Below are 141,437 nucleotides of genomic sequence, written 5' to 3' on the forward strand. Positions count from 1 at the left end.
TTCTTATTTTTAATGCTGAGCTTTTTCTACTTTTTTTCTATTACTTAACGTTTTGGTTGTTTTAACAAAGGAAATAAAATTTAAGCTATATGTGTCGTGGAAGATAAAACTGGACAAACAAAGAGCTGCTGAAACATTTCGTGATTATGAAGCGTTTGCATCCCGGCCAAAAAAAAAAAAATCCTCCCGTGGTCACGTGACTCCGGGTGAGCCAGATTAACGGCTCTCTGTTTCTGTGTTTCCCACTTGCTGAAACATCTCCTCAAACAGACGCTGGATGTGGCGGCGGTCCTAGCAACGAAGACGTTATCTTTCCCACCTTTTTTCGGTTATCGTAGCCTTGACTAGTCAGTTGTTTTCGACGGCATTCATGAAATAACCTGAAATTCAGTGTGTGGACAAAAAGATGATTTCGCCGTGGGACCGGTGGTACTCGACGAGCTGCTGCCTCTGCTGCCATGTACGAACAGGCACCATTATTTTGGGAATATGGTATATGGTAAGTCCTTTTTTTTCATCTCACGTCAGGTCCCAGACGTGAATGAATATGGCTGAATATGTGGGACAAATTCTAAAAATATTTAATAAATATCGAGTCATGTTAATTAGACAGCTAACTCCATCTGTTTTCCATGTTTTTCACTTATGTTAAAAACAGGGTGCCAGCGTATGAAATAATTAAAAAATGTTAGCAAAATAACCTTTAGCATCTGTTGGGGGTTTTTTTGTTGTTTTTTGGCTATATAAGCATATAAACAAAGTGTCTAACAAATTCGTTTCTTTTTTATTTTTGTGTTTCCTCCTAAAATAATCCTAAGCTTACAGTTTTAGGCTGTTGATGCCTCCTTTTCCATCTCTACACATGTTTACCCAGTTAAATATAGTTTGTCTCCGATATTTCCCACCCGAAAGGATAACTTAAAGTCGTAAACATAGTTCGGTAAGACTGGTGAAATCCCCGATCTTCATAAGCCTCCCTTATTTTGAGCTACTACCGATCAACAAGGCCATAAAAAGCAACAAAAACCTCCATGAGATGTGTTCACATGAGGTGAAAGTGGTGACATAAGACCGATGAGCTTGTTCTCCCAGTCCTATGGTTTTCTGTTGTATTGAATTCCAGTATGTTGTATTGAAGCTGCTCAGCAGTACATCAATACCACTTTCCTTAAATTACCCATAACATTAGAGCTCTAACAATCAGTGATGATTATGAGGAAAGAGGGGAGAAAGCAGTTTAGATATATTGCTTTGTTTTCTATTGTCTGGCAATTGTCAAACTGGTCACCAATCTTTTTGAACACCTGTCTCCTAAATATATCTGCACCTTGTCCTACCTCTAAATGATACCTCATTCAGGACAGATAAATAGATATTTAATTGATCCAAAAAGGGAAATTATTGTGTTACAGGAGCAGGATAAAGAATAATCAATAGTACAGTCTACAATAAATAAACAATAAATAAGTCCCATAGATCCGTAGGGAGGACTTTATAGTGTGAGGTAGAGGTAGTGCAAATATTTTTATATATACAAAGGTGATTACAAAATAAAAAATGAGGTTAAATTAAAGAAAAGATTTTTTAAAAACTGATATTGTGCAAGAGAGTAGTGCAAGTTGCATTAATAAATAATACAAGAAGGTGTAAGAGGAAAACAAGAGTTATTTTATAGTTGCCTGACTCGCTCAGTGCATCTTAACTTATCATTACTAATCAGCTGTCACATTATCTGAGTTATATTACTAACTGCACGTTTTTGTTCAACTGTAATATCGATTCTCCTGTCCTCACAGCTCATCAATGCGGTGGTCTTACTTATCCTGCTGTCAGCTCTTAATGACCCAGTTCAGTACCGCTACCACCTTACCAGCTCCGAGCTGGGAACTGACATCGACGTCATGGACGATGCGAGTAAGTTGCAGCTAATCCTCCCGTTATTAAAAGATAAATGTCCTCAACGAAGCATTCAGACTGTAGAAAGTCAACCCATGCCTTGTTTTCGCTCTTCCAGTTTAAGGATTTACTGTTGTGAAGTGATTGGCTTTGTGTTTGGGGCTGTTGATTATATAAAACAAGACAATTTTCTGATATTTTATCCACAAGGGAACTGATTGATTAATTTATTAGTGGATATATAGGAGTTGGTTGCAACTTTAAATCAAACATTTCTGGTTGTTCTAGATGTACCACTGAATATTAGAAGTGAATGTTAGGGCCTGTTCTTGTGCTTCAGAGATTGGATTTCACTGATTGGATTTCTTGCTGTCAGCCATATCCAGAAAGGGTAGAACCAAAAACGCTTGTGTGGATTTTTACTTTTTCTCATTCAGAATGAGCCTGTAGAGAGTGATTATGCATGTATTGGTTTATGTGTAGAAAAGCTAATGTGTCTGTCTCTCATTATTTAACAGACTGGAAATAGCCAAACTAATGTGATGTACCAGCAAATAAAAAAGCAGGCACAGATGTTTATTTGTTGTGTAAATTTTGCGTTGACTAAATTTTGGAAAACAGTGTGATGAAGAGCTGAAAGACTTTGAAATTGTCTGTATTTGCTCCTGTTGAAAAATAAGAACAAGATAGAATAGAAATATCCTTTTTTGTCCCTCAATGGGGAAATTCACATATTCCAGCAGCAAAGTAACAGACAGATGGAGCATGCAGAGCCATACAAAAGTGAAGAATATAGCATTAAAAAAGAAGAAGACTGTACAGAGCAAATTTACAACATAAGAAAAAATGAATGCTATACATTTATTAAAAATAGCATACTCAGGTTCAAAGAAATATGCAGCTGAGAAGGATAATTTTTTACAAAGACGTATAAAAAGTGCTGTATATTTGTGCTTAAAAACAACAAGGATAGACTATATCAGTATTGACATTGACCCAGAATTTCATATTTTGTGTCTGTAGGAATTTCCTGTGATTTCTGACCAAGTAAAAGATGGTTGGTTAGTGGCTAACTAAGTTATACTATAAAGGAATAGAAAGGAAAACCCGTGTGGTGTTTACTTTACTCAATTCCTCTCCTTCCATGAGAGATTCAACTGAAAATGTTACCTGAGAAGCTAGATGGCAGCGCTAGAAGCAAGTCATTTTTCGGTAGTTTTACGCATATAATTAAACATTTATTTCTGCAAAGTTGAAGCCAAGAATGATTATGATCAGTCGATGCTGAAGATGTATCAGCAGCATCAGTTTCGTAGCTCATTAACAGTAGTATATGAATGTATGCTGGTGTTCGTTAAAAATCAACTGTCATGTCCATGCAACTCCACGTGTTTCTGCAGCTGTAGCATCATCTGTCCTTTCTGCCAACCACTTCGTTTCTGAGAACGCTGCTCTCAGCACAGACATAGCTGAGTAAGCTGGGCACCGTAGAGAACAAATCAGCGTGCATGTGTATTTTCAGTGCTTCCCCTCCAGCAGCTATCATCATCACAGTCGCCTCTGGAGCACCACAGATACTGTCAGCGGCTACTCTGATTAAAAATGACTGCTCTAATTCTCTTTCGGATTAAAACGGTCATCTTGACAGAGTCTCCTCTCACAAAGCTTATGTGGCACTGGTTAGAGTGGTAGTCTGTTTATGTATGCGTGTATTGTTTATTGTTTATATGCAGTATGTAAGAACCTCTGTGTCTGTGTTGCTTAAAAGCATGTCTTCTGTTCCTGGGTGTTACCAGGGTGAAGCTTGTGAAGTTATGGAATAATAACTAATATAGTTCACTGTCAGTACAAGCACTTATTAGTCAGTATAGCGTCTCCCAGTAGTGATCTGGGATCCTTCTTACACACCATCACATACACACAGATATCCTGGTTCGGCCACATGTTAGCGATGTTTGTTGAGAGCTACACTGATAGCGACTAGTGTTGCATCGGGATTCTCACAGCTGTAATGTGAACGTGAGAAGGACAACTCTTGCATAATGATACCCACATGTTGATCGTGTTGTGTGATGTAGATACTAGCATGTGATCTGTGGTGTTTGGAGTCATGCTTGGTATTGAAAGGTGTACTTGTTCTCTTGTTTGTTGAGTTGGCTTCAGGTAGCAGGAAAAGTGAACAGGAGTCTGGCTACGTTGATAGTGCACCGGAAGACTGATAATTAACATTGATCTGTATTATTGGATATCAGAAATATTTTCTTTTGTAAAACATTTACCGTGACAACATTTCATGACATGAATATATGTTAATCTAAAAAATTCCAGCACACCTCAGCAGAAAAGCCTTCACCCCAAATGGATTTCACGGAAACAACCTGGAAAAGGTGTAGGAGTCTATAAGAGTGTTAACACATAAATATTTCTTTTTAACCTGTAATATTACTCACAATTGAATTTATTCCTAGCAACCCAAATTAATATTAAATGCAGCGATGTTTTTAATTTTTTTTTTAAGTCTCCCAGCTAAATTTTGGTGTGATGCCAGATATTCATTTATAATTTATAAATGTATAAATATGACTTTTTTACCTGTCACTGTTTTCTATGGTCAATTTTAAAGGATTGCAGTGTGGATAGTTTACTTTAATGAGGCCACAGGGTAATTAACGTTGCCTATTAATTGCAGGATTTATTGTGGGAGCAAAACAAGTCATCAAAAACTCCTACAGATAAAAACGAACTCTGATTAGCTGGTCTAATCTAGTCCTACAAAAATCAAACAAAGCTAATCTGCCCCTTTCAACACAGTGTGTATAGTTCAAACAGAAAATTTTCATATATTTTCTAACCATTATACCATCAGAGCTTAATTGTAAAGTAGATCAGTCACTGATCTGATCACCAATGAGTACAATGTCAATGTCTTTCAGAGAAAGCATTAAAGGTGACATGTTCTCATGCCATTGCTTTGTATGTTTGTCTTTCCTCAGATATCTGCATAGCCACTGCAATATCCCTACTCATGATTCTTATATGTGGCATGGCGACATACGGTGCTTACAAGGTGAGCGAACAAAAGCAAATGACATTCAAGCACAAATCTGAACTTGGGAAAACTAACCGAGTGTTTTTATCTGATCTGAATCTCTCCTCTATAGCAACACGCTGCTTGGATCATTCCATTCTTCTGCTACCAAATATTTGACTTTGCCCTTAATACACTGGTAGCCATTAGTGTGGTGGTTTACCCCAACACGGTGCAGGACTATCTCCAGCAGCTGGTGAGGACTGTTTCATTCCAACTAAAATATCCACCTCAACAGCTGTCTTCATCTTAATGGGAATTTAAGATGCTTAGTTATTAGCTTAGGTGCTAATATACTGAGTAACTGAGATTTTTTATTTTATTTTATATTTCTTTATTTATGTTTTGAAGGGCCAGTTGTGTGTTTTAGGTCCAACATTTCTCTTTGCTTTTTACATTTGACTTATTTCATCTTCTCCTGTCCCACTTTCCCTTCTAGCCGGGGACATTTCCATACAAAGAGGATATCATGTCCACCAACAACATGTGCCTAGTCTTTGCAGTCCTCCTCTTCATCGGCTGCATCCTGTCCTTCAAGGTAAGGATAAATATTCTAGCATAGCTTGCTTTTGTATCTCGTATAAAACTGTACAAATACACAGAAAACAAATACTCCAGAACACTCACTGAGTATTTGTTCACTCTGGAAACATCCTTTTTTTTTTTTTTTATCATTTGTTCCTCACATTGTAGTGTAATTAAGGCAATTAAGTCTCACACTGTGCTCATCTCATAGCTGAATCAACCATATGGCATGTTTAATGAATGTGCTATTGTAAATGCTCCTCTTGAGCTCATCACACAGTCAGAGAGCAGCGGGTCAGGGACAGCAGGAAACCAACTCCCATCAAACAAATTCTCCTTTAATGCTTGGATGATTTTCCAGGCGGAGCGATGCTCTGGGGCTCTTGGACGAGATGGGGCATGAAGTTGCAGTCATCTGTACAATCAAATCAAGTTGTTTCCCTTCTAAGCTGAGATTAGAAGTGTTCTCGGCAGATATCCAAAGCCGGAGCTGGAATTTTATGACAGGAAGCAGCCACTGGAAGACACACTAGTGGACTCGCAGGCAAAAGAGTTATAAATGTCATGTCTTAGAATCTTGAGCTTTCAGTGTGTGGGATAGCCTGGCTGCTTATTCCCTGAAAAAGTCTGCTTTAAAAAGAGCTTATAGATCTGTGCCGTTTGCCAAGAAAAATGGATTGAAGCTCATTTATATTAATGGGTTGAATGTGCAGTATGTATGAGCTGCTGCCTTCTATGTAGATCATATGTGAGTCTGCTGGAAAGACGCCAGATGTGAGTCCTCAAGGACACATTCAGCTGTCAGAACATAGCAAACACCTGCTAAAGTCCCTGCTAAAGCCAACATCCTCCACTTGACTGCATTTGGCATAAATGTCACAGGCAGGAAGAGGAAAAGCTGGAGGGAGAAAGGAGCTGAAGATGAAGCAGCAGAGGAAATGTGAATGGATGAATGTTTCTGTGACTAAAGAGAGAGAGAGAGAAGAGGCATACAAAGTAAAAGGACAAGATAGTTAACTGCAGATTTTGCCAGGCCACTGTGCAACTACTCATTATTTTCCTCATAAACAAACAAAAAATATTGAATAGTGAGCAGAGAAAAAATGATAAACAAAAACCCAATAAACATCCTCGAGGAGTAGAGCTAGCTGTGCTGTCAGCATTTTAAATATATGTAGATTGCTGCTTTCTTTGAGGAGGTCAGCTCAGAAGATGCTAAAGTAATTGGCTATGCTCTGCTTGGCTTTCTTGTTAGTTGCTCTTACTGCTGGCAGAGGACTCAGCAGGCTGCTCACATACACACACACACACACACACACACACACACACACACACACACACACACACACACACATACACAATGGAACTCCTTTTCCTTTGCCAAGCTGAACAAACCTCAGTGCAGGCAAAGGCTCAGAGAAGCTTTTGGTCAAATGTTAGAGGCACATCCAGGAAAATGTCCAAACATAAAACTGTCTTAATTTTTAACAGCTGAATTGAATCACCATGTGTCACCAGTCTGTAACAGCAATATGATGCATCTCTGCCATCGTCATGCCTAATGTTGATAAATGGATGAGATCACAGCAAGCAGCATCTGTAATGATGAAGAGTGTTTCTAAAGGTCATTGTGTGTTTGCTCTCACCTCCTGTGACAGGCCTACCTGATCGGCTGTGTGTGGAACTGCTACAGATATGTGAGCGGCAGGGGCACCACGGAGGTCCTGGTTTATGTCACCACAAACGACACCACGGTGAGTCCGCTTAGCCACCCACCAGCGTCTCACCTCAAGGACACACTAACAGTCCTTCTGCTGTCAGAACTTCATTTTATTGCATTTGCACAGCATTGATTTTTACACTTTGGTTTGAAAGCTCTCTGTTCATTATATTAGCAAAAATGTACACTTAGAAAAGTCACTTTCATCTCGTTGTATGACACATTAACTTCACTAAAATATATCAAATTCTAGTCTCGACAATAATCAGGGATTATTTAGCTGCAATAAAAATACAAACTCTTCACAGAAGAGCATTTTAGAAGTTTTTCATAAATTCAGAATGAAAAAAATCAAAGAACTCTAAGTCGCTTTGATTTAAATACATAAACAAAATAATAATATGGACAAAATAATGTTTATAGATTGGTTACTGGTCATAGATTTTAAAGTGTAACTGTTTAACCTCAGATTTAGATGTTTTCTTCAGTGTCTGTGTTATTTCAGTTAAATTATCTATTAAAAAGAATGCAGAAAGCAAAGTGATCCATTCATAAGTGAACTTATTGTCTCTTAAAATGTTTTTGCTGGCTGTACATGAAGCCAACTTACAGTAGCACCAAAGTGAACGTTAAAAATGTTTCTTTAAATACGGCAGTAGTCATTTTTGTTGGATAAATTTGCCTTTTTCAAAGATGAAGCTGGTATGTGTTGAGCATAAAATCTTGTAGAGTCCAACTTTTTATATAAATACATAATTACTATATAGTAAGGTTTAACCAGTGAGGCGCTATTATATTGAGAAATGAAAGTGATTAAGAGCCTTCTGGTTAAAATGTATAAATTGTCTACATGTGTCACATTATGTACTTAAGTTGCATTGCAGGTTATACAGTGGCTAGTAATTGTACTTAAATTCTTTAATGTTAGTTTATGCTGTATATAGTCAGTGATGGGACACTGTATCGTAGACCCTGTAGGTTGTCCTGAGGTGTGATTGGCTAGCTTTTTAGAGTTAGGTATAGTCCACTCCACATGCTCCCCCTCAGCGATCACTCACAAGGTTTTTGAAAGGCTTTACCATAGTCACGGTTTCCATTTGTCCGTTTGTAATCCTCCAGGATGATACACAAGACATTAATCTGTCTCACAGCCGCTGTCGTCTCAGTACGCAGCACTTCATCTGTCACTTTGTCCTTGTGCCGCCATGGCCCTGCTGCACGCTGCTGACGTTTTTCACCTTGTGAAACAAACTGCACACCCGGCAGCTAATCCAGCAGGGGCTGAAGTCATATTGTGTATCATATGGCCTTTTAGCAACTATCAGATACGTGCCAGTCACTCTCTCCACTGTCAAGTGTGTTTATTTCAGTGTAATTAAATTAGAAGATTAAGAAAACAAGCAAATACTTAATCTAGAATTATACTGACTCTTAGATATATTCGAAGAAAAAAGAAAATAATTTAGCAGGTAAATGTAGAGTCACTGCCTTGATATTAGACTTCTTTATGTCCCCAGAAACGCACATGCAAATGTGAAGTAGGTCAAGGTCAACACAGAGAGACACGTACAGAGATTCCTTCATTTATTATTTATAAAATCAGTGAAAATCCTGTGAAAATCACAGTGAATGTATGAATATACCTAAACATTTAATTAAATACAAGAAACAAATCTAAAAAGAAACACTCTAGTTGGCTAATGTAAACCAAAACATCTCTCTGTGTATATATAAATGTATTAATTTATCATTGTGTATATAGTTGAATAAATGTAAAAAAAATCCAAAAAATTCAAATATTTATTCAGAATATTTATTTTTCTTTAAAAGAAAGACTTGAAAGCTGAAAAACCTGAAGGCTGCCGCATAAGCATTGTGAATTTCAATAAGAGAGCTATGTGACAACAAATGGTTTAAGTTCAACAAATATTTGTGTCACATAAAGAGGTTAAAATAGCTTTCGTTGGCCTTAATAATGATGTGGATTTATCGCTGTGTTTCCTGTGTCCACACACAGCTGAATGGAGCATTGCGTCTATTTTTACTGTTATGGAGCTGGAGGTGTGTCTAAATGGCTTTTTACAAGCACCAACATCAAGTACCCAGCTGTTTATCTGCAGTGCTTTTATATAAATGCCATTAAAATGCACAAGGGTCGTTTCTCTCTCTCTTTCTCTGGGATTTTTTTCTGTCCCTTCTCTTTATATGCCTCTGTCCTTTCCCTTCTCCTGGACATGTTACATAATTGTCTGCTTGTCTGCTTTATTTCAAAGCCTCTCTGTGATATGTTTGCCGGCCATCCCTGGCTGTTTCACAGTTCCATCCCCTCGGAGCGTATTCTTTTTTTTTTCTCACACTTTCACTGAATTAGCAGCAGTACTGGTTTTATAACACCATTTACAGAGAAGGAGCTCTGATAGAGAGAGGAGTGCAGCCTGGCCTGTAAAGCAGGGCCCTGTGTGTGTGTTTGTGTGTTTTTCCTCTTTCCTCTACAAACTGTACAATATGAAATATTTACAGTACATTTTAAATGTAAACTGCTTTAATTGTTTGTAGCTTCATTTGACTACAATGAAGCTCTTTGTCTATTAACAACAGCATAAACACAGCATCCCATGGACCAGTTGTTCACATTTTTGGCCCCCTGCTGTCAGTAAATGGGTACAACATGTAGGCTCTGGACAGTACCAGCACATCGCTTTCAGGCTCTGGTCACACAGCCTTAGAGACCATTAGCAACCGCCTAACAATCACCAGTTGCCAGGGAAAAAATGAGTATTTGTCAACTGGTTGCTAGATGTTGCTGGCAGTCGCAGTGAAATCAGCTGCTAAAGCTCAACTGACACAGGCTCTAGACACTGGTCAGTGATCCCCTGGTGCCCACTGCTTGCTAGGGAAAAATATGTATTCCCCACTGGCTGGTGAGTGGTTTTGTGAGGCTTCATTCTGTATTTATTGTTCAGAGAGAAGTCTATACTGCCCTGAAAACTCTTTTCATGGGTCACCTAGCATTTAGGTGGTCGCTCACAGTTTGTATGGATGTTGCCAACTTGTGTGTAAGCACTTGCCAAGTGGAAGTGAAAGCAAAGAGTGCCAGCATGTTTTTAAGTGATTATTTGGAACTACTTTTGTTTTCTTACTTCAGGTTCTGCTGCCACCATACGAGGAAGCTGTTGCCATCCCACCAAAGGAGCCTCCCCCACAGTATATGGAGGCATGAGATATACCCTCACTGCTGGATTATGTACCCCAATCCTCCGACCACATCTCCTTACAGCAGTAGGACTCCAATGCTGGCTGCATCGTGTTGGAAAAACAATGTCTTAGATGCTGGTCCAGCTTGGATTCCTGCCAACTTTAGAGTAAATTAGGCCGACCTGAGCCAGTATTGCCATAAACTCTACTCCCCTCCTCCACCACCACCCTCCCGGTTGTTGTGACATATGCCCCCTCTTCTCGTCCCCTTTGTCCTCTTCCAAGGACAGCATCACATCAGCTTTCAGACTACAACCCCACCGCCAACGCTAATTCAGCCAATCCTCTGGGTAGCTGCTGTTCCTTGGAAGTGACTCCTGCACGCCTTGATCACCTGACTTAATGTGCACTTTTCTTCACGTGAAAAGTGCAACGGTTTGGCCACCAACTGTTAACCCACATTACTGTGAACCTCCTTTGCAGTGTTTTGTCTAGAAACAAACTACCTGAATAGAGACAAAGCAACAAAAATAGCGAGAAGGAAACTTACATTATTAGTTATACAAAAGCACTTTTTTCAGAAATTGAAAAATTTCCTTAGTTGAATGTAAATTTTGTAAGATGTTTTTGTATCACAGTAAAAACTGAGAGAAATCACACGAATACTAAAAGGATCTCCTGTTCTTATAAAATATCTCCGGCGTGCTGATGTTGCTCGTCCTGCTGGGAAAGTGTTTCAAGAAAGGTTTTGCGACCGCTAATTACTCGTCTTCCTTTTGTATCCACAGTATGTGAACCCATAACCCATCAACTGGCCGCGTAAACCCGTTCGCACCGTTGATTTAAATCCCAGTATTCCATTTTGCCTTCCTCGCCGCCTCCTTCGTATGTTCAAAATTGAAAAGGTTTGTGATAATCCAGTGAAGACCTTAGCACAAACCTGACACACATTCAAAAACCCAATACACAGAAACGTGTGTGAGTAATGATAATGATAAATATGTGGAAATGTTCCCATCTGTCTCGTGTTGTGGTCGAGTTTTGGCTGCAACAGCATCGACTGCGTCTTTGTTTGTTTTTTGTACATGGATCATGGTGTGTGAGCTGATCTTTTTAGTTGAGCTAACTTAGCTGGGCTGAGGGCATTTCCTATAAATATTCTGTGACATGCTGCTGCACATGCAGATTCTATGTGTGTGTTTACATTTTTATGTGCGCTTGCCTGCGTGTGACATTATCATGTAACTCCTAGGTCATGTATGTGTCGTAACATGTAGTTTTCCCATGCGGCGATGAGATGTTTCCTGCGTTGGTGACTTTCTTGAAATGAAAACATTGGATGGGACTCTAAAGCAGTAGTTCAGCATAATAACACAAAATCAGTATACATTATATGACGCTAGTTAAACAGTGCAAATGCTTGTCCTTTGTCAAGAACCGTTTAGGAAAACAGTCAGTAGACAGTATATAATGTATTTAATCAGTTTACATGGATTACATTTTATTATTCAGTCTATGCAACAGTGCATTCACCAACTTGTTAGGCTTGGAAATACAGATGTGGTCAGAAGTTTGCATCTACTTAGAATGGCCTGGTACTTTTGGGCTTTTAATGATTTCTTTGAACTCTTCTTTATCTGGGGTGGAATGATTGCACAACATACATCTTTAGTTACTTTAAAAATACAAGAACTAGATGCACAATTTATCTTGAATTTTCTCATAGCCTCGGATGTATACATGCAGCATTAGTATTTGGTTAAATGTCTCTTAGCAAGTGGTACCTCAACTAGACGCTTTTGTTAGACAACAGTAAGCCTCTGGCATAATTCTGGCTGGATATTTGACCACTCTTCTTGGCAGGAAAATTAATTTAAATTGGTTGGTTTCCTGGTATGGAACCGACTTTTAAATGTAGTCCATAGATTTCCAATAGGGTTGGGGTCAGAGCTGTGGGAAGGCCATTCCATAAGCTTAAGGTTGTCCTGCTCTATCCATGTGTGTTTAGGGTCATTGCCCTGTTGGAACAACCCAACTGTGTGACAATTTTAACTTTGTTCTTGTTTCTAATGTCTCTGTAAAGCACTTTGAATCACCTTGTTGTTGAATTGTGCTATACAAATAAACTTGCCTTGCCTTGCCTTGCCTTGTGCAAATCTACAATTCTCCTTACAGCTTTACGGAGTTAAGCTGTATAATCATTCTTCCCTGGAAAAACAACAGCTCAAATATATCATTATAAAAGCCAAAACTTAACCTAACATTCATGTTCAAGATGAGTGTGTGTAAACGTCTGACCACAGCTGTATGTGCACCATGAAGTAGTTTTGTTCTATTTGATACTAATACTGTAGTCCACAGTGTAGCCATGTGTCAGCCCCTCTGTCCTCATCCTTGTTTGTGTGAATTATGGCCTCTGCTTCTGCAAATCCAACAAAGCTGAACATGAAATTGCACTTTAAACTCAGTGTGCGCTCACTGAAAACTGCTGTATCTGTGGTTGTTTTTGTGTTTTCCATCTTTGTTGTGTGATCTGTCTGCAAAGTTGCAGAGGTGAACATTTTCATGAGTCTGGAGAATTTCTGCTAAGTTTTGCAGGCTTTAATGCTTGGACAGTGTCTGGACCAGTGGATGGCTGATGGCTCTTTTTTATTAGTCACTATGAGACTGTTCTCCTCTGTTTTCTTGTTGGATCTGCATGAGCTCACGTCTTTAATTCTGAATAATAAAAAAGCTAAAACATCTAGTCCGTGCTGAATTTGAGTCTGTTTTCGAGGGGGAAATTATTTATAGAGGAGCTGTTATGCTTTAACTTAATTTCTTCTTTTTCCAGGAAGTGTTGATTGGTTTTCACCTAAAGTAAAAGCACCACAGAAAGCACTTTTACAACCAAAAATGTATAATAATAGAGATATCAGGCTCTAAATAGTTTAAACAGGGTCCCCAGCCTAAGTCAAATAGTACCCTATGCCATCCTCCAATACCCAGCTTATGCTCACTAACCTCTTGTAGTAAGATGCTCTTCCCTTCGGCAAACAGGCTCTTACTTGTTAGTACGTTATTGTTACTCATCTAGCAGGAAACCCTAGAATGAGAAACATTAGTCCATCTCTAGTTTCAAACCTAATATCTTCATTCTGATAATACATCAGACCAATACCTGTGCAGTTTATCATGTGACCTGATACAATGAGTATCATCATACCTACCGGTACATTCAGCCACGTTGGTGAGAGACAGGGATTGAAATTAAATTAAACATCTTAAGATTCTCCTTACTTTCATATTTTCTGTCAGACATACATTTGTAGAAGCTTTTTTCACAGTTGTGCATAATGAGCTCACCCTGTTTGAAAATAATCTCTGCATTGGGTTTTAAACTGTTTCTCTCTCCTCTTGGCTCTGATTGATGTCAGTGGCCATCTGTTTACAGAGAGCAGCCAATCAGAATAAAGTTGGCTTTAATGGGAGGAGCCGAATGGAAGGAGCTCAAACTAGTTTTATATACTGTGATGAATGGGAGCCCAGTGTAACGGGCTTCTTTTTTTTTTTTTTTGTGAGGTGGGAGTCCATTTAACATGCTGATACAGAAAATTATCAAACCGGTGCTTTTCCTAAGGCATTTTTATTTGGGAATCACTGCAGCAAGTAATAAACTGAATCATATATCCCAGCTGATCCCAGACAGACAAGCTCACCTACTTTCTGCCACTGGGACGCTGACAGAAAATAAACTGGGTCACATTCTGTCCCTCTTCTTGCTGAACTGCTTGTCCAGGGCAGGGCTGCAGCACTGACATCTGATTCAAAAGGACTCTTTGAAAAGGGACACAATAGCCAGAAAGGGTTTTTTTTTTTTTGTGTGTGGGGGTTTTTTGTTGTTTTTTTAAAAAATATTTTTCTTCAACATCTGGCAGAAGGATTTGTACAGAATGACTATCCTGAAATTCTTCACCAAAATGTTTTTCAGGATTATTTTAACCAGATAAAACAAGTAAAGATAGATTTACTGAATTAGATACAAAAGAGAGACCTAAAATAGCTCTGTATGTGCAACCAGACAATGAGGGAAGTGTAATGGACAAAGATCCCAGTAAATGTCCACTCAGATTTAGAGTAAGTGATGCTTTTTACCACTGAAAAGTAATCAGTATAACATACAGGGCCTGCCAATGTGACGCAAAGAACTTTATTTCAGTTAAAAAGTGACATCCCAGAAAAACAAAAACTCATGTTGATGCCCCCAAAGTTACGCCGATGTCCTTTGATATCGTCCTCATTTCACACAAGGCACCTGCTTCATTAGAATGATATTACCAGAAATTATTTCATTCAGTTTAATTGGGAAATGAGAAAATGGCTTAGAGAAACAATGAGTGGAAGAAAACTGGGCCAAAGCACTCGATGGATGATGGACAGCTTGTATCTCTCTGGGTCATTGGGCAGGTGCAGCAAACTTACTGTTACAGCATCTAAGAGATTAATTTATTATATCATTGGTATCTTTCAGCAGGTTTTCAGGCACTGCACTCAGCCCACATGCTCAAAACATTCAAATTTGCACTAAATAGTACATCAAACACATTTTCCCAATGCACGTCCATTCTAAGTTCATGTATGCATTTATAACCAGTGTTGGGTAAGTTACTTTAAAATAGTAACTTAGTTACATTACTAGTTAATTCTCTCAAAAGTAACTCAGTTACTTCAAGTTACTCGTTACTTTCAAAGTAACTAGTTACTAGGGAAAGTAACTTTGGTTTTACTCAGAATTCTCTTGTTAATGTGTTGCTTCCATAACTTTGCCAGTCTTCTAGCTTGCTTACTTGCCACAAGTGCACTGTGCCACCTACCAATAGAAAGGAAAAGATAATGTGCATATTTCCATGAGAGAAATCCCCCGCCTGGACCGTCATTGACTGTTGCCATGATTCTAGCCTACGTCACAGCGTCATGCGCGCCTTTTACATCCAACACATAAACTGGAGTCGTGGTGCTTTCGATTGTACTCAGAACTCGGAAATTCTGCTTTCTGAATAGGAAGATGTAGGCAACACCAGACTGCAGATGAGCTGCATACAGGGCTGGACTGGGACAGAAAATTGGCCCGGGCATTTTGACTAGAGACCGGCCCACCATTATAGGAAAAATCATAAAGCCTTTGAATGAAAATAAACACTGTTGTGACAGTGATGTTCACTGTTTTGATGGTATATATGCATCAATCTATCAATCGTTTGTTGTAAGATTCAGATAATTATTTTTTAAAAGCTAGACATTTTAAATGAGAATAAGAAAGAAAAGTATTTCTTTGTGCCCCCCTTTCCCTGTTAATGCCCTACATGCCCCCCTGGCAACACTTTGCTAGATCTGCACCTGCACAGTTACCAGCTGTCAGCTACCTAAAAAAGGATCCTGGTGTTATTTGTCTCTCAGAAACAGTTCATAACTTCCCTTCAACTCATTCATGTCACCTAAAAGGTAAACCTGTTTCTCCATCACCTGTTCAGCTCTGATGATTCAGTAAGGACATCTCCTGGTTTCATCTTCATGTTTCCCTCTCACCAGATAACCAAACTATATCATGACCAGCAGCTTTACAGCTGTGGCTCCAGCAAACATCAGCTGATACTAGAAATTAATATTAAATAAATTCTAACAATAGCTGATCAAGCTTAAACGTGCTGCTGTTGTTTACCGCGACATCCGCTGGTTTCCTCTTTCGGCAAAGTGAGCGATAAACAAACAAGAGAGCCGATCAGCTGATCATTGATCAGTTTTCATGATTGAAGCAGAAACGGGAGAGGGAGGGGGAGAGGATGAGAGAAGAAGAGGCAGCTGTGCAGCAAAGACACAGAATAACTCCAGCTTTGTGCCTTTTTCATTGTAGCTGAATTACGGGACAAACTGTTCCTTTTCACCTCAATAAGAAACGCTTAATATTTTCTCTGAATACCAGACGGGACGGTTGGCAACTCTAATAACTTATGAACAAAATAAAGTTCAACATCAGTAACATCATAGCACCACCCAGCTGTATAGAAACTCCGTCATGCTAGCTAGCACGCAGTACGGAAAAAGTCAGAATAACGAAAATAAACTCCACCTAAACTTGGTTTATATCTGACCCAGAGAGACTGCAGGTCATAACTTCTTACCTGAGGTTCAGTTCACACTTGGACCGGCGGCCGCCTCGGGTCTCTTTTCCTTCTGCGTCCCTTTTCCTTCATCCACCTGCTGGCCTCCACCACTTGCTAATGTTACTGAATCTGTGGAAGCTCCGCGATAGCCACTACACGAAGTAACGAGTAACGACCCTATCTAAATCCCAGTAACGAGTAACGCGTTCCTGATTTTGGCATAATAACTAGTTACCGTGCTCGTTACCACAATAATAACGTAGTTACTGTAACGCGTTACTTAATAACGCGTTAGTCCCAACACTGTTTATAACTGATGTCACCAGTTTGATTATAGCTTTAAATTGGTCTCATGGTATACACAGCAGTAAAAACAAATAGTTATTTCAGTAATTTGATTAAACATGTGAAAGATCACAGTCCCATATTTCCCACAGTAAGTAAATGTATTTTAAAGCACCTTTTAAAAGACAAACTGTGACGTGCTTTATATCAGATAAAACCAACAAAATAAAATGAATGAATGAACTAACCTTATGAATAAAATAAAGTTCACTATCAGTAACATCATAGCACCCACCCAGCTGAATAGAAACTCTGTCATGCTAGCTAGTACACAGTATGAGTTATTGTAACTAACTGTAAAAAGTTGGCACAATGAAAATAAACTACACCTAAACTTAGACTGCAGGTTATAACTTCTCACCTGAAGTTCAGTTCACCTGACACTCGGACCGGCGGCTGCCTCGGGTCTCTCCTCCTCCTGCCTCCCCTTTCCCTCATCTACCCGCTGGCATCTGTGGAAGCTCCACCATAGCCACCACCAAACAACGGAGTTATTTTTACACATCTGCCAGCATCTGGCCAATCCACCACCTTTCACTGTTTATACCCCCGCCCCCCAAAAAAAACAAAACCCCAAAACAAGCAAACAACAAAAAAAAGACCATTGGCCATTAAAAATGAAAAATCGCCAGTCCAGCCATGCTGCTTTGTGAACGAGTCCACTAAGATTACAGGTCACAGATTGATCTCCACAACTGTAAAGGTTTTGTCTCCATTAGATGTAGGGATTGATAACAAACCGCGTGCCATTAGAGCCCTCTTGCTCGCTGATGCTCACCATTCAGAGTGCTAGAGGTCAAAACCAGACCTGTGAATTGAATTCTGATTTTAATGGGGAGCCTTGATCAGCAGAGGTGTGATGTCTCAGTCCTCAGTGAAACCCATGGATGTCTCACTTTGAAAGGCATCTTTACTAGTCTGCTGCATTCAAGGCTCGAACCAGAGCCGGTTTTTATTAAGCCCTGGCTGCTGGGGATGTAAGATATGTGTGGGGGTTACCAGCATTTTTAAAATTATTATGATCAATGCTAAACACATATGGTGATGTTAAAGTTTAAAATCACTAAGTTGGTCCATGCACATTTCCATTGTTTTAAGAAAGATTTGGATACTTTGTTAAAATCTCATTTTTAATGTGCCGTTTTCTAAAAATAGGTCTATGGGAGATAAACCCAGTGTGCTCAGAGCCTTAAGATCACATCACATGGTCATCCTCAGATTGTTTTCTCTGCTCCTCAGGCAAACTTTTCTTTATTCTGTCATATGTAAGGCCCCCTGTCTATCTGCCATTGCTCTGAATTGTTCATGTTTCCCTGAGTGGTTCTCTCTCAGATGAAATCCTGAGAGCAGGCTTCTCCTTTTTAATACAACTGATGCAACTGCTACAATTTAGGGCACCAAAAAAAATAAAAAAGGCCCGAGTCAGCCTCAGTCTGACGTGCATCAGCAGTTAAACATGAAAGGATTAATCAGCTTTATCCACCCACGCTACCAAACTGCCCTTCAGCAAGGCATCCGCTACAGCAGAGGATTTTTGTGGCCACGCCGTGACCTCTGTAGAAGTAAAAAGCTACACAGAAACTCCACAGCCTCATTGATTGGTTAACACCAGTTATGCGTTTCAGTGACTGCCGGGAGCCCTGCTACATGTGAACTCACAGCATACAAGACTTGTCCAACACACTGACGTTACACAAGCGCTGAGAAATGATGCTGCTCATCACCTACACTTGTTCATGCCGGTTAAAATCTCCAGATGAGTTACATAAAAGATTACATCGACAATATTAATCTGAGGCTTTTAAAGAGTGACTGACAACCAGGAGGCTAAATTTATTAAGTCTGCATTTAGAGAAGGGGTTTATTTTAAAAATCAAGTCAGCTATGTTTACAAGAGACCTGCACCACTTTGTTTTTGGTTCTAGCATTGAAGATCCAGAGGACATCAACTTTATGTGTAACAAATGTAGCCAACACCTTTTAAAGCTTTTAATGCCTGTGACTGAAGTGTCCTTACTCAAATACAGTCACAGTGCAGCACACAGTCATCCCGAAGCTTTATGTAAGTGACGGGGAAACAAAATAAAATGGCATAATTTTGACTGTGTGATAAATGGTCAGATCCTGGTGGTTTATGAGGTGACAATCCTATGAAGAAAGACCTCTTTAAACAGCTTCCTGTAACTGTCTACACAGGAGAGAAAAGGTTACAGCAATCAGAAATGAAAAGACAGCAGCTTCTTTCTGTTAACACCAACTTTATTTATAACAACAGATCTACTGAGCAGGCTGCTGCTGTTCCGGCATGCTCCTGATGATGTCAGAATCGCCTGAAGAGGAAAAGAGGAGCAGAGTCAGAGTCACTGCCACATATACAAAGACGCACACTTATACCGCCTGAAGAAATGCTGCATGTCTTTAAATGCCCCACACAAATAAAACAATAATGACATTGTGAGGATAAATGTTGCCACTGGAAGATCTCTATATAAACTGACTGTAAAGTGCTGGCAGTTCAACTAAAAGCTCTGACTAGCATTCATCTAGCAAACCACTAGTCCTGAGTGGGACTAGTGACAGCATCTGCCTCTAACAGGCTCAAGAGAGGAGGGGGGGGGGGGGGGGTGTCAATCTACTCCCCAGGGAAGTCCACCATATCAGTGTCAGATCTGTCACTTTTGAGATATTTACTGTCATTTTAAAGCTTGTTTTGAATGTTATGTTGATTCATGGATTATGGTCATTTGTCCCAGTGGCTTTTCAAACTAAGAACAGGGTGCTAAAACAAAGACCTAAAAACAATCATTCCCTCCTGGCTACTCTCCATATTATGTGTTAAATGCTGTCCCTCTAGTACTTGTTAACTAAGATAGTTACATCTGGAACGTTTAATATCTCCTAGGGAACTAAAATATTGTTTTGGCTGAAATTCTTTTAGATTTATGTTTGTGAACTCGCCGCCCACAAATCAATTTAACTTGCAGGCAGTGATGCACACCAGCTGGTGCCTCAAACATCCCACTGGGCTTTTTTAACACTTTCTCCCACAGCGTATATAACATCTAATTCCTGTGGAGGTTAAGAAGTGGTTCAGTGAAGATAGGTTTCACAACAAAAATGAGTACTCACCAGGGTCGATGATAGCCAGTGTGCACACCCTGTAGTATTTGCCGCAGGCTGTGCCCAACTCGATGTTGTTTCCACTGTAATGGTGGACACCAGTCTTGGCCAGCATAGCATAGTATTCAATCTCAGATTTCCTGGACAGGTAATAAAGGTAAATGTGAGCCAAACGCACATGTGGTCAAATACTGCAACAAAGGGTAAAGCTGACACAGGACAATTTAAAATATAAAGAAACAAGTGCAGATAAGTACAGCCATAGATCCTTCTAACACTTGATTATACTGACTGTAGAGAAGTTTCTGCACATTGTTTTTTTGAGTTAACCACTTTATAATCAACATTTAGATGAAATTTGTTAAAATTGTAATGAATATCTCAGCATCTTCTACAAATCAATATTGGAGACAATTAGTGTACAATAAATAGCAGAGATCCCAAACTTTTCTGAATTATGACTGGCATCTGCTAGCTGTATCACATGAGTATGATTACATCAAACATGTAGCTGTCCTTACCTACTGAAAATTAAGTTTACACATGTATACTTTTGTGCCTCTGCACTAAAAGACAGCGCAACAAGTACAACCTTCCAACCTGCACAGAAATTACAAGGATGGGACCAACTATCTGATAGACCACCTGCCTCACGCCTGCATCCAAGCAACGTACGTTAAACCAAACACACACAAACGGAAAACGTATCACCACCTTCACAGGAAGATAACAGATATGAAAATCCAAACAACTGGGGTGTATAATTTCTAAATAACCTCTCCATGTGTGACGATGTTTGTGTAAAATTTTGTTCAGAGTGGCAATGGAGGCAGGGTACATACAGACATATATACATACACTATGATCAATGCAGTAAGATTTAGAGAAAGTGTTGATAATTGGTCATTTACTTTGCAGGTACACAGATTCTTACTATTGAAAATTAGTTGAACTATTTATGTTTTTGCTCATTATTACGCCATCTTTGAACATTTAGCCTGAATAATACTGATGTGAAACAACAAACAATAGAAACATTCACTGGTGAATGTCGTCTTATTCACTAGCACATATGTAGCAGCTCAATAAGGTAATACCAATTTATGTTTGCATCAGTGCCCTCCCATTAATTAACCTCACTTGACTTAAAAATATTTTTTAAAATAATAAAGAAATAAAGAATTCCTTTTATTGTTAAACTTGTCATAGTTCTTTGTAGCACACTGAATCCCTTTCAATTCCTTAGCTAAAATAGTGTATAGAAAAATATATTTAGGAAAGTCTTAATATACCTGAGAGCTGGGCAGTTGTTGGCCAGGATAACCAACTTGGCTTTTCCCTGACGGATCATCTTCTGGGACTGTTTGTAGCCCAGGACGTATTTTCCGCTTTTCATCACCAGCTGGAGACGGGAGTTGATGGACTCCATAGACTTTTTCTGAACACAGACACACACATATATCAAAATCTGAAGTCGGTGACAGTACAGGAGCTACACACCTCTCACACTCCACTACATATCGAATATAATAAATATGATAACTATAATAGGACACATAAAAAGCGCACACATTTAAACATGTTTTAACTTTATATTAAAGGGGGAAGGGTCCACGTTGCTGTCGTCATTTTCTATTAGATTTTATGAATTAGCATTAGCTCTACTGCCGGTACAGTTAAACATGAACTAAACGGGCGGCCACTAATAAACACTGTCATAACAATCAAGTATTTCATAAGATTTAAAGCAGCAAAAAATCAACACTAAGTGACACTGAGTAGAAATATCAAGTTTTAAGCGGAGTACTACAGCGCTAGCTAGCAGGCCCCGGCAGTTACACGTCTCCACGTGAAGCCTGGCCGTGCAGTAGCGCGTGCACTCCGGCCTCGCTCACCGTCTTCTTTGCGGCCACCATGTTTGCGGTTTAGTCCGGACCGGCCAACCTGCGGGCAGAAGGAGGATAGCAGAGGACTGTCGTTAAAGAGTGGGTCACAGCAAAATGTGAAAATGTGGCGAAAATCATATTTATTTTATAAATAAAACTCGGAGCTCGTCTTACTGTGAGTTAACTCCAATATGGCCTCGGAGAGAAAGGAAGTCCCATGGTGCACTGCGCTCGTATCACTTCGGCGAGCATGCGCAGAACAGGACTGGGCAGGCGGCTAAGGGTCGTTTTCAGATACTTCTGCAGTGAGATATATAGTGGACAAACGCGTCTATTTGAAACATTTTACTTAGCCTTTTACTAAAAAATTAATTAATTGAACAATATGTTATAGCTAAACTTAAGCAAATCTGTGGTGTTTTACATTAAAAAAATGTGTATTATGGTAGTCTTTAGTATGCCTAAATATTAAAAGCAATACATAAATGGATTCATGCAACTAAATGTCATTTGCATAATATAATAAATAATAACTCAGAAGATTAACTATTTTTAATCAGTGTTAAAAAGCGATGTGTTGTTTAAAGATTGTACTTTACCACTTCCGAACGGTTGTGCTTTTATTTTGAAATTCGCTGCAGCGATCTAACTGAGTCCTCTTCACCCAGTGTCCTACTTTTAATGTAATTAGGCTGCTTTAAGTCGATTTTTAGTATCAAATCAATCATCGATTATTAGTTTGGTTTGTTATGAATATTTTCTATACTTCTGACAATCAAATGGTGAATGGAATCTTTTTAACTCCGTAATTTGCCTCGAGTTCATTGAGTTCAGTGCCATCTTCATGTTTAAAAACTAAATGCTGACATTGCTCCCCCAACTCTGGAATAGCTTGCCACACCTCACAAGAACTTCAACAATTTAAAAAATTAAATCGGCTCTTAAGACCAACATATTTTCAGTTGCTTTTGGTCAAGTCTGAGGTCCCGCGTGGATTGGTCACACAAATGTTTTCTATTATTTTGACTGTTTTTATATATATATGTTTTTTGTTATTATTTTTTAATTATCCATTTTATTATGTTGTCTGTTTATGCAAATGTAATTATACAATTAGGCTCTTGAGACCTGAATTACAGATGTGTGCGCCTGTTAAGCATTTTGGGTCAAAGACCGTCTGCTATATAATTAAAATGATCATGACTTAAATTCTAATATTACAGTTAAGCAAGCTAATTAATATAAAAAATGACAAACTCAAGGCTAAATTAAATATTTTGTAAGCTATACCAGCATTAGGGCTATTTACTATTGATGTTTGCTCAGTGGCACGTCGGCAGTAGAGCTATTTGTTGGTGTGGCGAGAGCGTCGCGCTTCACTTTCCCCGCCCCAAGAGGTGGCCTTTGCGCTCTGACTGAATAATGTATTTTCGTCCCTGAGCCAGCCTCAGGGAAACAGCCTAAGTTACAGTACACAACAAAAGCCAACATTTCACCTGCGTGCCCAACTGGAGACCTGCAACCACAACACAACAACCTGAAGTCGTTTACTGCAGGAAATGTGCGTAATTACGCACGGAACTGAAGGAATTTAGCGACCAGACGGTGCGTTTAGGCTGTCCTCCGAGGGTTTCTCATTTTACAGAAGCGATATATATGCACGACGTCATCAGTGCAGGCACAGTCAGTCCTCACCTCTTAACTTTGAGCTCACAGTCCTCTGTGTGCACAGGGCAGGATGGGATGCTCCACCAGTACCCAAACTTCAGCGGTAGATACGACTCGACCAAGCGCTAAGCTCGAGGAGAGCAACGGAGCCAGCACTACAGGTGAGACAAAGAAAGAAAAAAACAAAAAGAACAAAAAACATTTATACTTGTAAAGTATATGATATTAAATAAAGGTAGTGAGATTTCTGAAAACATAAACATCTGTCCAGTCGGGAGATATGTGCCATTCACTGCAAGTATCTTGCAAGTGGACAAATTTGATATTGTTTTATTTTGTCACAGTAAATATGTGAGAGTTTGACTGGAAACAAAGCTCTCATCCAAAAAAAACGACATCATATAGTTAAAAAATAACTTTGCATCTGTTTCTAAACTTACTTTCTATTGAATTCAGATTTGTTATTCAAAAAGGGTTTGATTAACAAATTTATATGGTTATTTTCATTCAGTCAACACAGTAAATAACTTTCTAACATGCTGGTAGGAATGTTGCATCATCCCTTTAATTATACTGAAGTGAGCACTGTTCTGATAAGGACTTGGTCTAAATGCAAATGTACAGCATCTGATGTCTTTATTTTTAATGAGGCAGAGCTCCACTGTGACAGGATGGGAAAGTTTATTGTCATTATTTAACGGTGGTTCCTGGCTCTGTCCTCTCTTCGAGAGAGACGGGGGCACGAAAGCAGATTTAGTGACAGTCTACAGTTTCATTAGGAAATGGAGAAGCCACTCTGGACGCTCCTTTGTTGTAGTAGGTCAGCGATGGCCCCGGCTGTGGTGCGTTTCAAGATTAAAAAAAATATGTTAAATTTTTTTTAAGTGTCATTTTTTACAAAACTTTTGATGCATTTGAATGGTGGAAATGTGAGTGTGCAGTTCTGCAGGCTTAAGCATTGTTTGACATAAGTGAAAGAAAAACTGGTAAAAGATTCACTAAGTGAGACCACCTCTGAGCAAGTGTCTCTTTGCACTCATTACAGGCTGCTTACTGCCCTGAAAGCATGGAGACACATACACAGAAGTCAGTACTTTCATGGACTTAGCTGATAAACCACTGACCCTGTTAAAGTGACAAGGAGAAATTTGCTTAATAAGTATGTGAGTAAATTTCCCAGCAGCATGGAATTAAACAGCTCATTCCTGTTTGTGACTCCCGCCTGTGCTCTGGAAATAGTGTCTTAGAGGTCACATGGAAATCCATCAGGATGTTTTCTTAAGTTTGCATGTGCCTGACTCGTTTCACTGAAAGTCACTTGTCACTCCCAACAGAGGAGGAGGAGGAAAAGTTTGTTGATTTAAAGACAAGTTATTTCAGTGCAGACAGACATGGCAAAAAATGAACAGAGGATCTAGTCTAGAATTAGGCTTGATCAGTTTATCCATCTACATCCAGGATATATTTGTATTGTTACTTGTTACAGTTATTTGATATCTCTCTTGCTGCATTGAGCATGTGTATGACAAAAGAATTTCCCTCGGGATAAATAAAGTTCTTTTTATCTTATCTTATCTTATCTTATCTTTTACATGCAGTCTATGTGGGCTTTATTGGTCCCCTTAAATCAGCAGCCTTCATTCAACTTTTCCAATTATGACCCAAAATCACAAAGACAGCATGTAGAATAATGTTTTCTGAAGTTTTATGTTGTCGTCACTGCTCCTTCGTGACACCTGTTTCAAGAAGTAATTTGTTTCTTCGCCAAGCTTCGAGGAGCTTTAAGAATATTAAAAGTTGAGAGTTAAGACTTTTGTGATCCATGCAAATACCTGCAATGCAAATTCTTCCGAAAAAAGTCAACAGGGAAGTGATGCACCCTGTCACGCAGCAACCTGTTTATAGAACTGTGCTGTTTGAGTATTTAAGTGTTTATTAACCTCAGTAATAGAAACATTAACTTCCTGTCAGGCTCCTTTTATGTGTGAGCATTGGTTCTTCGTGCTGTGTTTTGTTTTTTTTGCTTTTTATACTTTAGCCCTGTGTTTTAGAAGCAGTGCATGGATTCTCAGCTCTTCCTGCTTCCATGGTTTGCATTCAAACATTCACAGTCAAAAATAAATAGAATTAGTTATCCACTGTTGGATGATGTTAATAGAATATTTGTGGCCTAACATGGGCCGGTCACAGATGAACTCTTCCCTCTGGTTTTGGATAAGTGACCTGTGATGCCATCTTGGAGGGAAAACAAGCAAAAAATAAACTGAGGCAAAGGAAACACAATATTGATCCTACCAGAGTATCACTCAGGAATGCTTGTTCTTAGCAGATATGCTTCGTTTTTTAGATCTCTATATTCCACCGTGTCCTCAAATGACTTCTTTTGAATTGGTAAATTAAACTTAACTCAAGGTCCACTGATTTCAACGATCTGTGAGGTGAAACAGAAAGCTTTATAGAAAAATACTATGAGTGTTTAAAATCAATTTCAGCTAAAGGAGCACTGAAAATTATCCGCAGAACCTGATCACCATTGGTAACCAAAAGTGAAAATGACCCTGGTGTCAAACTGTGCTATACGAGGCTGTGGCTCACAGTCACTGCTCGGGACTTTCACTCTTATTGTACATATATGATATAAACAGAGTTTTTTGTCAACATTGTATCATATTTTCACTAATATTGATAATATAAATACCTTATAATATGTCTGGCTTTAAGTGAAAGCCATTATTACTGTGTTTAAACTATATATCTACTGTAATCTATATTGCAGCTGTAATCTATAAAACTAGCTGTTCATATTATCCAAATAAACGGCCTGAATGAATGTTTGCTCATGCTTTTTTCTGCTAACAGGAGCGGCCAATGAAAATGGGAATGTAGCTGAGGACAGTGAAACTATTCCAGACCAGACACCTGCTGAGGGAAGCGATGCCAAGCCTGGAGATGAGCCTGCTGAAGAGCCTGCCGTGACAGCCGCGTCTGCAGACACCACAGCTGCAACTCCACCAGCAGCAGAAGAGTCTCAGGATGCAGCCAGCAGCCCGCCCGCTGAGACTTCAGCAGCAGCAGGAGACAGCACCGCTGAGACAGCAGCAAGCTCCTCAGAGGCTGAAGCTCCTGCCCCAGAGCCAGGTAGGCGGGAGTCACAAACAGGAATGAGGTTAAATACTCACAAAAGGCCTTTTACTACATATATTCTTAGAATCTGTAATGTTTTAATGTTTTATTTTGAATTCTTCTGCACATGACAACACCACTGTATCTTCAGTCTGAGCTTATAAACATGCACATTATAAATGCTCGTTGTAATTCATGCAAAGGTGAACATTTATGGGAATCGCTGCTCACATCCTCGTGAAACGTATCGGGCAGACAAGGACAAGAACCTGTGTGTGCGTGCATAAGTTGGGTTACTTAAAATGACACTTCAGAACATTTGGAGTGGAAGATTTTCTCTCTTGACACCTCTTGAACAAGTTACCACAGTAGTCGCATAATTAATGTGTCCAAACAAGTGATGGATAAAATGTACAACAGTAACCTGAGCGGTGCTATTCCACCTCAACATGGGATGCCGCAGTACAAAGGTACGTAATGTCTCTTCCGTTTTTAGTTCCTCCACAACTGTAGTAACTACGCAGTATCCAACAACACACTGGCATGACTTTGGCCTCTAATGAACACACCGGGGTGGCCACAAGAATGCGTTTCCAGGTCACACCTATGATCAGTACCTATTAAAGGATCTGTCTGCATATTGCACAAGCTTAACTGATCAGGTTAAATTTTCGTATGAATTCTTTTAATTACACGCTTTTGTGTAGTCGTGGATTAGACTACTTGTTGAAGTTTCACTGACTGAAACACACACAAAGCGTGATGTTGTTGAGGGTTTACCTTGTAAAATGTAACATTTATTAAAACCTGGCAGCTGTCACTAAAGGGATTTGACATTTTGATAGAGGATAAAAAATAGCTGATAGCTTTTGTTTGGCCAAAAGCATTGAGGATATTTGTGTGATTTAAACTTGGAAATAAAGCATTTGTTGTGTTTGCTTTGCCTCCCAGCCCTCTGCTGTGAGTAGGACTCTAAATTAGAAATTTCTGCTGTAACTTCCAAGACAGCACCTCAGCAGGCTCTTCAGACCTGCATTGTGATAATAGCTCTGCATGCCTGTCCGCCAGCGATCATCTATACATGGAAGCGCTCTGTAGGAAGCTGCATGACAAGAGCAGCATTGCACTCACTGCTATCACAAAGTTACTTAGTGATGCAAATGACGAGCAGGTAGCAAATGATGATGAGGTCAACTTCATTTTCCTCTTTGTCTGATGCAAAGTGTTCATTGCAGTAAAGCGGGCCGAGCAGGGTGGCAGGTTAAACATCAAACACCAAACTTTTTAGAGGTTTTAGCTTCTATGAGACTCGATGCTGCTGTAGTGGGCGAAATTAAGTGAATGTTGCTTATTTATAAAAATGTATTCTTGTGTCTTCAGTCTAAGATCTGTGATGATTCTTGGAGTAATTTTTAGCCACAAAATAGAAGCATGAATGCCCATGTCTCAGAGCAATGCTGAAAAACTGTTTTATGCATGTGCTACTTTCAGACATGACTATTGGATTTCCTTTTCCTTATCAGGTTTTCCTAAAATTTCCCTGAAAAGCCTCCAGTTGATCCAAAACACTGCAGTGAGAGCGCTAACAGGGACTAGAAAGAGAGAGCATGTTTTTCCCATATTGGCTTTTTTTCACTGGCTCCCTTTTTAATCCAGACTTGAATTTAAAACCTGTCTCCTCACATGCAAAATCATGAATAATCAGGCCCCATCAAATGTTAAAGACCTCACTTTGTTCTCCGCCTGCTGGCTTACTTGTGTTTAATAGAGTTTCCTAGAGCTGTCAGGGTTTAGGAGACAGATAGTCGCTCTACTTTTAAAATTAATTTTAAAAATTTCCCTTGTGATAAAGTTTATTCTTAGACTTACATTCATAGTCCTAGACTATAGTGATATTTTTACAATTCAGATTGTCTAAACACTCTGACGGTAACTGGAAAGAGAGACAATATTAGCGTCTCCAGATCCAAAGCACTGATTGCTTAGTCCCCATCATGACTATAGACCTCATACAGCCATATTATCCCAACAGAGCACTTTGCTCTCAGACTGTAGGCTTCCTAGAGTTTCCAAAAGTGGAATAAAAATTGTACAAAAAATATTCATGAAGTAATGCTACCATAAAATCTTCATGGATGTGTCTCACAGATTAACTGTTCATCATTTAATCATTATAGTTAGAAAATCATGATCTTCACCCCCTGCGCCATCCAACTTCACTCACTTTGAGTTCAAATATGGCCACAGCCCTGTGTAGAGATGCTGGATGGAGCATGTGTTTGTGTTGCCAACACTTTGTTGTCACTGTGGTATCATTAAGATGCAATCTGAGTCCACATAGAAACTAGAGCGTTCCAACACATATAGGGCTTCCACCAGCGACGAGCGATGTCGGGACGGCTGAGCCTCCACGCCTCCATTTCACAGCCAGTGGAGAGAGAGGATCGAGTGTCACATAAGCAGAGCTGACAGAGCGGCTCGTCCACTTCTGACGCTGCTACAGGTTGTTTTTAAGGAACGACTTGCTGGAAATCTGCTATTCCTAGTTCTGCAATATAAGTTTTAACACCTTCAGATTAAAGGTGTTTGCATGGAGATTAATTTCCTTTTCTGTTTGGGAGGGAGGCTTTAGTTCAAGTTCATGCAAAATCTGCACTTCAGACTACAACAATACTTTGGGAGTGTGCTGTAACACAGTCAGATGTTTTGTTTGTTTGCATGCAAACATGCTAACACTTCAACTCGGTTCTGGTTATTGTGTTCATTATGCTGCAAGCTGGAAATCTGACAGGATTAGAGTGCTAAAACATTTGAAAGGGGGTGATTTATGTTCACAGTTTTTCTAGCTCTATGTTTATATTTTTAACTCTAAACTACAATAGCTTAGCTTAGCACGTCTTAGTCTGTCGCAAGGTCAGTTACTACCAGTTTTCCTTTCTTCTTTCCACTGTCCAGTCAAAATATGGGCTTTAAATAAATATATTTTAAAAATGTAATCATAAGGCAACCGAGAATGCTGGCAGCAAGTATCCTAACAGTCCATCGAGCTGTTTCACATTTCTGACTTGGTGAAAGAGACAAAATACCTCAAACCTGGAAAAATACACTCATCTTTGTTCTTCTGCTTGAGCCCACCACACCTGGACAGGTGGCCAGTCTGTCATAGGGCTAATAAACCTCACATAACATAACCTGATACCTTAAACAAACTGATCTAAAATGTGTGTGTGTGGTGCAGTAACACTGGGGACAAGTGTTTTCAGGAGAGTTTGTACCAGCTGTGTGGACAGAGGAGGACAGTAGTGTTTGGTCAGCACCTAAAGGCCAAAATAAGAAGAACACAGCTTAAATATGACGGCTTGTTCGTGTCTTAATTTGCTGTCTTTCTAAACAGAAAAAGGGGATGCCGGAGCGACTGACTCAGAGCCCAAAACAGACGAGACACCTGGTGAGCATCCCGGCAGCTTCCTCTTTATGTCACATGATCCACAAATTGGTATTTGAACTCTTCCAATATGCGTCCTCCTCTCTGCGTTTCTTTTCCAGCTCCCAGTGAGTGACGTGCGACATGACCGACTGCACAGAGGAGTTTATCTGCACGCATGAGTGAAAGTATGTCCGTGTGTGTGTGTGTGTGTGTGTGTATGAGAAAGAAAGACATTGTCTTGTTGCCAAGATCCAGACCCCGTGGAAACCACTTTGAGTCCGGGTGCTCAGTCACCACTGTGCCTTCTTCCTCCTCCTGGATGTCTGCAGTCTCTCCTCTTTGACTGTGAATAGAGTTCAACAGCACTTAGGTTTCTTTATCTGTAACAGGTAGTAAACAGCTGAGAGAAGCTTAGATTACTATTTATTATCTGTAATGAAATAGCACCATAAACTGTATGTCCTTAACTTATTCTTGAAACCTAAGAGTTTGTTTCTGTGAAAACGAAAGCCAAAGTATATTAGATATTAGAAGATATTATATTTCTTTTTTGGGGGGTGAGGGGTAGCTAGCTTTGATTTTATTATCATATTTAAAGTAGGCGTAAATCTAAGAGGGTTTTTTTCCTGATGTGTCATGATTTTTAGTATTCCCAAAAATCTGTAATTAGCAATAAGCTGTTGAAAAATTAAAAAGATCTTAAAATAAAACCGAGTACACATATACTCTGTGTTTTAATTCGATGCAGGATGAAAGCAAACATGTCACACTGTGATACAGCATTTTTTTTTTTTTTTTTAATGAGTGAAATTATCAAACCAGAAGCCAAGAGGAGGTTCAGATGATGTTGGGGCTTTTCCATCTGAGTGTCCAGTCCCACTGGATCCCTACTCTTTGTTTAATGAGCAGCCTCTGAGGTGTTAACAACTGAATGTGTGGACATCTATGAATGTCCACACAGTCTCCAACATTTCTGTGGACTTTGTTTACTTATAATTTTGGGTGTAATGAAAAAAACGCGTCAAATTTTTCCAGCAAAATTCCCTCCGCAACGGCGAATTCGTTGTACTGTGTTGTAGTTCACACATACTAACCCATCCCTTCTCTGTTATGGTCAGTTCAGCTTCCCATTTCTTTTTAAGGTAAAAGGTTGTATCCTGTCTATCTTCTTCTAATGATCTGTAGAAGATGGAAATTGCTTTGAATTGTTCATAGCAATTGTTTACTAGTTACAACTCAATGTTGCTCTGTTGTAAATTTAAATATTGAAAGACTGAAAAAGACTTTGGTGAAATTCAGCGTGGCTCTTCAGGTGTTATCTGGAAAAACAATCAGGCTTCCACACTGAATCTATAATGACACTTGGTGGCGCTACAGCTTGTTAATGATGCGGCCGGCTAGTCTGGAGTCAGAGAGAGGACCGAGAACAACAATTGCCTCAATTTCCACCAGCCCACCCTGAGGAGAAAAGGAGGAGACGCAGATTGAGGCAAAATATGAAATGATAATATTGTCCAAAGATGAACACACACAGTCATTCAAAATCCCCCGCAAAAGGTTTTTGTACAAATCTCTGTAGTCCTATGAAAAACCAAGTGATCCCCATGACTCTGTAATTGTAGATCCACCTTTAGCAGCAATAACTTGAATTTGGCCTTGTTCTTTTTTCCAGCATTGCTTCAGTTCATTGAAGTTTGCAGGTATTTGTTTATATACAGCTCTCTTAAAGTCAGACTGATAGGCAGCATTATTTGCTTCTATAAGATCATTACAAATGTCCCTGCTTGGCATTTTGATAACACACAGCTGAATGATCCAAACCAGCAAACCGCCAAAACTTCTGCTTTTACAAAGGTGTTCACACTTGCTGATCATCAGATAATCCAGTGCATTTGATGATCAGCACCTGTCTGCTATTTACCCTCTGCATTCTCTGAATTCAACTTCTCTGAAACTGTGAGGATGTGCTTTTTCCCCGCACAGCTGTTTCCCTGGCGTTTAATGTAAATTTAACCCAAACTGAACAAACAGTGGAAAAACAGGACTGAACATGAGGAAAATACGAGTTTAGCTTATACAATTTGACCGAATCCAAAAACGGCATTTGCAGTACATTTACTCATTTGTCCAAATAGCAGCAGAGTCTCCGCTGTGTGACAGTGTAAGCAAATTAAGTCCGGAAAACATGATTAATAGTTTAATTTGTGGTTTAAAATAAAATGCAAATCCCTCCTTTTTCAACCTTTCCGTTTCTGATCAGCATAAAAATGAAATTCATGACATCATCCATATGTGCACAGTAGCAGTGACTTTAAAGTGGGTGTGACATAATGTAATACAGTGCTAAAGGTGTGTAAAGCTGTGGTTAACACTCACTCTGGGGAGAGCAGCGACTTGGTAGGCAGCTCTGGCAGGAAAGTTACTGCTGAAAACTGGGGAGGGAAAACATTTTCATTAGATTTGCATGCATTTGCAGAACCACGGTGAAGTTATTCACTTCCATCAGTGAACCCAACTATGAATCTCAATTTGAATGGTTCATTTCAGCTTCTAATAATATGAAAGGCTTTATTTATGAGTGGTTAGATTATTTACCCATGTATTATAGATAAGCAATAAAACAACAAGCACAGGTGCTTTGCAGCTGCTGGGAAGAAAGTTCCTTTGGCTGGTGTATAGCAGCAGCTGAGGATGGCTAACACACACACACACACACACACACAACCTGGAAAGGCACTTTTTTTTCTTAACTTAAGATTTATTACTCATTATTAAAGCTTAAATGCAATTTACAATAAGCAAAACCAGCATCTACAGCTTAAGACATTTTAAAACAAGGTAATAATGCGCTGCCAGTATTGCAGCTGCATTTAGTGGGGGGTCAGCCATTATTCATTTATACACCAGCTTTCACTTATAGAAGGAGTTATAGTTGTGTGAAGGTTCACTCTGTACACGTGCTCTTAACCGGATGTCCTTTAAACCAGTGTTTATAAAGCCTGACTTTAGAGGATCAAAGTTTTAGTGAAACGTCTCCTCACCAGGGTCAGGGAAAGTAACCTGCCTGTGGTTTAGGTGGCAGTGCGAGAGAGAAAGGTGGGAGTTAACATCCATTGCAGCAATGCCTGCTGGGAGAGGTTCGGTTACACTTGTGTGCCTGCACAGTGGTGTCTATTTACAGCTCTCTGGGTGCCGGAGCTTCCATTACACCTGACTGTTATGATCGGCGAGGAGGATGTCATCAGGAAGAATTACACACTTTTAAAATTTTATTTAAAATATGCACTCACTGGCCACTTTATTAGGCACATCTTTTCAACCGCTTGTTAATGCAAATATCAAAATCAGCCCATCAGCAACTGAACTTAGGGATGTAGACACGATCGAGACGACCTGCTGAAGTTCACACTGAGCTTTCACAAACTGCTTTTCCACCAAGGTATGCTGAAGAGGATCTCTGAACCTGGGCTACAGCAGCAGAAGACCACACTCTGGGTGTCAGTCAGTCAAAAACAGGAAACTAAAGCTAGGACTTGCACCAGCTCACGAACATCCTGCCTTATATGATTAAGGCTTCTGCTGCTAGTGTTGGTGTAATGGTTTGGGGGGAAATGTCTGTGAAGGTTCTCAGTCATCCGGGTCATCGTAGTCAAAGGAGCTTGCAAAGAAAAGCGTCTGGACTTCTTTAAGTTGCTTGAAGACGTTTCACCTCTCATCCAAGAAGCTTCTTCAGTTCGGTTTGGGGGGAATTTTCTTGGCTTGCTTTGGGCCTTTTTAGTGCAAAGTGGCCACAGGATATTGTTTTTTTCCTCCATTAGATCACTGATAGGCTCCAGATAATTTTATTATATGTATTAGGGACAGTAACAGCATATTAGTATTCCTGTAACACACGCCGGGCTTCATAAATAGGAATGTGTAAACATGTCCACAAATAAAAACAATTTGAGGTGAGTTTCAGTTTATTCCTCTGATCATTTAAAAGTCCTCTGAAAGAATCATTCATCATCTGTTTTACTTCCTCATTCCACAAACTCTGGGAGACATTAACTGACTTCCTCAAAGGTCCTTAAGCAGGCCACACACACACAGAGGAGGGAATTCACTTCCTCACTTTTAAGAGCAGCCTCCTTAATCATAGCCTCATTACCATAGTAACGCACCAGGACGCAGAACAACCCACCGATCTATCTAAAACACTCAGCACTCTGTAATTCAGCAGAAAGTCTCACACTGACCTGAAAATGGACCACAATGAGCTCTTATATAATTTAAATAGAATAACTGGCCACTGATTTGAGGAAAGCTCTGACCATCTTGGCTCAAAGCTGCCCCCTTGTGGCTACTTTCATGAAGAAGTGCATGCAGCGCAGTTTTTTAAGGCTTCATTAAGACTCCAAATTAATAAAGAGGCTTTTTTAACTACCACGTGACAGCATGAAATAAAGGGAAATCCTGCCATGTGTGTGAGACCTGTATGCAAGGCCAGCTGTCATAAGAAAGCAGACCACAAATCTACTACACATGTTCATTCATAAATTCCTATAACATCTCTATTTTTCTGGCTTGGATCCTCAACCCGTTGATAGGCAGCTCTGAACACCACATCCAGAACACCTTGGATTTTGTTGAGAAGGTGAGAGATGTCATTATGGAGGCAGATGAAACAATGGTCTTGTACAATGTTACATCTCTCTTCACTTGCATCCCAGTCATGGAGGCGTTGGAGGTAGTTCGTAAGAGATTACAGGATGATTCCAACCTCAACAACAGGAACACTCTCAGCATCGACCAAGTGTGTTTGCTTTTGGAACAATGGGTCAGTTCCACAGGCAGAAACATGGGTGTGCCATGGGTTCCCCAGTTTCACTCATTGTGGCCAATTTGTACATGGAAAAGGTGGAAAAGAGGGCTTTGTTTTCCTACCATGGAAACACCACCAAGTCATTGGTTCAGGTATGTGGATGACACCTGGGTGAAAATCAAATCTCAGGACGTACATCAATTCACGCCATCACATTAACTCGGGAGTCACACAGAAAATGTATGCTTGACGACTCACCGCCAGTCCCTGTAGAACTCCCGGTCTCCAAACTGCAGCAGCTCTGCCACAAAGTTCAGAGAGGAATGTCAAAACCAACAGAAGAATATATTAGATGGATAGAAACCTGGGAGGAGGCAGCCAGGGGGAGGATTAGAAAAGGAGAGAGGAAAAGGTGTCTAGGTTGGTAAGGTTGAACTACTGTTGCTTAACAAATGTAACTCTTGAGACAGTATAAATCTCACTTCAAAAATGTTAAAACAATACAAAAAACAACAGGCAACAACACCAGAATCAAGGGATTAAGTCAAGTATTTAATTTAGAACAAGTCTGACGTATAAATGAAAAAGTCTCTGATGTGCAGTCTTGATACTCACAGCTTTCAGCAGCTGCTCCACCATCCTAGAAAGATCAATTTCCTTTAAGAAGTAACAAATAAAAGGATACCTTTTCTTTATAAGCCAAATCTAAATATGTTTGAAGGCCGCTCCAGTTTCAGGCAAATATTTCTTGACTCTTGCTTTATTCCTGGAGCCACTGTGAGTGATGCAGTTAGTGTCTCTGTGTTTACACACCTGGAACAGTTTCATTGAGTTCTGAACACTTGGGATCCTCCACTGGAAGACACAGACTTAGGTCAATTTTTTTTGCTGAGTATATTTTTCACAATATACTCAAAGAAGTAAAATGTTCTAACTCGGCATATCACAATTTCAGATTTTCACTAAAGAATCTTAGAGAATGACAGATACACAATATTCAACTACAAAAAACAAACTATAAGTCAAATCTAAATATATTTATTGCAGGCAGCATTTTGAGGCTCAAAGGTTTCAGCATGTGGTAATGAAGCAGAATGGCAACGGCTATACGGGGCATATAGGAGACATTGGTGTTAACTGCTGACCCGTTGGACTGTGCCACAATTGCACCTCAAAAAACACAGGCAGAGGAATAAGGACAACAATTTAAATTTCAAGTATCATTTAATTTTAATTTGTTCATTATGGTGTATTAAAATGAATCCACAGTGATATAACTACAGATCCAACTTTGATCCATGATCAATTGAAATAGCTCCAGCTTACAAACACAAGGAGTTGTACATGTTAGTATGCCACCACTAGATGGCAGTACAGTGAGTATTGAGGCAGAAGGAAAGACTAACAAGGACTGTCCAGACCTGTAAGATTTAGCTGAATGAGGGTCTTACTTTCTAAATCTTATGCAGTTTTGGAAGCCACGCTGGTGTACATTTTCATTTCTGCGTGGACATGTACTGAGGTTTAACTCACCAGCATGACAACACACCAGTTGAGGATCCCTATGTAGTTGCTGTAGCCGCTGGCTGAGCTCAAGAGAGACTCCTGTAGATCTTGACATCTGCAGAGAAGCACACAGTCGGAACGTTCACCGATGAATTTTAGAATATAATCAAACGATATCCACTCTTTCCTGTCTCACTCTTTTACAGTATCCTATCTCTGGTTTTGCCTTCTTTCTGTTTCTGGTGTTTATTTTCCTTCTCCTGAGCCTGCAGCCGATCTCTTTCACCTGTTCATTCTTTTTATACATTCAAACACTAATACAGACACAGTCGGGGCTTTAAGTCCATGGTTTAAAACAGATGTGAAAGAAAAATCATGATTATTGCATAAATGTCTTTTTGCCTTTACAGAACATTAACAGAAAAGTTTGTATTTCTTTCTAACTTAAAGTCTTAGAAGACAGGAGCAGCCAGACAATTTTCACACGTTTGTATCTTGTTTAAACACCCTCAAAGTTCAAACCTTCCTAGAAAAATAGGTGCAGTATTATAGAATGAAAACAAAGATCAAACCCTGTTTTCAGGTCCAGAACATGGGAATAGAACAGCTGCGAGATAATTCAACATCAATGGTAGCTTACGGAAGTAGAGGAAGCAAGAAGAATGAATTGAGTAAAGTTTGATTTGTCTGACTGTTTTCTTTCACTTAGTGTGCCTTATAATGGTCCGAAAAATACGGTAACTTCTACCTTCTTTTAGTATGTCCAGAAGTCCAACTTTTTGTGCTATGGTTACCATCTTCCTCTGCCTTTTGGGTTGTTGTGTTTGCTGGGGAGAAAACTTACAAACATACAGTACAGCACTTCAGAGTCACACTGGTAACAATCAAAGATTTATGTAAATTTGACAAGCTGAACGTATTCTGTACTGTATCACAAAATCATGAGGATGTGTGCTAGTCTTCCAGCACCACACAGTATTGAGGAGCAAATATCAGTCAGTGTATACCCATGATAGAGCGCAGTCCTGTCTCGGCCACATTAAACCAGTCAAAATACCAAACGAGGCCAACAGTGGCTCAATAAAGCCATTCTCCACAAGGACTTTCCATGAAGTTCGTCTTGGATCGCCAAGCGAAGAATAATCAAACCAGCCAAGAGCAGATGAAGTGGATGAAGGTGAAGCAGGGCAGCACGGAGGCGAAAAGAGATGAGAACAAGGTTCTCAAAAAGTAGATGACTGATGAGGTTATGTTCTGGTTTTCTTTGTCAGGCAGGAAGGAGCCCAGCGGGCAATGGTAGGTCATCACAGTGAAGGCGATAGCCAAGGCCGAGCCGACGGCTTTTAGAACTGAGGGAGAACGAGAGGCAGAGTTAGAACAAGAAAAGAGAAATGTTGTGAAGTGTGACACTCCACATAAAGCCAAACCAGCAGACTTTTAATGTATCATAACTTTGGCATATTTACAGAAATTTTAGGTTCATGTTGTGAATATATTGACCATTGAAGTACAAAAAACATGAAGAGAAAATGATCTAAATAACCTAGCCTAATGGTTGTGTGATGTATCAGTGAATAAAAATATCAACTGTAAACATAATTAACTGGCACATAGGTGTGGAAACTGACTGAAATTGTCTGTGGAGATTAACAGTAATTTTAAAAAAGAGCTAAATTTGTGCGGGGCTAAGATATTTAGATCATTTTCTCCTTCTTTGTGTTGGTAAAATGATCAGGGGAGCTACTGGAATTTTGCTTGACCACGTTTTTAAGAGAAGCCATAGTTACCTGTTCTTTCATAATATAGTCTGTTTCAGTTTAAGCGTTGTTTTCAATAAATTGTATGCTCAAAAAAAGCTTTATCTCAATCCCATTGCTTCTTGTTGCATGTTGAAGCTCTACTTGGAATCTTGTTAAGATAAAACCATGTTAAATATATATTGGTTTGCCAAGTGATCTTAAACGTTTGATAGGGGCTGTACACTGGCATTCAATTCTCTGTATAGAGAACACCGGTTAGCTAATGGTGTCGTCCAGTAGCCTAGCACTAGCAAAAAAACAGGAAGCCAAAAGATAAATTCATGTATGAAATCCAAATAAAATATGTATAATGCTTACCGTCTATTAAAAAAATGTAATATAAGATTAGAATAGTGTTTATTTGTCTGCTTATTTATAAGGAACTCCATTAGCTTCCACAACAGTGGTTGCTAGTCTTCCTGGGGACTAAACCATCAAATACAATCAATTAAAATATTACACAATAAAGTGGATGCAAAATATCCACAATTTGGCTCTTACATCCACAGTGAGAGTTTACAGTTTTTAAAATAGAAGCATATAAATATCAATAACACTGAGGCAAAACACACCAATAATGTTGTTTAGATATTCTACTTTCCATGTTCCAGATCCCCAGAATTGATATTTTCACCGAATGGTCTTTTCTGTCTGCCAGTGTGTCATGCAGATTTCAAGATTAATAAGCTCTGACACTCAACCTGACAAAGTGTGAATTTGCCAAGGCCACTGTAACATACTTGAGCAGGGAAGTGGGACGTGGTCAGGTGCGGCCCCTTAGCGCCAAAGTGGTGGCGATTAATGAATATCCCACACCTAAATAAAGGACTTGAACTGTGCAGATTCCTGGTAGGTTATTACAGGAACTTCTGCAAAAACTTCTCCTCCATAGTCCAGCCATTAACTGATCTACTTAGTCCAAAAGTGGATTTTATATGAAAGTGCAAAATTCCTCCTCTGCCACACTCCTGGCTGTAATCTAAAGCACAGCGTTAACATAACTTTATGGCAGTTCAGGTACTACCATAAACAAGGTATAGCGTCACATCAGCAGTGACAACATCAGTGACATCGCTTCACGTCCTTTATAAGATTTTTTTTTCCTGATGTGTCATGATTTTTAGTATTCCCCAAAATCCGTAATTAGTAATAAGCTGTTGAAAAATAAAAAGATCACCTTAAAAAAAACCTAGTACACATATTCTCTGTGTTTTAATTTGATGCAGGATGAAAGCAAACATGTCACACTGATGTGTTACAGCATTTTTCTTTTTTTAAATGAGTGAAGTTATCAAACCAGAAGCCAAGAGGCTTGATGTTGTGTCCAGTCCTACTGGATCCCTACTGTCTGTTTAACGAGCAGGCTGTGAAGTGTTAACAACTCAATGTTGCTCTTTTTTTTGGCACCTGTTAGATGTTTAGTAATGATGCTGGATTCGTGATTCCTTGCAAGCTTTGTTTACTATGTAACTGAGAGACATTAGATGCAAGCAGCTTGACTCCCGGGGGCGGGTCTAGCGTTAGACGTTTTCTCACTGGCTGCGTGCGCAGAGTATTACTTTGAACAGGAATAGGAAACAAGCATTAATGAACAATACTAATCAGATGTTCTACAGCACCTGAAACATTTGAACAAGCTAAACAAACACTGGATGACTGAATAAAATTAGCACTAAATCTGGTACTTGAACACAGTGAAATCTCTTCATTTCTAACATATTTATGGCTGCGATGAACACGCAGCGCTCTGAAAATGGGCTTAGGTTAAATTTAGAAGAGGGATGAATTAAAAACAAAAAAAAAACAAAAACATATTTCAAATTAATGTATGAATTTAACTGAAAAATTCTGAGAGCCTGTGGGCGGGACCTATTTTCAATGGGCGGGACCTATTTTCAAACATCAAAGCAAAGAGAATCAGGCCATGACATCACAGTCACCAAAATTCTATAAATAGGGGTGAAACAGCACACTGGTCAAGCACGTTTCTTACTTACAGTCACGAGCGATTCACTAGACGAACTTTTGTTCTGCTACAGCAAACTTCAAACCCTGATTGACATCTGAATATCGAATTCACATTTGAATAGCTTATTTAGTGTAACACGCTAAATTTGTTTCAAAGTTAAATATCAAAAATGAGCAATCAGGAAGGAAAACCAGAATTTGTCTTCACTCTGCCAAAGAGTGCACTCGACAACCTCATGCGGGTTAGGAAAGCCTTGCAAAACTCTCTGACTGAAAACAAACTTTTAAAAGAGGGTGAAAGTAGAGCCAGACAGCAAATCAAACAGATGATGACTCAAATTTCAAACATGCGCACCAAGCTGGAGCTGTATGAGAACCAAGCTGCAGGAGTCACTGACGAATCAGTGTCGCGCAAACCGCAGGTGAGCAGCGCCACCAAAGAAAAAGAGGAACAGACGTGTTCAGATCAGGAAAAGGTCAGCAACCTTGACCTTGAGATGAACCGTCTGAAAGAGCAGCTTCAGCAGAGGGACAACGAAATCCTGATGCTGAAACAGGAGAAGGACACTCTGTCTGCCAAGTTCACGCAGCTCCAGAAACATGAAAGAAATCTGAAAGAAACTATGGGGAATGCTCTGTGGAAAGAACAAACACTGAGAGAGAATCTGGAGCAGGAGAAAAAAGTCCTGGAGGAACAAATTAAGAAACTCCTGGAAGAACAGAAAGTGGTGAATGACACAAAAGAAGAAGTCAAAGAGGCCATCACAAAATGTCAGGATGCAGAGAAAGAACAGAAAGAACTGGAGGAGGACAAGAAAGCTCTGCAGCCACAGAGTGAGGACTCCAGCGAGATTAAAGAAAGTCAGGCAGAGACAAACATACCAGAAATGCAGACAGAACTGGACACGCAGAGAATAGAATTAGTAGAGTCTCAGACTGAAACACAGGAGACGGCAACCCCAGAGTCGTCCTCATCTGATTGTCTGAGTGGGGAAAAGTTGTGTGTCAACAAAGTGATTGAGTTGGTGGTTTCACAGGCCATAGAACAAGTCTCCACTAAATACAAGCTCTTCACAGAGCGCCTCACTGCTGACTGCATCAGCGATCGCCTGATTGAAAAAATTTGGCCTGAAATTGAGCTGAAACATTTGGATCTATCCCCCAAATGTCTGAAAAACATAGACAAGGCCATTCTCAAGGATCTTTGCAAAAGACACAACTGCAAGGGAAAACATCTGATTTTTAATCTGAGGGAACAGCTTGATAGTATTACTGTCCCAACCTTCACCAAACACCTGTTGGCATTACCAACAAGAGTACTTAGTGTCTCTAAAAACAGGGAAGAGTACCAGGAGGCTGTGAAAAATGTCACCAAAGATCTGGTAATGCACGCTATGAAGGGAGAAAATGAGGCAGCTACATGGAATGCAGGAACATCAGAGTTTATTGTACAGAGGCTTTCCCACAAGATCTGGAACAAAATTTTGTCCAAAAGCTACAAAATGTCCATGGAAAACATTGAACAACTCGGCCTGAAAGTAGCCAATGATCTCCGTGAAAAGTGGCCTTCTCCAATACTGTTATTGAGGTCAAGCAACCCAGTGGTTGACGAAGCGGTCGTCAGCATATTCAAAAAACATGCCAAGCTGAGGAGCCAAAATGTCATCTTGAGGGTTTTCTCATGTGCACGTTAAAATTGACCTGAAACGTGCACGTGATTATGTTACAAAACTCTTAAACTGGCGTCAAATATTCTTTTAATTCAGCAACCTAAATTACATTTTAAAACCCCAACTTCCTTCCCTCATCACTAACTGGCCGAGGCAGATGGCCACCCCCATCTCAGAGCCTGGTTCTGCCGGAGGTTTCTCTCTTTTAAAAGTGAGTTTTTCCTTCCCACTGTCGCCAATGTGCTTGCTCTAGGGGGTTAGTTTTTGTGAATTATTGTAGGGTCTTCACCTTACAATATAAAGCACCATGAGGGAAGTGTTGTTGGGGCTTGGCGCTGTTTCTTATCTCAAAATGTCCAATTACAACAGGACATTTTACGTTAAGAAACAGCGTCAAACCACAAATTAAAATAAAAAAATAAAATAAAAAAAACCAACTGTGACTTTGTGCTTTGTTTCATTTGCTGTAAATTTGCTAAGAATGTAATATAAGATTAGAATAGTGTTTATCTGTCTGCTTATTTATAAGGAACTCCATTAGCTTCCACAACAGTGGTTGCTAGTCTTCCTGGGGCCTAAGCCATCAAATACAATCAATTAAAATATTACACAATAAAGTGGATGCAAAATATCCACAATTTGGCTCTTACATCCACAGTGAGAGTTTACAGTTTTTAAAATAGAAGCATATAAATATCAATAACACTGAGGCAAAACACACCAATAATGTTGTTTAGATATTCTACTTTCCATGTTCCAGATCCCCAGAATTGATATTTTCACCGAATGGTCTTTTCTGTCTGCCAGTGTGTCATGCAGATTTCAAGATTAATAAGCGCTGACACTCAACCTGACAAAGTGTGAATTTGCCAAGGCCACTGTAACATACTTGAGCAGGGAAGTGGGACGTGGTCAGGTGCGGCCCCTTAGCGCCAAAGTGGTGGCGATTAATGAATATCCCACACCTAAATAAAGGACTTGAACTGTGCAGATTCCTGGTAGGTTATTACAGGAACTTCTGCAAAAACTTCTCCTCCATAGTCCAGCCATTAACTGATCTACTTAGTCCAAAAGTGGATTTTATATGAAAGTGCAAAATTCCTCCTCTGCCACACTCCTGGCTGTAATCTAAAGCACAGCGTTAACATAACTTTATGGCAGTTCAGGTACTACCATAAACAAGGTATAGCGTCACATCAGCAGTGACAACATCAGTGACAACATCAGTGACATCGCTTCACGTCCTTTATAAGATTTTTTTTCCTGATGTGTCATGATTTTTAGTATTCCCCAAAATCCGTAATTAGTAATAAGCTGTTGAAAAATAAAAAGATCACCTTAAAAAAAACCTAGTACACATATTCTCTGTGTTTTAATTTGATGCAGGATGAAAGCAAACATGTCACACTGATGTGTTACAGCATTTTTCTTTTTTTAAATGAGTGAAGTTATCAAACCAGAAGCCAAGAGGCTTGATGTTGTGTCCACTCCTACTGGATCCCTACTGTCTGTTTAACGAGCAGGCTGTGAAGTGTTAACAACTCAATGTTGCTCTTTTTTTTGGCACCTGTTAGATGTTTAGTAATGATGCTGGATTCGTGATTCCTTGCAAGCTTTGTTTACTATGTAACTGAGAGACATTAGATGCAAGCAGCTTGACTCCCGGGGGCGGGTCTAGCGTTAGACGTTTTCTCACTGGCTGCGTGCGCAGAGTATTACTTTGAACAGGAATAGGAAACAAGCATTAATGAACAATACTAATCAGATGTTCTACAGCACCTGAAACATTTGAACAAGCTAAACAAACACTGGATGACTGAATAAAATTAGCACTAAATCTGGTACTTGAACACAGTGAAATCTCTTCATTTCTAACATATTTATGGCTGTGATGAACACGCAGCGCTCTGAAAATGGGCTTAGGTTAAATTTAGAAGAGGGATGAATTAAAATTTAAAAATAAACAAAAACATATTTCAAATTAATGTATGAATTTAACTGAAAAATTCTGAGAGCCTGTGGGCGGGACCTATTTTCAATGGGCGGGACCTATTTTCAAACATCAAAGCAAAGAGAATCAGGCCATGACATCACAGTCACCAAAATTCTATAAATAGGGGTGAAACAGCACACTGGTCAAGCACGTTTCTTACTTACAGTCACGAGCGATTCACTAGACGAACTTTTGTTCTGCTACAGCCAACTTCAAACCCTGATTGACATCTGAATATCGAATTCACATTTGAATATCTTATTTAGTGTAACACGCTAAATTTGTTTCAAAGTTAAATATCAAAAATGAGCAACCAGGAAGGAAAACCAGAATTTGTCTTCACTCTGCCAAAGAGTGCACTCGACAACCTCATGCAGGTTAGGAAAGCCTTGCAAAACTCTCTGACTGAAAACAAACTTTTAAAAGAGGGTGAAAGTAGAGCCAGACAGCAAATCAAACAGATGATGACTCAAATTTCAAACATGCGCACCAAGCTGGAGCTGTATGAGAACCAAGCTGCAGGAGTCACTGACGAATCAGTGTCGCGCAAACCGCAGGTGAGCAGCGCCACCAAAGAAAAAGAGCAACAGACGTGTTCAGATCAGGAAAAGGTCAGCAACCTTGACCTTGAGATGAACCGTCTGAAAGAGCAGCTTCAGCAGAGGGACAACGAAATCCTGATGCTGAAACAGGAGAAGGACACTCTGTCTGCCAAGTTCACGCAGCTCCAGAAACATGAAAGAAATCTGAAAGAAACTATGGGGAATGCTCTGTGGAAAGAACAAACACTGAGAGAGAATCTGGAGCAGGAGAAAAAAGTCCTGGAGGAACAAATTAAGAAACTCCTGGAAGAACAGAAAGTGGTGAATGACACAAAAGAAGAAGTCAAAGAGGCCATCACAAAATGTCAGGATGCAGAGAAAGAACAGAAAGAACTGGAGGAGGACAAGAAAGCTCTGCAGCCACAGAGTGAGGACTCCAACGAGATTAAAGAAAGTCAGGCAGAGACAAACATACCAGAAATGCAGACAAAACTGGACACGCAGAGAATAGAATTAGTAGAGTCTCAGACTGAAACACAGGAGACGGCAACCCCACAGTCGTCCTCATCTGATTGTCTGAGTGGGGAAAAGTTGTGTGTCAACAAAGTGATTGAGTTGGTGGTTTCACAGGCCATAGAACAAGTCTCCACTAAATACAAGCTCTTCACAGAGCGCCTCACTGCTGACTGCATCAGCGATCGCCTGATTGAAAAAATTTGGCCTGAAATTGAGCTGAAACATTTGGATCTATCCCCCAAATGTCTGAAAAACATAGACAAGGCCATTCTCAAGGATCTTTGCAAAAGACACAACTGCAAGGAAAAACATCTGATTTTTAATCTGAGGGAACAGCTTGATAGTATTACTGTCCCAACCTTCACCAAACACCTGTTGGCATTACCAACAAGAGTACTTAGTGTCTCTAAAAACAGGGAAGAGTACCAGGAGGCTGTGAAAAATGTCACCAAAGATCTGGTAATGCACGCTATGAAGGGAGAAAATGAGGCAGCTACATGGAATGCAGGAACATCAGAGTTTATTGTACAGAGGCTTTCCCACAAGATCTGGAACAAAATTTTGTCCAAAAGCTACAAAATGTCCATGGAAAACATTGAACAACTCGGCCTGAAAGTATCCAATGATCTCCGTGAAAAGTGGCCTTCTCCAATACTGTTAATGAGGTCAAGCAACCCAGTGGTTGACGAAGCGGTCGTCAGCATATTCAAAAAACATGCCAAGCTGAGGAGCCAAAATGTCATCTTGAGGGTTTTCTCATGTGCACGTTAAAATCGAACTGAAACGTGCACGTGATTATGTTACAAAACTCTTAAACTGGCGTCAAATATTCTTTTAATTCAGCAACCTAAATTACATTTTAAAACCCCAACTTCCTTCCCTCATCACTAACTGGCCGAGGCAGATGGCCACCCCCATCTCAGAGCCTGGTTCTGCCGGAGGTTTCTCTCTTTTAAAAGTGAGTTTTTCCTTCCCACTGTCGCCAATGTGCTTGCTCTAGGGGGTTAGTTTTTGTGAATTATTGTAGGGTCTTCACCTTACAATATAAAGCACCATGAGGGAAGTGTTGTTGGGGCTTGACGCTGTTTCTTATCTCAAAATGTCCAATTACAACAGGACATTTTACGTTAAGAAACAGCGTCAAACCACAAATTAAAATAAAAAAATAAAATAAAAAAAACCAACTGTGACTTTGTGCTTTGTTTCATTTGCTGTAAATTTGCTAAGAATGTAATATAAGATTAGAATAGTGTTTATCTGTCTGCTTATTTATAAGGAACTCCATTAGCTTCCACAACAGTGGTTGCTAGTCTTCCTGGGGCCTAAGCCATCAAATACAATCAATTAAAATATTACACAATAAAGTGGATGCAAAATATCCACAATTTGGCTCTTACATCCACAGTGAGAGTTTACAGTTTTTAAAATAGAAGCATATAAATATCAATAACACTGAGGCAAAACACACCAATAATGTTGTTTAGATATTCTACTTTCCATGTTCCAGATCCCCAGAATTGATATTTTCACCGAATGGTCTTTTCTGTCTGCCAGTGTGTCATGCAGATTTCAAGATTAATAAGCTCTGACACTCAACCTGACAAAGTGTGAATTTGCCAAGGCCACTGTAACATACTTGAGCAGGGAAGTGGGACGTGGTCAGGTGCGGCCCCTTAGCGCCAAAGTGGTGGCGATTAATGAATATCCCACACCTAAATAAAGGACTTGAACTGTGCAGATTCCTGGTAGGTTATTACAGGAACTTCTGCAAAAACTTCTCCTCCATAGTCCAGCCATTAACTGATCTACTTAGTCCAAAAGTGGATTTTATATGAAAGTGCAAAATTCCTCCTCTGCCACACTCCTGGCTGTAATCTAAAGCACAGCGTTAACATAACTTTATGGCAGTTCAGGTACTACCATAAACAAGGTATAGCGTCACATCAGCAGTGACAACATCAGTGACAACATCAGTGACATCGCTTCACGTCCTTTATAAGATTTTTTTTCCTGATGTGTCATGATTTTTAGTATTCCCCAAAATCCGTAATTAGTAATAAGCTGTTGAAAAATAAAAAGATCACCTTAAAAAAACCTAGTACACATATTCTCTGTGTTTTAATTTGATGCAGGATGAAAGCAAACATGTCACACTGATGTGTTACAGCATTTTTCTTTTTTTAAATGAGTGAAGTTATCAAACCAGAAGCCAAGAGGCTTGATGTTGTGTCCACTCCTACTGGATCCCTACTGTCTGTTTAACGAGCAGGCTGTGAAGTGTTAACAACTCAATGTTGCTCTGAATTTAAATCTTGAAAGACTGAAAAAGACTTTGGTGAAATTCGTGGCTCTTCAGGTGTTCTCTGGAAATACAATCAAGCTTCCACAGTGAATCTATAATGATAATAATTGGTGGCGCTACAGCTTGTTAGTAATGCAGCCGGGTAGTCAGGAGTCGGAGAGAGGACCGAGAACAGCGATCGCCTCAATTTCCACCAGCCCACCCTGAGGAGAAAAGGAGGAGACGCAGGTTGAAGAAATGACTGCAGAGGCGAAATATTAAATTATAATAGTGTCCAAAAATGAACACACGCACACAGTCATTCAAAAACCCCTGCAAAAAGCTTTTATACACATCTCTGCAGTCCCATGAAAAACCAAGTGATCCCCATAATTCTGTAGCTTGTAGATCCAACTTTAGCAGCAATAACTTGAATTTGGCCAAAAGCAGCATTTACACTACATTTACTCATTTGTCCAAATATCAGCAGAGTCTCCGCTGTGTGACAGTGTAAGCAAATTAAGTCCGGAAAACATGATTAATAGTTTAATTTGTGGTTTAAAATAAAATGCAAATCCCTCCTTTTTCAACCTTTCTGTTTCCAATCAGCATAAAAATGAAATTCATGACATCATCCATATGTGCACAGTAGCAGTGACTTTAAAGTGGGTGTGACATAATGTAATACAGTGCTAAAGGTGTGTAAAGCTGTGGTTAACACTCACTCTGGGGAGAGCAGCGACTTGGTAGGCAGCTCTGGCAGGAAAGTTACTGCTGAAAACTGGGGAGGGAAAACATTTTCATTAGATTTGCATGCATTTGCAGAACCACGGTGAAGTTATTCACTTCCATCAGTGAACCCAACTATGAATCTCAATTTGAATGGTTCATTTCAGCTTCTAATAATATGAAAGGCTTTATTTATGAGTGGTTAGATTATTTACATAGATAAGCAATAAAACAACAAGCACAGGTGCTTTGCAGCTGCTGGGTAGAAAGTTCCTTTGTCTGGTGTATAGCAGCGGCTGAGGATGGTAACACACACAGACAACCTGGAAAGGCACATTTTTGCCTTAACTTAAGTTTTAAACCAATTTTTATAAACCAGTAAAGGCTGAGTTTAAAGGATCAAAACAGAGTTTTAATGAAACATCTTCCTTCCTTCCTTTCACCACGGTCAGGGAAAGTAACCTGCCTGTGGTTTCGGTGGCAGTGCGAGGGAGAAAGATGGGAGTAAATGCCTAGTGCAGCACTGCCTGCTGGGAAAGGTTGGGTTACAGTTGTGTGCCTGCACTGTGGTGTCTATTTACAACTCTCTGGGTGCTGGAGCTTCCATTACACCTGACTGTTATGATCAGCGAGGAGGATGTGAGTAGAAGGCTGCTGTCGAGCAGCAGAGAAAAAGCTAAGTGAGCGCATCGGTCAGGTGACTCCTAAACTTGTCACACTGTCATTTTCCCTGCTAGTGTGGTCAAAATGAAAGGAACAATATAGTGCTGGCTTACATGTCTTGTAGACCTCATTGACGTTGTTGAAGTCATTTATATCTGCGAGTAACACAGTAGTCTTCACCACTGAAATGAAAGGGTTTATGTGCTCTGAAAGCTCGTGTTTAAATTTCAGAACATGTGAAACATACGAGGAGAAGCTCAGTTTCTCACCGTTGCTGTAGTCGCAGCCGGCAGCTTTAAGGATCTCCCCAATATTGATGAGTGCCTGAAGGACACGATGGGAAAGATTTGTTCGTATTTTAGGAATCTGTTGTGGATGCAACTTCTGCTGTAGCTGATCTAAACACTGGCAGAAGTGAGTTTCACCTGTTTGGCCTGAGCCTGCACTCCTCCATCTACCAGCTTCCCGGAGGCGACGTCCATCCCCAGCTGACCGGAGATGTACATGGTTCTGTCCACGATCACCGCCTGGCTGAGGACGACACACACACACGTTTCTTTCTCAGGATGATGTTTCAGCAGGAGAAAGTGAAACAAAAGGCCAACAGTTCCAAGAAAATATTTCCTCACACCATTGCACCACCAGGCTGAATCACCGATACAAGGCACTTCCACTTTCCACACTTTCATGTTGTTTTTGCCGAATTTTTTTTTCTTTCTTTATTCAAATCAGGCAACAAAGTATATATCTCATTTACATTGACATAGTTTTTTTTTCTTTTTTCCCCTTTTCCCTTCCCCTCCCCTCTTTCCCCCCTTCCCTTTTGCCGAATTTTGATCGAATGTTAAAGCATAAATCAAGACCAGGATACATTTTTCCAATCTTCTGTCCGGTTTGGTGAGCCTGTGTAAACTAGAGCCTCAGTTTCCTGTTGTTGGTTGACAGGAGTGACATCCACCAAATAAATGATAAACCACGTGAACTTCGATCGAGTTATGATGGATTTAGAACAAGTCCCAGCACTTTCTTCGGGACACCTTACCTGTATATTCCCTGCCTCACAGGAGCTTTTGGTGTGTAGATGATTTGGCGACGAATTGAAGCCATTATAAGCCAGCTGCTTGTCGACCTTACTCGGTTTCCTGCTATGCTGGGGCCCCTTTGCCCCACTGAGAAACTTTTAACTTTGGTTCTCTCTGTGAGTTCACTGAACTGTAAGACCAGGCCCTGATCAAACATCGGACTGTCCTTGTGCTCCCACGTCTCACCTGTATGGGCCGATGGCAGCCGGGGCCGACGCAGTGTTAACGATCCTTCTGTTGAGCGCAGACATGCTTCCCAGATTTCTTCAACTTGCTGCCAACCTTTCCGAAGAGCTGTGATTAATGCAACTGTGCAAGAAAAGCTGCAGAAAAAGAAGGAACACTGTTTCCGTAAAGTCTACCGTACCGCACAGAATAGAGGAGCAGCAGGCGCGCTTATAGCTATAAAAAGGCGTTAAATATAAAATGAAATGCGCCCTTGGCAGAAGAGTTACGGTGAAGGGCGTCAAAGCTGCCTTTATGAAGGCAAAGATCAGCGGTACTGCCCCAAGTTTTGATATCGATCCGAAACCAAGTAAATACAGGGTCGATAACGAGAGCCAGTGGGTCATGATTTATGCAATTAATCAGATTTAATTCACCACTAAATCACAGCGATTTTTATTTTCCACATTAGTTAACACAAAACATACTATTCAGCTTTTCATGGGAATTTTTTTCATATTTTTTGGCATCCAGGAATGTAAATGTACCTGTCTCTCTGTGCTAGAGGCTAAGAATAAAGCAGATGTGACAGTCAACACAAAAACTTTCATGCACTTTTCATAGTGTGTGTTTGTTGTATTTTTTTTTTCAATTCCAAAAAAAGTAACACAAGTCTACATAATGAAATCAGAGTATCTAATCATGTCATGTTGGTATTAATCCATCCACATCTAAAGATTAGACCATAGCCAGCTCTGGTTAACTATAAGTGACTTTTATTACTTTTTCAACATTTTTGAAACTTTATTAAAGTATTACAAACAGAACATAATAAATTAAATGCTTACATTCCACTCTACACCCTTCAATCTTTACATAAACCGAATAAGTGAAGTAAATGAAGACAAAAATCATAATGATATAGCAAAAGGTGGCTTTAGGTAACTGTACATATTACAGCCAGTTCTAAAGAAACAAAACAAAATCATAAAAAACCCCAAAACAAACTATTGGACTTTTCAGTGTTCAATAGTTTTTAATTAAAGCAAAATTAAAGGAAGCCCACATTTTCTTCTTAAACATTACTCTTTCCTTATACAACAGCATTCTACTACAGAGCAAAATTAAGTATAAACATGCATAGTCCAACCACATTTACATGACCAAGGGCCAAAATATTAACAGCCAAATCAGCCACAATATTTAAACCAGTGTCACGAAAAGAAAAGAAAGCAGAGCGGTTAATAAATAAAGTGAATGCTTGTGTGAACTGCAGGCTTAATTCATGAAGGGTTTCCATCTGCTTCACCTACAAAACACATTCATATGTAACAGCAACCAGCAGATTCACTGCACGTTTTTAACATTAAGACAGGATGAATTCATTCATTCACAGGGTCATTATTAGCGCTTAAAAAGTAACACATACTTTAGCAGAAGAGCTGAATTAGAGCCAGAAGCCAGATACATAGACAAAAACAAAAAATGTAGTAACCATTCAACAAGCTTAATGATTTTTGGGAGTAAAAACCTACAAATTCTTTCCTTCTTTTCATTTTTTGATTAAATTCCTTTGAATTTGGTTATTAAAGTGGTCCAACAAGCATATGCAGCGTGTGGGAAATTTTACAGCTGACTTCATTTATGATAAGAAAGGAAAACATTCCTCACTTATTAAAAATACAGGGGAAAAAGCCTTCATGTTCACATAAAAGAAGCCAAAGCTTGTGTCCCAAAACCCACAAAGCACATTTTTTGTCTTTTTCTCCCCTTCAAATATCAGGAAACAGAAAGCACTCTCACTGATAGCTGAAAAAAGCTGCAGGGTAAAAAAAAAGAAAAAAAAGAAAAAGAAAACTTGAACCAATGGAGGAAAAATTATCATCTAAAAATAAAAAGAACAAGTAGAAATCACGTGTGTGGCTGATGTAGCGGCTCTGGTTTTAAGTACAACCGTTACGTCTTTCAAGTCTTTTTTTCTCAACCTGATGTGTTTTTCCTAAATTGGAAAACAGCAATTAAACCATTTATGCAATAATTCAGGGTCTGGCCTCGTCACTCAGCTCTCTTAATGCTGCCTCAAGTCAATCAGTCAAAGTGGAACAATCAAAAGAAATCAAAGTTATCTAAACGTAAACATTTAAAGAATGCTGTGCAGTGTTTAGGAATGACTTTCACCTTTTCCCCCTATTTGGAAATTACGTTTGTTTAACGTTTCAGGGTGTTGAGGATGAAGAGCAGTGAGGGAGTGTCGTGTGTGTTTACGAGGCACTAAAAGATGCTTCAGATCTGCCACTATAGACTGTGCACTGGGTGTATAAGGAAACCCAGAACGTCATACCTGAAAAACACCTAATTTAAATAAAAGATAATGCAGACTAAAGAGAAGCTGGTCCACAAAATAGCTGAAAACATGCGCAATCTGTTCTTTGACATTCACTGGATTTCTCTAAGCTTTCAATAGTCTCTCGTCCAACTCTTCTCCAGCTGAGGAAACAAACGTGACCATCCAAAGACTCGGTCGTTTTACTACATTGCTTATGTTGAAAAATCAGGTTTCAAATATTTTAAGGCAACTTCATCATCAACATCACCTCGATTGTCTTTGGTCATGGATGAACCTCCACAGCTTTTGTCGCAGGTATTTCCAAACTAGGCTCTATGTTTTATTTACAGTGAAGGTAAAAAGTCTCGGGGAGGTGGGGGGTGGGGGTAATGCCATTGACCTCGCTCGCTGCTCCTGCTGAAGAAAAGGCTTTTTGCTGATTAAAGAGGAAATTCTTTGTGTGACTCTCAGATGTGTTACAGCCACAGCTTGGTTCTCCTTTTTCTTTTTTTGGAAGGGTGTGGATTCCCAGAACCAAACAGACATCATCCAGTAAAGGAAGCATCTTACTTCACTTAGAGGTCAGCTAACAGGCGGCCAGAACAGCAGAGGGCATCCAATGAGATTGTTTTGGTTCCCCCGAAATCACTGGACAGAATTTGTTGTTTACCGTGGCTTAGGGAAATCCAGATTAGAGGAGGACAGGGTCAGAAGGGGCATTTAGAAGTTCTGTTGTCGTCTCTTCTTGGCATCCATTGCATCCAGGATGGGCTGCCTTTTGGCAGTGTAGCGCTGCCTGAGCTCCTCAATCTCCCGCTCCATCATGGGATCCAAGGCAGTCAGGCGTAACTGCAGCTCCTCAAAGTCCAGGTTCTTCAACTGAGAGGCAACACAGACAAACAACAGACGGAAAAAATGAGTCACAACACTCAGAGCTGCTTCTGTTTTGCTGCTGTAAACATTTCCACAATGAATAACACTACAACAGAGTCACGGATGACACTCACAAAGTCAAAGTCTCCGTCCTGAGGCACCTTCCAGTTGTCAGGGAAGACGTTTTTGGACTGGATATGGTAGCCTTGCTGCTCCTGTGCCTGGTTGTGGTTGTAGCTCTCCTGCTGCTGGGCCGCCTTGTTGTCCTGCTTGTCGAAGTAATCCATGAAGGAAGGACGAATCGGCTGCTGGGGGGTGGCATGTCCTGTGGAGGAGGAAATGGGTTAAACTCGAAGGTAACAAAATAAACTTTCTGGACAGAATATTTTGGAGACCGTCTCATTCAGGCAGACATCATATCCGCTCACTTCTCATCGATCCCTGGTCTTCCTCCTCGTCTTCATCGTCACTGTTGATGACCATAGTGCCAAGGTCTGACTCAAGCATAGTGCTGCCGTGCTCAATCATTGTCTGCGCCCCGTCGCTCATAGTGCTGGTGGCGCGCATGGTTCCGGCGCCCTCTGAGCCCGACTTAACCATAGTGTGAGAATCCACCTCAGTCTCTTCCTCCTGGATGGAATAAAGAACAGAGTTAAGACATGCAGCATTACATCTGAGGTTTCTTCACCCCAGACCTTTCTGTGAATAAATCACCACACGCACCGAGTTGTCATCCTCCTCTTCCAGCTCTCTCTGCTGCTCCTGCTGCCTCTTGGCTTTCATCTCCATGGCTTCAGTTATCAGGTCTCTCAGGATCGTAACTGGCTTGGCCTGGCTGATGAATGGATGCTGGAGATTCACAAGACCAAAAAGATAAAAGTTATATGAACTATATTTTACATGCAAATGTATTTCCATACGAGTATATCCACCCAGCATCATGTGTTACACCCTCTGATGTTTCTATGTGCCTGAGGCGGCATTAAATTTTCCATATTTACAAATCTCCAGGGTATCTGGGGAAGACTATTTGCTCTCTATTTTATACGTTTGCTTTCATCTTGTATCAGTTATTTGAACAGGGAAGGACACTAAGAGCAACTTAGTGTCCTTCCCTGTTCAAATAACATAATAATAGTAGTAATCCATGTATGTGGTGGCGAGGTCATCTTCTTACCTGTAGCAGCTGTGTGGCCGTCGCTCTCTGCTCCGGGTTCTTCACTAAACACTTCTTGACAAAGTCTGTAAACTCGTCTGACCAGAGCTCCGGCTTCCTGAATGTTGGAGGAGGGTTGGTCGGGATCATAAAGATTGCCTGCAGAAACACGATAACAGGATTAGGGTGGATTAAAAAAAGAGGATAAAAGTTTTTCACAACACATTTAAAACAAGAACAAATGTTTCCACTCACTCTCATTGGATGAATGTCTGCATAAGGAGGTTTACCCTCTGCCATCTCTATGGATGTGATGCCCAGGGACCAGATGTCAGCTACACAGTTGTAGCCGATCTCCTGAATTACCTCGGGTGCCATCCAGAATGGAGTACCGATCACAGTGTTTCTCTTTGCCATGGTGTCCTACAGAGTGGGAATATATATTACCCCCAGACTTTTAGAGCATGACAGGACCAAGCGAGAACTCCTCAGAAGCAAATTACAAACAGTATCATGCTGGCAAACATTACTTCATCTTATCACTACTGACATATGCTGCAATTTTACCGTCAGCTGTCCAGCAACTCCAAAGTCTGCCAGTTTGGCGTGTCCCTCTGTGTTAAGAAGGATGTTTCCTGCTTTGATGTCCCGATGGATCTTCCTCATGAAGTGAAGATACTCGAGTCCCTTCAGCGTCGACTTAAGGATGGTTGCAATTTCATCTTCTGTCAGCTGAGAGATTGAAGATTAAAAACCAAACATGAACAAACAGACCATTAACTGCTGCACTTGTCTGTAGTTTCTTTTTTTAATCATTAGTTCGCTGAGTTCAGTTAAAGACAAGGTCAACCTGGAGATCTTTTCACTTTTAAGTCGTAATAAATACTGCACTTTGAATTGAAACTTTATCAAAAAATATTTTCTTCCTGACACAAAAACTAGTGAATTAAAGCCACCATTGTAGTCGTTACTGACAACAGGTCAAAGGCACTTTTAAATAAAGTTTTAGCGCAGTTGCACACGTCGCTGCGGCTCAGCGTAGACACCCACCGTCTTGTTGCGCAGTCTGATGATGTCAGAGACAGAGCCAGCGCCGCAGTACTCCATCACAATCCACAGGTCTGTGTTCTTGAAGTAGCTGCCATAGTATTTCACCACATAGGGGCTGGGGAGGAAACGCAACATGGAGTGGTTATCAAAGGAGAAGATATAGAGCAGAAGTGAGAAAAAAAATCTCATGGATCCAGACACGAGAGAGCTACATGGGCTATGATGATGATGTCATACTTCCTCCTTTATTATCTCTGTAAAATGTCTTTTGAGGCTTTTCCTGGCTCAGAATGGACCTTTGAGAGAAGGCTGGCTAAGTGCAACTGGTCTGCGTACAGTTAACACTAACAGGCTCTTATCTAATTAAACAGAACAACTGTGCAATTCCCTGTTATTTAGGGCAGATGATAAGCAAAAATGTATTCTGAGTCTGCAAATAAACAATGATTTTCTCTCAAACCACTTTACTGGATGCCACATTTTTTATATTGAGGAAAAACCTTGCTTTCAAGGGCAAAAATGGGCGTATGGTATGAGACATACTGCTGTCCCACCTGTCACACTGCTGCATGATGGAGATCTCTTTGATGATTTCCTGCAGATCTGACTCCACAGGCACCTGCTTGATTGCCACGACCTGGCCGGACTCCTTATGAATGGCTTTAAACACGCTGCCATAGGAACTAAAAACACACACAAAGCTTAAAGTCACATGTATGGCTGCAGTACTTTATTACAACTGACAGCGCTTAAAAAACGATTTATTATGCAATGGTCAGCTGTAAAAATGGAAGTTAAGACTTCTTACCCTTCACCGAGTTTCTCGAGAACATCAAACACTTCCTCTGGCTGTTTCGTCAAACTATCTTCACTCAGCTTTTTCAGCTTACTGTAAAAAGGGAATAAGACAGCAATATAAAAGTGAAAGCAATGATAAGTGGAAAAGGCAAATCTAAACATTACAAAACAGGAGACACGGCATCGTTTCAGCATCTGTAAATAAATGAACGGCTGTGGGTGATTTTTAGTCTGGACATAAATGTCAAACACACTGAGACTGCAACCTGTTATTATTTCTGTTTGCTGTCATTTAAAGATATTTTTAGGCTTGTGTATCGGTGCTTTCAAACACCAGAATATGAGGTAATACTTCTTCACAGATAAAAAAAAAAAAAAATCAGCACCGCAGCCAAACAGGAATAAGTCATTATTAGTTAAGTTCAAAGTGATCGACAAAAAAAGTTATTGTGAAAGTGAAAACACAACCCAGCATGCACTGTTCACTATTTTCTGACTTGATCAAAAATATTATCACGTGCAATACGAGACTAAAGGAGGTTGTTTCCCCCTGAGCAACGCAAGCTTCAATAAGGTTCCTCAGTCTGGCTCTAGTGAATAAATCAAACACAATGAATCAATGATTCAGTCATTTAAAAATGATCCTACATGAGCTCTGACTAAGACAACAAACAGATTGTGTGCGTTTTTCCTTTAAAAGGGTATTTCTATACTACCCCTTAGAAAAGTTTGCACTATATGAAGCTGGAAAGGCCCTCACATCCTGCTGTTCCTGTTAATTTCCACTAAGCAGAACAGAAACGTTCAAGTATGGTGTCCTCAAAGTCTTTCAGAGAAGCTTTTTACTGAAGATGAGAGGAGCTGAAAACATTGCCGTTTTTTCTTGAATCCAAAATAAAAAAAACTTATTCAGTCTGAATTTCACATAGTGTTTTATAACTATTTCAATACCTATTATTATATTTATTATAATAATTATTAATATTATCATCATCATCACTTATTTTGCTCAAATATTTATTTTTGTAGACTCATTCTTTAATTTCATTGTACATTTATGAATGTTATAGTAAACTTTTAAGCACTATTTACTTTATATTTGTATTGTCTTTATATTACGCACACTTAATTTTATTTTTGTCAATGATTTCCAAAGCAGTTCTAATTTCTTTTGATTTTGTTATCATTCATTTAAAAATTTTTACTATTCTATTATAATCATGTTATTTAAGATAAAATGTTTTTATTGCTAGTTAGTATCTCTGATTATGTTAACTACACACACATAGCTTAAATAGGAAATCTTTCCTACCAAACTCTGTCAACCTAAATGTTTAATAATATTACTTTATTATTATTATTATTATTATTATTGTTATTATTCATCCTTTATAGTGTTGTAACAAAAGGGTTGCTCATGGAATGGAATAAATAAATATTTCTCATCTGCACATCTGAACATGTGTGATCTCATAATTTAAAAATAGTACAGCAATCATACAAAGACTTCAGATCTGTCGCCTTGTGGTTAAAAAGCTATTCAGTAAAATTAACTTGCATTGTCTTTTTTTGAGCCTGTGAACTCATGAACCACCACAGAACAGAAACCAACTAAGTAATCAGTAACGTGTAATACTGGTTTGTCTTCAGGAATCGTGCCAAAAAAATACCGTGTTCGACATTTAAACAGTTCTAAATGATGGCCTGTGATCTATCAAGCATATATCTCTTATAAAGGATTTCAAGTCACTCTGAGCAAGCAGTAGAAGCTGCAATCAGTATTTGGCAAAGTGGCTTTTATATATCTTTTATTTATTTGGATAAAATTTTTTACTGACATTCAAAATGTATTTTTTTTTAATAGAGATCACGCAAAGAGGCAAGCCAAAACATGGAGGACCTTTAACTTTTACAAGGACATTTTACGTGTCCAAGAAAGTCAATAACAATAACGCAGACTCATAAAGAGAGATCACGTCTTTACTATATATATATATATATATATATATATATATATATATGTCTAACCCCTTCATAAAGCCTAATAACTAAAGCCTGTTTACAAATACAGGCAACAATATTAGACATAAAAAGACACAGTAATTCAATTTTTGCAGGACACTCGGGAAGCTAGAGACTGATTCAGTGCGATCATTCATGCGATTGAATGATATTTCAAGTGCAAATCTAACCACTGAACAAAACACTCTTACAGAGACTTGGGAACATAAAACGACCACATCACTAGCCAAATCTATTAGACACTCAATTGAGGGCTCAGGAAAGAGCGCCTCTGTGTGAGGAACGGTCTGTACATTCGTGAACAGAACTGAAAGTTTGAGAGAAGACTGGCAACGATAAGTTAGCTTAGCATCAGCTAGCTCGGCGACATCCACCGAGCGTTAGCTGTTCGGCTAGCTCGTTATTAATAGCATTTTTAGCGTAGTCAAATTAACACAAACCTTTTGGGCGCAGACGTCTCCATGATGTACGACTTCAAAACTAAAAAGAAAACACACTAATAGGGACTCGTGGCACTTTTGGGACCAGCAGTCAGGACGAGAACATTGTCGACTGAATCGTTGTTGTCAAAAACTAAAGCAGCGCCAGCTGAGGGATCGTCAGATGACGGTGTTACGGCCTCAACGCAGCGCCCCCTGCTGGAGCGGAGTACAAACAAAACGGCTTAAAATACTCTCCTTAGAAACATTGAATAATTTGTATCAATTAAACAACTGAAACTTGTGAATAAAATGTTACTGATAATAGAGCTGTTCACAAAAATACAATTGCTTTCTCTGGTCTCTTTCAAAGACATCGTCCGACCAATCACAAGCGACTTTGCTGTGAGGTGCACGACTGTTCTACGCATGTGCAGGCAGGAGCCTTGTGGAGTATGAAAAGAGAGGTAAACAGCTAACAGCTAACGTGTTTAAACGGTGAGAAACCTTGTTATTATCTTTCCATCCTGTGTACTCCGTATCTGTTAGGTTTATGCAGCGTTTTTAGATACTTTAAAGATATTTGTTGTTTGCTCTAAATACCGGTTGGGTTGTTTTAGTCTGTTTCGGGCAGTACCATGCTGTTTCTGGTAGCATGTTGTTAACAGTTATCTCTCTGTCTCTATTTTTTTGTTAAGAATCAGAAATGGATACGCAGAAAGATCTACAGCCGCCCAAGCAGCAGCCTATGATCTACATATGTGGAGGTATGTTACAACGTTTACTTTAGTAATACCACCGCTGGTAATGCAAACAGTACGATTTTACCTGCTCTAATGCAAACCTTTCATCACTGCCATCACGGCTGCTTCTCCTCTGGATGTTTTTCTTACATTACACCGCATAGACCTTACATATTGTTCATAATGTGTTCCTTCATAGTAACAATTCTCTCATAATAAGTTGACAAATAATAAATTACAGCTCAATTTAGAGTGTATAACTAGCCTCTCCGACATTAATAAATTAAGGATTAATCCGTAGTTAATGCTTCAGAGATCGCTAAGAGTGTATTTTTCCAGGTATTACAACACTAGTTTTTAGAGAAAACCGTCTAGCACACTACATCATGTCCTGTTTTACCTAATACATGAAAATTCGCATAACTACCGTCTGTAATTATAAATATGAGTTCAGTATTGGTACTAATTAACACTTGGAGCCCAAAACTTGCCTATTGTAAACCGGTCTGTGCATTCAAAGCTGTGATACCTGGCATGTGTGGAATTTCCGTTCACTGAAATTACATCTCAGGTGCCTTTATAGCCTCATGACCCCTACTCCTTTTCTAATCTCTGTTTTAATCATAGTTAGCTTGGGATAAGTTGATTGTATTGTTCTGTATGTATGTATGATGATTTTCTTTTTCTTTTTTTTACCTTGTGGGTATTTGTGCTTCCAGGTGCAAAACACAATTACTAACTGAGAGTTACATGATGTTCTTGTGTTTGAATAGTGTCTTTACTACTTAATCCACTGTGGTGGAGACATCTGGAGGACATAACATACACATTAGGCTCACTAGATGTTTACAGTGGGAAATATTAAACCTCCTTTACAGTCTGATACAATGTTACTATTTTGGAACCAATAATAATTATTTCACCATGATTACGTAATGTTGGTCATCTTGCATCTGGAAAAAGAACCACCCTGATTTTAGTTCTAATAAGTTTTTTGGCAAGGTGTAAAAACTCAGTAACAATCTGAATGAACTGAAATGAATACATCTTACACATTATGGACTAAATGTTGGGCCACACCTCTTTGAATTCAGAGGCGTGCGCTAAGTGAATAAAAGTTACCAATACTCTGCTGACTCAGTAGCTGCATAGGTCCAAACTTTCTCTGTCATTAACATCAGCAGAAAAACTATGTGAGGGGGTGTTGCCCGCTGCTCTGCTCTGCTCAAACTGAACTTGACCACATAACACCATGTTTTCTCTCGTCACTTGCAGAATGTCACACCGAGAACGAAATCAAAGCCCGCGATCCGATCAGATGCAGAGAGTGTGGCTACAGGATCATGTACAAGAAGAGAACAAAGAGATGTATCCTTTTGACTTTGTGTGCATGAAGACAACTTGTGAAAACATTAAAAATGACCAGTTGACTTGTTTATTTCAGATGTGAGTCTTTTTGCTAAAGAGTGTTCAGATATTTTGATTTTGATTGATATTTTATGAATTGGTTGCTACGTTTGCTGTGGATTTCCTTGACTCTCTGATTTCAGTGGTTGTATTCGATGCCCGATGAAGAAGAGGAGAGGAGCAGTTTTGACTCTGTTTACTGTTTGTAGTGTGGGATCATGTAAATAAATAGACCTGGCTTCAGATTTGTGAACTACTCATTTTATTCTCGGTCTAAACAATACATTTGCTTGTCAAAAATGTATGAAAGTTTGTTTTGGTTTATTAAATAATAACTATTTTAACTGGTCAAGACTGTTTTTTCCCAGTTTTTCTAACTGATGAGCTGATTTAATTACCGGTAGTAGCATCTCCATGACGACAGGAAAATTTGTGTTTCAGCTCTTGTAGACTTTTCTATATTCATGTAGTCACATGTAATTGGTCTGTTGCTATGAGATGTTTGCAGCTTTTCGACCCCTGAAATGGACTCTGCCTTTCAGAATAACAAAATGCAGCAGGAGGAAGTAACCTGATTTTGTGTAATGCAAACTGTTTTTTTGGCCTTTTTCATAGTAATAAAGATTAAATGAGACTGCGATGTTTTCTTCCCCTCACCCCCAAAGGTTTTTTTTTTATTGACTTTGACTGTAGGATGGTTATTGGTACCAGACAGGCTGATCTACCAGGATTTTCCCACAGCCATCTCCCAAAGAGAAAAAATATCCAGTGAGTGGCAGTTCTCTAGGTGAAATTGCATCATTGACGCCAGAGAGGATTAGACAGAGTTTTGAGACGATTAAAAAAACAAAAGAAAGAAAAAAGCAACAGTAACTCAAATGACAACTGCTTACAAGCGACTTATTCGGAAGAGCGTATCTGAATGCACAACGTAAAACCCTGAAGGAGACCGGCTACAGCTACAGAAGACCGCATTGGGTCCCTCAGTTTCCTGTCCACAAAGAACAGGAAACATACTGGCTCACCAAAATTGCACAATAGAAGAAGAATTAAAGAGTTAAGGTAACTGATTGCAAAAGGGGGACCAACCTGTCACGATCCTGGGTCTTATGACCCAGTGTTTTGAGTTTTAGTTCATTTTGATGTTTATAGTATGTTTAAGCTCATTAGGTCTCCTATGTTCATTTGCTTATTAGTTCCCCCATGTGTTTCCAACCCATGTTAAGTCTCCCCTGCTCTTCATGTGTTTCATGTCTGTGTCTTACGTTGTCAAGTTCTGGTTGTCATGTCTGCGTCTCATTATGTTTCCTATTTTATTTTGAAGAGATCTTGTGTTTTTATATTATGGTTTATGTTTTGAGTCCTTTGTTGTACTGTTTCTTGTTTCCATAGGTCTGTTATGGTTATCATAGGTTTAGTTCTTTGGCTTTGTCATATGGCTTCCCTGTGTTCCATGTTATGTCCACTGTGATGTTTTGTACCATGTTTCAGGTTCCTATGTTCTGTCTCCCCAGTTGCTGTTAAGTTTGCATGTTTAGAATTCAGTCAGTGTGTTTCCTGTTTTACTTTGAAGGTCCATGTCTCATGTGAGTATTTCTAGTTTTGCTTCCCTTGTCTCGTCCAGCCTGATTACTCCCAGCTGTGCTCTCCTTCTGTCTCATTCCCTCGTTATCCCTCTGTGTATTTAAGCCCTGTGTTTCTCTTTGTCAGTGTCGTAGTCTCCCTCATGCTGTGTGTGATTCTCCCCGAGTCTCCTGGTATACTTTATGATTAGCTTTCCCAGTTTAGTTTTGTATTGCCTGTGTTCTATTTTTCCAGCAATTAAAGCTGTGCTTTTGAGTTCAAGTTCTGTCCCCGTGAGTTTGCGTTTGGGTCCTCTCCTGCCTGCCACACAGCCGAAACATGACACAACCCAGTACAAGCAAGGTGTACTTAAGTGTCCATTGAGTGTATTTTTGATCTAAAGCAGCACTATGATAGCTTTAACTTCTTTAAATTACACTGTTTCCCCAAGTTTAGCTTTTAAGTTGATTTAAATCTAAATCTGTTTTTTTTGTTCATTTAGTCCCTTAATATCTGCATGGCAACTTTTTAGTTTGGCTTACCACAAAGATTTCAAACTGTTGCGCTCTCTCTACTCAAAGGTGCAAAAAGGTGCATATTACACAAATAAGACACAACAAATAATAGATAATAACAAAAAACTAAAATGTGTTTCATTAAGATGAGATACCAAATCAAATAGCAAACAAAGCCTTCACTGGGATCATTACTTGCACTTGGGTTTAGCAGCTATTTCATTTCAAACTTCCATCTTTAAAAGATTCTAATAAAACATTTGTGTGAACCTGTGATTTGATGTAATTACATGCCAAAATGTTGACCAATAGAAAATAAGCCTGATTTAATTCCCCGGTGCTGGGGCCCGTTCTTCGTACGTCGCTTACTACATCCAAGATCAAATGACACATCCAAGACCAAACCATCGCGCTAACCGTGAGCTCGCTAATCCGGTTCCCCGAACACACCTGCTGTTGACGATTAGTACAGCTGGACGCAGGAATGTGACATCACTGGGTGTCGTAAAAGGGGCTACGCATCGATAGTAGAAACATTGATCGGCAACCCTTTGATTGGTCGGCGAAAATGTCGAAGGGGCGTGCTCGGTATTTTCCGGCAGCAGAGCAAGAACTCATGAGTGAGGGATTTCAGGAGTTTCAGAGTTTAATTAAAACGCAAGAGAACACTGCAAAGGCTGCAAAAGCAAGGAGAGAGGGCTGGCAGAAAGTTGCTGACAAATCAAACTCGTAGGTAATTTAATAATAATAATAATAATGGATTGGATTTATATAGCGCTTTTCAAGGCACCCAAAGCGCTTTACGATACCACTATTCATTCACTCCCACATTCACACACTGGTGGAGGCAGCTACGGTTGTAGCCAGGCTGCCATATCGCGCCATCGGCCCCTCTGGCCAACACCAGTAGGCGGTAGGGTAGAGCTATCATATGACACTATATTGTCCAATATCATATGGCATTATATTATAATATGTTATATTATATCCCCTTTCACATTAGAGCCACAACAGGACCCACAAGAACATGGGAACAAGTAAAAGTGGAATACAGGAGTATTCTACAGAATGGTAATATTTATCTCTTAGATTGCTTTGCGTCTCTTGGCAAGGTAATACTGGCCTGTAATACTCTGTTAGTTTGTTCATAACAGCAACCAAGAAAAGGGCAGAGGAAAAAAAGACAGGTGGTGGTCCTGCACCCCCTCGTCAACAAGTTGGTTAAGTAAATAATACCCTCATGGGAATATCGATATCTCTCTATGAGCACACTGTCGCGCTGAGCTAAAGGATCCTGTCTATCCCGCAATATACGCTGAATTCTGAGGACTCTCCTTATCAATCTTGCACCTTCCGCAATGGGTTGGTCGCGTATACGGACAGGACATGGCTGCGACAGGCTTCCCAAATCCACCTTCGCTTTTATAGCCGTGGTCTCTCATCTTGATTACACGAAGTAATTTACAATTACTACTCTGAAATATGAATTACATCTGTAATAATCACATACATGTAATAGAATGTTAATAGTACATTTCCCTTTTTTAGGAAATGACCTGTATGTATCTGTGTGACATCAATAAAAGGATCAAGTGCTGCATTATCTTTAGTTACATTGATGTTATTTATTTATGGTGAAACAGTGGTAAAATATCGCTGTTGCTTTCGTATAAATGAAGCGGACATACCTGCGTGGCCGCGATCTAATCCTGTTTACATAAAGTAAACCTGCTCCCGAGCAGGTTTACGCTTACGGCTCTGTTGCTATGACAGCAAGTCCCGGATGAGCTTCGGGGAACCGAACGATCCAGGATCACGCGAAATCGTCAACAATCTAATCCAGCTAACTTACTTAGCGAGGTACGAAGAACAGGCCCCTGGACAGAGAGCTGCTTCCAGCTAAGATGCTGCTGAGAGAGTTATGAACAACGTGTTCTCATCAACAAAGTAATTACTTTGCTGAACTACCCTTTAGGTGACAAACAGGACTGGATTCAATGATTGTTTTCATTACTGGACTGGGTTTTCCATCAACAAAATGTAATTTTACATGATTAATATTCTGTTTGTTTGCTGTTGATCAGATTTGCAGCTCACTCCAATTATCCTAAGAGTAATTAAACATTTATATCTTTCCACTGTGTCAAAATGTTGCCTGTCAGTTACTTCTTCTCCAGTAATACAGCGTAAATCATGTATAATCGAAATTATAATGTTTTTTTTTTCTTACAATTTGATGAATTAAAGCATCAAAGTGTCTCGCATGTGTGTGTCTGGTCCAGGTTTCCTCTGCTCTGAAGTCTAAACTGAGGCTCTCCCTTCAGAGCTGTCCTACTGCAGCACTGCATCGCTGTGGCACTCCCCCCTCCCCCTCGCTGACATCACATCTGACGCCTCATGTTGGGGGTGTGTCCAGCAGAAATCCCCATCCAGGCTCAGATGTAGCTGCGGCTCTGAGAGAGGTAGAGGCAGAGTTTGAGCACACTGCAGAGGGATTGCAGCTATGGGGAACGCGCAGGAGAAACCTCCGGGCGGCGGAGGAGGGGCAGCGAGCGCGGATCAGGCCACAGCAGGGAGTGGGACACGAAGCGGGGGTGGAAGCAGCGGGGGAAAGCCTCACATGGCTCCACAGAAGGGGGCGGTCAATGGCACTCAGAGAGAAAACAGCCCTGCTGGTGGGCAAGAGAAGAAGGAGGACAGCCCTGCAGTGGACACAAGTTACCTGGATGCTCCCGCCGGGGCCCTACCTCCTCACCTGGCCCGGCTCAAGAATGAAGGGAACCATCTCTTCAAACACGGACAGTTTGGAGACGCCTTGGAGAAGTACACCCAGGCCATTGAGGGATGTGCTGAAGCAGGTGGGGGGTGACATGAGCGGTTTCTTTTCTCTTACACAGCATGTGATCCTGGGATAAACAAATCTGATTATAGCCACGATACTATAGCATAGTTAGAGGAGCTTTATCTAACTGCTAATTTCTTGATTCATTGATTAAACCATGTATAGTTTTAGAAAATAACAGTAATTTTGCTACCAGAAAGTTATTTCTTGTTTATTTTCATCCTTGGATTCCTTGGAGTAGCTTTTCCACCTCTGTGACTCAGTGTAGAGTCGCCAAAAACAGCAGATGGGTGTCACAGAGCCTGAGAGACACCCTCTCGTAGCATCTGTGACTTAGCCCTGGTAAGGGTATCACAAACAAGTTGACTCAGTGTCACCTGGTTCCACAATCCAACGTATCCCGTGTCAGTTTTGAATGCATTATACCACTGTTTTTCCAGTCAGCCTGCAGGATGACTTCAGGTCACTTCACTTTTTAGCATGAAGCAGAGACACAAGGCGTCTCTGCACCGGTGATTTGTGATTGCAGTGGAGTGTTGGCACAAGACAAGTTGCTGTCGATGGAAGTCGTGTGCTGATGCATGGGGCTTTTACGTGAGGCTCAATGCCACGCTGCACAGAGAGCACTCAGCTGACTTTTACTCTTGTAGCTGGCAAGTGTGAAGGCTTTTTCTGCACTTGCACTGTAGCCAGATTCCAAACGTTTAGACTTGATTAATCATAGACTTCAATCAGAAAGCTGGTGAGAACAGTGTATGATAATGATGATGCGCTGTGGGTTGTGGAAGCTGTACATAAGACTGATGCTCTCCCAGCGGTTATGAAACTGCACTAGAGTGGAAAGGACAGTGGAGAAAATGACTCTACCGAGGGATCTCTTAACACAGCCTTTTATCTGTCTGCCTTTCACCCCTTCAGCGTTTCTGGACACTTGCAATTGAACTGCTTCACTTCTCTTGATTTCGCTTCTCTCTCGAGCACTTTAGGCCACAAAGTCTAAAGAACTGCTGGTAATATGGATGTGTAGCATGGCCTTACACCTGCTTTTCAGATCACAAGATGACGTAAATGAATCTGGTCATTCAGAAATGTGATTATGGTTGTCCCCTTGCAGGCATTGATAGTCCAGAGGACCTGTGTATTCTCTACTCCAACAGAGCAGCCTGTTACCTGAAGGAGGGAAACAGCACAGACTGCATACAGGACTGCAACAAGTACGTGACTAGTGTCGGTTTTATTACTGGTTATAACTTCCAGGTTTGAGAGATGAATCCACAGATCTGACATCACACCCCAAAACACTGTCAGATCACAGACTGTATTTAAAAGATGGCCAGAACCAGAACCGTTCTGGTGTCATGGTCGTAACCATCTTGTGGAGTGCTAAGTTTATGTGTGATTTTATTTGAGAGATAGCTGGTTTGAAAAGGCTCTGAATGCCACAAACAATTGTTGCCATTTTAATTTTCCCAAAGTGGCAACAATTACAGCCTGATTGGAACATCTACTCTTACCAGTACCAGCTTATAAAGAGAGAAACGCATAGATAGAGATTGGGCTAAAGAGATCAGCCAAGAAAACTTATGAATAACTTATTAAAGGGGGACTTTTTGTGCTTTTTTGTCTTATACTCACTATTTTAACAGAGTCAAAAGTGGGAGACACAGCAGGAACAAATCAGGGATAATGAGACAAGAGAATATGAATTAGATACAAAGCACAAAAGACAAAAGACCACCAAAACGAAGCAGGAAATAAGATACCGACAAAGGCTCGAACATGTGAAGTTAACAGTGAAAGACAAGAGACAGAGACAAGACTGGAGGGACACAGTGGGATTAACAAAAGGGAACCAATAAACCTTAAGTCATCTACAAGCAAGCAAAGAACTATAGGGACAAATAAAAAAGCTCATATTAAATAAACCATTAACAGAAGACCGTGAAGAATACTGAACTAGAAGAAAATCATTTCTCAAAACTAGAGGAAGTCATGAACCTGCAAAACTCAAAAGCTGACATTACCCAGTTGGGGACACGTGGGCTGTGTTTTATTTAAATTCAATATTATTTACATGAAAACTGAATGACAAGCTGCTTTTCCACACCCTGATTGTAACTGTTTTCTCTGTAACTGTGGAACACAGCATGTAGATCATCCACAGTGATGCAGTTTTGGATCCAGCAGCTTCCTGCTTTTTGTTTCTTTGCTCTAAAGGCTGCGACAGCCTGTCGGTCAAATATTCATTCACATGTTCAGATCCCTCGGTCTCCGCCTCTCCTCTCTGATCCTCTTAGGGCTTTGGAGCTGCAGCCCTATTCCTTGAAGCCTCTGTTGCGTCGAGCCATGGCCTATGAGTCACTGGAGCGCTACAGAAAGGCCTACGTGGATTATAAGACCGTCCTGCAGTTAGACACAGGGATACAGGCGGCTCACGACAGCATCCACAGGTCAGCTGAACACAAAAATCCAAACACGGGAAACTTCAGCCGCTTCATGTGCTGGTGCATGTTTAGTCAGATTTTACGTAACACCAAGTCGTCTCAGTCATTTCAGTTTCCCTTTGGGTCCCTGCGCGAGTCTTGCTAATGCGAAACACTTTGCGATACTAGTTTCAGTCTCTTTGTTCTCTGACAGGCTCACAAAGATGCTGATTGAGCAGGATGGGCCCGAGTGGAGACAGAAGCTTCCAGAGATTCCCGTCGTCCCCCTGTCTGTGCAGTTGCAACACCGAGAGAAACCAATCAGCATCGAGCAGGCCCAGGCCAGGGCCGCCAGAGCAGCCCAGGAGGAAGGTGAGGAACAACCATTCCTGTGGGTTTAAGTGGTTAAATGTGATGAGCACATCTGATGCAAACAAAGAAGCCTTTTAAAGAAATCCAGATTTTCTTGACTAAAGACAGTTCTTTGGGTGATTTCATTCACGTAGCATTTTTAAAAGAAACAGTAAATAATTGAACAATAAAGCAGCAGCAGAAGTCAGTGAGCAGAATCAGCGTGCAAATGCTGAGTAGTGGTGAAGGTGCTCCAGCTGAGAGACTCTGTGTGTGTGTGTGTGTGTGTGTGTTTGTCTGGGTGTACTATCAATAATGCAAAGTAAAGACGATCCACACAGACTATAGTGCTGCTGTAATGGAACAATCCAGGTCAAGTTTCCTCTGCGCTCGAACTGCTCACAAGAACCAGGAGACTCCAAATGTGCCATAAATGCAAATATATGTAAATAGTTTTGGAGCAGTATAAGGCTGTAAAACTCACAACAACACTAACAGATAAATCTGTTTACTTGTACTTGTCTAATGAAAAACTCCAAACACACGATCTAACACATACAAAGCTGAATGAATATGAAGCCAGAAACAGAAGGAGACAGGAAGTGATCGAAGTTGTAAGTGTTAAAAGCAACATGTGTGCTGCTTAAATTTGTCACAGCAAATACGCAGCACTGTTAATCACTACCTCCTACAGTAATGCATTTTGTTCCATCATACTGAGGAGGAATGACGCCATGCCAACAATAAGAAATGTAAGACAGCATCTTAAGTTATTATAAACTGTGGTAAAATAAAGTTGTGGCCAGAAGTTCACATCTGCTCATTATGAGCAAGAATGTGGTGGTAACTTTGAGGTTTTAATGAGTTCATTGAACGTTTCTTTTTCCAGGGTGGAATGATTGTACTGCACATATCATAATGTCTTTAAAAGATAAGGATTGGGTGATTGGATTGGTTTGAATTTATTTTGAATTTTCTCTGATCCAAACAAGGTCAGCAGTATATATACATACAGCCCCATTAATATGTGGTTACATGTCCTTTAGCAAGTTGCACCTTGACAAGATGTCTTTGGTAGCCATCAGCAAGCTTCTGGAATAATTCTGGGTAGATATTTGAGTGATTGTAATGGCAGAAAACTTAATTTAAATTAGTTGGTTTTCTGGCTCAGAACCAGCTTTGACGTGTATTACACAAAGTTTCAGCGGGGTTGAAGTTTAATGTTAGCCTGCTTTATCCATTCATAATGGGAACGGGATCATTGTCCTGTTGGAACATGCAAATGTGTTCAGGTTTCAAACATCCAACTGTTGTGGTGAAGTTGAAGAATTTGGAGGTAGTCCTCCTTCTTCATTTTTCCATCCAACAATACCATTGGCAGCAAAACAGCCTCATAGCATGATGCTACCACCACCATGCTTGACAGCTAGTGCAGTCTTCTTAGGCTTGAAAGCCTCACCTTTACTCCTCCAAACATACTTCTTACCATTGAGGCCAAATAGTTTAATATTTGTCTCATCTGACCATTAAACTTTTCTCCAGAAGGAGTTTGCAAATTTGAAGGTGTCAATTTTGGAGCAGAGGCTTCTTTTGTGATCAGCACCATCTCAGTGTGTGGTGTAAAACTGACTTCACTGGACAGTGATGCTGGTGTCCCAGTAGCTTCCAGTTCATGGCTTGAGCCTTGTTGGTTCCTGAACATTCAAATCAATTTCCTCTCATATGAGGGTGACAGTTTGGGTCTTCTTCCGGACATTAGCAAAGTTGTGACACATCTGAATAACTTGTACTTATGTAAAATTGGACTGATGATCTTAGAATCTGCAGTTGTTTGTGTACATCTACAATTCTCTAATACAACAAGTCAATCTGAGTGTCTCAAATGTTCAATTCATTCATTCATAAACTCACGTTTGTGTTGTTTCTGTCTTCATGTTGATTTCCCCAAAACAGGAAATAAAACTGCAAACACGCAACACAAAACAACACCAAACTGTGCTCCTTAATAAAAGAGTTAAAATGAATTAAAATTCTGACAATTATAATTTTATCCGTTAAAACAATTAGACTTAATGAAGCCTCGAGTTCATTAATATGTTAATATGCCTTTAATTGCAACAACACAAGTTAAATGAGCATTGCATTTATTAGTTGAGCTAGCGTTAGTGGCGATGATTAAAGCTATTGCTCTCTCGGCATTTGCAAACACAGCTGTGTTATCCGCCAGAGGAAATTACATATCTATTGATGCTTGGATTGAAAAGAATTAAACACAACCTCTACAGCAAGCTAGCATCAAAATAACCCTGTAATCAAAGATTGCACAAGCTTGTGTTATTATTCTCCCACAGCCCCGAAACCTCCTAACCTGCCACTACGCTTCAGCGCCGGTGCCAGCGCGTCTGTTTTGACTGTGTTATTGGTAATGTTATTAGATTGTATCTGTTAAATTATCTCCTTACAGCTTGACTCCCAGCTTGTATCAGCTTCAGAGGTGATTGATCTCAAATACTCATGCTCCACATATCAATTTAGTTTCCCAGCAACAGAGCACTGAGTGGTTTGTGGTATCGACGGACGTCTCAGCTAAAGGAAAAAAATAAGCTTTCAGCACCGAGCTGCTTCAGAAAGCATGCAGGCCTTTTCACTTTGTGCTTTGGTTCAATTGTAAATGGATGAAAGTAGAATTTTCTTGGTAGAGAAAAATGAAAAAGAGTTTCAAAAGCTGGTTCAGGCTTTTTAATTCAGTAGTTTTATAGTGCTTTGGGCCTGAATGCTTTCTAAAGTAACTCTGTCTGAACACTTTATTAGTTATACTTTGTTATTACTGGGTTGGACCTCCTGAACTGTTGATATAAGGTGGGATTGATTCAATGCTTTCATGTATTTTTGCCAAATTCTGACCCTGACATGTGAATGTTGCAGCAATAATCATTACTCATCAGACCAGACAGCATTTCTCCAGTCTGTCGTCCAATTTAGGTGAGCCAGTATGAACTGTAGCTTCAGTTTCCTGTTTTTAGCTGACAGGAGGTGTGCTCTTCTGTTTCTGAGGCCCGTCTGCTTCAGGTTCCTCATTTGTTGTGCATTTAGAGATGCTCGTCTGCATGACTTGGTTGAGACAAGTGGTTATCTGAGTTACTGTTCCCTTCCTTTCAGCCTGAAGCATTCTCCTCTGACTTCTGACATCAACAGGCATTTTCTCCAGAGAACTTTGGCTCAGTAGATGTTTTCTCTGTTTTCTTTGACCATTGTCCAAAAACTCTAGAGATGTTTGTGGGGGGAAATCCCAGCTGGCCAACAGTTTCAGAAATACTCAGACAGAAAATCACTCACATCACCTTTGTTTTCTGTATCGAATCTTAATTTGAATTTCAGCAGGCCGTCTTGACCACATCTAAATACCTAAATGCACCGAGTTGCTGCCATGTGATTGGCTGATTAGATAATTTTGTTAAAGAGAAGTTGAACAGGTGTACCTAATCCAGAGGCTAGTGAGTGTATATTACTTTTAATGCCTGCTGAGCTCGTTTTTTCGAGAGTTGGCAGTAGTAGCTGTGTCATTTGATTAATGTTATCTTTTTGTGTACCTGTGAGTCTGTGTTTATGTTTAAGTACCGCTGCGTGTGTCTTTTCCACAACTCATTAGCCGCATTGGCTTTTTCAGCACAGCCGATCGCTAACTAAGGAGGAGTTGACTCATCTCCGCTGGTCCACAGAGACTGCTGCCGACAGGCTGGATTTATTAAGGCCTGAAACGGTGTGAAGAAATTGTAGAAGAGGCTTGTTGAAAGACAAACCATTCAGTACAGTCTGCCCCAGATCTGTCTAACCAATCAATAACTTGCACTGAAGAAAATGAACTCTTTATGAAGTTATCTTTTTCAGTTGGAAAAAAAAACATTTTTCTGCCAACAGCCAGAAGAAAAGAAGCCCACTTCACTTTGCTTAAACAGGAAGGCAACAGTCTGGTCAAGAAAGGCCACTTCCAGGAGGCCCTGGAGAAGTACAGTGAATGTCTCGCCATAAAACCTGACGAATGTGCGCTCCACACAAACAGGTATAAAAAAACAACCCAAACAGACGCTAGAATTGACTGGTCTTTGCAACAAGAGCGCCTGAATTACTTTACAAAAGAAACACTGTTTGAAAGGTGGGTAGTTCGCCACCCCCCAAAAAATAACAGAATAGCTGCCTACATCAAGTAAGAAGCTTCAGCTCAAATATTGTGTAAAAATCCGCTGAAATAATGCCAGTTTCTCTACTCTTGCAGCAAAGGCTTAAATGAGAGTCGTTCTTCACCTTCACATTCCCCCAGTTGCTCGTCAGTGTCACAAGTTTTCAATGAAATTGCATGTTTTGATCTTACTTTGTCAGCACAGAAAAATGGCCTCTCGCGGTAGGGAGCGATGCAGAGCTCAGAGCTAATTCTCCATTTACAGGTAGACAGGGGGAACAGTAGAGGGCACCATATGACCACCTGGCATGTCAAATCTGATGCACTGCCAGTTGTTGCTCTGGATAAAGCCCCATGAAGGTGTATCGGTATATTTGAAAGGAATTTCAGATGAAATATTGTGTTGCAAACATGAAAGCCTAAACTGCTGGACACATGTGGATTCCCTGTAAATATTACATCCTGCAAAAATCTCTATATTAACAAGATATTGTGCGAAATGTTGGGGAAAATGCATCTGTCCCTACTCTTCTACAGTGCATATTTTGAAGATTTTTCATTTGTATTTGAAACAGTGTGGAGTAATCTAACCATGCGTAGCCTGATCCTCATACTGATCATCACTGACAGAGACCGTCTGACAAATCCTTTACTTCTCCTCCAGAGCCATCTGTCTCCTGAAACTGAATCGGTTCGAAGAGGCCCGGCAGGACTGCGATTCGGCGCTGCAGCTGGAGCCGAACAACAAGAAAGCCTTCTACAGACGAGCCCTGGCTTTTAAAGGTTTACAGGTGCCGGCACGCCCCCTCATAAACCTCTTCCTTGTCATTTTAAGATAATGCGTTGGATTTTTCTTCCCCCTCCCATTCCTGATTTCTCTGTATGAATGACTATCCTCTAGGACTACCTTTCAGCTAGCAGTGACCTCCAGGAAGTCCTCCGACTGGACCCAAACGTCCGGGAGGCGGAGCAGGAGCTCGAGGTGGTGACGGGCTTGCTGAGACAGAGCCTGATGGACAACACCGTGCACACACCAAGGGTAAAACAAGTTCATCATGTCGCCTTAAGCCCCTCAATTACTAGATTTAATTTTCATTGTAGTTGTCATTATGCAACACAAGGTTATAAAACTATACTGGAAGTTCAGTCCCTTTATGCAAGGAGGAGAGGTAGTGAAGGTGGGTGAGATTAAATACCTGGGGTGAACTGTCCAAAGCAAGGCTGCAGGCAGAGTGGAGCGGGTGGAGATGAGTGTCAGAGGAGGGTGTTTTGGGAGATTTAACCTTTTTAACTTGCTTTCTTATGCTTCTTTTCCTTTAAAGGTGATAGCGGCACATTTGCCTCTTTCATTTTACTTGTTAATAAAAACCTTTGCTTTATTCGTTTGCCTACTTGTCTCAGTTTTTCAATCTGGACATGCTTCGTTATTTTCCTCACATCCCTCGGACTGTTAGGGAACGTGACAAGGAGCAACAGCAAAAGGGAGGTTTAGATGATTTGGAGACAGTGGCAATGGCAGGAAGTGGAGCTCGAGGTGATGATAAGCTATTCATTGCGAGTGACCACAATGAACAGGATTAGAAAGAGTAGAGTGCATCAGAGGGACAGCTCAGGCTGAGCGGGTTGGAGACAAAGTTTGAATGGTGAGGCTGAGATGTTTTGGACATCTCCAGAGGAGGGATAGTGGATATATTGGATAAAAGATGTTGAATATGGAGCTTTCAGGCAGGATGAAAAGAGAAAGACCACAAAGGAGGTTCAAGGATGTAGCGAAGCAGGACGTCCAGAGGGCTGGTAGGACAGAGGAGGATGCTAGAGACAGGGTGAGATGGAGGCAGGTGATCTGCTGTGGTGAACCCTGAAGGAAACAAACTAAAGAAGAAGAAGAGTGTGGAGGATTAATTTGACGGTTTTGAAACCTGAAGAAAGAAACTGTTCTGCTGGTACGGCAGCTGATACTTGGTAAACAAGTATGGGATGCTTTAATCACTGTAGTTGACAAGCCTCCAGGTCTGGATCCAGACATATCCCATATGTGTTTGTAACGTCTCCAATTAGTTAGGAACATGGCTTTACCACTTTATTATCTCCAGATAAGGCTTCAAGTATGTTACAAACTATTAAGACAAACAAAACCTCATAGAAAAGGCTAACCTTTGATGATTTCCTGCAGGTTTGATGTCTCCTGCTGGTTCACATGTGGAGACAGGTGTGGACACTTACCATACTGCTGCAGGACTTTTAAAGCAATCGGCTACAGCAAATAAGCAGCGTAGAAATGCAAATGACTATTTTTGAACTCCTGGGACGAGAACCGTGGACGACCAGCTTTTCAGCTCTGCTTCATCTGCAATGTGTGCGAACCACACGTAACTCCTGAGTACACAAGCTTACATAACGGTAAGCTTTATTTAAAGAGGCTAATGTCAAGGTACTTGTGACCCGCTCGCACTATAAATCATTCACGTTATGATGTAATGTCCAGTTTCATGTAACAGGCTCCAGAGCACTCTTACTTGTTAAAGAGTGTTGAGAGAGGGGAAAGAGAGTGCGTATCAAGCGTGCCTTACTGAGATTTTTACCACAGTTAGGATGAAATGCGCCAAGATTAAATGTTTAATTTTGATTGCGTTTTTTTTAATCTGCTTTGAAAGGAATGGATCAGTGCAGTGCAGGCAGTGTGTGTTTGTGTGTTGCACAGCAAGATATGAAAGCTTCAGCTATTTTATTCCAAAGCGTTTGTTATTGTTTACATGTAGTGTGATAAGAGCTGCTATTAATTTAAATAAGAAGCCAACAACATCACATAAACTATCATCACTATTAGTGTTGGGAAGTGCCCTAAAAGGCACTAACGTGAATTTAAGCTTCACCGGTTAGATTAGCTAAAAAAAAAAAGTCTGAGGTCAGCACTTTAGAGTGGACCCATGATGCTTTTCTTTATTTCATGCCTGATAAATGCTGCTGGAATTTCATATTACCACTGTTTCAAAAAATTACATCATCTTTTATAAAGTAATCATTGTGTTGTGTTTAACACTAGCGCTGAGCTGATGTCAGCTCGGAATACCCTTCCTTATATGGTCAATCAGCTCTAGCTATGTCTGAATAAGGAGGCGGAGCTAACAAGCACTGGGTTCTGTTTAGAAGCAAGTCGAAGGGCAGCCAATCAGAATTTGGGCTTATAGTGAGGGGGAGGGGGGGCCTTAAAGAAACAGAAACTAAAAAGACTTGTTTCAGACAGACGATAAAAGACCAATAAGATACATAACGGTCACTTAACTGCAAATCAAATAATGTTGAATAAAAATTTTGAGTGAGTGGGACATGAACTAAAAGTCCCTTTTAAGCGACTTTTAGTTCACGTACCTCTCTGGGTTTAAATATCGCCCTGCTTAGGTTAGTGTTACAGTTTACAGAACAATGCACTGTACTGTAGCTCAGTAATTAATGTAATTAATGACTGTTTTGTTTTTGTGTAGGTATATAGTAGTTAAATTAAAGCTAATGTCCGCATGTCTGTGCCCTTATTGCTGCAACAAGACCCCCGATAAGGCTCTGATTAAACACCCAGATATATTTATCAAAAACTGTCATATTACAAGAAAATTATTTATTACAGTGATACAAATGTACTTTAAGTAAAAACATCAATAACTCGTTTGTTTGAGTTGGGAGCCTAGCCTATAAGAGAAAGCAGCAATGCTTGCAAATTGAAAGCTTGTTTCCACCAATTTTGGGGGGGGGGGGGGGGGGAGAAGCTCTGAATAAAAACAAAAAAAAAACTTCATATATCTCAATTATTTACCTGTTATCTCACCCCCCCCCCCCCCTCCCCAGTTTCAAGTAATTAATTGAGTTAATAGGACTTAAACGAAAATTTTGACTAATGTACCGTAAATTTTCTTTGGCAGAAAAGGCTTCCATGGAAAGTCATTTTTCAGCTTCCACCCTCAGGCTTGTCATTCTCCCATATTTCAGCCTGCGTTTGTGTGCAGGCTGAAATGTACTTTTACACACGTTTGAAAAGGACAAATTAGATGCTTACCAAGCTTTGCAAACATAATTTATCACCTCTGTCAACTCTCCACAGGAGCAGAAGCTTTTGAAATCACCCACATCCGCTATGTATTTCTTTAAAATGTAGCAAACTGTGCCACAGTTTATTTTGCAAGTATAAAAATATTAGGTTAGTTTTTTCCAGTCTTGTTTTCCTTTGTGTTGTAAAAATAAAAGGCTTATCTTAAAAAAAAAAAAAAATCTTGATGTAAAGCTTCATTCATGAATGTAAAAGCATGTACTGTATGTAAATAGACTGAATGCAAATGTAAATAAACTGCTACAAGAATGCATTAATGTGCCTGTGTTTTTTCAAATTGAAACACGAATAAATGAACACAAAACGATCACAGCAAGCTTGATTGTGAAGTTTATTAAACGATATGCATTTGCATGCACATTATAAAGCAAATAATTAGGTAATACATACTTTTTAAAATATCATAAGCTTATCTGACCCAATTAGAAAACACACCTGCCACTCGTCTCCAAATAATAAAACCTCGGAGGATCTATTTGACTCTGAAGTTGTATCATTTTCAGCAGCAGGTAGGTTACAAAACGGAGGGAATAACCTGCAGCTAGAGGCTTGTGAGGTTTACCAAAACATTTTATTTATTTATTTATTTTTAGCAGATAGCCAGCTCACCACGAGCTGCCTGACGTCACAGAGGAGCAATCTGTGGTCGGGCTGAAAATGTGCTCCAGCTGCTGAAAGCTACCGTAGCCTGTAGTGTCACTGTGCTCACGATACTCATGATGCCGACTGCTTTGGATTAAAGGGATCTTATTGCCAACTTGTGCATGACATAAACTTTAAAAACTTTGGCTACTTCAGGGGAATATTAAAAACAAATAATCCTAACAACGATTTAAATTCAGATAAACATTTTGGTTGTGAGTACTGGGTTTAATCCAATATTTTATTGCTCTGATTTTCAATTTCTACGCACTAAAGTAGATTGCTTAAAAAATTATTCTGTCACTGTTGACGTGTCCACTGCAGCGGCCTGAGAGCGGCTCTTTGGTAGTTAACACCAGCTACTGCGACAGTCCGCATTAGCATCCTGGGAATGGTGTTTATCAAGTTTTGGTGCATTTTATGTGGCAAATATAATAACTATCAAATTGTTTTTACATTTATCATTTGATGAAACACACAGAGAACAAAAACAAAACACAATAAAACCCCTCCCCCTCCCCCGAAAGGCACTGTAGGTTCAATAATTATAAAATTATCTGCATTAATCATTTGCAAGGTCTTCAGAAACATCACAAGAACATGTTGTAGTTAAAATACACCCAAAGCTCTGAATAAAAAATAGCTTTTTGATTTATATGAGGGGAAAACAATTTAACATTACTACTGTACATTCGCTACTGAATACTGATTAAGATTTATGTGCTCGGATAAACTTCTGACTGCAACTTGCTGCGGTGTGCCTGACACGCTTGTTCTTACTGCGTGGGTACTTCTAGTAGTTCTAGTTTTAAAACAAGTCTGAAATGCTTGTTGAAATGTTGGGATCTGCTTTGTTTTGTTTACAAGGAACAGCTTAAAAATCCCTTTTCTTAAATACGCCGCACGATTCAATTCAAAGCTTGCAGTGAAGGTTTTTATATCTGCACAGGTGCAACCAAAACAACAACAAATAAAAAAGGAGAGCTCAAGGGATGAGTATTTGAGTATTTCTGATATCACAGTTCCCACCCGCTTATAATAAACAGTTGGACCCAACACAGGGCTTCAACATTAAAACCAACTTTCCCAAAATGGAAAATAAAATAAGCAAACACATGACAGGAATCACGTTTTAAACAAAAAGCAAAGATAATATTTTTCTTATATATGATTGCAGACCATATAATCTGCGGGTGAATAGCTGGTCCCTCTAAAGTGTAAATGCTTGGCAGACGCCTCCACGCTCCTCTCCGACTCCTCTCCGGCGTTTCTCGCTGCCATTTAAAGAATTCACAGAAAGAGCTGGTGGTGGACCACAGCGAGGACACATCCCTCTGGTTTTTGCTCGTTTTTTTTTTTTCTTTTTTGCTAATGTGCTCAAGGAGAAGTTGGTGTGGATTTTTTTTCTTTATAGCAGCTCAGTTTTGTCAAGACATTTTATTTGCTCTTATCCGGCTTTTTCAGTTCTGCTTCTTTTCTTATTTGGGGAGGGAAAGGGTCAAATCTGGTTTGTGGGATTTGGAAAACCCACCAGGACTGAAAAGAGTTTGCAGATCATCATGAAAGCTGGACCTTCTGCACCACCTGATAACTTGCTTTACACACCTGTCCCCGTACATGCAACTCTACTTACTATAGGCCTTGAAGCACTGCTGGGTGCTTTAACATCTCGCTTAGATGTCACACATCTGGTCATGTTCTTGTTGCTCCTGAAATCCATCCCTCTCTCTCCATCTCTGACTTAAACCTCAACCCTGACATTCAGATATTTCAAAAAAAATATATATATAATTAATTTATAGCCTTAATCTTGATCACCAGCTTCCCAAGATGCATGGAGGGTAGGGACGGTGCCTGCGTTTAACAGTGGCACTGGGTGATAAGGCTAACTGAGCTTGCTGTGTTTGTGCAGTATCATGCCTGAAGAGCTCCTTTAGATGTCCGTTTGTATACAGCGTTTTCTCGTTTGGTTTACAGGCTGCACAGCGCTGCAAATGGTCTCCTTCAAGCTCTCATCCTTATCTGGCTCTGTGTCACCAACACTCTCCTCGCTGATGTACAGAAACGTCCCGCTACTTCCCTCTTTTGGCGAAGCAGGTGGAGATGAAGACAGCAGGCGGCAGGTGAAGGCTGAGTGGCTAATCTGAGGCGGGAAGTGCTCCAGGCGGTCGTGTTCCACCTCTGGCATGGGCGTGATGGTGACGTCACTGAAGGCGCTGATGGGATTATGAGGGTGGGCGTCCATCGGGGGAGAGCAGGGTGCAGGAGCCGGTCTCGAGGTCTCGGGGTCTGAGCAGCTGAGCTCAGATGAGAAGTGGCTACAGTGCGACTCAGCCACAGAAGGAAGGCTGCCGCTCAGGGACGGAGAATCGAACTCTGAGGAATTAGTGCTGCGCTGCTCCAGAAGCTGAGTGTCCATGTCTGTTTGGATCTCGTTAACTTTTGCCTCTCCTTTGCTGATGCTGCTGGCTTTTTTCCAACGCTTGCCCTTGCTCGTTTTGACCCCAGAGGTGGAGGCATCCTTTGACCACGGCGGGCAGGGGCAGGAGTGGTTGGCTTGCTGAGCACAGCGACAGGTGGAGGGACACGAGCACGTAGCTCCTTTCAGGCCAGCAGAGCTGCTACTACAGCTGGCTTCATCCAGGCTGCTGCTGGCGCTTCCGTGTCTCACCTTCTCCTGCTTAGACTCCACGTCTGCCTGCACCTCCAGACTGTTGTCTCTGCAAAATCAAATCACCTACATTTAACTTATTGGATCATAGGGCAGCTGCCTACAAGTCTAACAAATCTAGGTCACCAAATTCCTACTAGAACAAGGAGGATGTGTATAATCTGAGTGCTGACCTTTCCAGAGACATGTAGGCGTTGAGGATGGACCCCGCCATGGCTTTTGTGCTTGCGTTGTCGCTCATTGTCCCCAGACTGACTGTGGCAGACTCCCCACTAAGGCTGCAGCGTTCCTTCTGGACGTCGGCCTGGACTTCCATCCTGGAAAAGTAAAAGCAGTCAAAACAACTAGAAAGTCCAGTTGACAAGTGAACAACAAGCCCATCGATGTAGTTTCAGTCCTAAAACATTTAACACTGATAAAATGGTCTAAGGAGCTTGGAAAGCTCTAAGCTACACAGACACTGATAACATTGTGCGACTGCACCATTTGCCACTCACATAGAAGTGCAAAATTTCTACGATGAAGAGAAAATAATACAAAGAAAAAGAAAAAAAAAGACTAACATGCTTTTTTCTTTTAAGTGATGAAAGTAAAGAATGACGTCTCATAGCTTTTATTTTGAGTGCACTGCTGAGTTAAAGAAAGGAGTTAAGGAAATTTAGGAAGTTAAGGGTTAATTTTAATTCATCTGTCTGTTTTCTTAACCCCTTATATTCAATTTAGGGTCACGAGAAGGGGAGCTGAACCCTATCACAGCTTTCATCAGCTGTCAGCGAGAAGTGGAGTCCATTAACAGGGCCAACAGACACCCATTCACAAGTACGACCAATTTAGAATAGCTATTGGATTTTCCCTCAGACAGTGTTCTGTTTGGGCTCATCTGGGCGTGCTTATCACACAATCAGTCCAGTCCATTTACCGGTTGTAGCAGCTGCCCGAGAGGCTTCCGGTGATGCTGGTCCCAGCGAGGGCTGTGGTGCTGGCATTGTCACTCATGTTATCCCGCTGGGTGGAACTTACGCCGCAGCGCTCCATGTTGCTTCCGCTCACACTGAGGCTCAGGCCCGTCAGACCACCAACACTCGCACCATCGCCGAGGCTGGCGTTGTTGAGGCGAGTCTCCGCTACTGAGGTTGTGTCTGACCAGAGAAAAGGGGGACACAGTGTGAGCTTTTATTAGGCTACAGAATAGTTTGATGGACAAAACTAAAGCAACAATGTGGCTTTCTGATATAGTATTACTGTATCCTGTGACTATAAATGCCCAAAGAAGTGAAACTAATACAAATGGAGCATGGTCAGTAACGTCAAAGTGGACACACATAAGTAATAAACTCAGGAGTGAACTTGGTATGACTTTACCATGCATCCTGGAACAACACATCATTAAATTCTCATTGGAATCAAAAGGACATCATCACGTCTCACACCTTATGTTTCTGAAAAGGTCAAAGTCTTCGCTGTCATCTGTACTAATAATTATGACTTTCATTGATGACAGAAGCTGCGAGAAAACAACACGTCTCGCCGTCACGCAGAGCCCCTAGTTCATCACAATTGCTGATATCGTGCCAGTCATTTCACACAGTCACACGCCCTGAATACTTTTCTGCATCTTCCATCAACAGCCCTTTGAGTAATGAATGTCATGCGCATAAAAACAAAGGCATGGCCAGATGTAAGAGTAATGACTGGTATGCATTCCTAACCGTGAGAACAAACTCATACAGTAATCTTTTCTATCAACCCTGTTAAATATTTAACCTGAAAATTGACCTAAGCTAAATGCAGAGCACCATGGTGCTTAAAACAACATTTTTAATTATTCATTAACGGATCATTATTGTCTGAACTGTGACTTTAAGTTCTTCCCATAGCCTGTGTACAGTATAAGACTCTCACCTGTGGCTGCAGCACCGTTGCCTATGTTGTCATTTTCATCGTCAAACTCAATTCGCACTCCTTTCCCATTGCCGGCAGAGACTCCACAACCTCCGCTCCGGCACAGGGAGATCGGGACAACACCGTAGACGTACGCAAGCATGATGGGAACGCCAATTCCTAAATAACACAACATGAACAAAAATTATTATGACTGACACTTAGGTAAGGTAAGCAGATTAACTAAGAAAATACTGGTGGGCGAAACATGTTTAAACTCTGTGTGTTGGTACAAGCAAGGCACAATATGAAGGCACAGATGGTGAAACAAAACAAAAAGACATTTTTCCTCACCAACAGTGACCGCGGCAACCACAGGAGACACGATCACAGACAACGTCACGCCGCCAGCTATCACCAGGTTCCTCTTGTGTTTGGAGATGTCTTTGCCTTCATAGCGAGTATGAATCTGATGGGAATAATTGTTCAGTATGATTTAACTTCACACGCTTTGCAATAAAGCCACAAATGATGAACACACACCTCCTTTTGTCCCCACATCTCAAGGCTGACATTTGACAAACTTGTTACATGCAAGATACTGTACTAGGAACACAAAACTGGTACAAAAAAAACAAAACAAAACAAAAAAAACAGGCATAACACAACCTCTCTGTACTAATCTGCAAGATCTTCACCACTTCTCACTTCTCTGAATACACACATTTTGTACCCCTGTTGCCTGCTGGGAGCTCTCACCTTTCTGCCCACATAGACAGGGATGCCAATGATCATTGCAGGGATGGCGATGCCAGCAATAAGGGCGATACCCACAGGAGCACCCACCAATGTGCCAAGCTGCCACAGGATCTTCTTCTTTCTGCTCCACGGCTTCTTACCCCAGAAGGTGCAGCCCGATGGACTGGGAGGAGACAAGAGAGATAAAATAGTTTCACAGGGCTAAGACAAAAAGAGAGCTGTAAATATTAAGCTGTAAATATTAAAGGAAACCTAAAAAATAAGAAAAGCATAGGGCGGAGGAAGTCTTACCTTAAATAGTGCAGGTCAGAGATCTCCTTCATGCAAAGCCAACAGAACTCACAGCCGCAGACGGCGCAGGTCATGTGATTGCAGCTTCCATCGTTCATCTTGATGATGTAGGCTGCACAGCGAGGGCATGGTTTGATGTCATCACCTGGTGCAGAATAAAACAGACTGAATATTGTGCTTAAAATGATAAAGCTTCTGTGCACTGTGAATTTATCACAAGTGTCCTTTAATGTGTAATGCCAAAGAACAGGTCAGGTTAATCTGAGAGCTTTGTATGGTAGCACCTATCTGTGGGCTACCTGCAGCGCCGCTCTCCTGGCTGTAGCTGAGTGAGGACGACCTGAAACTCCTCAGCCGGAAGTGTTGGGCCCTTTGCTGCCGTGCGGTGTCGCACGTCTGGTTGGGATGCCACAGCTGTTTGCAGTGGTAGCAGAACTCTGTCCCGCAGCCCTCACGCCCGCAGGTGATCTTTGGGCAGCTGGCACATCCAAATGCAATGACTGCATAACTAAAAAGAGAAATGATGGTAAATAAAATTTGGTGAGACAGAATGGACTTGCCGCTACAGGTATAATCAAATCTGGAGGATGGCATATCACCATAGCAACCTACATCAGTCATCACAGTGGCTTATTAGAGGGCTTTTTGTGTGGCAGGAATGTTTCTTTTTATAAATGAGCACATAAAACTTGACAAAGTGACACCATAAAAGCCCGTTGCTGCAGCAGTCATTTATATCCCATCACAACTGCTGCTTTAAATAACCTGCTTTTATATCAGTGACAAGAATATTATGAATGGTAGTGACTGTTTCCCCCGAGCTTGCTGACTCAAAGCCCCCCTCGTGTCCCTCCAGGGGTGAGACATGGGGGATGGTTTCTGTGTTAGATACCGCAGCAGATATGACAGCTTCATTTAAACTCAGAGGCATTCAGGATCCTGCATGATGGTTATCACGGGGACGTGAGGAAAAGCAAAAACAGTGCGACAGCAAGCAGCTTGTAAGGAACTCTTAGTTGCTCCACTCAAACCCTGATCATCTTCCACATTTCTAAATGTGATTGTGTGAGGAGAACATGGAGGACGAGCCTTTTGCTCAGTTTAGGATGAATTCCCAAGAAAAAAAGACAAAAAAAAAAACCTCAAATTAAACAGACGCTGCAGCACCGTCTGACGTACACAGCTGTGAGTCAAGATCTTTGTTAACATGAGATGAGCATTTAATCTAATATAGCCGTTAACATCAGCTGACAGCAAGGGAGCAACAGCAACTGCAGCTGGAAACTTAAAGAGGCACGCTATTTGGTGGGAATCAATGGGATTTATAAGTTAGCGAATGAAGCAAAATGATAAGTTTGGAAGACAAGTTAGTCATACTAAACCCTTAAGGCTAACCTTACAAAAGGTAGATTAGAGTTATCTTAAATGCAAAGTTATATAATTACATCTAACATTTCTTCGAGGTCAGTGGAGGAAGGAGGAAGTTAAAAAAGAAATACAAAAAAATAGAAGCAGTAGAGTAAATATATAAAACTATTCATCACATGTCAAGTTTCTGATGAAAGAAATGAAAGTGAATGTAAGCATTAACAGATAAACTCTGTTATCCTCTTATTGACACATTTGACAAGCAGCAGTAGAGGCTGAATGTGAACATGTACTTAAACAAAACAGCCAGTCTGCACAGTTTCTAGACAGTCTACACTAACACCTTGGTGAGGTGAACCGATGGCACGTTGTAAAAAGTGGTAAAATATTGCCAAATGGCCTTTTGGTATTATCCCCATCTTGTTTTCCTCACATACATTTTACTGTCAGACCATAATTCAACCAGTTTTAACTGGTAGTGTAACACCTACAGTGATATACTTGGGCTCAACTTTTAAAAGAAACCCCAAGCTTGCCCAAAATAGAAAAACTGTTTCGGTTATGCTTGCATGTAACTAAATAGGACACCATCCGAAACTGAGCAAAACTTCACTGCATAAAGATGATTCAGCTGTTTATTTAAGGAATAATGAGGACTCAAATTTGACAAACTTCACAGTTGAGCTGACCAACAGAGCCCAGTAATTTGCACAATTATACAACAATAAAGACTGAGAGCATTAACCAGCGAGGAGTGTGGCAGCAAGCCAGAGTCGAGCTGTTTGTAGCTGAGTTGCAACAAACTCATGAAAGAGCCATTATTCCAGCAGACAAGGGTCAGCACTGTTGATGCAAGACGATCATGAGAGTGAGTGAAGGGTGAAACCATTTCTGAAGCAGACAACAACAGAGCTGAACTGATCATGGCTGACTGGAGCAAAAATATAAAAAAACAAAGCAAAAAACAACAAAATAGTGCAGCCAGCACCTGGAGCAAAACCAAATACACACTGATGTAAGGGTACATTAGCAGTACACGTATGCTGTGTGCATGGAGGCAGTCACGGCCTAATGGTGCAATGAGAAGCAAGAGACGTATGGAGGTCAGTTCAGGACCCTGTGAGCAAACTATTGAGTCCCTCCCGGCTCGAAACATACAAGACCCTGAACTGACCTTAACCCAGTACGGCCTCTGACATATAAGAGAGAGAGAGAAAAAGAAAGATTTCCAACTGCAAGAAACAGCAGTTTATTAACATTTTTAGGAGGTTTGCAGAGCTCGTTTTTACCCCAAACCAGCAACTTGCAATACTTGCAAATTTTTTCCAACTTTAATAATTGAAATAGGGTTTTTGTTTTGTCTTTTTTCATTCAGCTTATAACTTGTTATTTTAGGTTAAATAACTTTTCGCCTTATTTTAAGATTATTATCACTGAAGGGTGTGTTATGCTTTCCTTTATTTTCTGTCACATGATGCTGAATGTTTATACTAAAACACTGCCATAATTTCAGATAATCTGGTCCGCGTATATAAAAACCTTTATACTACTCAAAATGCTTGTTGTGTGGTGGGTCTTCTAGTCTGATGTCAGCTGATCATGAATTTCCTTATATGGTCATTTAAGGCACAGCTACACTGATGGGAGGCGGTGCTTAGAAGCACAAGGTTACAAGCTAGCCAAGTACAGCCAATCAGGAGAAAGAAGGACTTAATTGTACAGAAGCTAAAACGGCGTGTTATTGGCCAGTAGAGGACATACAGTGCACAGGCCAGTGAAGAACAAGTAAAATACACCTGATCCAACCATAAATTAGTTCATGTATTGTTCAGACTGTTATACATGCTCCTTCATTTGTGGCTATATACTGAATATTTGCTCATTTACAACCTATTTGCAGTCTGAACACAGCGGGCATCATCATAAACTGACTGCTCGCTGCTTTTGACTGACAGAATAAATGCGGCTATTATTGCTACGAGTTATTTTTAGCCGAGACATCAATGCAGAAGCTGGAGTAAACTTCACAGGGTCAGATTACAGTCTTGAAATTTCCTTGATCTTCTGCCTTAGTGTGTTATTTTAGGAGTTGGGCACTGGTTTAATCAAAGTTACAGAAGATCAGGCACATCTCAGGTAATTAAAACTAAGATTTTGGCCCGTATGAATTTGCAGGTTTTTCAGGATAATATCACAGGCTTAAAATTTTGGAAGCTGTCTGAAATTTACACGTGCCTTGTTGTAATTAGTGCTGCAAATCTCAACTTTCCTTCCTACTCTTCAGTTACATTTGAATGTAAATCTAAAAGCCTTCATTTCCCAAGTTTTTGCCTTGTGTATTATGTTTGAACTACACCAACTAGTCCTGTGTGTTATTCACTCAGGGGCCATCTAATCCCTCAGCTGTGGTTCTTACCCGCAGTCAGGGGCTGGGCACCAGCGGCAGTCAGGTTCAGCCACCAGCCACCTCCTCAGCATGAACTCCTCGTACTTGTCCATGAGGGCTCGGTCTCCCAGGATCATCCTGATGTCGTGGGGGTTGAAGCGCTCAGCACACTCGGGGCAGCTGATGTTGACTCGTGACTCTGAGATCTCGATGCGCAGATACTGTCGCAAGCAGTCTGCGCAGGAGCGGTGGTGGCAGGTCATGATGTCTGGGAAGTGATCGCGTGCGTGGCGCAGTAGGCACAAAGGGCACTCCAGCAGCTCTGACGAAGACCCTGGCACTGAAGAAGTTGACGCTACATCTAATGGAGAGTTGGTTGCAGTTTTATCCTGCAAAGTCTCTACCTGTGCAGTTTCGAGGCTGACGACACCATCCACCCCAACTTCAGCTTGCAGAGCCTTCGCCTTGCGCTTGGGGTCACGTTCGGGCCGGCGTCGGCGCCCAAAGATTGCATGGAGAGAAAGACGGCGCTTCTTGGGAGTCTTTCTAACTGTGGGGAGGCTAACAGAGGAGCCAGCAGAGTGAAGATCTCGCTCTGAGCCTGTGCTGCCATGATGCTGCTGGTGCAGGCTGCTCATCACGCCAAACTGGGCGCCACTGGTGCTGTGACCAGCAATTACCACATTGGGATCGGGGATTAGAGATGGTACGGAGAAGGAAGACGGAAAGAGGGACTAGGGTTTAAGGAAGATGCTCAGGAAATAGACTGCTATCTAGGACATGGTGGCAGGAACCTGATTTAGGAGGTGTGCAGGTGTGTGAGATGATCTGCCCTTGTTTTAAGTCACACCAGTTTAAGGGGTTCCTTTATGGCCAAGATGAACAAGTTCAGATGTAGGCCACAAACCTGAGGAAAAAGAGAGAGAGGAAAATATCAGGTGCTGTGCTGAAGTCAAATGCATTAATTTTTAATTATCTGCTGCAAAAACAGAACCACTTGGCTGCAAAACGAGGCAACACTATTTCAAGATGCAAAACAACCATCCAACTAAAGAGAATCTTAAAAGCAAGACAGCCATCCGTGAGGCTGTTCACTGGCCTCTGTGTTAAAGCGTAACCACTTCTTTGACGTTTAAGAGTTTTCTGGCAGACTGCAGGCATTTTCTCAGGCGTGTCTTCTGTGCCTCTGAGTGTGTGCATGCTATTATTCTCACATAGCTGCATGCTTTCCCTCGAGTGTGTATTAGTCAAGTGTAGGCAAAACAAGACAAATCCTGCGTTTCCACCATAGATCTCAAAAGCAGCCACAGCTGTGCCTGTAGTTCTCTGCAGCCTCACCTAGCCTTAAGTACTTTCACTGCTTGTTTGCACAACTTAAGCATAAGCTCTTCACCTGTAAAAGCAGCGTGAAAACGCACTTGTGGTGGATGTGAAGGGTTTAAGGGTCAAAATAACAGGCATAACAGAGGCGAGTCTTAAATTTCATTGACTAATCCAATCTAGCAAATGAGATCAAAAATGCTTCATGAAGTTCTTTTAATCCTAACCACCTTCCACCTGACCTGGCCTATTTTTATCCAATCCATCCAACACAAAATTTACCATGATTGTTTTGCTTTCAGCAAAATATGCACGCTCTTCTAAACACAATTTTGTTTCCACACCTTTATCTTCTCGCAGTATTTAAAAAAAAAATACATGAATAAATAAATAAATAAATAAATAAACAGAATTACAGAAATCAATGCTTTCCAAGTTTGCCCTCACTTGACATGTCCTATATAACTGTGCTCATGTTTGTATAACTGTGCTCATGTTTGTATCATGAATTGCAAAGTATTTTAAAAACCCTAAAGCAATATAAAGGACAAAAGGGATTTCTACTGGCTGCTGCAGGCTGCAAACTTGTGTTTGCCATTAGGGACTAATTTCAGGAAAATTCCAGCGGGAGCCAAAAGGTGACTAATTAACAAGCCTGTTGCAAATCTAAACTGGGACAAAGCAACCATATGCACTCTCGTAACCTACAAACCTCAGTCTGACTGGCTGCTGTTTTTCCACCTTTAAGTACCATGGCATGTAGGCCGAAGTCAGCATCAACTACTTTAATGTTGGGGAAGGCTAAAAAGAAAAAAGTCTTTAGTTGCAGAGCCTGAAACCAGATTCAGTTCGGCACCTAATAATAACATACACTCAACTAAATTAATGTAACATTTTAACACTTTCAGTGAGTCTGGTTAGTGGTTTGATCACGAGCTTGAAGCATTTTAAAAAGGCCATTAAAAGATTATAAATGCAATAAAATTCAGAAATGCGGTCTTTCAGGTGCTCACACTCAGCTCTGACTGACAACACCCAATAAAATCTGCAAACATCCAAAAAAAAAAAAAAAAAAAAAAAAAGATGCTTGGATCAAATGACTCTTGATCCCAAACTGCCATTTTTATCTCCCAGTTTAGCAGCAGGCAGGTTCAAAAAAAAAAAAAAAAAAAAAAAACCCAACTCAAATGCATCCCAGTAGCCTTTTGATGCTGACTGAAACTAAATTCGGCTGACTTTTTGCACATCTACAAGCTCTAAATACAGCCAGTAGTCTGCAGACAGTGTCACGGCATAAGAGTCCCATCTCTTCAGAGACAAATATCCTGAAACGCACGTATGAACATGACAGATGTATGCAATACACTGGCAAACGCACATCTGACAACACATAATGTATTAAACCAGATGCAGGACTGTATCTGTATTACTGTTGGGACAAAACTGATAAGTACCTACCATTAGCATATGCCCTCATACCTAATGGCTACAATGCAAATGTTATTATAATATAAAAGACTTTAATTATGGTTAATAGCTGCCAGTTTTATTTACACAGCCCTTCACCTGCAGTTAGATGCTCCTTGCACATTCCCAGTTGTGTCATTAACATAATGAATAATGTAAATAAGGATAACCCTTAGTGCATAAACATCCATATATATTAATGATAAGCTGCTCCTTCTCACACACACAGCAAGGGGGAAGTTACTTTGATGTTTCCGTTGTTGGGAAGCTTTTACTGCATTACTGTAATATAAAGTGTTGCCATCAACTCAATGAATAGTATTTTATTTCACTTATCTCTTGGCAGCTCTACATATGTGTGTGTGCGTGTGTGTGTGTGTGTGTGTGCGTGTGTGTGTGTGCATGCGTGTGTGTTGAAGAGGAGAAACTATGACCGTAAATGACAGCAGTATGCCGCAGTCTAAAGACATAAAAATCTAACAGATAAACACCAATAAATATTTAACTGTTCATTGTTTTTATCTGAAGTCTGTTGCCATTTGTTAGTTTAATAAGTAGAGTTATATATGTTTATCTGATGTACAAGTTTATTACACCAATCAAGAGACTGGCTGGCAACCCTTTGGCAACCTCCGGTCATTAGGGAAAAATGTGTAGTGGTTGCTGGAGCTTGCTGGGTGAAATTGGCTGCAAAGAGGGTGCTGCCTCTGGTTATTGCTTTGGTTGCTCGCACATTGCTGTGGTCACCTGCAGTTTGCATGAAAGATGTCAACTTATCTGCAGACACCCACAAGCTAAACAAGGTGTGGTAGTGAGACAAAACGTTTACTTTCAAAGTAAAAGTTGTGCCCTCCCACTGAAACCAACATGTATCAAAAACAGTGCAACTTTTACTTTATGTTTAACTGTAGCCTTTACTGGTTTGCAATGCACTCTTCAGAGTTTCACTATTGCTTGGTGAATATTTCCCAGATGGGACTGCTCTCCAGGCCTACATAAATGGGGCTTTAGTAACTTAGTATTTACTTACTAATAATTACTAACTTTTGACTCATGACTGGTGGTTGCCAACTGGTCTCTAGACCTGTGTGACTGAAGCCTTCAGTTTACGTGCACATCAGCTGTACTGATGTGTGAAATCCCCCACAAACGATAGTTTTCTCAGCACTAAAATCCACACAACAATATTTGTGTAATGGTGGGCTCAATCTTTTCACTGAAATCCATGTGGAATCATCAAGATTTGGTATAAAATAACCGGTCTCAACAAATTCATCACTGGAGACTTTAGAAATAGAAATGTTGAATTGGTCCAGCCTTAAATGTTAACAACTGTTGTCATCATATGACACAAAATATAGAAGTATTTATTTCTGTTTTAACCACTTGGTTGAGGTCAATAATTAAACTTTATATTTGTTAAGTACAGCACTTCAGGTTGCTAGGAAGAAATTACAACAAACAGACAGTGTGCAGAAGACTAGACGTTTCCAGCAGACATTTTTTCTTGACCTTACCTCATAAGTATTTTTAATGTTACGCTAAGCTGTGCATTTAACTGTCACATAAAGATAAAGGAGAAAAAGCGTGCCAACCATAATTGCATCTCATTAGGCTGTAGCATTGCAGCCAAAGAATGAAAGTTGTAAAGAAGAATACACCTTAACTGGTGACTCCATTTTTTTTTTTTTACTTTCTTTAAATAAGAGATTCTGCATTTGAAATTTAAACTATGAAAAGCTGCTGTGTGCAAGGTGACACATGCACAGTGTGTCACTGACTAACAAAAGCAGTAAATCTTCCATATATAGGGCTTTGGAGCGTGATGTCACGGGGGTGGGCGTGGAAAGGATTTTGGCCCGATCCGCCATTTTGGGGGTCTAGCGCAAGTGAAAAGGGAGCGAAGGCACACACAACAGCCATGGTTCGTATTTGCTGTGTGGTCGGCTGCAATGTTCGATCGCACGACCAGCAAGAAAATAAGCTTGAAAAGGGTTTATCTTTTCATTCTTTCCCAACCTGGAAGCAACATGAGGCAGCTCGTGTATCGATGTTAGCAAACGAAGGCGTCCAGCCTGGATAGCAGCTGTGAGACGAGCTCCAGTTCTCTTCCATCTCCAAATATCTGTTGGTGCTCCAGACAGTTTCATTCCGGTAAGTTCTAAATATGTTCATATCACTCTTTATAGCCTATTAGTTTCATTTTCAATGCACTCTGAGCTCATAGCAAATTAGAACAAACATCCTACTGAGTGATTTTGCAGAACTACCGTCTATTTATAGAGTTGCTAATTATTTGGCATTATTGCAGCAAACCAGCCTATGAAATGGATGAAACATCGTGACTGGGTCTCAGCGCTACACGAGGGACCTGCTTCAAACAAACCACCATGCCAATCAGATTACTTCTTCCATGTGAGGGTGAAGAGGTGACCCTCCTGGATAAGATGGTGAAGGTTTGCTGCGTTTGGTGAACAGTGTGATAATAAAACCAGGGAAGAATGAAACCTGCTCCTGTTAAATGTTCTTAAGTCTTGTGCTGTTATTTTTTCAAAAGATACAGTAAATAAAGTAATGTTAGTAGTGGGTGATATCATGTAAACACTCATGATTTTGTGTAAACATTTTGTCATTTGTAAACTATAAATGACATGGATTCTACACTGTTACTGATGTGATGCTCTATAAGGTGGTTTTAATAAAATAAAATAAAAAGAGGCAAAAATTAGTTTGTTTCTTTATTCAACTTTTGAACAGTGGGACTCAGTCAGTACATATTCAGTAAATGCAAATTATTTACACGGCAGTGCACTACAGGCATACATCTAGACTCCTCCACAGTAGCAGGTGGGATTTTCCTTTTTTGAGGACGGCTTCTTTTACCTGTCACTACGGATGGTCTGTTTATGTTTTGATCAAGAGCCTTTTTTTGGGCAGCTGAAGAGGAGAAGTCTATCTTATGGCCAACCTCTGGCTGTATCTTGGTCACATTACCCAGCAAAACCCAGTAAGCAGGTTCATCTGTAACAGTCCTTGTGCCACGATCAAGACTGTTGCTTCTACTTTAAACAGAAGAGCAGCGACATGGCTGCAGTTCTCTGCGACTCCGGCCATACAGCTGCAGTGGGCGACTTCAACCTTCCCTGTGATGCTCACAGTGACCCATGGCTGCAATGCTGGTTCATTCAGTCTTTGAGAGTGCAGCACCTGAAACACACACAGACAAAGTTCATTTAAAGACAAGAACTAATGAGCCATGGCCGACATAAATGTGTTTTATCTACTTTATCATAAATGTAACAAAGTGTTTAGAAAGTTAGCACATACATGTGATTTTTCATTTCTTTATGTGTCCATCGCTGCATGTTAGTGTAAATCTGTCTGTTCTCTGTCAGAAACCTGCCTGCAGAGAATGAACCTAAAGTATGTAATGCAAGGATGTCATCACTTTAGAGATGGGGAAAGCATAAAGTGACAATTATGAATCACTTAATATGATAAGGAGATTCTGCAGGTCATTAATCAATGTATAAAATTAAAATAAAATGTATTTTTAGTGACACAGGATACAAACATGGAAGCAAGATGTATAATTAGGATTATTTATAATAAATATGAATAAATTAGTGCAATTTCTTTAACCATAAAGAATAACTAAATCCTTCAGGACAATGTCACATCAATGCACTGAACTCACTGTTATCCCTCTAACAGCCTCCACATGTTCTCACTGTAATTTCCCCTCATGAATGAATTTATGCTGCACTAATGTGAATGTTTGCAGGGAAATCAAACGCATTTCACACGCAGTACTCGAGCTGACTTACCTTTGTTTGAATGACGACTTGTACGCGCTGACTCCACAGACAAGGTACGAAAATATGTCAGGCTACGTCAGTAGCGCTAGGTGTTCGGGGTTTCTACTCCACGGCTGTATTTCATACGGGTCCACATTTCCAATGCACGCTATTTTCTGCAAGTACCGCTGCTTCGCCTCTGGACGCAATCGGTCTCTATACAGTTCACTCTCTTTTGAGCTGCTTTTAAGCATCTTTCTTGTAGTCGTCGTTCCAACACAGTGTGTTTTTTTGATTCGTAGACCCCGAAAATGGCGCTGCGCTCCCACAATGCATTGCGGCGTGACGTCAACTCCAAAGCCCTATTAGACTAGGGACCCTGAAGGCAAGTTATCATACAGCAGGCGAACCGCAACATGGGAAGCACAAGTGTAGGTGATGCCTGAATCCTGCAGTCCTACATTATAACACAATGTAATGACACACCAGGCGAAGTAACCAAGACATGGAGCAAGAGGAAATTTTTACCAAGACAGAAGAGCAATTTCAAGCAAACCACAAGTCAACGTGAAATTACACCCTCAGGCATAATTAAACTGGAAAATCCTTCCTCTTCTATGTGCCAAGCCTGAGCGGGACTTTCCATGTGACTTAGGTCAGTATGCACGATTGTGCGAGCACACGCACATGCATGTATTCAGGTTTTGTGGCTCAGGGGCAATCACATGCAAGCGAGGCTTACACACTGGGATGGTGTCCCAGTTCTTGAGACAACCTCAGGGTAAAAATCCTATTGAGATAGAATAAATGCTTTCAGTCTTCAGTCAACTCTTAAAGGAAATCGCCAAGTTCGCATCAGCTCATGCAGTGTTATGACTACCATCGTGAGATGATTTAATCCCATGGTTTTCAAATGAAGATGCAGGTCAGTGTAAGGCCACATAGTTGCCTTTCATTTGGAGCCACACTATAATTTGTGTGTCAAAATGAAGAAGGGGAAATAGCAGTAAAAAGTGTCACTTGGCGTTACCGCGGTAATGGTTTTAACACGTAAAGCTCTTGAGACCAGAGCAATAACATGTTGGCTGCTGAGCTGCAATAAAGGAAATAAATCCAGGTTTCTCTTGCCTGTAATTTTGCAAAGAGACAATTAGGTGCACAGCCAAACTGCAATGGAACATTTTACGCTGTTGCCCTGTGAGTGCATGCTGGCACATCAAGCCTCAATTTCATAAATACTTTTGGTCATTTTTGAACTATTGATAAGTTATAAACAGAACCCCTGGCCCTCGCCCAAACAAACATCCTTTTCCAACCATTTCCAGTACCATCATTACAAAGTGTTTCTTCCACTTCCAAAGGTAAACAAGTCCATCAGCTTAAAAAAAAAGCATCTAACAGTCAACATGTCGCTGATGATGATTCCATTCATTTAATACCATGTGCTGACCCGAAAAATCACCCTGATCTATTCAGCGGTAAGGTCACACCAGTGGAACGCTTCATCCCCTCGAATCCAATCAAAATGTCACCACTGGTTTTACAGACATGTGGACAAGCTCTAATCTAATGTACATATTAACTGATATTAAATGTTTTCCATATGATATAATATTTTTATTCCAAAAGTAGCTCTTAAACTCAGATAAAGTGAAAACAACAGGACACATATCAACCTCACCAGAGACCCAATGATACAATATTATCACATTTAACACACAGCAGAATATGAATTTTAGACTGAATTTTGATATTAGCATTGGAATAATATTTTCATGTATTGCAAGTTATCACCTTTTATCAACTTCAATTTATGTCCTTGGAGTTAAAGTTTGTCATTATCTGTGTTATGTAATAAGAAAGTCCAGCGTCTCTTGTGTCTCTTTCTTCAGTAGCTCTTATTGCTGTAATATTGCTTTGTGAAAAAGACAGAATGACAAACGACTTCACTAATAACAGTCATAAGCATTGCCTGCGCCTGACAAACCGAAGTGTTTGTATTACAGTCTGGACTACTGTAGTACTGCAGGTATTTTGAATGTGACACACTTGACTTATAGATTTTGGGTCATAAGCTGCTTATACAGACTTGGACTGCACTGATTCAATATTTGAATCCAATATCAGACTCACGAAACTAGATCAGATATCAGTGACAATGAAACAATCCACAGGACAACCCTTTCTAGGTAGTTAGTACGACACTTTCTCTGCATTTCAGTATAAGCCTTGCTCAGAACCCATATGGAAAAGATATATATAAATCTTATAAAGTTTGTATCCGTCTTGTATGAAATTTGTATGAAAAGCATACAAGAGTGAAAACACATATAAGATCCCTTGAAAAATTATATAATGAAACTTGTATGTTTTGTATACTTACTAAAAAAAAATATGAAAGTAATGAGAAAGTGCCACTTTCATGAGTAATCACATATAAGTTTTTACTATTTCTTTTCCATATGGGAAGTTTTTACTGCACTTACAGTAACATAACTTATTGCTGTCAACTTGATTTATTTATTATTCCACTTGGTCACATGAGTGCCGCTCAACAAGCTGTATACTACATACAAGAAGAGCCATAATGCTTTATTTATGACACCATGATCTGTTTGTGTAGATAACAAAAGAAAAGGGAAAAAAAAAAACCATGAGATGTGGACTGGTACATATATAGCACGGTTCTACTCAATTTGGGCACTCAAAGAGCTTTCTGCTACAAGCCTCATTCACCAAATCTCACACACATTCATACTATACTAGGGCTGCTCAATTAATCGAATTTTAATCACGATTACGATCTGGGCTTTCAACGATCATTAAAAATGACTGAGCCGATTATTAGCCCCTCCCTCATTTATCCGCGACACCTTAAAGGCCGGTCCGTGAAAATATTGTCGGGCATAAACCGGTCCGTGGCGCAAAAAAGGTTGGAGACCGCTGATTAAGAGGACCCGAGGGAAGCTCGGAAAGCTAAGCAGAAGTTATTTGGAGAGGAGAGTGACTGCCGTTGGTTGAAAAGAGAGGTAAAAAAAAAAAAAAAAAAAAAAACTTCAGTGGTGTTGCACACTATTTTATATTATTTTTTAAAGTCATTGTTAACCCTTTAAAGCCGGTCAGAGCAGCACGCTCCGTTTTGTGTAACTACTTTTAAATCCCTGTAGAATCTGAACCACGTAAGCTAGCGCAATAATTTGTTTTGCATATGAAACCGGAGGAGTTGTACTTACAACTTATGCCATCAGCTTGTCCTCGGTCACGGTTTCCTTCCACATATAGCTTTGCAAAAATTGCATAAAAAGCGCTTGCAGGAACAAAAACATAATATTCCAGAAACACGCTTTGCCGATCCGATCAGCTGTTCATAACACTTCCCACAGTGAAACAGATGTCAGCGCGAACTGTCTCATGTCCGCCATTTCCTGGCCGAAACCGGAAGTGACGTCATTTTCGCGGAAATGTAGTTTTTTACTTGTAGACCTTAAAAACCTCTACTGGTCATGTTTGACTTTTCTGAATAGTTTCTGGGATGCTTAGAACTCGAATTGCACTGCTGGAAATAGTTTATTTTGATGCACCTGCTGTTTTCTTTGCAAATTTGCATCATAGGATTGTTTTTTTTGTTTTACCTGCAGTGTATATAAAAATTGGTGTATCTCCAAAATAAAACTATGAAGACACTCAAAATAAATTTCCTGTTGTTGTAAACTATTTTTTGCAACTTTTTTGTATTTAAAGTTTTGAAGGATAAGCCTCTTAAATTTCTCCAAGTAGAAATATATGTAAAAAAACAAAAAAAACGATTTTCAATTTTTTTGTAGTTTATTGCACTTTTTTGCAATTAATGTAGTTACTATGGACTTAATGCATACATATTATTAAAATATGGGCTATAACAGTTATTTAGCAACTTGAAATGCTCCCACAAATGGCACTACAACATGTAAAAAAATAATATAAGCTCTGGCGGACTTGGTTCTATAGTAGGTCTTAAAGGGTTAAATAAATATCGTCAAATAATCGCGATCTCAATTTCAGTGAAAATAATCGTGATTATCATTTTTGCCATAATCGAGCAGCCCTATACTATACTACACTATACTCTACTGTATCTAAGCACTTATACCCAACATTCGGATACACTCACACACCAACATTTTGCTCAAGGGTAAATGGGCAGGATGTGCCAGGGATCGATGCACCGATCTTCCAATTGGTAGAGGACGCGCTTTACGACCTGCGTAACAGCCCCCACCTCAAAGATTTAAAAATAAATAAATACATACAGCATGAAAAGCGCAGACAGTGGACAATGCTGATGGACCAACAACTGGACAAGCGACAGACCGGTTGTACCACATAGTTTTGACACACTGCAGGTGAATGGGCAGTTCAAAGCTGCCCACAAACTGCCTGCTCACTGCCATCGTTGAACCATAATTACCCCAAACGAGGTGCACTCAGACTCAGAGAGGAATTTTGTCACTTATTTTACTAATAAATAACAATTTAGCTAATATTTGGGGCACATAAATCTGTAATGTTTGCTGATGGACAGCACACTAGACACTCTAATAGAAATACTGTGTTGATTAAACTGGCATTTATATATCTGTTTCACTGAGTGCCTAGCTGAATTCTCTCACCTCCCAACCCAGAGTCACACACCCTTCATAATGAACCAGAAAACTTTTGTTTTGTGCCTTGGGAATCTAGGCTAACATAATTACGGTCCTGTACTTTAAACAGCTAAGCTGTCAACCCAGATGTGGCATTTCCTGTATCATGAATTGGCCAGTTTTTGTTTTTATAATCTACTTTTTCTATTTTTGAACCGAACCCAGTCCGTCACATTTCGGCTCTCATCATCTGACGCCCGTCTCATGTTGATTTAAAATAGTTTGCACTTGACTATGGGTGCTTTTTTGGTAATGTGATAGCATTATGAGGAAAACCTTTGGCGGTGAGTTTGGTGAGTCTATATTTAGGTAAAGATGATGCAAGCTCCCTGGGATATTGATAAAAATACTTTTACCATCCCAGACTGGAAATAAGTGGCTCTGAATGTTCCTCAGAAAAGTGTTTATCACGTACGCCAACTTCTGGTTACATTCCAGCTTGAGGACAGATTTCCTGATCATGACAATGCATTCAAAGTTCATGGCGTGGGGCCAGGGGACAGCCCAGAGACTAGATGACAAACGCTATAGAAAATCTATTTTTTGTTTTACATAGCTGTGTTTACATATCACACCAAGAAGAAATAATTTAACTTTTGTACAGCTGTCACTGCTTCTATCCACGGGATCAGACGCATGGAAGCAAATTCAAACTGGTTATTGTTCAATTTCCCCGCACTCATAAGGTGTAGGCCAACTTTCTCTCAGCTGGACATCGAAATAAACCTGAAGGGTAATGACTCTATTGAGCCCATTATTTGCCAGACAAATATAATAATAATAATGTCTGACATTAAACAGAGAGTGGGGACAGGCTGTACATGAGCGAATGCCTCTGATGCTGCACTATTTACTAAACAGAGTCACAGGCAACAGGGCGAGGTACTTTTCCACTGTATCTGCTACACAGTGATGAGACAACAGCTTCTTTTGAAGTGCAATGATTGCGTAGCAAAACTCTATCATGTCATTATGACATTCATCTTCATGTATCACCATGGAGACAGCAGGGAAATATGACTTTCTACCACCTAGGACAGGAAGTGCTGATATCATTTTCCTATTTCACAAAGGGATATCTATTCATCTCTGTGAGCTTCAAACAAAGATAAACGAGAAAAATGAACCATTTAAATTTCACAAGTCAAGACACAAAACAAAAGACATAACTATTTGCAAAGCTACATTATAAACAAACTTTTCTTTAAGCTCTACATGCCAACACATTGTAATATAAACACAGTAAATAATAAGGCTGTGTTATAAAGAATGGACATTAGACACTGAGTGAGCTCTGCTTCATCCAACCATAAACGGGAAATAGTGAACCCAACCACGGAGCTGTTGTGCATCGAGCTTTGCGTCAGCACGGTTAATGCCATATACCGACTGAAATCTTAAGCATTTCCAAACAGAGCTGAGAGCAAATTTCTCTCTGCAGCACAGCAGGGTTGTGAACTCTGCCATCATAACCACAGGGTTGTTGAAGAACTTTCCAGGCCTAAACTCTCCTCTGATCAGGCTTATGGTTAATTTACAGTGCTATGGTTGTGTCTCTTTGTGGAGGTATTGGTCTACAGAGGGCCTCTGGAGAGGGGTTTTCACCCTTAGCAAGCATGCCCTCGTCCAGTCCTCCATTAAGCATCAGGGAAATATGTATTTTAAAGACGTTAAAAGGTTTGTGTTAAAAGCCTGAACGAACAGAACCAAATAAAGTTTTAAAAGTAATAAAATAAAGAAATAACCAAGTAAATCTTGTAACCTAACAACATTTACTTTAGTTGGATGTTGACAATGCCCATCTTTGGCTTTATGCCGCTGCTTTTCATTTCACACAAACAAAACTGAAATTATGCCTGCCAGAGCCTGCCATGTAGCCAACGCCGCTGTCAGCATTTATACTTATGCATGGTTTGCCCGCACTGCCGCCAAAACACTGGTTAGCAGTGGGATATCTCTACTCGAGGTGATCCTTTCTCTTCCAGTCAATTAGAAAAATGGCAGAAGAAGAAACAATGCAATCAATCAAAAGGATATAAATACCATCACGAATGCCAAGTTGCTTGGTGATTTCTATCCAGATGCTCTGAAAATTCAAGTGTTAACTTCCAATAACGTTTGTGAAATTTGTGGTTACTTTCACAACTGACTGGCTATGGCAATGCACGTCTGTGTCACTGGATGCTGTGTACACTTCAGTTTCCAACATGACATATACTCCAAAGTAGGGCTGCCACGATTAGTCAACTAGTTCCGATTACGTCGACTATTAAAATCGTCGACGACTAATTTAATAGTCGACGCGTCGTTTGAAGCTTTGTAAGATCCCAAAAGACGCAGGAATAAGTAGTAGAATTTAAGAGTGTAATAACGGACTGAAACAGAAGATGGCAGCACTGCATGTACAAGGATGCCAGCTGCCGTTAAACCCCGAAGAAGAAGAAGCTGTGTCCCAGAATTCATAGCGCGGCCCAACGCATTTGTCAACAATGGCGGCAGCTAGTTAGTTTTAATATTACTCTTATTATTCTTTCTGGGTCACAAAATAAACATTTAACATGTTTTCAGGCGAGAATGTAGCTGTGTAAACCTCAAATATCTGCTCAGTTTATCAGGACACCACATATTTTCAAAAGCGCTCCGACGTTTTCTGAGACGTCTGTTACCCACCAGCTCGATAGCTAGCCGGGGTTCAAGGCTCACTCGAGCCTGTGAGAACACCGGACTCCCGGCAAATCGTTTTCAAACCCACCGCCGTCTTTCGCTACTCAGGTTAAACATTTAATATAAGTCACTTAGATAACTTAAAAATGTTATTGTTTGGCTTTTTTTTAATATATTTTATTTGTTCCTGAGTAAATCGGTTTGGCTGAGAAATAAAGTTATAGTTTTTACACAGCTGAATAAACGTCAAGCAGACAACTGATTATCAGAAGTATGAGATACTCGAGAGTATACTCCGGTGTCCTGTTATATTTTAGATAGCAAGGAGCAGACGGCTGAGTTTATTAAACTCCACCGAAACAATCTGGAGATGTCATTAAAATTTAATAAACTATCATCTTGTCTTTATTTTTAGTTAGCGCATACCTTAAACACTTCAAGCTGTAAGCTAATGATAGTTATATAAGAGCAGATGCATGCTGGTGCAATAAACTGTATGTTTTACGTCCAATGGATGCATGATCTGATTATTCGACTAATCGTAGAAATAATCGGTGACTAGTCGACTGTCAAAATAATCGTTTGTGGCAGCCCTACTCCAAAGTAACCACATTATCAGACAGATACAGACACATATGAGCTACGACAGACGCGAAATGTTCAGCGAGCAGATTTTTCAAGAGATCACTGTAACAAACGTGATACTTGCATTCAGTTTTAGTCTCCAGTTAACAAAGAAACCAATTCGCGTTTTGTACCTCACTCCTTAGCTGGTGTTTGAGGGCTAGTGGACATTTGATGCTCTGACTGCCTAAGTAACTCTCTAATCTATCAGCCTGTCACATGTCAATCAATTATATCCATACCATCTCTTAGTTTGGACGGGGACACACCACCTTTACGTGGCCAGCTGTTATTTCACTGGTTGTCACCTGAAATCGCTGAATATCATTATCCGCGTCATTTCTGGTTGCTGCTAGTCACATCCTGTGTCGCCGCCCCTTTAATTCTCAAATATGAAACCGCAGTTAAATATCACCCAGGTCTTTATTTTAGAAAGTACCTAAAATATTTTACAGTGCTCAAAACTGACACAGTGGTGTTTGACTTATGCAAATATTTAACAAGAAAACAGCTGTTATACTTAGCAACCAGAGAGGAAAAAGAAATACAAACTTTAAAATAAACCTACTTCAAATGAATGGCAGTGTTCTTCTATAGTTGAGTCACACTCTCTTAGGAAATACAGCATATTTACTAGATGCAAGTCATGTTCTTCCCTTTCTTTGCTGATGCATTACCATCATTACGGGTCAGTGGATTTGTATAAAGCCATTGGCAGGACATGTATTGTGCCACAATGTGACCATGATTGGAAGCAGAAAGGAAACTTCAAGGGAAAAATAATAACTATATAAATAAGAGGAAAAAAAAACCTCCTTGTGCTGAATTCACTAGACCGGTGATGCTTTCCTAAAGTGTTTGGCATACATAGGTCGATATTTAGGATTCCAATTTTTGGTCCACTGTTAGTTACTAATTTATAGTTCAATAATGACTTGTTGTCTGAAATCGAGTTATTCATTCAGTCTTAACTGTCCTGCTCTTCTTCCTCCAAGAATACCACAGAAGCTCATGTACCCTCTAAATCATCTGAGTTAACAGCAAAGTTGGTGATGAAGACATAATGCCAGCCTGATGTAAACATTACAAAGCCAAAGTCTTACAGCAAGTGAAAGGGCAAACACAGATGTCATGAATGATGTCAAGAGATTCCCAGGAACGAAAGTCATATTTTTTGGGGGCCAACACTCATTACTTTAGGGCAGAACAGGAGACATTAGGGGAATCCACTCCTTCAGTTCTCCACATTGTGCATCTCATCATCAATACATAACATAACAGTCCCTCCACTGTCCGCTAAAGACTTTTCACTATAAACAGCAGGAAGCAGATTGGTGAATTTATGGGGGGCAGGGGACAGCACTAGCTATTTCTGTTCTACAATGAAGGAGGAAAGAAACCCCCATAAACAACGACTCACAATTCACCAGCAGAGATGAGGCTCACTGTGCAATATATGCCATGGACACACTGATTTCACAGCCTCTAAATTTATTTGGCTGAAATTCTACTGCCAAAGTCTACTAAAGCTACAGTAGAAGGGATATAACAGAACTAAGCTGAAGATTAAAATATGTCCTGCTTTAAGACCAGGATGAGTTTTATGCACATTTACTACGATATTCTTCAGAAGTCTATTTTATGTTATCTGGATTCCTGGTTACATAATCATAAACACAAAGATAAAGCTGTAATATAACCTATTACTGTTCCCACATAACAAAAGACTCACATTTTAATCATTTGTCACAAGCAGAAAACCCTAAAAACCCTATTAACCCTATTTGACAGTAAAAAAAAAAAAAGATGTTTAAATATTCTCTGTCAGTTCCCAGCACATACTTATTTGCTAGTTCATTCAACAAGCCACAGAAAAAGTCAACATACGTGTATCATTCTAATAAGATAAGAGGGAATACTGCAATAGAGCAAATGTTGCTTCAGCTCAAGGGTCTTCTGTGGCTCGGCCACAGGTTACTAATAAAATAAAATAAAACCAAGAAGCTTTGAAGGAGTTTCATTTCAGCAGATTTGACAATTTGAGACTAGTCATCAGCTGAAACCAGTTCTTGTTTTCTGTCCCCAAACTTGGTTAGCTGCAAATAAAAGTTAAATGTATTATATCATAAAAGTACAAGAAGAACATTTTAACCTACTTTTTAGAAACCACCAATACACCTGTCAAGGGTTTTACCTAGCTAAGAATGTACTTTTTATTAAAGGCAAGGCAGGCGAGGACACAATGAGTCGGTGTTACCTTACCTGACAGAAACCTAAGGTGTTCTGATCATGTAATAAGGAAAAATGCAAATCATGCTTGAGTAAATAAAGTTCTCTGATGAATTTCCACGAGGGGCTGACCTCTATTAGTCATCTCTTTATTTATTTATACATTTTTTAAAAACAGATTTTCTCATCCGAAAATAGCAGGTGCATAAGATATGTGTAATATTTCTTTTAAAACAAATTCCTAGTTTCAAGAGATGTAAACAATAACATATATTTATGTGTAACATGGCAGTAGTACTACAGCAACAAAAAAGCTGACTAACCAAGTCACTTGTGCCGCTGAAAGAATAGTAAAGTTTGAGTTTCTACATTAAAACACCGAACTGACCAAGTTTTCCTAAAGCTACAGCACAAATGGTTTGGTTCTGTGTACAAATCCCAAATCTGGAATTAATTCTGTTCAAGTGAAATGCTACAGGGGATCAAGAGCAAGCAAAAGCACCGTGACTCACTGACGGAAAGCCCCAGTGAAGATGCCCTGAATTTATTTAACATGCATGCTTTAAAAGTCAGCACCGCCATCGAGGAAGGACTGAGCAACTGATATGCTACTACTAATTAAAACAGTGATACAAAGCGACAGCAGTAAACAATGTACAGAAGTATCTGTATTGAGATCATAATGTAATAGTTAAATTGATTTTACATGCAGGTTACTTAGTGTAAAATCATTAACCTTCCCCCACAACCCCCAAAACAGAGAAGTAAACCGTCTTCACTTATAGATATATATACATACATACACACATACATACATGTATACTATATATGTATACATATATATTAGCCTAAATGTCTAACAAAACACAAAAGCAGAAGAACTTTGGCTAAAGTTGCATATTTTCCGAAAGTTCAACTGTGGCCACGGCTTTTAGAGCCCTAAACTAAAAGCTGGAAAGACCCAGCTCTGTCAACTTATTTTAAAAGTAGTAAAAACGTTCATGCATGAGATACCTTACTCGTCGTGTGGAGCTCAGCGCAGAAACGATCTAATATTGTTTACAATTTCCACTTGGCTAACCAGGGTTAGCCTGCTAGCTACGGGTGGCTAGTGACTTAACTTTAATCGCCCAAAGAGTTGCTGAGCAGCTGAGCCGAAGCCAAATGCTCACTCACTAACAAATACTTCAAGTGGGTGGTTTATATAAGCACCCCTTCGCGCTCGTAAACCTTTATTTGGTGTCGGATAAAGGTTTCTGTCGACCACCACTTTAACAAGGAAATTTTACAAGCTAACAAAGCTAAAAAAAAGAAAAAAAAATTGCTAGCATCCCAGCAGCCTCGAAGAGAAGGAAGTTCTGATCTTACAAAAGCTCAGCTGGTTCGAGCTACGAGGTGAAAACTTACCGTCGTACAACCTCCCCCTGATTTTCCTTTACTTCACAGCTGAAGTGTACACCGTTGTCTCCATTTCGCAGGAAGCAGTACCTGAAAATGTGTAGCAGCAGAAAAAACCTGGCAGGACAGCCGAGGTACATTCCCCGAGTCTGATTACCGCGGTCAAGTTAAACACCAAAATAAAACAACATTCAAACTTCCGATATGTAATATGATAATTTCACAATAAATGCTTTTCACGATAAAGGCTTTTCTAATAAGCGGTGGAAGAACCGATGTAAAGATATATATATATATATATATATATATATATATATATATATATATATATATATATATATATATATATGTATATATATATATATACACACACACACATGCAGCTGCTCCTCTGCACATGTCCAAACTATCTCAGTCTATCCGCTTAGCGTACAGCCTCAGGGTGCTGGACTTGGGGTGAAACCCTCCATGCATGGTCAGGAGCTTTCTTGTCTTTATGTCAGTGGCTTCTATCTCCTCCTTTGGCCAGCCTATTACCCCAGCAGGGTACCTGATCACGGGCAGGGCTATATATATATATATATGTATATATATATATATACACACACACACATGCAGCTGCTCCTCTGCACATGTCCAAACTATCTCAGTCTACCGTAAGTGTCCACACCTGTCTCTATATGTGATCCAGCAGGGGATATCAAACCTACAGGGAATGATCAAACGTTAGCCTTTTCTTTGGGGTTTTGTTTGTCTCAATAATTCACTACCTTTACTCCTTGCAGCTTCACTGTCTCACTCTCATTCACACACATAAATGGAAGTGAGAACACTTACATCCTCGTTCAAATCTTTAGCAATTCAGTTTCTTCTTGTTTTCTAAAGTCTACAATTTCTAATAGCTTTTTAATAGGTTGCAGCAGAGTAGGACAAACTGCATTCTGCATTATGTTCGACACACAATACAAAAAAGTGCATGACATAAACATTTGTGGCACTATATGTCATACAAAATTATTGATGATTATCTTTCAAATGAAAGTGTTATTTAATTTGGATGAATATTGTATTTGTTTGTTTGGGGTTGTTTTGTTTGTTTGTTTTTGCAGTGTCTGTCTACCATTTAATGTGTGTATCTTATCTCTCCCAAATTGTCTAAAGTTTCTTTAATTTGTAAAACTTACAAATGGCAGAAGATGACACTTTTATCTTGTCAGATGCTTTTTAAATAAGCTGCCATCTAAAAATAAAGAATTTTGTTTAAAAAGGCTAAACATATTAAGAATTTGGATTAATTTGTGCTAAAATGTTATTTTCTGATAAGCTCTTATGAGTAAAATAACATATTATTTGCAAATCCAAATAAAATCACCTGGACAATTTTACCACCTTTAACATTTTACTCTTACTTTTTTACCTACTTTTACTTTTCCCGGACGAAGCTTTTATTTGTGAAATAACTCACTGAGTTAGAAAACTTCTTCCTTGTTGCAGCTGATGACTTGACACGTTGACCATGCCTGTGTTTACGTAGCAGAGGAAACACTGTCCCCCTGCGGACATTGCTGAGTAGTTTTGTAACACACCCACAACTCCAGCATTCAACTTCTTTTTATGAGTCATCCTAATCGAAAAATAACACTGACTGTATTTTTGCCATGACCACTAACAAGTCTTAACCCAAATATTTAGTGGTCGACTACACGGAGAACACTTTTATGTGTCTGGTCTCAACACCAGGACTTTCCTTTACATCTGCTGTACTGTGGGGAAAAAAGAAAGAAAGAAGGGAACGTCACTGTAATAGTAGTTTTTTAAAAATGTTGTCTTAAGAACAACTTTCTTCTTCTCAAAGCAAGCTGATATTTGTTAGTTGTTGATAAGTAACATGTCTTAACATGACCATGACTGCCCAACTTTAAAAAGTTCACTAAAGTTTGTGACGGTGTGCAGACGGTGTACATCACAGTAACTATATAAATTGAAATTCTGTGGTCCTCTATCTGATCCTTCATTCCCTCAGAAACAAACAAACAAAAAGCCAGTTGAACCATTAGCTTTGACAAACCTGCTACAGGTGAAAAGGGAAATGTGAACCTCTGTAACATTAGAAATGCTTCATTTGACCCCTTTGCTTACTTTGACTAACAAGAATCAGGTTACCCAAGTGTACTTTGTCCTCCTGGGAGTTTTGTTTTATTTAACAGAAACTTGTAATTGTTGTGTTGTTTTTGTTTTCTGTCATTGGTGTAATATATGAAGAAAAATAACTCTGCTGTAATAACTCATTGCTAAAACGCCATTCATTAGTACTCCTTTTGCCTTCAAAGTTACCTTCATTTTCTTTGGCCTAGATCCAACAAGGTGCTGAAAACATTCCTCAGAGTGTTTGATCCATATTGACAAAATATTATATTATTAATTCTCCCATTCCAACACTTCCCAAAGGTGCTCTATTGGATTGGGATCTGGTGACTGTGGAGGCCATTTGAGTACAGTGAACTCACTGTGATGTTCAACAAACCAGTTTGAGCTTTGTGACATGGTATGCTATCATGTTGGAAGCAGCAATCAAATGATGGGTACCCTGTGCTCATACAGGGATCATTAGCAAAAACATTCAGATAGGCTGTGGTCTTTAAGCAGTACTTAGTTAGTAGTAAAGGGTCCATAGTGTGCAAAACAATATCCCCACCCCATTACACTATGACCAGTTATAGTCTAAATGCACTAAGTTGCTGCCATGTAATTGTATTATTAGATATTTTCTTTAATTAGCAGTTCAGCCGACATATTTGCTTAAATGAAAATGACTTTATGCTGAAACTTTAAAAATGTATTGCTTTCTAAAAGTGTGAACACTGTTATTTTCCAATTACATAATGTAATAACAATGTATCTATGTCAAAGATACATTTGCTTTTTGAATCATTGTTAAAATGTTTTAGTTTTAAATACTTTAATAAATACCCCCCCCCCCCCCCCCCCCCCCCCCCCCCTCCCGGCCCCCCAAGCAATCTTTATTTGCCTGCCAGGCTTTTAATTTATTTGATAGAGGTAATAAAACGGATTATTTGCCATCAGAGCAATAGATACTGAATGAAGCTTTAGTGGCATAGAGATATTCTAATAATTTACAAAATACTAATGTAAAACACACACACACCAACACACACACACACGTACACACAACAGACAACTTATAAAAGGGAGCATGGTTAAAAAAAAAAAAGCTTAAAAAAATGCGCACCAGTGCATTTTTAATATGAAATTAGATAGAACTCCGTGGATGTATACTGTAAACTAGTCCTTCAGACAAAGTTTTCTTGGAGTTTGACATCTTGTTTGTTCGCTAAACATCTTTGATGCATTTGATTCGTTAACCGCTGGAGGGACCTCTGTGGCGCATGCGCACCTTTCTCACTTTTGGATGACAACTGCGGCAGAGAGATAACGGACAAACACTCAGCGAGAGCTCCGCGGCGAGGGCAAGGGTTCACTGTTCGGGTAAAGGTTTCTCTGTCCTAAATAAAGTAATGAGGTAGAAAGTCAAAAAGTTAACCAACCCAACCGGCTATGGAACAGATTGGCACGGCTACGGTGAAGATGGACCAGAAGTTTGAGGAGATAGATTCAGAGGGCCGGTGGCAGAAACTCTACTCAGTAAGTCTGTTAGCATAGCAACCGCAAAGCTAACGCGGATTGTGAGTACTTAAAGCGCGCATTTATTGGAGTAAAACTAACAGTCCGGAATGCATTTACTATAAAGTTATAACCGTCTTTCCTAAATAATTTCCTTTGTAGCTCATTTTCATGATTTGCGTTATTTTTAGAAGTCGCTGACATACTTTACTTTTAATGTTACCGAAAGCTTAGTCAATGTCATAAGCCCGTGCATATGGTTGAAGCGATTAGCTACATTACATAGCTACGGACTTATTTACACTGTTAAATCCGCTCTCCCCCCGGGAAGATCCTGCTCTTAGTTCATATGTAATGACTGCCGAAAGTTACCGCGTGTGTTTACGAGTAAACCAACTGGTTTTCTGATTGCTCTCATGTGATAATATATGCCTAGTGAAAATGCTCAGAGAGGGGCGGAACTGAAAATGTAACCGCTTGAATTTGGTACACGTAGTGATTTGTTTCATTACTTTTTCTTTTGTGTCGCTAAACCTTACTCCCGCTGTCCAGGAAATCAGGAACCAGTCCCACGAGTGTTCCTACAAAGTGGCAAAGTATCCGGAGAATCGCAACAGAAACAGATATCGGGATGTCAGTCCATGTAGGTAAACATTTGTATAAAGGCCAGACTGTTTACCTGTCAATTCACAGCCCATGCCCAAATAACATTTCCCTTATCCCACTTGCAGTCGATCACAGTCGGGTGAAGCTGAAGAACACAGAGAATGACTACATCAATGCAAGTCTGGTAGTGAATGAGGAAGCCCAGAGGAGTTACATCCTGACTCAGGCAAGTCCAAGGAGTTCTACACCATGGTTAACCCTCTGAGGTCTAAGTCATTATATGTGCTATCTCCTAACCCTAATCCTGCCCCACAAATGGTGCTTGGAATTTTATCAAACTAAAGCAAATACCTGAATCCCAAATATCTGTTGAGATGTTCAAAATATAACGCTGAATGTGATTCAGAACACGTTTTTCTTTTGTATGTACTATTTTACGTAGTTTAACAGTATCATTAGCGCATCATAAAGTGTTTAATAAGCTTCCACAACATGGGTCCACAAGATAGACAACATAATCATGGTTATTTTGTTGGCTTCAATCTGTTTTTGTGCAGTAGGACTTAGATGCCTCAAACTAAAACATACTTTACTGCTCTGTCATGTTTTTAGTTTGAAGTCTGCGCTTTTGACACAAGTTGAAACCTTAGACTCGGTGAGGATAAGGTTAAGATGCTAGGTCATCTTAAATCGGTCATGTAGTTTGGACACCAGAGTGTTAAGGATCTTGCTTTTAGGTCCATATAGTCCATTATTTATTAACACTGACTGATTATTTAGGCCCTAAAATATCTCTCTATATACACTTTTAGTTCTGTAATATTTATATGAATGTGGCTTTTCCCCCCAGTTCTTATCAAACTGTGTACATGTGGCTAGTTTGCATAATAGTTTCTGCATATGCCCTTCTTCTCCTCATAATTATTTATTATGTTAACCTGTGTACAATTACCACCCGGTTTGTTATTTAACCTCAGCCTCCAATTTCTAAAAATCCACAAAACCCAAACTAAAAGAGCTCAAAATAAATAAAGCAGGTTGGATGTTTCATTTGCTGTTAGACAGAGTTATTTGCATGTGGAAATAGACATAACACGGCACAGCAAATCCCTGAGCTGAGTAACTCAATCTGTTATCACAAGAAAACGAACTTCCAGGTGAGAATTTGACTAAGGGCGACCTGTTTAGAGATATCGACTCACACTTTTACCCCCATTCTCACATCAAAGAAGAAGCAAAGAGTTAAAGTCTGCATTAAAGTGGGAACATTAGGATTTTTTTTGTAATATTCAGGTTACTGGCTTGACTTGGCAGACGTGAATAGACCTGTTTGTAAGAGGTTATTAATGAGACTTACCTCTGAATGTAACCTAACCCTGTTTGACAAACAGAAACTGAAGTGGTCCTTCTTGCTTCCAGCGCCTCCTGAGACCAAAGCTCTTGTTCAGAATACAATTTTAATTTCTCCTAGTTATTTTGGATTAATTGGACCTGACAGTATAAAAACTAAGCATCACCAAACAAAGTTGTTTTTTCTTCTTATGGGGACACTTGGTTTGTTTTACACCATAAGACAATACAGTTACCAGTGTTTGACCCTTTAATCCCCAATTACTGTGGCTGTAAAACTACAAAATAATTCTGATCTTTGAGCTGGCATTTGAATTTTCTCTCTATCCCAAAATGTTTGATGAGTTATGGTAATGTGAAGCACACATGGTAAAACCTAGGCAGAGCTGATTTCCCTGTCTGTATTCAGACTACAGTACCTTGTAGATACTACTGTGTTGCCATGATACATCAAATATTGCCATAAAGTTGGTTTTCTCTATCTTCCGGATCAGTTTGAATTTTGTCTGTAGGACAAACAGTGACAGAATTACAGTCAGTTAAAGAGTGGCTGTGAAATGGACTGGCCGCTGAGCCGATGGTATATAAAGGGTGAACTTTATTGAGCAGAGTGAAGTATAAGGTGCATTATAGCTAAAAAAGTAAACCCCCCCATATGAGGAAAGCTGGTCATAGGAAGTTCCATAATGATCCATATGTGCTTATTCAAATCCTTTACACACATGGCACACCTGTGGCGGCTTCATTTATTATTTTAGCTCAGTTGTTCCTGATATGGAGATTAGCAGTCAGAAGTAGACAGTTAATCAAAATCCACATTGTTGTTACTGAGGCAGCTGAGCTATCATATGTCTGGTTGCACAGGTTCTGAGGTCCATTACACAGATTTAAAAATACTTCTTAGTAATTCTGTTCCTTTTACTAATTCAGACATGTTTTTGTTGTTAGTTTTATTGTTTAGTTTAATTTGCTTTGCTCATCCAGCCAAAGGACCGTGTCTAATGCCACAGCAAGTTCTTGTGAACTGTGGCCGTCTCTAACACAGTTCACAAGAACCACTATTCCTCTGAGTTTTTGTCATATTTTAGTGAAATAAAATATGCGCGTGGTGATTATCTAATAGCTCTTCACTTAAACTGTGCTGAAAGTCAAGGTCACATTTTTTTGTGAGTTGTAAAGGATTGTGACGGATGAGCTACTGTGTCATTGACGTTATGGCCAATTTAAATTCAACGTCATGAAAGTCCAGTAGTGCTTATTGTATCAATATTGTGCTAATAGATGTTTACCAACACTGTCATGACCTCTCTCATCCTTTATATTTAAATTCAGGACTTTGTATTAGCATGGCAGTTTGTATAAGATATTAATATAACACTAAGATATGGTATATATTAATTATACTCGGTGTGGTCAGTATATCTTCTGTGGTTGTGTGTTTGCTAGTAACTCAAAGAACAAGATATGGCAAAAGACATCCTGAAAACTGGAAATATATTTAGTTACATCATAAGCTGTGGATATTACACATGAACTGAAGCTTTCGTGTTTAAAAACAATCGCTGAAATACAGAGATGCTTTTGGAAGCAGCACGTCTCATCCAGCTTGCAGGCTGGCTGCCAGGGTTGCTGCTTGTCAGATAATGATGTCTAAATCTCTCTACCACCGGTTGTAATTGCAGTTTTGTTGAAAATATTTCCTTATATCACTAACTCTGTCAGTGATTTTTTTTTAGCCTTTACTAATTAAATCAGAATGACTGCAACAACATATTATATAATGACATTAAGATAAAAGTCATTTGAAACCTAAGAAATACCACAAGTTTGTGAAGCGAGAGAAGAGAGGTAGGCTAGAAGCTGTGAAACACTCACGTTAACAGAGTTTTATTTATCAGAAGGAACACTGATCTTTTATTGCTTCTTGAAAAGAATTAAAGGGTGTTTTCACATAATTAGCCTTTGAAATTCTTTTTATTGCTACGTTATCTGGCGTGACTAATAGTTGTTGACATTTTGAGGACACAGTTATTACAAATATCAGCTGAAATTCTCTCTTTAAGAGTCAGGAATTCATGCCACAAGAGTTGTGGTGATCATGTGACGGGTTTCAGTTGGTGCAAAACGTTGTATGAAACCAAAACCTTTACCATTGGTTCTTAACCAGACGTGCATTCTTCCTACACAGATTTGAATATTTTCAAGTCTTCAGGAAATGAAAGGACAAATGACTTCAACGGTCATCACCACAGTTAAACAGCCCGGGCTGATAAGACTCTTTATTTATGATTCTGCTCACCATGCACTGACTGCTACCTCGCTAATTTAAAGCTACTGAGCGTTTTCACGATTAAACACGACAACCCTGTATCGCGTGTTTCTCACTTCAGTAACAGATTGTAAAGAGTTGGGCCGGAGGATATTTTTGAGATGTTGACTAACAACATTTTTTAGTCTAGTCTTACACACTTGAGTTCTGTCAGTCATCCATAACATCCAGTGGGTTATTTTTTTTCACACTTTTTGTTTTCTTGTATTGCTTCTTTGGAGATGAGTCATCTGTGGTTTGTTAAAATGTTACAGCATCCCACTAGTCTGATCAGAGTCAGCTGAAAGTAGTTACACAAAGCAATCATTACACATTTAAAACTATAACCAAAATTGCAGCAGTTACTTTCCACATCAATAAATGTGATGATGATTTTTTTTTAAAACTTTTAATCCTTTAATTTTCTTTCTTTTTAATCCCGTATGTTATGTTTTCGTGGCTGTGATGATGGGCTTCTCTGTGGCTGACGACTGAAGACCGCGTAAAATGTTCCTCAGCATAACTCCAGAGAAATGGCTCGTGAGGTCAAGTTAATTCCTGTAGCACATTTAAAAACAAAGTGCTGTAAAATTATCAACAGAGTTTGAAAAAAAGGCATCATAAATTGAAACTCATTATGATTGAAATGCTGAAGAATAAAAAAGAGTTTTCAAAGAGTTTTGAATGTGTCTAATGTTGGAGAGGTCCTGATGTGAAGGAGCAGGGTTTTTTTAATATCAAAGAAATGAGCCGGTCATCTTGATGTTTAAGCACTTGTATTTTTTATTTCTGTTTAGCAGGAATGCAGCAGAGACTACTGACTACTGTACCTCTGTCTTATGTATTCTGAACATAAAGGCAGACTTTTAAGAGACTCATGAAAGACCTTTGACATTTTGATGGTTTTCAGCCCACCAATAATTTACTCAGCTCAGCCACATGGCAACCTTTAGCAGTTTTGATCTTTAACTCTTGCTGTCATGCGGCAAATCTCTGCGGCATGCTGACCATAAGATTAGAGACCAACCTCTGTGTGTTGCATGGCTAATATATTGAGTGGATCTGATGTTATTGTTCAAAGCATAGACATCACATGAATTTGTTTTGTGGACCTCCCACTCTTCCAGCTGTGTAACTGATTGAAGCGTTTGTTTGTTTTTCTGTTTATTTATTTATTTATTTTGTCCACAGGGCCCCCTCAGGAACACCTGTGGTCACTTTTGGCTCATGATCTGGGAGCAAAAGACCAAAGCAGTCATCATGCTCAACAGAGTCATAGAGAAAGGCTCGGTGAGTGTAGAGTACAGCAGATACAGATTACACTCTCTGGTATGACTTCTGTTATTCGACTGTGTGCACCCACACACAGAAATTTGCAGAAATATCAAATAGACCACAGAAAAACTTGTCAAGAGATCGACTGTTTTATCTTCAGCCACACACACACACACGCACACTTACTTGCTTGCTGGTAGTGTGAAATAATTTAAGCACTTTTTAGTGCTCATATTAAACTTTTTAAATGGTCAGATGTCAAGTAACACACCACATTTACATCCACGATGAAATATCCAATAATCATGACTGCATCCATGGATCCAATGACGTTTTCCTAAGAACTTCACAGCGAGGTCTCACAGTGTTTCGGTTTGATGTGTATTTGCAAAGGGTTCAATTTTCCCTCGTCTCATCACAACAGTAGAGAAATTCCCACATCCAAGTCTTGACTTGACTTCAGTTGTTAATTACTTTTAAGCTGGCCCAGGCCCACACTCTCTGGTAAATATTTTCATTCAAATCCTTCACTAAGCTTTAAGTAATCCTGTTAATAAACAGGGAAACAAACAAATGGACAGACCTAAGCATCACGTGACCTCCTTGGCAACAAAAAGCCAACATTTGGTAAAAAGAGGCAGTCGGTGATGGCGATGGATAATCTCAACCCCCCAACTGAGGCCTCACAGACAGCTGTTTACTCAACAGGGTCGGTTCCTTACACATCTTAGTATCGTCCTTTTCTGTAGCGATTTTAAATCTGGCTGAAAATGCAATCTTTTGTTTTTATTTTCCAAACCAGCATTCCTGAGATGTCACAATGTGATATTAAGCCCCTTTTTTTCATAATCACAACATTATCTGATAACAGCTCTACTGTGTTTTTTTTGCCTATACTGGCATGAAACCTGAAGGAATTTGTTTTTCTTACAACACTGGCCGACAGACCTCGCAAGGATGGCTTAAGTTGTCTTTTTCGACACGCTCGTGTTACTCTGCACACACTGAAACAATAACCTGGCATCCTTATATTTACACACTGCAAAAGCCATTTTGGAAAAGCTCCATTTGAGTGGGAGAAATGTGTTTTTGTGTTTTTGTTTGTTTGTTTTTTGTCTGGATGCAGAGCTGCAACATGAAACGTGAAAAAATGTGGGTTTATAAATTTTAGAGGCTTAATCTGTATGTACTCTCGCCCTCCTCCTGTCAGCAGGATTACTGGAATTCAGTGTTTTGACAGTGTGTTCACACACAGATGTATTGAGTGGATCTGGGATGCAGCCAAACCTCTCAACTCCTCTAACTCCAGTGATCCTGCAATGTTCAGATTAAACACGCACACTAAAAGTCTGTCGTGCAGAGCAGCTGTGACCTCTCTGTTTCTCCGTAAAGCAGCTGAAGTGGATCCTGCTGGGTCATGAGATTCACTCTGTGCCGGTTTTCTTTGAAATGAAAGATACAGAGCACCTAATCAACAGATATTTTTAAACTCACAAGGATCTTCTCTGTAGATTGGAAAAGTTGAGTGATAAACTTAGACTTGCTGAATTGGAATTGAACAAGGCTTTACATTTGGCAGGGACTAACTGACATAAACGTCTACAGGAAGGAAGTACACAAATACTTTTTTTTACGCAGAGTTATACATGTTTTGTGTCATGTGACGTTAGCGTCAGTGTCACCGGGTAGAATTAAGAAGATATTTGACTGCAATGTGTGTAAAGTTATTATTCAGCGTCCCTGAATAGCCGCTTCTACTTCTCCTTTTAATGTGTGTGTTTCCTCTCATGTGATAGGAAAAGTGTGCCCAGTACTGGCCCACAGCAGAGGAAAGGGAGATGGCCTTCAGAGACACACGCTTCTTGGTCACACTGCTGTCAGAAGACACCAAGTCTTACTACACCACCAGAAGGCTGGAGCTGCAGAACATTCAAGTAGGCCACAGCATTACTCAGTGTGGGGAATTACCAGCAAAAGGTGGCGAAGGAGAAGTAAAATTTAGAGGTTTCACACCAAAGATTTGCCCTTATTCACTAATGACACATATTATTATTATGTTTTGTTTTTTTATCAGATTTTTACAAAGCTTTTCTCCCACGCAAACAAAGGTTTTGCAGTGTGGAGGTGGGAAGATGTCGATGGAAAATGTAAATGAGGTGCAAACGATGCAAGAGAGCAGTCTGATACGTTTTAAATAAATGGCAAATGCACAAAGTACAGCGTAAAATCAAATCATTTAATTTTGAGTTTCTGTAATCCTCCAGCTACTTGTTTCATCATATTTAAAATGAGCGCCAAAAGGAGCGTTCTTAATGGAAATTTACAGCCAAGTTTATTTTGCTGGATTGGTGTTTTTTCAGGAGCAGGTTTATTCAACAAAAAGAAACTGAAAGTGTTGTTGCTGACTTGTTTGCCAAGTCCAGTTCTTAAACTGAAGTAACCTCCAGTTACCCCAGTCAGCACTGATAAAGACAACTGAAAGTGTAAATACACATAGAGCAAAGTTTTAGAGTTTAACTGCTAGTGAGCCCTGCTTTATCTCCTTTCACAGACAGGGGAGAAAAGGGAGCTCTACCACTTTCATTACACAACGTGGCCCGATTTTGGTGTCCCAGAGTCCCCGGCTTCCTTCCTAAACTTCCTCTTTAAGGTGCGGGAATCTGGAGCACTGGGCACAGATCAAGGACCAGCTGTGGTGCACTGTAGCGCTGGAATCGGACGCTCAGGGACGTTTTCACTAGTTGACACATGCCTGGTCCTGGTAAGTCCTGGGTCTTTGTTCTACGCAAGCTCCGACTGAATGCGTTTCATGTATTTTTGCTACCTCCACCAAGGAGATTATTTTTGTAGTAGTGTTTGCGTGTGTGTCATTCTGCCTGTAAGCACAATAGCTTGAAAAGCTTTGAATGAATTTTGATAAAACTTTGTAGGGGTGTAGAGTGGGGTCATGTTAATGGTCCATTAAAATTTGGCTTACATCCACCAATGTCTTCAGGGTCAACATATTGATTTAATGGTCGAAAATTACTAAAAAAGCTTTATAACTTAGAAGCTACAAGTCTTAGAAGCTTGCAGTGTATTGTCAACATATAGAAAGTATGGTATATAGAAAGATTTATCATATCATGCCACATTTGACCTCTGATCTTTCCTTCACAGTCAACAGATTGAGCTAAAGGTCAAAGAGATAATAATGCTATATAGAGATATTTAAAAATGTGTTTCTTACTGCCATTGTTTGTATTGACAACATAGAGGCAGTGCTATATGGGGATTCTAAGTATATGGTTACTTTGGACCTCTGTCCTCTTCTTCAAGGTGAAATAAGGTCAAACCGCCATAAAAGATCTTTTGTGTTTAAAACTCTCCTTAAATTCTGCTGCCTTTGTTTGTATTGGCAACATTTAAGAAATGAAACTGATACATGGGGATTTTAAAAATCACTTTATAGTTTGGATCGAAGTTTAATTGTGTCAGGTTTGACTTTTGACCTCACTTTTACATTTCACATATGCCTTTCCTTCGAGTTGACCTCAGAATCTGTTATTTTCAATGTACTACACATTTTCTTATTTACGTTGAAAAAGGACAAAGAAAACAAAAACAAAATGAATATACACAAAATACAATACTGTTCTCTTAAATGTAAATACTGCCCAGAGGGTGCGCTGCCCTGGGCGAGGTTTGCCCTCTTTGACCTGTGCTTATTTTAAAGATTAACACACAAGTTATTATTTGACATTTGTATGTGCACTTTATGTTAAGAAATGGCATGAGCTCAGTAACTTTCGTAATGAATCTATTGGCGCTTGAATATGAAAATAATTGTGTTTGAATGTCTGACTGACGCACCTTAAGCACATAGATATAAGAGAAAAAATGCCGAAAAAATAAAAGTGAAGTACATTTACGTTTATCCCACACTCCAAATACAACACAGTTTTGCATTTTGAGAAAACGCAGTGTAAGGGTACAAAAATATTTTTAAAACTTCTACACTGAAATTATGGCTGTCTTTGCTTGCCCTTCCTCCTAAAAGAGCACAGTAAGGTGTAGCTTTAGAGGCAGGTTTTGATAGTTTATATAACATCCTGGAAATAAAGCCTGTTGGGAAATGTCAGAAAGCTCCTTTTTCCTCTAAACCAGCTGGCAAGCTGTCATTGTGTTTGTGTTTCATTGACAGAATCTGGCAGGCTTCCAGAGTGATAATGTTGTACTGTAGTTAACCATTCACTGTCCTTATTTTATGTGAGAGTTTACTCACTATAGCCTTCCAAAACAGACAGTGCTTTGAATAAATACAGGATTAACTTAAAAATACAGACTCAAACATTCAGGTTATTTACAAGTTTATGCTGTAGATGAAAAAATAATGGAGATTAAATTGATTTGGATTTCCCTTTGAAAACATGGGTTAACATAAAGAGATTTGGGATTTCCTTCTGGTTAATGGAAATGTGTATTATTGCTGTATCTTCTAGATGGACAAGAGGAAAGACCCCTCATCAGTAGACATCAAAAGCATCCTGCTGAACATGAGGAAATACCGAATGGGCCTGATTCAGACTCCTGATCAGCTGCGATTCTCATACATGGCTGTCCTTGAAGGGGCAAAGTTTATCATGGGAGACTCATCTGTACAGGTAGCTGTTCCAGACAGGAATAAAAAAATAAAAAACAATTAGGTGACTTTCTTTCTCAATCCGTTGTTCGTGTGTAAATTTGGAGGCCTGTGTGTAGTCCCACTTTTTTAGCAGGAGTTATTTTTTTCTGAAAAAGATTTAGAATCAGCAGACTGCGAAATATTTTCATATTTTACTGGGGGCTTACTTTGTGAATTAGTCAAAGAGAGATGGTGGAATATTTGGGGATTGGAAAGCCAGGCTGACAACTTGAGATCTGAAGGCTCAAACAAAGTATTATAATAAGCCCAGTGTGAATTACAATGCAAGAAAATGATAACTAAAACATTGGTATTCTGTTCTTCCATTTAAACGCAGACTGTGTGTTGAGTCTGAGCTTTTCTAGGACACATAGATAAACACAAGTATAGCAGTAAATATAAATCAAACGCATGGTATCTGTTTACTTTATATGGAAGGAATATTATTTATCTACAAAATCCCCAAGTTGTAAATCAAGGGAACTATATTTGTCAGTAAGGGAGCCACATTATGGCCACACTGATTTGGTTGGTGTGCATCACTATGATCCTGCTGGGTGCAATGTGTTCCCAAGAAAATTATTGCTTTTTGCTTCCTGCGCACTTGTTGAAGTAGTAAACATAAATTTTTTGTTGCGCAAAAGGGCGAGTGTGCAATTGTAAAGCGCAAACTGCGTCCAGGATGGAAACAATTGTATTATACTGCTAATACAATATATGCTAATACAATACAACTTTGACTCTTTGCAAACATCTGCACAGACAGCATGCAAATGCTAAGCTAGGCAAGACTCAGAGTGATGTTAAAGCTGAGTGCATGCAGTCCTCAGCCCAGCACCCAGAGCCTGATCTTCAACACGTAACAAAGGAAGTGTTGAGCAGTCAGACTATACCCTCCATTACTCCCTGTTGATGTTTCTACAGTAGAATCACCATGGCGATTGCCATGTAACGTGTAGTGTAACTAATTACTCCCTCGAGGGAGTAGTTAACTAACAATAAATGTGTAATACATTACCCCAACACTGCTACAAACCGAATACAAAGTCAACTTTTAGTCTTTACTTACAAAATAACTGTTTCCGTCTTTGCTCTCTGTCTTCAGCAATTATTGTGGAGATGAAGACAAGAGCAGACAAGGACACAGCAGTAATGTATTCAGAGCTAATAGGTTTAGAAGACTGCGATACACACTACCAAATTCTTCTTAAAATTTAGGTTTTGTTTTCTTTTGAGAGTCCTAAAAGGTAGACAGATTTTACATTGTATTGTCTTTGAATCCTTATCCTTGAAAAATGCTATCTGAGACAGTCCTTTACATGCAGCACCAGGCGCTCTGCGTTGTATTTACGTATTTAACCTCATAAACCTAACCTGCTCTATATACTTTTGTTGCACAATGTCATTTTACAGAGTGGAAACACACAGAATGTTTTGTCACTGGAAAAAAGTACTGCTGTTCCCATCCTGTTTGCTGTCAATCTTTCCGTGTAGAATCAATGGCGGGAATTATCCAAGGAAGATCAGGAGCCGCTATCAGAGTCTCCCCCTGCACCTCAGCCACAGGCCAGGTGTCCGACGGAGCGGCACAATGGCAGCCAGCAGGAGGACGGAGGGGACTACAGACAGGACGGCAAAGCGCCTGCACAGTCTCCCTGCAAGGAGCAGGAGCTCGATGGCAGCACAGCACAGTCAGTACAGTGAGTCTGATAAACAAAAAGCGTGTGTAGATTATCAGCCAATAATCAGCTGATTGACCTATTACTGGTTCAACTTCTAACAAAGTATGAATGTCAGAGTGAGGATAGATGTAAAGTGAATCCGATGAAACCCATAAAAAATAGAAGAAAAAAATTAAACTGGGATTAAAAAACAAAACAAAACAATGAAATTAACTGAAATGACACTTTGTACTTAAATTTTAAATGGCAAACTTAGAGGAAACATCTTTAGTTTTAGACTTTTTCAGTTTGGTCACATTTGTCAGCACAGCCGATTGTCATTATAAAGTGTGTTTTAAAACTGGTCTGACTTCTTTATTCTATCCCAGGCAATTACTTCCCACATTATAATAACTGAAAATACTGAAACTTACACTGATTCTAATGAGAACCAAACTGAAATGAGAAAATCCACTCTGGAAACAAATCTGAGAAAAACTAGAATCTATAAAACCAGGAGTAAAAACTGATGACAAAATGTTAAACTATACCGTCTCTGTTTGGTGTCATTTGGACTTGGCTACAGGCTACATGTGTAAAAAAAAATTAAATGTACCGTTGTTACTAAACAACTGTTTACCTGCGTTCCTCCTTTCTACGCAGAAAACGACGCAGGGAAGACAGCATCTCCAAATCGAGCACAGCCAAGACACCCCAAAGCAAGTCCAGGACAAATGACTCTGAGAGGAAGAGAAAAAGGTGATTAAAGTTTTGGTTTAAACCACTTTTTACTCTCTTTTTTGTTTTTTATAGTCAAATCATCAAGTTGGTGTTCTCTGGGATGATTTTTCATGCACCATGTCAGTACCTGCTGAAATTTGGACTGCCAAGCGTTACATATGTGTGTAAAAAATAATCAACGTGGGCAAATTTAGGTAGTCCATTGGGGTTAATTACCCCAATGGAAGTCAGGTACACCACTGTGTTGTATTTAATAAATGGCTTTAGCAGTAAGCGAGGTGTTAAAATGCATAAATTGAGGCATCGAATGATTTTGCACTCTCTTAGGTCTTTATTTTCTTGTAGACAGCGGAGAAGAATTTTTATTTGACCACTGTTACGATGTCAAATACAAGAGGATACAAGTCATTTTTCAGCTACACTTTAATTTACTTTAAGGGATACACAGGCTTTCCCAGTGTGTGACTTAAACCTCTAATAGCAGAAGTTACCCCAAGTCGGTCTTGAAACTTCATTTTTTTTAGCTTTTATAATTTTCTGTTTCTGTTTCTCATAATTCTTATGCATCGACTCCTCTAGCCTAGCCAGCTGACACACAGCTTACGTTCTCATGAAGGCACAGGTTGACACCTTATTTCTGATGACAGTGCACCTCAAGAGAAAAAAAAAACTGCTTCTCACTGAATCACTTCTGAGAAGGCAGCCTTTGTTGTGTGACATGTCAGCGTTGTTCCAGTAATACAGGCAAAACTGCGCCATTTCTGTGAAGATCTTACACTGTTGTTGTGGTTCTCCTGGACAGTTTGGGCTGCATTTGCTGCACATGACAAGAGCTCGGCTGTCCGGCGGGGGGCGGTGTATCTTTACCCCCCTCTGAGGCAGCAACGACAACCACGGAGAGCGCGTTTAACGGACGAAATTTACCCGCAGCTTTAAAAAAAAAAACAAAAGAAAGAACACCCACTCTTGTACATGGAGGTCTGTGTGTTTGCGTGTGTGCAGGTGTGTGTATGTAAGTGTGTATTGCTGTGTTTTCTCTTGGGGTTTTGTTCTTCCTTTGATGATTTGCTTGGCTCTTGTGGTTTTGGAGTTGTTAATTTTGGCTGCACTCTAGCATGCTGCGCGAGTGTGAGTACATTTGTGGTTGTTGGTTTTCGAAACTCTGAAATGTCAGGTTCGGTTGGAACAATGCAAAATGCTAATTATTATTATGCATCATATATTTGAATTTGCCGTCAGCGTTTTATCTCTGCAGTAAACCCTGTCAAGAAAGTGGGCGTACGAAAGATTAATCAACAACCTCTGCTTTGAAAATAAAAGTCATGCAAGGAAGGAGGCCTGGAAAGAGAAGGCAGAAGCATAGATTGTCCCTTGGCAGTTATAGAAAAATACATCAGTGATTGGACCTTTGATGAAGCCCTCCATCCTGCCGTTCTGACAAATGAGGAGTGGGTCTGACTGAAAACCCAGCTGAGTCTACTGATGGTCAAACGCCCACAGCTTCAGTTTTAAAATCTTGATACCTGTGCTCCAGCGGAAATCCACTCGGTGTTTTGTCAGTCGATGTATTTCTGAAATATTCGGTTGTTGTAAGCAGCTGAAAGTGCGCCTCTATGGATCAAACGCCACATCAAGATGCAGTCAGCGCTAACTTTTGAAAAATCAGCAGTCTTAGCTGCTCACAGCAGTTTGCTTTCTGTTTTCACAAAGCTCATTTTAAGCTATTTGCTGGCTAACACACAAAATAAGCAGCACTGCCAAAGTAGCAGTGAAACACCAGAAAAGCTTTTTTTTTAAAAAGGCTCTGGTTCCAGATGTGAATTTCCCCATTCATTTTCTCTATTTACTTTTCCTAAAATCCTCATACTGAGAGTTTTAGGCCTTGATCAAAGCCAAACAACCCATGAGGTAAAGCATGACCATAAAAATCTTTGTTTGGGATCACAAAATTAAAGGAAAACAAAAGAAAAAAGGTGCATTACTGGGTACACAATTAATGGTGAAGAAATTACTCGTCCCAATAGTGCAAAACCTAATCAAACTGAATTCTTTTCATTTCTGTATTGCTGTAAAATAATAGTGTTGTGTGTGTGTGTGTGTGTGTGTGTGTGTGTGTGTGTGTGTGTGTATATATATATATATATATATATATATATATATGTCTGTGTGTGTGTGTGTGTGTGTTTGTGTTTAGTAAAGGATAGTGTAGTTGTGTGTATGGTACAGTTCTTTGTTCCCGATTGCAGTGACAGCTCTTGCAGTTTCTGAACTTTCTTCCCACTAAGCAATCTGCAGATTTAAACATTGCCACGGTAACACCAGCCTCCACCAATCACAGACGTTGCCGATTCAATTTAAGATTGTGGGTAGGCTAGTTTTGTTTTTTTGGTTTTATGGCCCATAATCAAAAATCCTCCTGGAGAACATGAATGGGATTTTTACTTCTGGAACCTCACCTGTGTCATTGTAACATTTGTGAGAGGAAGCAGCCAGAAGTGCATCTCAAACACACAAATCAAAGAGTTCAAAGATATATTGATGTATTTTCAGGATGATAATTAAAAAACAGTCTAAAGAGTACACAGCTGATTGCAGCTGCCTGTGGCTCTGCTAAGGCGTACCCTGATTTGTGATCCTTTTTCTTCTAACTTAATGCAGACAGTAAAATATATTAAAATAATCTTGTTGAATTCGGAAAGCCTCCCTAAACAGTTGCCCCCCACATAGAAAGAATGCAGGTTTAAAGAACATCTGCTTTGGCTTAACTTTTTAAAATAATGAGTGGATATGTCTGGATTTGCTGCATGTTTTTTCTATCTTGAGGACTTTATTGTGTCTGTTTTCCTAGTGGATTTGTGTATTGTGAAGTGCATCAATTGTGTTTTGGACTTTATAAAGTTTGAATATTAAATCAGCAGCTTTTCTTACTTAAACAGGCTGGAAGATCAAAAACACTTCCTGTTGCTCAACTAACAACTAATTTTTAGATCGTTTTCTTTTCTTTTCTTTTTTCTTTGCTTGTGTGTCTGGAAATAGTTGAAGTGCCTGTAAGTTACGTAAAGCGCTTCAGTGTTTACTTCTATCCAACCAACAGTCCCAGACCTCAAAACGGAAGAGGCTGAAACTACACACATGTAGTTTGATGTGTTATTAAAGCAGTCAGAGTTAATGTAAGTGTAATTTCAGGCCCGACTCCAGCTCTACAGCAGTCATCTACGTTCTTCATTTTAGCACTGATCATTAGATCTAATGGAGAGGCCAACTTTTGCTTTACTTTACAAAAATATTGAACATTTCTCTGAGATGTGGGGAAAAGCTTGGCTGTATCCGTAACATACCATTGTTGGTTGTGATTACACTACGTCTTTACCCTTGCACGTTGGAACTGGAGGAGCTGGTTTGGTAGCTCACTTTGACTCTATGACTACATACTACAGTTGTGTGCAGGGCTTTTCCTGCCTAGAGGAATTTCTGGCACCCTCCAGAAAGTGCAATAAAAATCACTGCCATTGTTTGTTGAAATAGAATTTACTCGAGCATGATAGACTTGAATTAACAGACTCCTTACCTTTACTGTACTCTGGGTGCGGCTGGGTACTACACTGTAGCATTTCTGTATACCTGAACTTCAGTAGTGTGTTGGTAACGTTCCCCACAGAAGCACAGATTCATACAGTACCACAGCCAAGTGTACGCATCATCAGCAGCACAGGGCAAACCACACCAGCAGTCGAAACACGAGCAACTTCAGCAGCTGGATACTGTTGGAGGTTGGCCTTTTAAAACAAACACTGGGCACTGAAATATCATATTGGTATCTAAAAGCTAGTCCTAAAAGCAAAGAACGAAACAGGGATGTCTTTGGACGCTTTAAAATAACGAAACATTTTCGTGTTTCAGCTGAAAGCTTCTGAACCACTCGGGGGTTTTCCTGGCTCTCATCGAGCCTTTGGAGGGTACATAAATATGATTGGTTGAGACAAAGACCTCAAGTTACAAAAGGTTACTATGGTATTGCTGGCCATAAACAAATAAACAGTTGTGGTGATCTTTTTCTTTTGGGGGGGATTTTTGTATGCAGGAAACCCCCTGTGAGTGTGACGAGTTTTATTAAGCATAACAGCTGCTTTTGCTGCTCTGATAGTCGGTCTGATGTTGATGTGATCAAAGTGATCTTTAGATTCCTGCTTTCTGCGGTTTCATCACGGCAGCTCGGCCAAGCCTAAGATACTAACGGGATTTTTCGTAGCACGGCTTCCTTTGATCACTCTTAAGCTTCACTGACCGACAGAAAAAAATTTTTTTGAGTTTAACAGGAACTTATTTTTCTTTATTTTCTTTTCACAGGGCGAAAACCAGCGACTACTAACCACCTCCACCTGTAGCCACAACTCTGGCAGCAAAGCCAACATCGGCAGGGAACTCCAGCTCTCTCCCAATCTTCCTCACCTCCATGTCCTCAGCTAGCGCTCCTTTTCCTTTTCATTGCTTGTGTGTCTTTTTTTTTCCTTGCATACCGGCCTATCATCATTAGTTAGAGCCAACATTTCTGTTTCTTCTACCATCAGGAACACATCACGTCCACCTCCGGCTCACCTTTCCGATCTCTCATCCTCATTGTTTACAGTGGACACTTTGACATTCGTTTAAAGACAAGCACACCAGCGCTTTACCCCTCTGGCCACACCTCAACCTTAAACTGTCAATGCTGCTTCCGGAGTCAAAAGATTTGTTTTTTCTTTCTCTCGCTCTCTTTTTTGGCATTAATAATATTATTTTGCAGCTTTCTCATTCTTTTACGCTCATTTACATTCATGAAATTCAGACTGAAAATAGGGGCTATGCATTGCCAATTTGTAATGCTGTTTATATGTGTATTTTTGGAAAAGGGTAAAAAACATTTTTTTCAGAGGCAAAAGTAAAAAATTTTCTATTTTTTATAATAAATTACTTGAAGTTTTTCAGGTGATGTGGGGCCGGCTGAATGAAACACACTGTCTCGCTCCCATGTGAGAAATTCAGTGACATGTAATGTTTCCATGATGTACATAGTGTTCTTCTTTTTTTTTTTTAAGAGAGATGTGTACAAAATGACATATTTTTGCTTGTAAAGGAAACCCTGAATACCAAAAGAAGAAGAAAAAAGGACGAAAGCTTATGTTACACACCTGGATAAAGTAGAAAGCTGATTTAAAGCTGACTTGTTCTCCTTTTGAAACAAATTGTCTTAAGTTTGTTTTTGTTTTTTAGAGTGTAATCTGTAATTAAAACTGGTATCATCTAGTTTACATACAAACTGTTCTTCTGTGGTTATTTATCTACAAACCTGTTGGTTTGGTGCTATATTAATTAAATATAACAATAATAATAATAATATTAAAACAATAATATATGTCTTCTTTTGGATGAAAAGAAGTTGGATAAATTGGAAGAATTAGTATTTGGTTAGCTAAAATTATCAGTTGTAAGCTAAACGAAGATTACAAAGACACATAACCATCCATAAAATTATATTTAGTCATTTTTTAAATGTAATTTTATGATGATTTGGTGTTCAAGATGTAAAACTAAACATTTTTAGTAGCAGGAGGATAGATTTTTGTCAGTTTTTCCTTTAGTTTTCATACTAAGCTAAACTAGCAGTATGTAGGTTGTTGCCCACAGTGGTTGTAAATGCTGAGACCCAGTAAATATAGTAAGAGCTATACAACAGAAAAAACCCAGTTTAAAATAGTTGTGTTTGTCCATGAACAATTTATTGTGTTCAAATTTTATTCTATGTTGTATTTTGTTGGTTTACTTCCGTGGCATCTTATAATCTTCTATCTAATTTCAGGATGTGAGAGAATCCTAAAATTTAGGATAAGAAATATTGTCAGTATTAAAATATTTGAATTAAAAACCTGAATTAAAACTATATAGAAAACAAAATGCAGCTTCTTGCTTAAGAAATGGGACGACTAATAAAAACAAGACTTGGAAGTGGGCGTGGTCAGCACCAGAAGCAGTCTGAACTGCTGATGACAGGACAGTTTTGACTGTCTCATTGTTGCAGCAGATTCATCAGACCAGGAAATATACTTCCAAATTTATTCTATTGTTTAGTTTTGAAGCCTCAGTTTCCTGTTCTTGGCTAACTGGAGTGGCACCCAGCGTGGTTTGCACTTCTGCATATCTCATTTGTAACCAGTAATTCTGAGTTACTACTGATTTCCTGTCAGCTCAAAGCAGTCCTCTGCTTCTCCTCTGACACCAACAAGGTATCCAGAAAATCACTGGATATTTTATCCTTTTCAGACCATTCTCTGGAAACTCTGGAGATGGCTATGTGGGAAACTCCCAGCAGATCAGCAGTTTGTGAAATACTCTGACCAGCACGTCAAACAACCACACCACATTCACCAGTGGCTTAAATGATTTTTCTTCCTCATTCTGAGGCTTGTTTTGAACTTTAGCATGTCATCTCAAGCATGTCTACATGCTTAAATGCACTGAGTTGCTGCCGTGTGATTGATTGATTCGATTATTAGAGCAATTGAAAAGGTATAACTACAGAAACAGGTGAGTATCTTTTGTACCCTAACAAAAAAATAACCAAAACAATATTATTTTTTCTCTTCTTCAATGTGGTCAATTATGCCTATCAAATAAACATTAAGTGGCTTGTGTGTACATATTTAATAACTTATTTATGCCTAAATGGCACTTAGTAGAGTGCTTTTATTACAAAAAATGCTTTGAACTCCTTAAATCTGCCCCTGATGAATACCCCCATATTAATTTAAAAAGATATAATTAAAAGTAATAACTTGAAAAATCATTAGCAGTAAAAACTGAACTGAAATGAGCAAACAAAAGTGTGAAAATGAAACTGAAAACAAATCCAAGATACAAAACTATACTAGGAATCCTCAACTGCTTATACACCATTTTATTTAATGTCCTCAGTTCAAATTTACTTGTTTCTTTCAAATTATTCAGATCCAGGACTTTATTTTATTGCTCTCCCTTAAAAAAAATCTCTGCTGTCAGCAGGACATTCCTTTCCCACAAGTGGTCTACACACAGAAAATGATTCAGACTGAAAGGAAAACCACAAAATGGCTTGAATCGGAGCGTTGTGCTGTTGTTACCATTATAGGTTGTAGAAAAGAATCAAATTACAGAGAGGTGGGACTGCCAGGAATACAGCATGGAGCCTGGCCAACCACTTTCAGTTAAGTGGGTGGAGGCTTAATCCAGTGATCCACAATCAAGATGAATTCACACCACATTCCTGTAGCAACGTTTTATTAGAAAAACATTTTTTTAAACCAGGAAATAGCAGTCCAGAAGTGAATGTTTGGGTCACATCCTGTATTTGTACATTTTATTTTGTTATGTTTGAGTTATTTAAGATACATTTCCAAGACGGAGGAGATTTATGTGGGCAATTTCCATCTTTCTATATGTCAGCGCTGCCATCAGTCACCGGGTTTGACCCCAGTCGAGAGTTTGCTGAGGTCTGAAAACGACAATATGTGGAGCAAACGTCTTGCATTAAACACAAATTATAGAGGGTAAAAAACTAAAACACTATACATATCAGAACAGTGCAGGCGGGATGCCGTTTCCAAACAGGAGACTCCAGGAAGTCGGGATCTTCCATTTGTTGGGCTGTTTGCTCTGAAAGGAGAATTGGAGAGCAATGATTCTCCTCACAGTGACATTACCACTCCTCTGAAACTTTAGGTTGCTTTAATGCTGCGCCGTGGTGTCACTTACATTATCGTCCAGCAGATGGAGCCAGTCGTTGAGGTGGTTCGCCAGAGCGAAGGCATCGGGGATGTTGTCACCTTCTGAACAGAAGAGCAGCAGCACAGCCAGCGGGAGGTCCTCTTTGCAACTGTGCAGCACACGTGATCACACAAACACAAATAATATTAACAAGGAAGTCTTACTGAGGCGTTTCAACATACTGAAAAAGTGTCTGAACACACCTTTATTGTGATTTATATTGGAATAATTATTAAACTGTAACAGTGACCCATGCTCTTACACACAAAAATAAAAATCATTTTAAAACCAGCTCCCTGTGTTTTTGATGATCTTTTGTCTACCTGCAGGTCTCCTGTCTCTACCTGTCTGTGTAAAGTCCTTTGGTGATGCCTCCTCCGGGGATGCAGAGTCGTGGTTCCGTGTTTCCGTCTGTGAGTCCGGGGAAGGCCGGGACTCGCTCCATTTCCCTCCAGCCCAGCTCCTTCAAAGCGTCCGCGCTCCCTTTCAGCAGGGACGGCGTGACCAGGTACCTCAAAGGAGTGCTAGCAGAGACACGTGTTTGTTGAGCAGACATGATTGAAAAATGCAAAAGTGAAGAAATAAGGCGATGGCGTCGTACTTACCCCTGCAGCTGCTGGTCATCTCTCTGGTAGGCGTGGCTGCTGGAGAGGACGACAGTCCTGGAGAAGCCGCTGGATTTGATCCAGGACACGAGCAGCTGACGAAACTTTTTGGTCTTTGACTGCAGTTTAAACAAAGGTAGAACAAAAGAAAACAACAATAGGCATACAGTATGAAGGGAACTCAGAGAATGAACTGACGTCATACTGATGACTGATTGTTACCTGAAGAATTGGTGCTCTGATCTGAAGGACCGCCAGCTTCAGTTCTGCTGCTGCGTAAACTGTGGATTACAGAGGGTTACTTTTCTTTTGACTTCACAGCAGCTGCAGACAAAACTGCTGATCACCTGACTGATGGTTGACAACAACAGGACTAATGTCAACTAATAAGACAGTGCTGATTAAAAACAACCAGAAGATCACAGTTGGGATAGCGGACATCCCAGCGCACAGCAGTAAAGAGACAGTAGACTTGAAGGGAACATTTCTGAGTCGTTTTGTTTTTGTTTTTAATTTCTGATCAGAAATGTCGACATCTCTGTGTTAGACAGGCACCAGCAGTGACCCAACTGTACCTTCAGCAGGAGTGTGCAGCTCCTCGCCATCTTCTTTGCTGCTGGCATACGGGTTGTTCCCGGCCATCGGGATGAGACAGTCAGTGTGTATGTGGCCCACCCTACTCATGTTCAGAGTGGACACGATGAGATCCACGGCCAGCTGACCCACGTTACCTACAGCCACCGCAGGCTGGAGGAGGAAAGAGGGAGAGAAGTAACAAAAGTAAAGAGAAGGCGAGAATCGTTTTAATCACTTTTTCCTTTTCCTGAGCACATTTTAGTTGTGCAAAACATCTGATAAAGAAAAACATGCGTTAGAGAGGTCCAGTTTTTACTAGGCCTCTAAGTTTTTTTTCAAGTTTTAGGACAGTTGCATTTTTTTTTGTAGTTTTATTGCACTGTGCAAGTTTAAAGTCACCCCTTATTTCTTTATATTTTGCAATAACAATGGAAAACAGGTGCAACAAATTGTTCAAACATACATGGAAATACAGCAGGCAAAAACAAATTTGTACTATTATTCTTTAACATTTTCCATAGATGTAACTAAAACAATGGGAATAAACGTTGCCATGCATTATCGTGACAGGGTGCGCGTAGTGTCATGTGTCATTCATTCATCCCTTGAGTTAGGTGTCTTTTATGAGCTTGAATGATTCACAGGTAAATATTTAGTGGCTTGACACACAAAAAGACTGCTCTGAAAATACAAAGAAATAAGGGCTGGCTCAAGACTGTGCCTCTGCGTCCCTCCACAGTGGACAATAAGGCTGTAACCGTGGCGCAAACACCCAGCTTGAATCCAAGGGGTTTAACAGGACTTTTGCATTACACGTGTAGGAATTAAAGGTATTTTTATACACAGCCAGTTTCTTGGATGAAAATCACAGAAGTGAAGCTTTTGTTTTTCCCTGGTGATTACACGAGTCTCATATGAAAGCATGAAGCAGGAACTGATGGGAGGATTATTTTCGTCCGTCACTCACCATGACGAGGGTAAAATCTCTGAAGGAGGGTGCTGAGCTCTGCGAGGAGATAAACATGGTGCTGTTCAGCCAGCAGGCACACACGACCCTACAAGCCTTCAGATAAACAAACTAAATTAAAAGTTAGACGTCTAAATTACAATCCCAAGGCAACTTTCGCTTCTATTTTCATTCCTCGCGTTGTGGACCTGCTCGGCTCTGTGTCGACTGTTGATGACGGTTTCAGTACCACGCGGGGATGCCCAAGTTAAATGTTACAGTGAAGCTTTGTTTGTTTTTTAATAGTTTTAAGTAGACTTCTTTAACAAGCATCCACAGATTTGTTTAAAGCTCCAAGTGTTTTTTTTACTTACTGTCATTTAAAGTGGTGTTTTATGTGTTTCTATTACGATCAGGCATGTTAACGGTCAGACTGTAGCTCTGCAAAGATTTACTGCGCGTTAGAGATCCTCAACTCTGTTGCCTCAACTGTGCTGTGTTCATTTATCTATCGATACATACATCCATAGATCCATCCATCCACCCATCCGTCCGTCCCTCCTTCTGTCCTTATATGTACTATTGTATGTGTGGTAAAAACATACATAATTTATTTACACTCGGCAGAATTGCACATATAAATATATATACATGCTTCACAGAAGCATCAGGAGTCAGCTGATGTTCATTCACGCTTCCTTTCATTTTTATTCTATTTTTATTTCTCTTTAAATGAAGGATGCCTTCAAGGATGTGGTAAAGGGATAATATATTCCTCTCCAGCTTGTTGTGCTTAAAGTAAGATTAAAGGTGGTGTAGAAGATGAAAATTGCATAACAATCAGACATGTAAGTTACTAAAGAGAAACAGCTTTAATTAGTCAGTTTGCAACAGGTCAGTAACATGGTTGGGCATAAAAAAAGCACCTTAGAGTGGCCGAGTGTCTCAGAAGTAAAGATAGCCAGAGGGTCAACAATCAAGTTTACAAATTCTGGAACAATTTTAGAATAATGTTCCTGAATGTAAACTTTATGAAGATTCTGAGAATCTGTAGGAATCTCTGGGCGCAACAGACAAGGCTGAAAAATCGATACAGGATGTCCGTCATCTGTGGGCAAGGCGTTAAAAGCAGGCCTGATTCTATCATGGATATCCCTACATCTGTCACGGGGTGGAAGTAATTTTAATCTTTTATTCTGTGAGTTTCACGGTGTCTGCATGCTTTTATTTTGAAAGTGAACTACTTCCAGCCCACATCTCCCCAATTAAAATAATGTCTTCGCTGGGCTAAATCTAATTTAAACTGAACTGAGGCAAAGTGAAAAACTGTTCTATGGTCAGACGAGACAAGATTTGAAATCTTTAAAGTCAGATGTGGTAAACAAATTATGAAACCAACTGAAGAAGATTTCAATGTAAGGGTCTTCAAGCAGCTTTTTAAACTTTTTTAATGTGTCTGAAACAAGCAGAGCATCATTTAAAACACAACTTAATGATTCTGTTTACACTGTATGCAAGAAGCCATTAACCCTGAGTACCCCACATGTAAGAGTTCATCATTATTATTATGTGATGTACTGCTCTGGCTGCAGAGCGTGGGTGTCTTCAGAGACATATTACCTGGGTAAAGGTTCAGGATGAGTCACATCTAAAGCTGCAGCTCGAATTTCTCCAGACTGCAGAGCTTTGACTAAAGCATCCTGATCAACAACCAGACCTGAAACATGAAAAGTCACAAAATCAGGCTGAAAGCACAGAGACTGGTGAGGACTCGCATCTCTGCTGACGTTGACCAGGGTTGCAGTGGGTTTCATGAGGGACAGCTCCCTGTGGCTGATCAGGCCTTTGGTTTCAGGGGAAAGGTTGACAACGAGCACAACAAAGTCAGCCTCCCTCAGCAGGTCATCCATGTTCTCACAGTAACTCGCCCCCACTGACTGCTCATCTTCAACTCTCCTGAACAATACACACACACAAAATAATCACAAATGTACAATAAACACTGTATTAACGTCAGATTTAAAATTGGGATATTTAATATATATTTAAACAGCATCAAGTCAGTTAAATTTCTGGTATATTGATCAGTTGAGTAGCAGAGGGAGTTTAATCAGTATCAAATGCTTTGGTGATGATAAAAATTAACACCAGGTGCACTAAAGTGGCAACAATGAGACAAACCTTAAAGCAGGAATTGGTTTTACAGGCGGAGGCTAGTGACATTTTTCTCTCTTCTTCTTTTCAAACTGTTTTGTCCCTAGTTTTGCATTTGGCTAGGCTCAGTGTCACTACTGGTATCATGATGCCTGGACCCTACAAAGGCTGTACTAGTAGTCCAAGTCCTCCAGCATGGCACGCCAATACTTGCCAGAAGATTTGCTTCCAGCACAGTCTCAAGAGCATGAAGGAGCTTCCAGGAGACAGGCAGTTACTGTAGGAGAGCTGGAAAGTCCTTAACTCATCAGCAGGACTGGTATTGGCCTCTTAGTGCAAGGAGGAGCCTGATAAGCATTGCCTGAGCTATAAAATAACCTCCAGCAGGCCACTGGAGAGAATGTCTCTGACTAAACAATCAGAAACAGACTTCATTAGGGGGTTCTGAGGGCCCGACATCCTGGCCCTGTGCTCACTGGAGCCTGGTTAACATATTCAATAGAATACCAGAATTGGCAGGTCCAGGGTGGGCGCCCTGTGCTTCACACTGAGATCTGATTTAATTTTGTGTTAAAGTGTTCCTTTAATTCTTTTGAATAGTGTGTATTCATTTCACTATAGCAGGATACTTTCGATCAGTTATTACAGAATTTTCTGTCGCATAAACTCATAAACTGTCCAAACTGTGCTTACCTTCTGTTTCTGTTGTGATACAGGATCTTCATATCAAACCCTTTGCTTCTCCGAGCAATTTTGTATCCGATGTGTCCCATTCCTATGATCCCCAGAGTCGACCCGGTGACTTCGACTCCCATCGGGTTTTGTGGTATACTGGTAGTATTGGGGTCAACAGCTATTTGGTGACCTATGAGAAACATTTTTCTGCTTGTAATAAAGTTGCTTTTCTGCAACCTTATTACATTATTACCACTAGCGGCCCAGCAAATTTTAGGGTTGCAGTTATGCTGCAGTAGGTCTAAACTGCTGGGGGATTCCCATTATGCACTGAGTTTTTCTTCTTCAGTCAACTTTTTCACTCGTATTCTGTTTATACACCTCTCTACATTAAATTATTTAATTATTATTAATCTCTGGCTCTCGTCCACAGCGTGTCTTTATTCGGTCTTCCTCCCTTAATCCCAACCAGTTGCGGATTAAGGGTGCCGCCCCTCCCCGAGCCTGGTTATTCTTCTTGTTGAAAAGGAGTTCTTCCTTCCCACTGTCACCAAAGCACTTGCACATATGGGGGCCATATGCTTGTTGGGGTTTTCTCTGTTTTCTTTCTTTTTTTCATTGTAGGGTCTTTACCTTACAATATAAAGCACCTTGAGGCAACGGTTGTTGTGATTTGGCGCTATATAATTTTAACATTAAGTTATAAAAATTGAATTGAATTAAAAAGTAGGCAACACAATGGCCTCAGTAAAAGAAAGAAATGAGTTCCAATAGTGACCAGTAGAAAACCACCACATTCACACGGAAAATAGGGTACACAAGATTTATTTTTCTTTCAAAGCTGGAGATGTAATTCTGGCCAGCAGTTCAGGGCATAAGTGCACCATGGTCAGAGTTATCAGCCTGGTTCCAAACAGGAAAAGATGGTCACTCATAAGGACAAGCAGTCACATATCAGCCTTGCAACTTCCCCAAAAAGACTTTCCACCCACCTAAAAGGCCTTGTGTTAGTAGGAAGTGAGTAATAATAATGAGTAAGAATTATAATAATAATTACACATATTTTCCACTGAAATGACATCAACATACTTTAAAAACATGTGACATGTAAAAATAAGAAGTTGTTTTTTTTAAACTCGATTAATAAACTAAGAGTGGTTGCATTCAAGCTGCAACTTTTCTTTCGTTCTTTGACTTTTATTGCAAGTTTTTTGCTAACGTGAACATGAAACAGTTTTTCCTCAAACGAATTAAAGTTTCAACAGTCAGTCAGAGATTCAACACAGTTTATCCTATAGCAGGAATATTGTCCTATTCTTCACAAAAACCTACGTTTTTACAGTTTGTTGCCCAACAAGTGTCCACAATAAAACCAAAGAGCCAAAAATAAATCTCTAACTAACACCAGCTCACCTTCTTTTATAGGAGGGACAGAAAAAAATAGAAAAAATTCTTGGCAATATTAATTAAAATCATTTCAACTTGACTTCATTGGGAACAGGTAGGCCATTCACAGCTGCTACGGCATTATCCACCATGCACTGAACCATCCGTTTTATTGTAGCATAGGTGTAGGTGCCAACGTGGGGTGTGATGAGTACATTAGGCAGGCTGAGGAGAGGGTGATCCCTGCACAGAACACAGCAAGAAAAGCATCAGGAGACAGCTGATGTTCATTCATGCTTCCTTTAATTTTCATCCCATTTTGTGTGACTGCATGCACAGGCTGGTAAAGGGGGGATATTTTCCTCTCCAAACAAAATGAACACATCAGAGAGAGCGAGGAAAAACGGCTCAGACTGAAACACCACAGAAGACAACAAAAGTGCATGATGACAGAATCATTTCCATTGTTAATACCTAACCAAATCACAAACACTCTCAGGGAGGTAGGTGTAATATTGTCACAATCTACAATGAAAAAATACTCTCATGAATTTCTCAAGGCAAAAAAATGGAATACTATTCAATGGCCAAGTCAGTCACATAATCTCAACCCAATAAAAGATCCTTTTCAGATAGTGAAGACAAAACTGAAAGAAGAGAGACCCACAAACCAGCTGAAAAAGAAGGCGGATGCAGTAAAGCTCTGGCAGAGTAGAAAACACAGCATCTGGTGACACTCATTGGTTCTAGACTTCAGTAAGTCATTGACAGCAGAGGATTTTTAAACAACTGTTGAAACCCGTCCTTATATTTAGCTTTTGTTTTTAGTTTTTCCAATTAATTTTGAGTGTCTAAAAAATGTGTAAATGTATATATAAACATGTCTGTAATTCCTAAAGAGTTAATCTATTACTTCTGTTGAACCCCTTGAATTAAAGCTGAAAGTCTGCGTCTTAATCAGACTGTTTGATTTAAAATCCACTGGGTGGTGAACAGAGGGAAAATTACAAAGATTTTGTCTTTGTCTGACAAATAATGGACTTAACTGTACATCTTGAAAAAATATTAAATGTAAGATTCTTCAAGCGTCACACTGAAACCAGCACTGCATGGCTTAAAACACAACTTAAAGGCCCTGTTTTGTTCTAATAAGAGTCTGTTTACACTGTATGCAAGAAGCCATTAACCTTGAGTGCCTCACATGTAAGAGTTCATCATTATTATTATGTGATGTACTGCTCTGGCTGCAGAGCGTGGGTGTCTTCAGAGACATATTACCTGGGTAAAGGTTCAGGATGAGTCACATCTAAAGCTGCTGCTCGAATTTCTCCAGACTGCAGAGCTTTGACTAAAGCATCCTGATCAACAACCAGACCTGAAACATGAAAAGTCACAAAATCAGGCTGAAACTCAGAGACTGGTGAAGACTCGCAGTCACAGTATCCTCACCTCTGCTGACGTTGACCAGGGTTGCAGTGGGTTTCATGAGGGACAGCTCCCTGTGGCTGATCAGGCCTTTGGTTTCAGGGGAAAGGTTGACAACGAGCACAACAAAGTCAGCCTCCCTCAGCAGGTCATCCATGTTCTCACAGTAACTCGCCCCCACTGACTGCTCATCTTCAACGCTCCTGAACAGCACAAAAAAAAAAAGCAATCACAAATGTACAGTTAATGCTGCCACATTTATTAATGTCAGATTTCTTTAAAAGCTGGGATTCAAAAACACTATAGTGCCAAAAGCATTTGCTCACAAAACACACGATGACCTCAAATGAATGTCGTGTTTTTAATTCCGCTCCGGACTCGTGAATCTCAACCCAGCAGCAGCGGTAACGTTTGCACGTCCTCTCCCGTTAATGCGGCAGGTGAATAATCAACTAACAGTGCATATTATGTTAGCGCGATCTGCCTTATTACAAAGCCTGCCATTACTGTGCATTTAGGTGACCATGATGAGAGAGACAGACAGAGTCTGGCTGGCTCAGATGCTGGCAGTTCTCGCTGCAGTCTACCGGTAGCATCTCCTTTCGGGCCAGGATAGACGAAAGTTCAGTAAGTGAATGTGTTTAATTGTAGGCAGGGACATTACTGGATATTCTTGTGTAATTGCTACAGAATAATTTATTTTATACTTTGTTATTGCTACAGAAGAATATTTATTTTATTATTTTACATTTACAATTTTTTTTTCCTGGGGACCCTGTGACACCCCATTGAAGAGCCGTAGGCTGTGGATCTCTTAAGATCTCACTGTTGGGTTTGTAAGGCCATGTTACTCCTAAATTTCTATCTTGTTCAAAGAGAAGATATTAAACAAAGTTCTAAGCTAATCGACCTCAGTGTTCTCCTTTTTTAAAAAGAATTGATAAGAGAATTGATAAAGAATCGAATCATTAAACAGAATCGAAAACGGAATCGTGAAAATCTTATCAATACCCATCCCTATTTACAACGCTACATCTGAGTTTTGCATTGGGTGAGTGAATACTTCTGGCAGTAGTGAAGTACTGTGTATCTATTCAGGTCACTTTAGCAGGATTTTTTTGATCTGTTCGATGAATTGGTGCTTACCTTCTGTGTCTGTTGTGATACAGGATCTTCATATCAAACCCTTTGCTTCTCTGAGCAATTTTGTATCCGATGTGTCCCATTCCTATGATCCCCAGAGTCGACCCGGTGACTTCGACTCCCACCAGGCTTTGTGGTATACTGGTAGTCTTGGGGTCAACAGCTATGTGGTGACCTATGAGAAACATTGCCATATTTCCAGTTTAAATATCTTTGGGTTTTACTCAAACTGCTCCACCCTGGGATCAGATTTCAACCTTTGACCTCACCTTCAACTATCTTTCTTGCGGATGCCAGCAGCAGACCCATAGCCATATCTGCAGTGGCGACACTCACCACGCCGGGCGTGTTGGCCACCTTCACCCCGAGACTGGTAATGTACGGCACATCCAGGTGGTCGATGCCCACTCCTCCATTGGCGACCACTTTTAGTGATGGAAGCGAGCTGAGCAGCGACGGCTCGGCTGCAGGGAAGGTGTTCCACATCAGTATGACCTGGATCTTTGGGCCGTGCTGCTGGGGGTTTTGTAGAAAGTCTCTGAGGCAGATTATGTTGAAGTGTTGTTTTATTATGTCAGTGACCTCTTCGATGAAACCCTGCTCGCCCACCTCTGAGATCAGAGCCCACGGTTTGTCCTCTGCCATCGTCTGATTGGATAAAGCACAGGATTCGTAAAGGAGAGGGTAAACAGAAAAGAAAGGCACTGGGACCAGTTCCCACCTGTTTCCAAACTTTACACTACGATCTGGATTATTGCCTAGCATTGACATTAGTTAAAATCCAGTTTTATCTTTTTTATTATCCCCAAATGTATCATCCAGATGACTAGAACCACTGACAGGTAAATTGAATGACATTGGTAACCAATGCTACGGTGGTACCTGTCAAACGTTGACGTGTATTTAGTATTAAGTACATAAGAATTGCTTTTTCTAGTCCATTTCCTGAACATTGTAGTTTCACTACGGCAGACCCACGTCATTGACAGCTGCCGTGACACCATTACGTAGCCAAGCTCGTAGTGCATTTTGCTTGGGAAGGTTTCTAATGAATCGCTGCATTCTTAAAGATTTTGAATGGAGTCAGGTGACCAAACAGAAAAAAAAACCTTTTCAAATGGAGTTTAAAAAAATGGATGTACATGGTTGTATTTTCTGTGATAGTGAGTTGGCAAATCTTTTATTTTAGTGTATTACAATGCAGTACTTATGGTTGCAGGCCAGGGGACTCATCCTGCCCCAGGATGTGAAACAACTGTGAAAATAATCAAGACTGGAATCTGTTCAATGAATACTACCAATTTGCTTTTGTTGGGGGAAAACTCTGTAAAAGACCCAGGAGAAATAAAGACACAATGAGACAAGATCACTTTTTATGCTTTAACGTGCACACGGGTAAGCTGTTCAGAACAACTCACAACGTGTACAGAGGCTGGGCACTTTTTATAGGAAAGACAGTGAGAACAGGATAAGAAAATACAAAACAGATAAAATAAACAACTCCATATGTGGCGCTAGTCTCGTCAGCAGAGAGCTGGGAGAAAGCTGTGAGAGATAAAACAATCTAAAACAATATGTCCCAAAACAGTATGTCTTTGCTGAGAAAGTCTAAAAAGATAATTCTAAACTAATCTAACCATAGACAAAAGGGCATCTTTGTACATTTAAAAGAAGGTAAAGAAACATAGAATCATTTTTCCTGTAACATTCCCTCCTGTTTTAACTTATTTTAAATGTATACAACAATTGTCTGTGAAGGTTATTTATTAAGTATCTTAAGCAATTTTTTAATTTTCAAAATGTCAGCATAGCAGAAATGGAAATCATTTGGTCTAAAGAATAAAACAAAATAAAATAATAAAAAGAACAAAGAAAATCATAGTAAATGAAAATCATAGTAAATGAAATAACAAGTGGAATAAACAAGAAAAAATAATAAAACTAAACTTCAAAAAATAAAAGGATGAAAACCTTATATTGTACCTGCATAAACTACTAATGTGTTAATCAGTGCATGATCACTTGACAAGTCATTTTTAATCACCACGTCATTCATTAGCAGTTATTACAAGTTCTCCTCTAACAGAATTGCAACGGGATGCTGTTCTTCTTGAGGCACGGCAACATAAGCAGTCATTGTAGTTGTTATCATCTTTGAAATCATTACTCTTAGACATGGCGGTGTAGCTGCTCCAGATGTGTGGTCAGTGACATATTTCTGCAGAATGGTCAAATTCTGCAAAGCTTCATAAATGTCTCCGCTTACAAACTCCTCCTTGTGATGCTGTTAGCAGGTCTAGAGTCAGTCTGTTCTGCAGCACCATCGTTCTGATGGCCTTCTGTTCTCCTGCTAAAGCCGGTCCCAGGGTCTTTGTCAAAGTTGATGCGTCGTAGCAGAGCATATCGGTTGATCTCCACATGATCCCGCACCTCGGCAGCTCCAATGCCGGGGATCAAGCTCTGTAAGAATTTCACTCCTCCTCAGATGCGAAACTCTGGTTCCTTTACTGCTTGGTGCCGTCCGTGCACATCCTGTCTGGTACTGAGTCTTTGTTTGTAGTGGCATCCGGTAGATAGGTGAGTAGGCAGCTCCCCCACTGCCCGCGATCCATTGTTCATCACACATACTGGCAGTTGCGCTGCGTTCAGCTTGTTCAGTAGAATTACATCAGGCAGTGGGTCTGAGACTTGGGGCCAGGTCAGTAGGTAGGTCTGTCCGGAACAGTTCACATTTGTGGGTGATGATGACCTCCAGGTTGCTTTTGCTGGGATGCTGTAGTTGGCCTTGGACCAAAGAGTACCGTAGCCTGGATGTGTTGCCAGGCCCAACAGACACCAACTGCGATCTTCAGGTATGCTGTACGGCCACAGGCCAGACGTCTGCGAGGATAGGGGCATATGGGTACATGCATAGCAGTCAGTTTTATTATTCCAGTGAGCTGTAGTGTTCATAAACTGCCACCAAAAGTTAGTGGCGTAGCCATGGGGAAACTTGGTGTACTGTCCTTTGTCATACAGTGTCTGCCTTTTCTTCATATTGCGTGACTTGTTGTCCCTCACGGAAGCAAAGATGAGGAGCCCGGCCATGGTCAGGGCCACTGCAGTTATTAAGAGCCACCACCTCATGACGACGGGACACACCCTCCTGTCGCGAGTAGACCCCCCGGCCAGGAAAGCTGACCCCTCCACCGGGCGAGATCACAACAAGTGGGCAAGCCTGCTGTCAGCTGCAGTGGCGTGTCTAGAAAATTTTTGTTGGGGGGGCCAGGTAGGGGCACAGATTTGGAGAAGGGTGGCAGATTTAATTGGCAGATAATGTTTAAAAAAAAATTCTACCAACCCTTAACCATAATTCAATAATCCTATAAACCTAATAACCAAATGCACTTTTAACTCTTATTAGAATGAGATTTTAACCACTACGGTGCAAAGTTTTTAGATACTGCGTTGATAAAGTACAAGAGATACAATCAGTGCTTTGTCAGTGTTTACTCAGCATTCAAGGACATCAATATTTGCATAGTATTTTTACTGACATATAGTGCACATATGTTTTGGGCAAAAACATTTTTGAAAATTAAAATACGAACATTTGTAACAAACAATTGACAAATTAGCCAGTTCCAATGCAAAACTTTATCTGCCTGTTAAAAAAAGAAGATAATCTTCTCACAAACTGGTGTTTGATTTTGAAACAGGAAAAAAGTGGAG

General features: G+C 40.0%; 12 protein-coding genes across 26 annotated transcripts in view; 5 read left to right on the forward strand and 7 right to left on the reverse strand.

The window, feature by feature from the left end:
• The first annotated feature begins 217 nt into the window (after positions 1-217).
• Positions 218-13,170, forward strand: laptm4b (lysosomal protein transmembrane 4 beta). Its single transcript, XM_082521826.1, has 7 exons — positions 218-499; positions 1,797-1,914; positions 4,890-4,963; positions 5,058-5,180; positions 5,424-5,522; positions 7,168-7,263; positions 10,375-13,170. The coding sequence occupies exons 1-7, from the start codon at positions 407-409 to the stop codon at positions 10,447-10,449; spliced, it is 678 nt and encodes a 225-aa protein (XP_082377952.1). The 5' UTR covers positions 218-406; the 3' UTR covers positions 10,450-13,170.
• A 5,977-nt stretch (positions 13,171-19,147) lies between these two features.
• Positions 19,148-22,158, reverse strand: rpl30 (ribosomal protein L30). The gene is made up of 5 exons (XM_082520947.1): positions 22,090-22,158; positions 21,925-21,973; positions 21,322-21,467; positions 20,039-20,169; positions 19,148-19,239 (listed from the first exon to the last, which is right to left on the reverse strand). Exons 2-5 carry the CDS (start codon positions 21,943-21,945, stop codon positions 19,187-19,189), a joined length of 351 nt encoding a protein of 116 aa, XP_082377073.1. The 5' UTR covers positions 21,946-21,973; positions 22,090-22,158; the 3' UTR covers positions 19,148-19,186.
• Positions 21,946-30,845, forward strand: LOC309698481 (uncharacterized protein). Of its 3 annotated transcripts, none has more exons than XM_082520939.1 (5): positions 21,946-22,014; positions 23,648-23,744; positions 26,443-26,721; positions 30,101-30,154; positions 30,253-30,845. In XM_082520939.1, the coding sequence occupies exons 2-5, from the start codon at positions 23,654-23,656 to the stop codon at positions 30,264-30,266; spliced, it is 438 nt and encodes a 145-aa protein (XP_082377065.1). In that variant the 5' UTR covers positions 21,946-22,014; positions 23,648-23,653; the 3' UTR covers positions 30,267-30,845. The 3 variants fall into 3 exon arrangements, with proteins under 3 accessions (XP_082377065.1, XP_082377066.1, XP_082377064.1); XM_082520940.1 differs by lacking the exon at positions 21,946-22,014 and adding an exon at positions 23,299-23,520; XM_082520938.1 differs by lacking the exon at positions 21,946-22,014 and having other exon boundaries at positions 23,299-23,744.
• On the reverse strand, positions 30,404-37,609 carry LOC309698482 (2-iminobutanoate/2-iminopropanoate deaminase-like). 5 transcript variants are annotated; one of them, XM_082520944.1, is made up of 7 exons: positions 37,451-37,609; positions 37,192-37,282; positions 36,487-36,558; positions 35,751-35,792; positions 35,196-35,238; positions 32,510-32,565; positions 30,881-31,591 (listed from the first exon to the last, which is right to left on the reverse strand). In XM_082520944.1, exons 3-7 carry the CDS (start codon positions 36,556-36,558, stop codon positions 31,505-31,507), a joined length of 300 nt encoding a protein of 99 aa, XP_082377070.1. In that variant the 5' UTR covers positions 37,192-37,282; positions 37,451-37,609; the 3' UTR covers positions 30,881-31,504. The 5 variants fall into 5 exon arrangements, with proteins under 5 accessions (XP_082377068.1, XP_082377070.1, XP_082377067.1 ...); XM_082520942.1 differs by lacking the exons at positions 30,881-31,591; positions 35,751-35,792 and adding an exon at positions 30,404-30,476 and having other exon boundaries at positions 36,471-36,558; XM_082520941.1 differs by lacking the exon at positions 35,751-35,792 and having other exon boundaries at positions 36,471-36,558.
• A 9,421-nt stretch (positions 37,610-47,030) lies between these two features.
• On the reverse strand, positions 47,031-50,050 carry LOC309699323 (2-iminobutanoate/2-iminopropanoate deaminase-like). The gene is made up of 6 exons (XM_082522299.1): positions 49,873-50,050; positions 49,030-49,135; positions 48,874-48,928; positions 48,718-48,786; positions 47,938-47,993; positions 47,031-47,436 (listed from the first exon to the last, which is right to left on the reverse strand). The coding sequence occupies exons 1-6, from the start codon at positions 49,935-49,937 to the stop codon at positions 47,380-47,382; spliced, it is 408 nt and encodes a 135-aa protein (XP_082378425.1). The 5' UTR covers positions 49,938-50,050; the 3' UTR covers positions 47,031-47,379.
• Positions 50,051-50,605: 555 nt separating this feature from the next.
• Positions 50,606-58,823, reverse strand: stk3 (serine/threonine kinase 3). The gene is made up of 11 exons (XM_082522471.1): positions 58,517-58,823; positions 56,065-56,145; positions 55,811-55,939; positions 55,257-55,371; positions 54,774-54,938; positions 54,462-54,629; positions 54,228-54,365; positions 53,774-53,899; positions 53,479-53,680; positions 53,185-53,375; positions 50,606-53,056 (listed from the first exon to the last, which is right to left on the reverse strand). The coding sequence occupies exons 1-11, from the start codon at positions 58,537-58,539 to the stop codon at positions 52,898-52,900; spliced, it is 1,497 nt and encodes a 498-aa protein (XP_082378597.1). The 5' UTR covers positions 58,540-58,823; the 3' UTR covers positions 50,606-52,897.
• Positions 58,824-58,894: 71 nt separating this feature from the next.
• On the forward strand, positions 58,895-60,989 carry polr2k (RNA polymerase II, I and III subunit K). The gene is made up of 4 exons (XM_082522472.1): positions 58,895-58,993; positions 59,194-59,262; positions 60,514-60,606; positions 60,789-60,989. The coding sequence occupies exons 2-4, from the start codon at positions 59,202-59,204 to the stop codon at positions 60,809-60,811; spliced, it is 177 nt and encodes a 58-aa protein (XP_082378598.1). The 5' UTR covers positions 58,895-58,993; positions 59,194-59,201; the 3' UTR covers positions 60,812-60,989.
• A 2,080-nt stretch (positions 60,990-63,069) lies between these two features.
• On the forward strand, positions 63,070-76,895 carry spag1a (sperm associated antigen 1a). Its single transcript, XM_082521273.1, has 9 exons — positions 63,070-63,452; positions 65,006-65,581; positions 66,680-66,779; positions 67,863-68,015; positions 68,203-68,360; positions 72,258-72,399; positions 73,181-73,307; positions 73,418-73,555; positions 74,690-76,895. Exons 2-9 carry the CDS (start codon positions 65,227-65,229, stop codon positions 74,693-74,695), a joined length of 1,179 nt encoding a protein of 392 aa, XP_082377399.1. The 5' UTR covers positions 63,070-63,452; positions 65,006-65,226; the 3' UTR covers positions 74,696-76,895.
• Positions 76,896-76,927: 32 nt separating this feature from the next.
• Positions 76,928-104,973, reverse strand: LOC309698674 (E3 ubiquitin-protein ligase RNF19A-like). Its single transcript, XM_082521272.1, has 10 exons — positions 104,804-104,973; positions 86,644-87,520; positions 83,159-83,367; positions 82,860-83,004; positions 82,569-82,731; positions 82,164-82,278; positions 81,831-81,989; positions 80,848-81,067; positions 80,102-80,245; positions 76,928-79,977 (listed from the first exon to the last, which is right to left on the reverse strand). Exons 2-10 carry the CDS (start codon positions 87,249-87,251, stop codon positions 79,191-79,193), a joined length of 2,550 nt encoding a protein of 849 aa, XP_082377398.1. The 5' UTR covers positions 87,252-87,520; positions 104,804-104,973; the 3' UTR covers positions 76,928-79,190.
• A 3,246-nt stretch (positions 104,974-108,219) lies between these two features.
• Positions 108,220-126,336, forward strand: ptpn2b (protein tyrosine phosphatase non-receptor type 2b; the record flags this gene model as incomplete). Of its 4 annotated transcripts, XM_082521830.1 has the most annotated exons (11): positions 108,225-108,301; positions 108,380-108,457; positions 108,989-109,079; positions 109,168-109,268; positions 113,892-113,990; positions 115,772-115,909; positions 116,527-116,736; positions 118,457-118,618; positions 120,133-120,338; positions 120,963-121,058; positions 125,388-126,336. In XM_082521830.1, exons 2-11 carry the CDS (start codon positions 108,401-108,403, stop codon positions 125,407-125,409), a joined length of 1,182 nt encoding a protein of 393 aa, XP_082377956.1. In that variant the 5' UTR covers positions 108,225-108,301; positions 108,380-108,400. The 4 variants fall into 4 exon arrangements, with proteins under 4 accessions (XP_082377953.1, XP_082377954.1, XP_082377955.1 ...); XM_082521827.1 differs by having other exon boundaries at positions 108,220-108,457; XM_082521828.1 differs by having other exon boundaries at positions 108,220-108,457; positions 120,133-120,329.
• Positions 126,337-128,313: 1,977 nt separating this feature from the next.
• Positions 128,314-131,177, reverse strand: psmg2 (proteasome (prosome, macropain) assembly chaperone 2). The gene is made up of 7 exons (XM_082520486.1): positions 130,965-131,177; positions 129,997-130,168; positions 129,644-129,702; positions 129,422-129,540; positions 129,161-129,340; positions 128,805-128,925; positions 128,314-128,705 (listed from the first exon to the last, which is right to left on the reverse strand). Exons 1-7 carry the CDS (start codon positions 131,019-131,021, stop codon positions 128,625-128,627), a joined length of 789 nt encoding a protein of 262 aa, XP_082376612.1. The 5' UTR covers positions 131,022-131,177; the 3' UTR covers positions 128,314-128,624.
• Positions 131,178-134,581: 3,404 nt separating this feature from the next.
• Positions 134,582-141,437, reverse strand: part of LOC309698432 (putative 2-ketogluconate reductase) — a 17,852-nt gene continuing 10,996 nt past the window's right edge. For all 6 annotated transcript variants that reach the window (XM_082520872.1, XM_082520874.1, XM_082520876.1 and 3 more), the window contains 5 exons: positions 137,996-138,374; positions 137,730-137,901; positions 136,608-136,786; positions 136,437-136,533; positions 134,582-135,401 (listed from right to left, as the gene is read on the reverse strand). In XM_082520872.1, the coding sequence (XP_082376998.1) occupies positions 135,245-135,401; positions 136,437-136,533; positions 136,608-136,786; positions 137,730-137,901; positions 137,996-138,374 (984 nt within the window). In that variant the 3' untranslated portion in view covers positions 134,582-135,244. The remainder of the gene's footprint in view (positions 135,402-136,436; positions 136,534-136,607; positions 136,787-137,729; positions 137,902-137,995; positions 138,375-141,437) is intronic.

The sequence above is a fragment of the Aulonocara stuartgranti genome, assembly GCF_965226115.1.
Source record: "Aulonocara stuartgranti genome assembly, chromosome: 22".
Taxonomy (NCBI): Eukaryota; Metazoa; Chordata; class Actinopteri; order Cichliformes; family Cichlidae; genus Aulonocara; species Aulonocara stuartgranti.

Bases quoted from the DNA above. Each gene is read 5' to 3' on its own strand.
- LOC309698674 (XM_082521272.1), bottom strand. From the start codon at position 87,251: ATGAGCAGCCTGCACCAGCAGCATCATGGCAGCACAGGCTCAGAGCGA. The intron at 82,732-82,859 runs GTAAGACTTCCT...GTCTCCTCCCAG, and splicing joins TCTGACCTGCACTATTTAAG to TCCATCGGGCTGCACCTTCT. The intron at 81,068-81,830 runs GTGAGAGTCTTA...TTCTCTGGTCAG, and splicing joins CAACGGTGCTGCAGCCACAG to ACACAACCTCAGTAGCGGAG.
- spag1a (XM_082521273.1), top strand. From the start codon at position 65,227: ATGGGGAACGCGCAGGAGAAACCTCCGGGCGGCGGAGGAGGGGCAGCG. The intron at 68,016-68,202 runs GTCAGCTGAACA...GTTCTCTGACAG, and splicing joins GCTCACGACAGCATCCACAG to GCTCACAAAGATGCTGATTG. The intron at 73,308-73,417 runs GTGCCGGCACGC...ACTATCCTCTAG, and splicing joins TGGCTTTTAAAGGTTTACAG to GACTACCTTTCAGCTAGCAG.
- LOC309699323 (XM_082522299.1), bottom strand. From the start codon at position 49,937: ATGTCTGCGCTCAACAGAAGGATCGTTAACACTGCGTCGGCCCCGGCT. The intron at 49,136-49,872 runs GTGAGACGTGGG...TGTCGTCCTCAG, and splicing joins GCTGCCATCGGCCCATACAG to CCAGGCGGTGATCGTGGACA. The intron at 47,437-47,937 runs GTGAGTGTTAAC...TTTTCTCCTCAG, and splicing joins AAGTCGCTGCTCTCCCCAGA to GGTGGGCTGGTGGAAATTGA.
- LOC309698482 (XM_082520941.1), bottom strand. The intron at 36,559-37,191 runs GTAGAAGTTACC...GCTTCTCTGCAG, and splicing joins TCTGGACATACTAAAAGAAG to ATGTCAAGATCTACAGGAGT. The intron at 35,239-36,470 runs GTGAGTTAAACC...ACTTTGTGGCAG, and splicing joins ACTGGTGTGTTGTCATGCTG to AGCTGCTGCAGTTTGGAGAC.
- laptm4b (XM_082521826.1), top strand. From the start codon at position 407: ATGATTTCGCCGTGGGACCGGTGGTACTCGACGAGCTGCTGCCTCTGC. The intron at 1,915-4,889 runs GTAAGTTGCAGC...GTCTTTCCTCAG, and splicing joins CGACGTCATGGACGATGCGA to ATATCTGCATAGCCACTGCA. The intron at 5,523-7,167 runs GTAAGGATAAAT...CTCCTGTGACAG, and splicing joins GCTGCATCCTGTCCTTCAAG to GCCTACCTGATCGGCTGTGT.
- LOC309698481 (XM_082520939.1), top strand. From the start codon at position 23,654: ATGGGATGCTCCACCAGTACCCAAACTTCAGCGGTAGATACGACTCGA. The intron at 23,745-26,442 runs GTGAGACAAAGA...TTCTGCTAACAG, and splicing joins CAACGGAGCCAGCACTACAG to GAGCGGCCAATGAAAATGGG. The intron at 26,722-30,100 runs GTAGGCGGGAGT...CTTTCTAAACAG, and splicing joins AGCTCCTGCCCCAGAGCCAG to AAAAAGGGGATGCCGGAGCG.
- rpl30 (XM_082520947.1), bottom strand. From the start codon at position 21,945: ATGGTGGCCGCAAAGAAGACG. The intron at 21,468-21,924 runs GTGAGCGAGGCC...GTCTGTGTTCAG, and splicing joins TGGTGGCCGCAAAGAAGACG to AAAAAGTCTATGGAGTCCAT. The intron at 19,240-20,038 runs GTGAGTACTCAT...TTTCCTCTTCAG, and splicing joins ACTGGCTATCATCGACCCTG to GCGATTCTGACATCATCAGG.
- psmg2 (XM_082520486.1), bottom strand. From the start codon at position 131,021: ATGTTTATCTCCTCGCAGAGCTCAGCACCCTCCTTCAGAGATTTTACC. The intron at 129,341-129,421 runs GTAAGTACGACG...TGTCTCTGCTAG, and splicing joins GATGACCAGCAGCTGCAGGG to CACTCCTTTGAGGTACCTGG. The intron at 128,926-129,160 runs GTAGAGACAGGA...TGTGCTGCACAG, and splicing joins AAAGGACTTTACACAGACAG to TTGCAAAGAGGACCTCCCGC.
- polr2k (XM_082522472.1), top strand. From the start codon at position 59,202: ATGGATACGCAGAAAGATCTACAGCCGCCCAAGCAGCAGCCTATGATC. The intron at 59,263-60,513 runs GTATGTTACAAC...CGTCACTTGCAG, and splicing joins TATGATCTACATATGTGGAG to AATGTCACACCGAGAACGAA. The intron at 60,607-60,788 runs GTATCCTTTTGA...CTCTGATTTCAG, and splicing joins CAAGAAGAGAACAAAGAGAT to TGGTTGTATTCGATGCCCGA.
- stk3 (XM_082522471.1), bottom strand. From the start codon at position 58,539: ATGGAGACGTCTGCGCCCAAAAG. The intron at 54,939-55,256 runs GTGGGTGTCTAC...TCAATCTCTCAG, and splicing joins TCAGACTGCGCAACAAGACG to CTGACAGAAGATGAAATTGC. The intron at 54,366-54,461 runs GTGAGTGGAAAC...GTGTTTCTGCAG, and splicing joins CAGACATTCATCCAATGAGA to GCAATCTTTATGATCCCGAC.